Raw genomic sequence first — 144,179 nt, 5'->3', positions numbered from 1 at the left:
CAACAGTCTGAAAAGAAATTCATGTGATTCTTCTGCTTAGGGATGCTATCAGACCGCCTCAAGAGCCAAAAATGAGTGTTAGGCAACCATACTTGTGTGTCCTATTTTTCTGCTGCTGTAGAGATGGTATCAACAGAGAAGCACCTGCAATGGCAATGCTATGCACTGGCACAAGTAAAAGCAAGCTCCTCTGATTGCACTGTGGGGCAGAATCCAAAGATGCTTATATTTCACAGTCACCTGCATAAACAGTAGCAATGTGAACTATGGAGAAAATATTTATTTTCCCTGCAGGTATTTGTAATGTGTTTGGTTGACAGTGTCATCCTCACATTCCTACACTACCCATCCTGTATTTGGCCTATGGTAGATATTCACTCTCTAGAACACTATTTGAGAAATTTACCCTGCCATAACACACATTCTTAGTCAGACATCAGCACAGGTTGCCCAGGGAGCTGGTGGAGTCACCATCCCTGTGGGTGTTTAAGGAAAGGTTGGATGTGGTGCTCTGGGACATGGTTTACATGGATACTGGGGTTGGTTGGACCAGGTGATCTTGGAGATCTTTTACAACCTTAATGACTCTATAATTCTATGATTGCAGTCTTCTGCTGATGAGGTCACAGGCAAGTGTTTAAAACACTGAAGAGATTAAAAAATCATATATCATGTAACTAAAATTCATTATGAAATATTGTCATTTGGGAATAATAATTCAGAAAAATAGGAGTAATAAGCTTTTCACCTTAAAGTATACACACATCCTGCCTATAAAGATGTAATGCAGGTATTTGAATGCATTCTGATGTGTCAAATGTCTACAGTAATTTCATGGCATGAGCTTCCAATGGCTCTTTGACATTACCACTAATTTTTCTTATTAAGAAAAATTACTTCTACGTTCTATCAGGCCAATTTCTTGAGGTGCGCACTAAGGAACTAGTGTACAGTAACTCAAATTAGATACAACATGTCTCTGCTTAATTTACTTCATGGTGTTAATTGCCCATCTAGAGAGATTTTAATGATGCCACATTTAATAATCCAGATCTGCCTATGTATAAGCACACATGTTTAAGCTGAGTGGAACTGATTTTGTTTCAGTACATGATTGGCAACAGTAACCTGGGAATTTCATGTAACGGCATGTTGAATAGTCTGGTTTTTTACTAGTCTTCCTGCCAGTAACAGATTGATAGTGTAGAAGGCTTCCCTAGGAGGCAGTTCTTCCTGCCGAGACTCTTTTGTGGAGAGCCAAATCACTTAATCCCTAAGTCCCTTTCATTTTGCAATCCAGAACAAAGAGCTCAGTCACGTATAGTCATACACAATACATACTCTTGAAAGAGCTATGCCTCAGAGGCTGTTCCTATATTTTTCTCACAGCTCACCCTCATCTGTGGTTCTCTATCTTTTCCTGGAAAATAACATGCTTTGATTAGAATAAGAGGTATCTCCCAGCAAAGAAGCACTGGCAAATTGCAAGGGGTCTGTCTGGGGCAAGAATCTCCTGCTTATACACCAAAGCTGAAAGAGGCTAGACATAAACATTTTCAAACTGTGTCTCAATATGATGCTAAAAAGAGAATGGAGTTCTAAGTGGCCTGTTCCCATCTTTAAAGTTAAATACATATTCTGGTACTTGCTGAATTAGAGCTAAGGATATTATCTGTTTATAAGCTGCTTCACAAATTCCCATTGGTAACGATTTCATTCATCTTTTAGATATTTTATTTACATCTGTCTCTTTGCTGTCAGTCTGTAGGTGCAGTGAGGATCCCTGTTATATTCTCTACTCTCTACACCCAAGAATTGCATCCCTCAACATATTTCTTCACCCAGCCAGCTATGTCCAACATAGTGTAGATCAGGGAAACTTAATTAAGTAATAATTCCTGCTACTTTCTGCCACACTGCAAGATTTCTACATATAAGAACATGTTTAGAAGATAAAAAAATGCATTTATAAACCAGATAAACTACATTGATCTCTGTCTTTAACCTGGCGAGGGAAGAAAACTTGTTGACTTTCTTTACAGCATGTTTCATCACTCTTGAAGAAGAAGACTATGCAGAGAAGCATTTTAACTATTGCATGGGGAAATTTGCTCAACCTTTTATTTAAATGTAAATAAGTAAACAGTAGGGAGGCTTGGAATTGATTTTACAAATTTCACAAATAACTCTTATAGTCATAATCTATCCAGTCTCCCTCTCATCATGCTCTATACTTTAGAGTTCCATTTAATGTTCTGAAATCCGGAGGGATAACAAAGTAGTTGAGCTGGAAACAAACAAAAACAAAAACAAACAAACAAAAAAATGGGTCTGAAAACTAAACTTAAATGATTCTGGTATACACAAAGGCTGTATAAAACACCAAGAAACTATTGTCAGTTCTTTATCCAAACAAATTACACTTCAAACATCTTGCAGTACAACTTGTGCACATTTTGAAAAGTATTAGGATAAATTATTGGAAATTTCTTCCAAACTCTTACTAATCATAATGAACTGATCACAGAAAACCATTGTTAGAAGAATACAACTGTTTACATATAATACAAATTAAACTTTATAAGCACTTGAAAAATCATACCACAGTCTAAGAAGCTTTACAGCTTATTAGATTTAACAGCTCCTTTATTTATGAATTAACATAGACTGAAGGATTCTTTAGACTAGACTAAATGGAGGGACAAGTTCTTGCTTCTTCATTATTAAGCTTTAATTTTATACTTCCAAGGTGACAATTTGCCTTACACCAGTTTCAAGACTTTTTTTTCCTTTATGGGGGTTGGAACATATCTCTTTTAGTACCACTATGATATATTTTTGGTCTCTAGAGAACATGAAATTGAATTTTTATTCACATACTTTGTCTTTTGAAAGAATATGCCTCTTCCTAATAAACTAGGCCTAATAACATGTAACAATAGTCCATTGTGTTGTTTGTGATCTTGCCTATCGAGGTGTCCCTTAAAAGCTCGAATGACATTTAACTAGTCAATGAATGAGTTCCTGTTTTGTCCTCTGTAGTTTTTTGTTTTGTTTTTTGTTTGTTTGTTTTTAATGTTTTAATTCAATATTTACACTTGTAGGAACCCTTTGACTGGTGCATTCACATACCTTGCTTGTTTAGTTGTCTATTTGTATTTGAATAATAAAGAGAATTTCTCTTATGCATTGTACCATTCATAAGTGGTCCTCTAACTCTCCAGAGGTCAGTAGGAGTCCTTTTTCTCTTACTAATATTTAGATGACTTTTTTCTTTTAAAAAATAATAAATAAATAAATAAATAAAAATACACCTTTATGTAGGAAATTGCATGATCATTTCCATCTCAGGAAAAGATTAAATCAATGGTTTGGATCATTTAGAATAATGATCTTCCAGAATAAAGACAGAGTGAAGTTCGTAGAAAGACTGAAATATATTCATACATACACAGAACTAATTTTTCATCAAAAAGTGTTTGAAAACACTGCAAATTATGCAATGTTCACTTTTAACATGTTTCATTTAACAAAATGAGAAGCTTACAAATTAAATTACTAGGTCTTGCAGTAGTTGAGTACTGTGATTTCTTATGTAAGTACATAAAAAAGTAAGATACTGGGCTATTACATAAGTGTAAAGATAGGGAAATGATCTATACTGGCATGAAAGAGCTTGACAGACTCTTCATTGACAGCTTCACATAATGCATCATACAACAAAAACTACTCTTGTACCATTGTTCCATTTGGGAAGACTTTTCCCAGAATCTCTTTTCTATGGTGAACAACCCAAATGAAGGACCAAGCAGGAAAGTCTCAGCAATAGCTTACATACAAAGGGCAAGATGTTTATGCCAGTGGAAAAATTTCTTTAAATTTAATATGAGCACATTTTCATCTAAAAGGACCATCTAAGAAAATTATTACTTGTTGCAAATTATTTTTAATTTTGTACCCAGACTACTGATACAAAAGGAATGGATTTTCAAAATGTTTCTGAAAATATCACATATTTTATCATTTGTATTTCAGCATTCAAGGACTTACATAGACTGAGATATAATTGTCCTAGACATTGTGCAAAAATATGTTAAATGAAAGTCCCTGTCACAAAGAACTTATCCTTGTACATCACAGTTTTAAAAGAGCCTGCAACATTGGATATTCTGAGAATTGTACAATCTTCAGCTAAAGATATTCACTCCTATGTAGACTATGCAGTCTCCAAGAGACTGGAGACACCTGCATGTGTCAACCTAGCAGGAATTAATTTATTCTGGTAAATGCAAAAATGTTAGTTTTTTAAGTCTGCAAGGCTATACTACTATCTGGTCATTTACCTTTAATCCAATATAAATGAACACCTGTTCTGAGGAGCTGCATAATTTAATTATTTATTCATTCCTTACTCTACTCATTTCCCAGTAAAGAGCTGTTAAGAAAATATGTTTAAAAAAAAAAAAATCACTTCACAGGATATATGATGAATCCTTTTGGGAAAAAAAAAAAAAAGCGGGGGTGGTGGGGACGGGACAGGACACAAACTTGCTTACTTTGAATATACTGGAATATCATTCATGTTTTTTCTAAAAACATCCAGCCTATGAGAAAGGCCTTCTCTGTGAGATGCTTAGTATTGATTATCATCACCAACAGACTAATCTGAATGACAAGAGTGAATAGCATAGCATAGCATAGCATAGCATAGCATAGCATAGCATAACATAGAATACATTCCTTAATAGATTCCTTAATAGATTCCTTAATTGATTCCTTAACTTCCTTAATTTCTTTAACTGATTTTCAATATCTTCCAAAACAATATTCTCCAAAACTTTTCCAGGTACTGAGGTTAGACTGAGAGCTCTGTAGTTTCCTGGGTTGTCTTTCATTCCCTTTTTGTTGATTGGTATAATGTTGGCTAGTTTCCAGTCAGTAAGGATGTTTATCTTGCAATATCAGGACATTTGGGCAACATATCAAAAAGTTATCTATAACAAAATTGTCTACGCCTTGTCAGCACCTAAGCTGTCTTCAGTAGCTGGTATAGCAAGAGGTAGAAAACCATGGACCAGTTCCAGCTTAGCAATTATGAGAAAGAGATCTCATCCACCTTTCTGCTTCTCCTTTCACATTCTGCTCTGCTGACAGACCCCACTGATTTGTGCTGTTGGGATAACAACCTTCACATTTTCTAAACCATGAAGAAATGAGGGCTTAAGAGTGAAGTTTTGCCTTCCTTTGTGCAATACTCCCTATAACACAAATGAGAGTCAGAGTCCAGGGCCAAGAGTCATCAAACAAAAATTTTGTTATGCAGGGATTTCTCTCCCAGGCACTTGTAGCATAGTTATTACATCTTTCTGCTAAACTGATGAAAGGCTTTGACCTTCTCCCTTTTTAAACCCTTCCAGAACAAAAAAGCTCCAACAGGAAGAAAAGTATATTTTCAGAATATGGAAGATTTGTATTAGTTGGTTTTCTGGCTGTCTGACCAGGTGTTGTTTTTTTTTTTTGGTTGCTGTTTGGTTTTTTTGTTTGTTTGTTTTGTTGTTGTTGTTGTTGTTGTTGTTGTTTTGTTCTGTTTGTTTGTTTGTTTGACTGGAAAGAAATACAAATTATTTACAATCAAGTACACACAAATAAAAAGCCTTAAACAGAATAATAAACAGTCTCACAGTATGCAAGACAAACATGAAAATTAGTGGGTTTACAGCTTATTACAAGCTTCTCAGGTGTTTCACATACAAGAGCAGTTAAGTTGACCTTTGATTTCATGCTGACATCACACAGATATAATGGTTTCCCGTGAGCAAAATGGGAAAGAAGATGAAACTTAGAACTGGGAGATCTGACATCTGACATGCAAGATGTGGGAAAGCAAATCCATTTCTCCACAAATCAAAGAAAATGTTTGTACCAATTTTGGGGTCATGAAGCTTCTGAGTTATGCACAACATAATTTAAAGTCCATTACTTCTTTCACATCAACCCCACTTATGCTTTTGATACACCACTGATGTCACAGAGAACATGTCATTCATACATCTACCCTTTCCAGTCAGCTATATAAAGTAACATGTAATAGCATGTGTCATGCAAATAAACATTATATCCCACTTCCAACAGCAAAGCAGGGCCAGGTCACTTATTTGAACAAAACAAAACAAAACAGAACAAAACAAAACAAAACAACACCAACCTTCTAGTAGATTTTGAAAAGGTAATTTCCTGCAGGTAGAAAAAATAGACTTCTGGGGCTGGTGAATACAAAAAAATGTTGCTCTCCAGCTTTTCCCTGGCTTCAAGCTTTCCTTCTCTGTGAAGCAGGAATGGTCTCTCACCTTCCACCACTTCCTGGAAACCTACCTGCTGATTGTACCACAAAATTCCTGGGAAGAATTTCATCTGCAGTGTACACGTTACAGCTAGTAGTCCAGAGTAGCCTGAAAGATAAGAGTACCTCTCTGCAAATCCACTTTTTCAAGACAAGGCTCCTCTCCCCCCTGCTTATTTGCTCCCTGGTGCTGGTACCTCACCATCTGTGTGAGCTTCCTGTGGCACAGCAACTTTTCTGGTTTTCGTCCAGAAATCGAAAAGGGAAAACAAGCCAAAAATATAATATACGGACAAGGGCTTGTCCACATCCATCTCTCCCTTGCTATATGCGTCAATTTCTCATACATGCTTGAGGCAAACATAAATGCTATTTTCATTATGAAGATAACAGTATTTCAGCTGAGCTGAAATTGTTCACCACACCTGAATAAGCAGTAGTTTCACCAAGCCGGATACCAAAATTTCTACTCATGGTAAGACAACAGCTTAAGCTAACTGCAATAATGAAAGTCCTTTTCATTAATTAATTGTATTATTGTTTTGCTAGCTATATAAAAAATAGACTTTTAGCCCTGCTTATTTAATTCATACATTTGGATATCTGGTAATAGCATTACCACTACCTACAGCTTTAAGGTCAGTGAAGAGTTTAACCTCTTTACTTTTCACAGACACATCTAGCAATATATCACAGCTCTAGATTGAAACTAATTCTTGATTCTTTATTGTTATAACATGGGTCTCACCCGTCATTTGCTGCATGGCATGATTTTCCCATTTAGAGCCTTTTACCCATGAAAACCAAAGCCCCCCCTGGCTCAGAAGGTGTCTATGATATAACTGATCGATTGCATTTGGCACAATCCACATAATACACAGGAAGATATTCCTAATTTGAAAAGACTGTTCTACCTGTATGGTCCTTATATAATCTTGCTGAAGTTCTGCCACAGCTTTTGAACTCAGCTTTTGCCTGCCATCAAACAGAAATAAAAAGCTGTACTTCTCAAAGCTCTCATGCCTAATTTTATCATTAACAAAATGCAAGTTGTTCATATTAGTTTCTCAGAGGGATATTTTGAGAGAACCTTTGAGATATTTTGAGATGTTTAATTATCTAACAGATCAGTGGGGATAGAAGGAGAAGAGTCTATTCATAGCTCATAGCTTTATTTTATTTCTTTTCCATTACCATTACTGAAGAACATAAGACCCGCCAGAAAACTATTTTGAACAGAACAGTGAACAATGACTCACAGACCATAACTTGAGCTTCTTCGACAGTTTTGATGTCACCTTGACCTAAAAAACTGACATAATTTTAAAAAGTCATTCCTCCTTTGTTGCTGCAGTATTGTGAATGTTATCCTTTGGATTACAACACATTCATGCTTCATGCCATTGTGTGGTTTTTAAGTGCTTGGTTTAAAGAGTGAGTTTCCCATACAGTTAGAAAAATAAGATTTTTTAAGCTTTGCTGGAACTTGTCTGTGAAGCATATGATTTTTATTTATTTATTTATTTATTTATTTATTGCTTAATTATGGCCCTTCTTGTATATATATTTAATTTAGTAATTTCACTAAAGAAAATATAGTTAAAATTAAAAAGTCCATAAGGATCAGACATTTTGAAATCTGTGTAAGGCACCTGCACAGAAATAAAATTGTCCATTGAGGGATGATTATTTATTTTTTTTTAGCTATCTTTTTTTTTCATGGAGATTATTTATATGGCACATCACTGCAAATGAATTTTTACACACCCTAGAGGGGGATCTTATTTTAAATCACATAATGAACAATAGTTTCCCAGTTGAAGTAGTCAAAAGAAATAAACTTTTCACAGTAACAAAATTTTCAGCAATGCTGTTTTGCAGTTAATAGAATAATGAAGAGATACAAATTTAACAAAACATTCTCCTGAAATTCAGAAAATATGGTTAGATTATTTCTGTAATATTTAGTCAGGTTTGATGCATAAAAGTAATGGAAAAATGTTTCCATTTATAGTAAGAGCAGTAAAAAGGAATTTTAAAACATTGTCACTGTTCTCTTTCCTTCTCTGTTTTGTTTTTTTTTTTTTTTCATTTCTAAAAATGAGTTTGTCTCCTGCTTCTTCTTGTATTTACACCATATTCTTGCAATATACTTTGTAGTCAAAGTTGTAAGACTAACACTACCAGAATATCTGCAGCTTGCCTCCTAGTTACTCATAATATTCATGTTCAACATTTCTGTTTGTTTTGATGTATTTATTTTCATGAAGTAGAATTCTTAATACTATAGTTTAAATAATAGATAACAATACTGTATCTTTTTCCCAAATTGCTTTGCCTCTTTTAGTGATTTCACTGAGGGTCTTAATATTTTCTGAGAGAAGAAAATATTACCCTGGTGTAACTTCGACTACTGGATTGCAAATCACTTTGCTAGCTTACCAAAACCACATGTATGGATTAATCCACATAATAATGTTATACATCTGTCGTTTCATTCTTCAGGGGTATACATTTTTTGAAAGAAATGGTAATTTTCTGCCTTCTCTAGATGTTAATCTACCATCAAGTCACAGAATTCTTCACATTCGAAAATTCTTCAATCTGTAGAACCAGATTCCACTATGACAGGTAAGCTAAAAATGCCAGTCTCCCAGATCCCAAGCTGTGAAGAACCAATCTCATCATTCAGAAAAGCCAACACTGTTAATTCCACAAAAGATACAGGAAACTCAGCTCTCAAAGGTGCAGAAGTAAAAAGAGGGCTCCAGCAGGATACAATGAGAAAGACAACTGCAGAATATCATGTTTCTGTGCAAGTGCTTCCAATGTAGTTCAGAAAAGCGGGAATTCCTGTTGTATTTAGTAGTGACGAAAGAGTTACAGTAAAGAATCGTAGATTTTATTTACATGGCACATCACTGCAGAGGAATTTTTACATCCCCCAGAGAGGGGTTCTTATTTTAAAACACATAATGAACTTTATTTACCAAGTTTCTGAATTTATTTGGGATTATATGAAACTCCATATTTAAATGTTATGATGGTCTAAGGCCCAAAGACATGGGTTAAGAGTACATGACTCATATCTCTTATTTATCAACAAGTATGTGAAAAAAAGTGATAAATAAAATAACAAGATTGACAAACACCTTGACTACTTTGGTATTAAAATGCTGTGCTACCATACAGGATTTAAAATCCGTGGCAATCAGTGTTTTACCAATAAAATTAATCATTCTGTTTGGTTGGTTGGATTTGGTTTTTGTGTGTTTTTTTATCTAACATATGTTGGAAGTAAATTAACGGTAATGTTTATCTTGAATAAGTAAGACAATATAGTAACTGTTAAAATACTGCAGGGAAATTTATTAGACCGTGATTCAATTAAGTGACTATTTGTATTCAATCATTCCACTTATAAGAGCTGGGTTGTGGTTTTTTTTGTGAGAAATTTTTAAATTGGTTACAAGAAGTGTGTTTCTAATGGAATTCCATGTGCCAGAGTTTAGCCTAATAATGTATTATTTTCACTATGTTTTCTTCCATTTTAAGTAAGGACACAGTGTAAAAATTGTCTGTATACATGGACATTCATCACACACAGGTACGCAAATGTTTCAGGATTGTTTTTACACTTTTCCTTAATAAATATTTGCCACCTAAAAAGAAATAGCAATTTTAACAAATCTATTAATAAAAAGGAAGTCATTCATGTAGAATTGCTGTTAGGAAAGCTGGACTTCATATTTGGTTTCCTGGAAATACAGTTTCTATTTTCTTCTCTGAGAAGCAATTGCATCTTTCTCAATTCTTCTTTTAAATTTAACAGACAAATAAGGTACTTTCCCTGAGTACCACTAGCATGTATAGTAGCATGTATACAAGCCAACATTTTTCTTGATGTTTGCATTTTTTATAGTCTGGCTGAGATTACCTGAAATCTTACAATTAAAGCAACTTTCCCATAAAAATGCAAGAATGTTAACAGAAGGGCTAGAGGACACATAAAAGCAGTTTATACAGCCCAGATTTAAACCAAGATTAATATTTTGATTTGGCGTGAAATAATAACCCAATTAAAATAAATTTTTAAAAAGCTGGAAAAAAAAAAAAAAATTGCCTCCCTTCCCCTTCCTTTCCATCCCCTGTTCTCCCCTCACCTCCCTTCTCCACAACCCCATGTGGTGGTCAGATAAGGCTGGAGAAACAGCAGTTAGCACCAGGGAACATACACCTGTCCTGTTTACAGACATATGCTACTAGTCTGTCCTGATCCTACAAGTCATACAGCAGCTGTGCCCGCACTCCATCCACCGCCCCTCCCTCCCTCCAGTGTGCAAGACTAGGAGAGGGACTGGATCATGCATCCCTGCAAGCTCCACCACTTCTAGCACAGCCACTAAAGATCTGTCTGCAACAAGAATTTCAGTACACATATTGTCTCATTGGTGAAATATATATTCTCATGGCTGGTATAGCATTGATAGCCTGATATAAAATGGTTTACTTTGATGTAATTTATCCCTGTTTAGAATTAGGATTATTAATTCCCAAACAAATTACTCTTTACCTTGGAGCAGTGTACCTACTGTGTACAAAATAATGCAAACAATCATTATGTTTATAGTTACGATTTATCTTCCACTTCAGGATCACCTTTATTTTACACCTAGCTTGCCAATAAAGCCAGCTTTTACTGGAGGCAAGTTGAAATGATAAGATGGAAAATATGGCAAGCTCTCAACAGTTTTGCTGCAGAGGAATTCTCACAATCATAAAGTCATAATTGTGGAACAGAATTCTCACAATCATAAAGTCACAGTATGAGAAGAGAACCCTTTCTTAAACTAAACATTTGGGAAAAGATCAAATGCTTAACACAGGGAACCAAAATGAATGTGGTTTGACTAGTTTTAAAATAAATGGAAAGAAAGAAAAAAAAAAAGATTATTCATTAAAAAAACATACTTGGGTGTATCATGAATGGGATTCAACTAATACAAGAGCACATGTTTAAATTTAAACACCAACTGCAAAGTGTTTTAGGTGTGTGTTTATGTGTTATGCTGAACAACGATTTTGCAAGTTAAGTCGTTGCCTGCTTCACTGAATCACATCATATTGTAATTTGGGGGGGCGGGGGAGAAGGAAGAGAATATCTTACTAGTGTTTTACAGTGAGATACTTTTCTCTTTGCCATCATACTTTTATAATAGTGGTAATGAATGATTATAAAGAAAACATCCTTGATATCAGATAAAATATTGGGCTCGTGCATCTTTTAAACAAACCATGTCTTGATGCTTCAAAAACAACTAAATGAGGACTGTAATACCAGCCCTATATAGCTCTGCAATGTCTAACAAGGCTAAAAGGATTAACATTTAGTATTTATTTCATGAGGGAAACAATTGAACTCTGGAAGATGACATAGAGAAAGCACTTAAAAAAAAAAAAATCTGGATTTTTTGACAAGTGAAGGTTTTTCTTACCACTGTTTGTAATTTCAGAGCATATGGCTGCTGGCAACCATTGAAAAATTACATCATCTTTGACCCCAGAAATACGAGTGATAAATATAAGAGGATTATAAACCATTTTCCATAGTGCTTTAATGCTACTTCCTAGCTTGTCAGAAATGATTGCCTTAGAAGCAAAGTAGTAAATATTTAAAAGTCTTCGTTGTTGCAGATTTAGCTTGTTAACTGTGAAGGCAACATTAGCATAAATATCTTCTAAATAGTACCATTGCTGCTCCCTGTCTACTCATATGACCAGGCCACATCTCTCTGTGCTCACCATTACCCACCTCTGGGAAAGGGCTTGCTCAGCATTTTTGAAACAACTTCACTTATCTTCTCATGGCTGTGGCTCACCCTCCCAGACTCCTTTTTTTTTTTTTTTTTTTTTTTTTTTTCCTCTCTAGGCCACCATTCCCATCCCTACATGTCCAAAGTATCACAGCTGTGATGCACTTTACATCTGATACCACTTGAATGTAGGTCCATTTCCTTTCAGGGCTGTATCCTGGTTGTGCCTGGAGGCACAATACCAGTTTACCTCTAGAAAGGGCCTCCAACTCCACAAGGTGATAAGCATTAAGGAAGAGCTGACTATCTCCACTTTAAGTCTCAAATCATTCTGACAGAGTGGATGTTGGGTTTTTATCCACTCTCCAGAATCTCTGGTCTTTTTTCCACAAATTATATTCTGCAAATGGCAGCAACATTGGAAGACAGCTGTTGCCTGGTGTATTTTGATTTACTACTTTACAGCATTGTTGTTAACACATAAAGAGTTATGCCAAGCTAATAGGCGCATAAAAACACTAACACAATCAATAAAAAATGGTACATTTTACATATGTTTTAAATGATTTTTCTCATTTTTTTATTTACTTTCGTGGTGTGTTAGAATCAAAAACAAACAGCAATATTTTTAAAATTTCATAAAAAGATATATACATTAAAACACACTTTCTCTAAGGGAAAAGGAGAGAAAGGTTAATATATTATTTCATCCTTGTGTAAGCCTACCCAGTTTGTTTGTTTGTTTGTTTCACATGTCTGATCAAGCATGCTGATATCTGGGATTACAAATCATCTAGGACATGAAATTTTAACTGTGCAGTGCTTTGTGCTGTAATCCTATAGACAGGCTGTAGAATCAACTCCCCTGGTTTATTTGCTGTACTTGGCTACTGTGCATCCCATTAGATATATGTCTGAACTGTACATCAAATAAGATTGAAACCAGGGTATCTGTTACATACTACAAGTGTAGAGTTCTGGAAGCACTTACTTTTACAAGGAGCGCTTACCCATTTGAAGTTTAAAGAGACTCTTACAACAGTGGCACCACTCACCTGAAAATAACAGCAGGATCAAGTCTCATATCAAGACGAATGTAAGCAATGTACTTAAGCGGGTGCTCAGGCGCACACACAGTGCTACTGAATTCAACAGTAATACAAGATGCATAAAGCACCTTTGCAGAAGGGGAGTTGAGTGGGGTGGTTTCTCAATGAACTAAAAATGTCTGCCCTAATATGTTTGTCCTCGGTTAAGGATAACTTGCATAAGGCTGAGCAAGGCTGAATAGCTACAAAACCAAGACAACAACCCGCACTCTCCAGGAGAAGCATAAGATTGGTGGCTAACCCTTGTACTCCTACAGAGTCAGTACAAAATAAACTCACTAGTATTAAATGAAAGGAGCTTCACTGAATATTGGTTTTAAAGAAGAAACATACTGCTCAATTTTCAATTTCTGGTGAAGGTGATTTGAAATAATTAATTTTCTCACATTTCATGTTAGAAACTTATAAAGTATTGCAGTTTTTCACAGAATTATTTTCAATAATTGATGATTGTTTACCATGTCAGCTTGCCCTTTGATGTTTGTTATTTTTTCACTTTTAGAGAGCACTTACAGCTGTACAGTAGGATTGTTCTGTCATCAGCAAACTGACATATCTTGGAATATTATTGCTTACACAGAACTCCAGTCCTGAAGTTACCAGATCAACAGGAAATATAACATTAAATTTAATAACACCAAGATGAACCTTTTCAGTTTCTCTCAATCTTCTGGTCAGAAAGTATGCAGGATGCCCACATCCACATGCACATATCCCAGGGAAAGTCACTTACTGCATTCTGACTCATACTATTAAAGTAAGCCTCCCTATCTACTGAGGGTAACAGGACTCTCATATTGATGTAGCCACTGTCACTATGCTATTAATTATAGCTATATCAAAAGAACTGGAGACTCAGATGTCAAGGCATTGTGCAAGCAATCATTCTCAATTTTCAGCTTTTCTACCAAAGGAGTACTAGACTGTGTTGATAATCTTTTTTTTTTTTTTTTTCTTGTTTTGTTTTGTTGTTGTCATCGTTTTTTTATTGTTGTTGTTTGATTAATGGTTTTGTTATGGTTGTTGTTTTGTTTTGTCAGCCTATCTAAACATCAGTCATGGAACATGAAACTGTTGAAGGACATAGACCTATTACAGCGAGTACAGAGGAGAGACAGAAGGATGACCAGGTTCCTTGAGCACCTCTCCTGTGAAGGCAGGTTGAAGGAATTGGGGTAGTTCAACCTGGAGAACAGAAGGTTCTGTTCAGACCTTATACTTTATACACCTAAAGGGGGCATAAAAGAAAGCAGGAGATGGACTTTTTGCTTTTGAGTGTAGTGATCGGACAAGGAGTAATAGCTTCAAAAAGAAAAAGAGTAGATTTAGAGTAGACGTTTGGAAGAAATTCTTCACTACGAGAACAGTGATGCACTGGGACAAGATGCCCAGAGCAGCTGTAGTTGTCCCATACCTGGAGTGGTTCAGGGCCATGCTGGAAGGGGTTTTGAGCAACCTGGTCTAATGGGTGGTATCCCTGCCCATAGCTGGTGGGTTGGAAATAGATGATCCTTAAGGTCTCTTCCAAGCAAAACCATTCTGTGATTCTATAATTTTATTGCAACTCATTGGATGAAACCTCAGCTCACATTTAAGAGAAATATAAATATTCAATATAAATTCCAAACCATATTTTTATATGGGGCAAGAGTTTTCTAAAAATCAAATCAAATCAAAACCCCCATCTAATTTTTATCTAAAACATTGTTGAAGCTTTAATTTTTATTTTTTTTTTTTAATATAAGAGAATCTGTGGAAATGACAAAAGCAGTAATGCTGGTTGGTTGAGCTTGTCTTTTCTTAGAAGAGAGATAATTAAGTTATAGTGAGAGCTTAAGACCTCCCTGTTCTGGATAGGGAAGTTACTGTAATCAGCTTCCACATCTGATTCTTATGCCCTCCTGATGAAAGTCACTATCCCTTCAGATTTTCCAGCTGAGTTTGCTCACATATGATTTCCAAAGTGAATCAGATTGGCTCATTTTCAGCTGCTCTTTCTGCTAACATGGTTCATTTGGACCAAAGCAGTTTACAAAACATTAATGCAAACACTTTTTTTTTAAGGAATATGGGTGGTATGAAGCTCCAGGAGGAGAGCAAATTTGCAGTGATTAGTACAGGCAGTGATACAACTATGTCACTCCCTATTAGAGTTACTCACAGAGCCCCCACAGTGGTCTTACGTCTTCCACTTTTTTCCTGCTCTACACACAGCCTCTCAGAAAGATAAGAGGGTGATTTTACTTAGGATAACCAATTCTGTAGATAATAAGGAGAGCAAAATATTAAAGAAAACTGAAAAGATTTTATTTGAAGGGTCTGCAACAATATTTCAGATTAAAATAGCTTCTACTAATACCTGGTGTGTTAGTTTCTAATTTGAAATTTGTATGTACATATTTGTGGTCCTTCAGATAACTGAAAATAACCTAATAGTGTTGATATAGTGTTTTGGATGGAGCAGATCTGTCTTCAAGTGTGTGTGTGATGTATATGCAGAAGCTCACACACCTGAATACATTTGCATCTCCAGGATCAGCCATTGTGATAAGGAGGAATTGCAGACATACAGAGAGGAATCAAGCAGATGAAGGGAAATAACTAAGGGATCTGGAATCTGCATGGGCTGCATCATGTAAAGGTTTAGAAACTTCACAAAGAATGACAAATGATCCAAAATATAGTACATGTTTGAAGGAATTAAAAGTTATCCTCACAAAGCTAAGAGAAGAAATGTGCGTACGTGTCTGTACATAAGTGGCAACTGTAAAAAAGCCAAAAAATTGTAAATGGGAATAAGCTAAGAACAAGATCAACTGTCAGAAAAAAATCAAAACAAACCCAAAACCCAACAGTAAAGAATGCATTGAGACAAGTGAGAAAGATCTGATGCAGCTGCCTGATCTAAACTAAAAACTAAACTGAAAACGTGCAACAGCAATGCCTTGTCAACACTAAAACAGAATATGGAGCAAATGCACAGAGATAATTAAAAGTTTTCAACACCTCTTGCCTGAAGATGATTTTCAGTTGGCAATACCAAAAAGGCTGTGGTGATAGCCAACCAGGCCTATGTATAGATCACCATCTGTAATTCTGAGGCTGGTGGAAAAAGCAACATATGACTGTACTCAGATCTCACATAGCATCTTTATAAGTGAGGTACAATCATTTTATGGACTTTATCTATTATAAGCTCAGAAAACATCAGCAATCTTCAAAATAATTCCCGCAAATAACTTCAGCTGAAGAATGAGATGGAGGGCATGGCTCGGGATAGGTGGAAGAAATGAATGAATGAATGAAACCAAGAGTGATCTATCTATACTCCTCCAGGAGGAGGTGGGCAGCTTGAGGAATATCGGGGAGTTTGAGGAGATAATACCTGGAATCATCTCATAGTTGGAATCATACTATACTGTCCCTGAGACAGACACATTGACCAGTCACAGCACAAGAAATGTGGGATTACCCTACCCTCTTGCCACCAGGCTGTAGGAGAGGACCCAAGAGAGAAAAGGGAATGGAAGCAGGTTTATGGTGGCATGTGAGCCCTCCCTGCCTACCTCACCTTCCAAGGTGCCCTTATACAACAGGTATGAGTCTCTGAAACTTGATGGACAGGCAAGAAAAGATGTGGATGAAGATCCATCCAAGCTGAAGGGGTGTGGTGGGTCAGCTGCCCAGGGTATTCCTCTGGGAAGCTGACCTGCACCAAAATCACTCTCTCACTCACCGTTTGCAAATAAAAAAGGGGGAGAAATATGATGCAAAGGGACTGAGGGCTGAGATAAGGATAAGGAGATTATTCACCAATTATCATCATGGGCAAAATAGACTCAGCATAGGGAAATTAATGTAATTTATTACCTACTACTAACAAGCTAGAGCAGTGAGAAAATAATAATAATAATAATAATAATAATAATAATAATAATAATAATAATAATAATAATAATAATAATAATAATAATAAACAACCCACCTTTTCCCTCATCCACCTTCTTCTACCTCCTCCCCCCCAGGCAGTGCAGGCGAACAGGGTTATGGGGCTCTGGTCAGTCCCTAACGCTTCGTCTCTTCCATGTCTTCTCGGTCCCTCTCTGTCCCTGCTCCTCGTGGGGTCCCTCCCATGGATGCCATCTTTCCTGAACTGAGCCTGCGGGGGCTGCCCACAGGCAGCAGCTCTCCAAGCCCTGCTCCCACACAGCTCCGTACCATGGTGTCCATCCATCCCCCAGGAGCAAACTGCTCCAGCACGGGTCCCCCACGGGTGGGCGGCAGCTCCCCCCAGACCCATGCTCCTGCGTGGGCTCCTCTCCACGGGCTGCAGCTCTGGCCCAGGGCCTGCTCCTGCGGGGGATCTCCATGGGCCACAGCCTCCTCCAGGTCACATCCACCTGCTCCACCAGGGGCTCCTCCACCCATGGGGGGGCTGCAGCGTGGAGATCTGCTCCATGTGGGACCCATGGGCTGCAGGGGGACAGCCTGCTCCACCGGGGGCCTCTCCCTGCACAGGCGGCAGGGGAACTGCTGCTGCCTGCCTGCAGCACCTCCTGCCCTCCTGCTGCACTCACCTTGGGGGCTGCAGGGCTGGTTCTCATTCCTCACTCTCCCAGCTGCTCTTACGGAGCATTTTTTTCCTTTTCTTGAACATGCTCTCACAGAGGCACAAACAGCATTGCTTGTTGGCTTAGCTCTGACCAGCAGCAGGTCCCTTTGGAACGAGCTGAAACAGGCCCTTCTCAAACATGGGGCAGCTTCTGGGATCTGCTCACAAAGCCACTCCTGCAGCTCCCCACTGCTAAAACCTTGCCACATAAGCCACATGAGGGGTTGTCTAAGGCAAGTTAGCCTACCCCACATATAACAATAACTTCTATCAAGAAAAAAAGAAGGGTTATTGCCATAGGGAACTCCCTGCTGAGGGTAACAGGGGGCCTGATACGCCATTTGTACGCAACCCTTAGGGAAGTCTTCTGCCTCCATGGGTCCTGAGTAAGAAACATTACTAGAAAAGACACTCACTTGGTACAGCCCTTTTATTATTATCCAATATTGGTTTTTCATGTTGGCAGTGATGTAGTAGCAAAGAGAACTCCAAGGGCAATCAAGAAATACTTTAGGGCTTTGAAGCAATTTGTTAAAGGATCAGGCACATACATAGTGTTTTTCTCTTTCTTTCCAGTAGCAGGGAACAATATTAAAAGGAACAGGTAGACCCAGCTGAAGAATACCTGGCTCTGAGGCTGGTCTCACTGAGAGGATTTCAGGTTCATTGAATATGGAATGGTCCACACAACACCTGGCCTACTGGAATGGAATCCACCTTTCTTAGAGGGGGGGAAAGGATTTTTGCACAGGAGTTAGCAGGGCTGATAAATAGGACTTTAAACTAGACTTAACAGGGGAAAGGGATAAAATCAGGTCCATCTGTGATAAGCTATTGATTGGCAACAGGTACAGGTATTAAGGGGGACAACTATGAAAGTTCTAGATTTTTTTTGCTTGTAAACAGAGAAGGTCTCATGGGTGAAGTGGCGATTGGTGGCTGTCTTGGCCACTGTCAACATGAGCTACTCAAGTTGGTAAGCTATTCAAGTTATCTTTGGTGATAGTAAGAAAACTTTGACACTGGATATGGGAAGAGCAACCTTCAAGCTGCTCAAGCAACTACTTAGTAAGATGCCCAGGGAAACTGCTTTTGAAGATGTTGGGGTCCATCAGTTCTGGTCACTTTTCAAGTAGCACCTGTTAAGAGCACAGAAACAGGCAATTTCAAAATGTCAGAAGTCAAGCAGGCTGGTCAGAAGATCAGTTTGGCTAAGTAGGGATCTTCTCGTAGAGCTCAGGTGGAAAAAGAAAAGGTATGGCCACTGGAAGTGAGGTTGGGCAACAGTGGAGTACTACAGAAATGTTACATGCCTTCGTAAGGATAAAACATGTGCCCAAAGCTCAATTAGAGTTAAAGTTGGCCAGTACTGTGGGGAACAATAAGAAAGAATATATTTTTAAATATGTTAACAAGAAAAGGAGGACTGGAGAAGACATTGGTCCATTACTTGATGAAGACGTTCACCACACGAATAGAGATGTAAACAAAGCAGAGATGGTTCTTTACCTATGTCTTCAACATCTCTCTGGGACCCAAGGTGCCCTGAGTTGGGGGACCATGACTGTGGTAATGATAAATTCCCAGAAAACCTTGAACTTCTGTGAGACTTGCTGCTCCGACTGGATGCATATAAGTCTATGAGATCTGATGGGATTCATCCCAGGGTACTCAGAGAGCCGGCTGATGTCATTGTAAGGCCTCTCTTAATTATTTTTCAGAAGTCTTTGGAAGGCTTCATTTTCATATGAGTTCTCTTTAATATTTTCATAAATGACTTGGATGCAGGACTTGAGAATATACTAAGTAAGTTTGTGGACCATGCTAAATTTGGAAGAGCTGTTCCTTGAGGGTGGAGAGGCCTTGTAGAGAGATCGTGACAGACCAGTGGGATGGGGAATCATCAATAATGTGAAGGTTAACAAGATCAAGTGCCAGATTCCACACCTGGGAAGGGGCAACCCTGTCTGTACGTACAGACTGGGGACAAGAGGGAAGAGTTTTCCCTGTGGAAAGGGATCTGGAGGTTTTGGTCAACAGCATGTTGAATATGAGTCAACAGTGTACCCTGGCAGCCAAAAGGGCTAACTGTACCCTGGGGTGCACAAAGCATGTTATTGCTAGTCAAGGGAAGGGATTGTCCTGCTCTGCTCCGCACTGGGGAGGCCTCACCTCAAGTACTGCATGTAGTTTTGTGTGCCTCGATATAAGAAGGACATAAAACTTCCTTCCTGCCCAAAGGATGGCTACAAAGATGGTGACAGGTCTGGGGGAGAAGACATATGAGGAGCAGCTGAGGTCCTTTGGTTTGTTCAGCCCCGAGCAGAGCAGGCTGAGGGGAGGCCTCATGGTGGCCTGCAGCTCCCTCACGAGGGGAGCGGAGGGGCAGGCGCTGAGCTCTGCTCTCTGGGGACAGCGACAGGACCCGAGGGAACGGCATGGAGCTGGGACAGGGGAGGGTCAGGCTGGGGGTTAGGGAAAGGGCCTGCACCCAGAGGGTGGTCGGGCACTGGGACAGGCTGCCCAGGTCAGTGGTCATGTCACTGAGCCTGCTGGAATTCAAGAAATATTTGTACAATGCTCTCAGACACATGGTCTGATTTTTGACATTCAGTGGTCCTGTGTGCAGCCAGGAGTCTCAATGATGTCTGTGTGGGTCCCTTCCATCCCAGGATAATCTACAATTCTATGATTCTATTCTCCACACTTTCTATAAATATATCATTTAGTTCAATTTGCCATTTCAAAGGCTGATGTTATAAAGAAGAATGAACATGGAATTCAAATGAAGAGCCGATCCTAAATTTTAACATGTAGGGTGCAAATAAAAAAGGGAGTGTTTATGGGTTCAGGTCTCCTGCATGTTGCATATGGTTTTCATTACTTTTCAGAACATAATCTTAAATATCTTCTCGGTATGAAATTGCATTCTTAAATGGTAAAATAGAAAGCTAGTAAGACTGAAAAGGTAATATTACTGTCTCGAAAGAGGGATTGGCAGTTTCAGTCAAGAAAATACAATTCTAGCATTTCTGACATTTATATTTTGATTGACTGACAAATAACTTCTTATAGCTTTAAAGCACAAAATTATATGTATGTTTTAAGGATATAAAATATACTGGCTAAGTGTTCAAAAATAACAAACATCCAACTCTACCAAAATCTCATGTGTCCAAGATAAAAGCATATTATAAAGCAAAAAAAAAAAAAAAAAAAAAAGATACACAGATGTAAGAAAAAAAATGAAATTTCATAAATGTTACAAGTACACATAGGACTGTCAGATGACAGACCAGTCACTGAAAAAGAAAGTAAAAGAAAGTATAACAGACTTTTCTACAGCTGTACAGTTTGAGGATCTCTGCAGAAAGAGCTGCATTGTATTTATCATGTCTACAAGAGAGCTGTGGACCCATAAAACTCTTTTGACCACAATTGGACCAGTAGAAAATACAACCACTCCCTGTTTCTGACAACTATGTAGTGTCAGGAGATATCGTGGCTCCTATATGAGGACCTCATCTAAGCACAAATTAGCTGGAAAAAAATAAGCTCAATAGCAGGACTTTTAGTGATTTGGCTGAAGCAGGATAGAGGATGCCTACTCAAACAGCTGTGCCAAGAAACCTCAGGGAAAAGTAACCACCGCTAGAGAGCCAGTGATGACAGTTGATAATCCTGAACCAAGTTTTTGAGTAAACATGAATTGCAATAATTTTTTTCCAGCATAAAGAAAAAAAAAAAAAAAAAAGTGGTGTCTCTCCAGCATAAACAAATTTCATGCCTTGGAAAGCTGACAGTTCAAGAAAAACAGGCAGAAAAAGAGGGACAGAAAAATGGTAGTGTTTTTCCTCATTTTCATGCAAGAAATTAAGTGGCAGTGAGACAATTTCTTATGTTCCATGAAATGCATCTTGTGATCATTGGGACATAAGTATGTGTTCAAGCATTTTGCCAAAAAAAATGTGATGTGAGTAATCTGTTTGAGACCACTCACGGTACCAGTAATAGCACACACTGTGTTCTGAATCTCAGTCCAGTGTCCTATTAGAAACACAGAAGTAGTTGAGCATGGTGCCAAATGTCTGTATTAACTTGGCTATCCGTACTCAACCTCATGTTAGCTACTAGCAATGGCAGTGATGGACTTTATCATTCTTTAGAAATACTGGCCTCCTTTAGACATGCTTTAGACTGATCTTCACTTGAAGAAAACACTGGAAGCTTGTCTATTTTGGGAAAAACACTGAAGCAGTTACTGCAAGACACCTTCTCCCCTCCAAAGATATATTGTTATGGAATGGAATGTCTATTTATCATACTTTATTCTGGAAATACTACCTTTTTGACAAAGTAGGGATACAATATCTGTAGGGAAAGCTATTTTCCAAACACTACTCAAGTAGTAAATCATATTTTAAGTGTATGTAAAATGAACATAGACTTAATAACAAAAAAAATTTAAAAAAAATAAAAAATAAAAAAAATAGAGTATTCAAAGTACATTTGGGGAAGTGAAAGGGCAGGCACTGGTCTATTCTCTTTAGTGACCAGTGATAGGACCCAAGGGAATGGAGTCAAGCTGTGACAGGGAAGTTCAGGCTGGATATCAGGAAGAGATCCTTCATCAAGAGGGTGGTCACTCACTGGAACAGGCTCCCCAGGGATGTAAACTCCAACAAGCCTGTTGGAGTTTAAGCTTTTGGACTGTGCTCTTAGTCACGTGGTCTGAATTTTTGGGTAGACCTGTGTGGCGCCAGGATGATCCTTATGGGTCCCTTCCAACTCGGGATCTTCTATGGTTCTATTCTATAATTCTATGCCCATTTCAAGCTATACTAAGGATTAGATTATAAAGTAATTCTTAATACATAGCATATATACATGCATATATTAAGTAATATATATATATATATATACACATATTTCAGATCCAGTACACACCCTTTTCATTCAGTAATTTGGCAGTATCTGTTAAGACTATAGAGAGATATATTCAGTGTTAGCCATCTCTTGATCTGGCAGGCAAAGTAACATCTGTTTCATTCCCATATTTTTCTTTCTTATTTTAACAGTCATGAACAATTTCTCAAACTGAAAAAGAACAGAGCTGCAATTCAGATAAATTAAGATTTCTGAATTCTGAAAACTATGCTTGCAGTTTTTAACCAAATCAAAATAAAATTTATTTTATTCCCAGAATGTCACATTCTCTACTAGTACTAGACAAGGTTTCAGCAGTCTTACTGCTTTGATTTTGAGTTTTCTGATCCCAGTAACACCAGTAATGATAAACATTCAGGACCATAAAGTTTAGTCTCTTCTGCAACTTATGTCCACATAAGCACTCCAAAGAGCAGTTGGAAACCAAGTCTTTATCCTAAGAAAGTTACCAATAGTAGGCTGATCAACAGTGTCTTGTGAGTAGAGAACCTTCAGGAAACTAACCAAATCTTGAGTATATCCTCTTTTAATACTCATGATGAAATATTACAAACTAAGATATATAACCAAATAGAAAAGAGCAACATAAAATCCTTCTTTTTTATTTCAGAAGATCTGCACATCTCCTGTTCTTCCATTCTGAGAAATGATTACATAAATATTTACATAGGGAATACAAGCATGCAATACACTATCAAAGAAAAAAATGTAATAGCTGTGGAAACAGTAATAAAAGTACAGATTTGCCCTGGACAGAAAAGAATCAAAATATATGCTTAAGTAATTTCCTGAAGTGGGGAGGGGAGGGAAATGGGAAGGGAAGGGAAGGGAAGGGAAGGGAAGGGAAGGGAAGGGAAGGGAAGGGAAGGGAAGGGAAGGGAAGGGAAATGGGAAGGGAAGGGAAATGGGAAGGGAAGGGAAATGGGAAGGGGAGGGAGGGGAAGGGGAGGGAAGGGGAGGGGAGGGAAGGGGAGGGAAGGGGAGGGAAGGGAAGGGAAGGGAAGGGAAGGGAAGGGAAGGGAAGGGAAGGGAAGGGAAGGGAAGGGAAGGGAAGGGAAGGGAAGGGAAGGGAAGGGAAGGGAAGGGAAGGGAAGGGAAGGGAAGGGAAGGGAAGGGAAGGGAAGGGAAGGGAAGGGAAGGGAAGGGAAGGGAAGGGAAGGGAAGGGAAGGGAAGGGAAGGGAAGGGAAGGGAAGGGAAGGGAAGGGAAGGGAAGGGAAGGGAAGGGAAGGGAAGGGAAGGGAAGGGAAGGGAAGGGAAGGGAAGGGTATCTATCTTCTTCTATTATAACTGATATACAGACTTTCAGCCAATAATACTATAATTCCATGGCCTCATACAAAATATAATGATCAAAACAAGGGTGAGTAAAAAAAGAAGAGTTTGTAAGAGTTTTTGCTGAGCAAAACAGACATTAATTGCATAACCAGTGTAGAAATGTGACCTGTAAAGGACCCTCTAAGCAACTAGAGGATTCAGGTTGCAGTTAGGTTGAAAATCCATTTAAATGAGAGTCACAAACAGAAGTCCCTCCCAGCACCTTTTCCTTCTTCTCACAGCTCCATCTTACTGTAATAAAGGCTGACCTAAGTTTCAAGCTCTGAATGCAAGTTCTAATGAGCTATTATTTATGAACTTCAACCATCATAAACATTCCTTCCTCTAATTCCTTCCTATTTAATTAATGTAAATAGTTTCATTATCAGGTTTTCCTAAACAATAAAACAAACAAACAAACAAAATTCATTGGGAAGCCAGGAGTATTTATCATATAACTAAAAGAGAAGGTGGCAGCCCTGGAAGCTTCCAAAGATTTAAAGAAAGAAGTGGAATTGAAAGAGTGAAAAACAGCTAGTTCCAGAAACATGATCTATAAATTTCATGGCATACTGATCTTACCAGACAACAAAACTACACCATTGTATACACAAGCTGAATGCGCCAGGACTTGTTGGTAGAGATTAGTCCTATCAGCAAGCTGATTCCTTTAAAGGAAATGAAAAGAAAAAAAAAAAAAGAAAAAAAAAAGAAAAAAAAAAAAAAGCTTTATATATATACATATAATCAGTTACAACTGACTTTTAAAACAAACAAACCAAAAAAATCAAAATCTTTTAGGCAATCAGAACAGGCCTGGAATGTGGCTGGCATGAGATACCCTCAAAGTACACCCACCCATTTATGGTGTGAGAAGTCAACACTGTGTAATCTATTCCACCCCCTGAGATAGCAGGCAGACTGTGACTGCCATCAAGACTTGAACATGGCTGTATTTACCTGTATAAAGCCTATATATGTAATACATCCTGTTTGATAGCCCTGTTAAACATTTACAGACATTTGGGGAGCTGGGGCTTGGCCTCTTCTTGCAGTTAACTAGTAAAAGGACTAGAAGGAATGGCCTCAAGTTGCACCAAGGGAGGTTTAGCTTGGGAATTAGGAGACGTTTCTTCTCAGAAAGAGCAGTCAGGCACTGGGACGGGTTGCCCAGGAGGTGGTGGTGTCACCATCCCTGGGGGTGTTCAAGGAAAGGTTGGACCTGGTGTTTAGGGACATGGTTTAGTGGGTGATATTGGTAGTAGGGTTGGACCAGATGATTTTGAAGGTCTTTTCCAACCCTTATGATTCTATGACTTAATAACTTTTAATAAAAATATGGTTTCAGACTACAGAACCAGCCTGGTGCAGTTCAGCTTTCCAAAGAAAGTGAACTTGTAAAGTCAGAGTCTGTCAACACTAGACAATCGTCTAGTAATTCTCTTCTAAACTACAAAGTTCAACAATGAATTGTGGCATACAACTCTGAAAACATCTAAAACAAACTAACTAACAAACAAGCAATCAAACAAGCAAAAAAACATATTATGTAAAGAAATCTGTTGTTCAGAGACAGCATGTAAGACAACTGGAAGTCTCTACAGCCTAGGTTCTTTCAGATCTTTAAGGTCCAAAAGGTTTGAAATTCTCAAGTGTAGCCACTCGTGCTTTCACTTTTATCGTGGTATTGGAAAAGGAGTGAGGAATAGAGTCTCAAAGCACAATTCAGTACTCTAGCTGCCAAATTTTCCATTGTAAGTTGATGGGAATGAGATGGCTAGGTGCCTTTGAAAGTATTACTGCTAATTGTTCTCTTATTGTGATTAATACTTATATCTTTTATGTGATTAATACCTGTAATACAGCTAATAAGAATTTAAGCTCAGCTAAAGGACATTTTTCTTTATTTTACTTCCAGAGTATAATAAGTATATATTTTTACACAATGTGAACAGCATAAAATAGTGCATGACCTATAGTAAGTCTGAAGAATCTCATTATTTCATACTAGCAAAAATACAGTTTTTACACTTCAAAATGTTAATGTAATCCATGCAAATGAAAAAAAGAAAAAAAAAAAAAGAAAAGAAAAGAAAAAAGAAAAGAAAAGAAAAGAAAAGAAAAGAAAAGAAAAGAAAAGAAAAGAAAAGAAGAGAAGAGAAGAGAAGAGAAGAGAAAAGAAAAGAAAAGAAAAGAAAAGAAAAGAAAAGAAAAGAAAAGAAAAGAAAAGAAAAGAAAAGAAAAGAAAAGAAAAGAAAAGAAAAGAAAAGAAAAGAAAAGAAAAGAAAAGAAAAGAAAAAAAGCTGAAAGGATTCAGTGATTGTATTTAATTGGTTTTCCACAAACCAGGATATATTTCCAGAGGCAACTGATAGTTGTTCTTGTGTTAACAGACTTTCTTTTGTGGATCCTTTTCCTGAGCTGCCAAAAGCATTTGCCCCTTGGCAGGCAGCCAGCTCTGATTTTAGGCCCATAGCAGGATCTATTCTCTAACGTGGTTGCTTTTGCTGAGAGGAGCTTTCTCAGCATTGTACTGGTGGTTACTGCAACAGTCAGCGTATTCTTGGAAACATGCTTTAGCTCTAAATTAGGGATGAGATGCTGTAACACATTGCTCTAAATTTTGCACACCTGTCAGCAGTAGCTTTTGAAGCTTTGAAAGTGCTGCAAGATGATCCTCCTTCTCCCTTGCCTTCCTGCAATTCAAGGTCTCCTTGAAAGTGGCAGCAAATGGCATCAGGGCCAGGTACCCACTCACCCAGCCCATCACTCTCATCTTTACAAGTGCAACTTCTCTTCCTGCTCTCTCATTTCATTTTGCCTAATAGTGTCTCCCAGCCAGCAATACAGGCTGAGAATCAGAATGTGGACTGGAGTTTTAGTACAAAATACAAACCCATATGAGTTCATAAGGAATAGACTTAGATTTTTTTTTTTTTTATATATATATATATATATAAATGCAGAAAAAAAGTGTGAGGTGTTAGTAGGTTGAGCTGGGGAAAAGAAATTATTTCCCCAGTGGTTAAGAACAAATTGAGATAGAAAATACCGTTTACACTTGTTTACTGCTCTGCCAATAAGCAGACTGCAGCTGCAATACATGACATCTGTCTCATTATAGAACCATAGAGTGGTTTGGATTACAAGGAGCCTTAAGGATCATCTAATTCCACTCCCCCTGCCATGGGCAGGGACACCTCCCACTAGACCAGGTTGCTGAAAGCCCCATCCAACCTGGCCCCATCTCCAGGGATGGGGCATCCACAGCTTCTCCGGGCAACCTGTTCCAGTGCCTCACCACTCTCTGAGTAAAGAACTTCTTCTGAATATCTAATCTAAATCTACCCTCTTTTAGTTTAAAGCCATTCCCCCTTGTTCTATCGGTACCCTCCCTGACAAAGTGTCCCTCCCCAGATTTCCTGTAGTCCCCCTTTAGGTATTGGAAGGCTACTACAAGCTCCCCAGAGCTTTCTCTTTTCCAGGCTGAACAACTCTCTCAACTTCTCTTCATAGGAGAGATGCTCTAGCCTTTTGATCATCTTTGTGGCCGTCAGCTGGACTCGCTCTAATACTTCCATGTGCTTCTTGTGCTGGGGGCCCCAGAGCTGAACACAGTGCTCCAGGTGGGGTCTCATGAGAGAAGAGCAGAGGGGGACAATCACTTCTCTCACCCTGCTGGCCACGCTGCTTTTGATGCAGCCCAGGATGTGGTTGGTTTTCTGGGCTGCAAGCACACATTGCTGACTCATGTCAAGCTTCTCATCAACCAACAGCCCCAGGTCTTTCTCCTCAGGGCTGCTCACAATCCATTCCCCACCAAGCCTATATTTGTGCTTGAGATTGCCCTGACCCAGGTGCAGAACCTTACAGTAGGCCTTGTTGATCATCATGAAGTTAGCACAGGCTCATCTCTCAAGCCTGTCCAGGTCCCTCTGGATGGCATCCCTTTCCTCAAGTATGTCAACCACACCACAGAGCTTGGTGTCATCAGCAAACTTGCTGAGGGTGTATTCAATCCCACTGTCCGTGTCACCAACAAAGATGTTAAAAGTACTGTTCCCAATACTGACCCCTGAGGAACACCACTCGTTACTGATCTCCACATGGATGTCGGCCACTGACCACAACTCTTCGAGTGCAACCATCCAGCCAAATTCTTACCCACTGAGTGGTCCATCGATCAAATCCACACCTCTCCAGTTTAGAGACAAGGATATCACAGGGGATAATGTAAAACAAAGTCCAAGTAGATGACATGGGCTGCTTTTCTCCTCTTCACCAATGCTGTAACACCATCACAGAGGGACACCACATTTGTCAGGTACAATCTGGCCTTAGACAAGCCATGTCACATATCACCTCCTTATTATATGCTCATTATATTATATCCTCCTTATTATACAGTCATGACTTTGTGATTTTGAGAAATCATTTAGCTAGGACTCCTGTGTGACTTCTAAACCATGTCTCCATATTTTGAGGAGAACGATCAGCATTTCTTCACAATCATGCGGTGTTATAACATCAGGCATCACTATCACTAAGTCCCTGCCATCCCTATACAAGATAAGGACAAGACATTTTATGAAATACCCTTTTGTTAATAAGCATAGTTGCAGCTGAATTTCAGACTCTTGAGCTCCAGTTGCTTGTGCCACAAGAGTGGTTTTGCATGGCTTAGCTCTTGATCTTCTGCTGTTTCCATGAATCGCTTGATTTGACCTAAAAACATTTCAGTTTAAGTTCCTCAGCGAGTGTACACAAAAAACACCTTGTATCATAATCAATAAGTAGATGTCTGAATGGTGAGAAAACCTCAAACCACCCTCTTTAAGACCTTTGGCAGGAATTCTCAGGGAGGAAGATCAGTTAAGTGGCATTTATCTATTCTCTCTCTGTTGAAGAAGAAATCAGGTCTGTGAAATCTGTTAGGGAATTCACGTTCTTTTTCTTCCTCTGCTCCCATCACCACACACACACATAATAATTACAATGCCCTGTTAAAAAATGACTGTTTACAATACTGTGAGGGGAACTGTTTGCTGACCAAATCAGGCCTTCATCCACTTAGGGTTGTCTGCAGTATTTATATAAACAAATTAATGTTGGAGGTAGAAACTCATGTTCAAAACCATATTCATCCAATGGTTTTCTTTGGACATTAGAAAGAGAGGAGGTGAAACAGAAACAGAAACAGAAACAGAAACAGAAACAGAAACAGAAACAGAAACAGAATAATCCTATCCCAGTTTTGTTTGGCATAACCTATAAACTCTTTCTTTAACAGCAAACATTACTTTGTATTCTGTATTTTAAATATTCAAGGGGTTATACAGTTCGAACTACCTTGATGATTGCTGCTCTCCTTACAACAGGTCTAATTATAATAACAATTATTTTTAACAACACGAATCTCTTCTTGCTGTTGATTGCAATTAGACATTCACCTATTTTCTGTAGAGCACAGACCTAGTTTTTTGTATACAGGTATTATCTGCATGAACAAAAATTGTCTTCACATTTGTATCTTTGCATTTGCAGATACATATTTACATAAAATACATATTACGTTTTTGAACGCTCTTTTCAGCAATACATTGCTTATAAATTATAAAGATTTTTTATCATAATTTTTCCTGCCTGTATGTACTTCATATTTAACTTGCTTGTAATGCAAATAAACCAAGGCTCAGTCTAAGTTTTTTTTTGTTTGTTTGTTTATTTTTTGTTCTATGAAGATGATTTTTTTTTTTTTCATGGTTCTATTGCTGTTGTTTGATTATTACTTTTTTCTCCCTAAGCACAAACATATGGAAGTAAAAGGCATGTTGTCTAAGCAAGAGTAGGTGAAAATCACGGGACTGGCCCTTTAAGAAAATGATATCACCCTATATCATTCAGAATGGTTGGATTACAGCTCTGCTACTTTTGTGCTTCAGTTGAGCAAGTTACAGATATTAAACAGAATGGCACATCACAATAGGACATGAAATGAATTATAGCATAATGAGTGAACACATCTACTGTATTATTATACATAGTCACCTTTTATGTATTATGTAAAAGAACCCAACTTCAGAGATCTAGCTCATTTTTCATTTCAAAAGAATTTTGTAGAGAACATTTATAGTGTCAATTACTTCAGTATCAAATACCAGATTTTTTTTGAAAGCTGGAAGGTGCAGGAGGGGCACACAGAGGTAAGTACATCACCAATCACTTGGACAGCACTGATCTTAACACACAGCTGTGAAAGTAGCAACAACAAATTTCAACCCCATTTTGCTATCCGGCAGCATAACAGCTCTGCTTCAGATAAATGACAATGCAGTGTCAGGGCTCTGACAGGCTACACAGAGGTCTTACCAGTGTCTTGGGAGGAGCACCACGGCTATACCCACCATCCTACTTTACAGGTAGCTGCCTGCACTGATGAGAGAGGTTTATTCAGTAAAACTGATGTCCTGTGGAAAATAGGGCAAAGCAAAGTGGAAGAAAACATTCCTCTCCAGGAGGAAATACCAGCAGCCTGCAAAAATAAGGTTGTCTTCAGCAAGAAAGGAGGCAGATTACAGCTGATTGCATCTTTAAAAAACGATGAAAATGTTTTCAAGATTTTTTAACTTCAGTTCAGAAAAAAATGGAACATCAGATTCTTCAGCTATCAGAAACACATTCAAGCTAATGCCTAGGACACCCACAAACCATCCTGCACAAGGTGAAACCTATGTCCATCAAAATTTACCAATGTTTATACAGAAAAAAATGTTTTACCTTAACTTCTTGGATGATAATGGTTCATATGACCTTGTGATGTTTCACTTGTTAAAAACAAACAAACAAAAAAGTCAGCCATAAGTAAGCCATCAGGAAAACACACAATGGAAACTGTGCACTATATTGGCACCTCCAAATGAAAATTATATAATTTCTGTTCTAGATAAAATATTAAATTGATAAATGTCATTCATTTGTAGCTTACCTGCGTGCAACTGAAGCATTTACCTATTGGATAGGTAAAACACTTAAATAAGCTAACACTGTCTATACTGATAATAGTGGTTTAACAACTGCAGAAAATAGTTTTCTTTAGAGAAATTATTTCATAGTCTTTTATCTGTTGAAAACCAAATGCATTTTAGGAAAATTATAAAAATTCCTTTATTTTACTGTGATAAAGAGATTTACTGTGAACATTAATTTACCTACTCACCATACATTACTTATGAGAGAAGAAGAAATTGAAACACTTTTACATAACCAATCATAGATTTTTCTGTGTTTACTAAGAGGCTGTTTAAAATTCTTTAGTAGCTGAGGATCTTGAAAAACACTGATTCTAGCAAACCCCAGCATTTCCTTTAACTTCTGCAAAATATTAATTCTACTGGCACCATTTTGGTCTCAAATCCTTGCATAAACAATGTTTATGGTCAACATATTTTTACCAGTTTCTTGTAAAGCAGACCCTGGAATAGGTATGCAAACAAGGAGACCAGTGTAAATTAATGAAAATGTCTTCTAACCTCTGTTGCTCGTCAAGTAACTTCAGCTGTCTCCTTTCACAGAAAATGACACTTTTACCTCAACTTGTGGTATAACAAGTATACAGGACTCTAAATATAATATGACAAACAGACTTTCATAACTAACAATTCCATTATTATAAAGAATGAGCAAGGATGCACTTGAAAGAAAAAAGAAATATAGTTATTATACACTTGCCCCTATGCCCTCCATTCACGTAACAATGACTAGAAAAAGCTTTCAACTATAATGCAATCTTTTGTTGAAGTTCACCCATCTGGAACCTAGCTTCAGAAAAGGAGAAATGAGACTCCAGTTGTGATAACCTATTTAATAGAAGGCTGTTTTGAGACTCAGAGTAGGCTTAATATTTTAAGTTTCTGGTCTGCCCAGGAATCTACTACAAGTCTCCCTGTTACATTAAGTCCTCCTTAGAGAACAGCACATCTGAGAGTAACATCATAGTGCAAGGCAAATGCCAACTGACAGACATTATGATAACCCTCAGGGAGGTACCTCATTTTATACCTGATCCTGCATAATGAGACACAATGTGCAAGCATTCTGGATTCTGGAATATCTATAGATGTGTCGGGTTTTCACATTAGCCTGTCTTTTGGTCTCAAATTTCCTGAAGCTGATGTGTTAAAAATATGTTTCTATTCTTTATGTAATCATCCACTGAAATAATGTTATAGAGTTTATAAAGTAATTCCTGAAGAAAAGATAATAGTCACACTTCCCCCTTCTAATCCATAATTATCAAAGTATCTCAAAAAGAATAAGCATATTTATCAACAATTTATCAATTTTAATAATGGAGAAGAACTAAGTTAAAGTATCTTCATTTAAATAAATAAATAAATAAGTAGATAAATAAATCTGTAGGTTTCACTGTAAGACATTATCCGAATGTTTAATTAGGAGTCACTGTGGAATAACTGATCCCTTATGGCCATTACAGAAAAAAAGGAACATGATTTACATCAGACTCTAGTATCTCATACTAGCTGAAGTCATGTCTGTAGGCACACACATCATAACAAAAAACAACATTGAACATGCCTCAAGATCCTCTAGGTTGGTCAGAGTAGGATTAGTAGGAGTTGATATTTCATTTTCTAACTGCCAATACAGAAAAAAAAAAAAAAAAGTCCTAGACCCATTATAATCAATTAATGTGAAAGTTCATATCAATCAGCAGTAAAATAGATTATAAAATAATTCAGAAGGAAATTTAGACTTGTGTTTCAGTCTAGATCTCTAGACACAGTCACCAGAACACGACTTTTGTTTGTGCTCTGGTAAGGCACAAGGACCTCAAAAAGGCCCAGGCACTGCACACACAGAACAGGAGGCAGTCCCAAAAACCAAAGAGGCTGCAGCCCAGGAAACAAGATAGAAAAAAAAAGATGATAGACACAGGCACACAGATGTGTATGTGATGGCTTGGATCAGTAGCCTGCCACGTTGGCAATACTGCTGTTCAAGCTGTTTGGCTGAGCTCAGCAGAGCAGGTGGCTGGACCTGGGGTTCCCATCCCACCCCTGGTCATGCCTAGGATGCCCCCATGTTGGAAGGGAGGTCTTAATTTCAGCAGAAACTGAGTTCTGAGTCATGGGAAAGCTTCCAGTTGAATTTGTCTAAATTTGTCTAAAATAAAAGTTTCAATTAAAAAAGTAAATTAGTAAAATGATTTGAGTTTTTCTGTAAAGGAAAACCAGGACATTTTTCTTGAGGTGTTTTAATTTACCGAGGGGGGGGAGGGAGGGAGTATTATTAGTGTTATTATTATTTTAAGATTTTAACTTGCTGTAATTTGATGCATTTGATGTCCTAGCAATGTTTAAACGTAAGAATGACCAGCATCTCTATTAAGGTAATGTTTTGAAATGAAGCAAATATATGATAATAGAAGGCAAATATTCATCAAGCTGGGCTGGCAAATATGACTGTGCAGCACACATACTGTGGAAGTCATACTCTTCTTTTTTGTCTTTATCCCACACTGGGCTAAGGCAATGTAGAGATGTGGAGTGAAAGGCAGATAATGAAATATTTTCCTTTACCTCTAAATGTGGAAAGACTTCATATGTTTTCAACTAATTCAATAATATTCTTTAAGAAATTACCTTTTTTTTTTTTTTTTTTTTTTTTTTTTTTAACTCACGTGTTCAGTTATGCCTGTTCTTTAAAAATAAATATAAAAATTGTACTTTTGTTGAGCTGCAAATACAACTAAAAACCAAAGGCTGCGAAGCAGCTGAGAGGCTTTGATTGGACACAATAGGCAGCTGTCCTGAGAATCTGAAGAGTCTACATCAAACTTATTTTCTAATAGAAAAGATTATCAGAAAGCAACATAAAAGACTAAATTCCCTTCCTGAAAGACTCGTTGAGATTATATCTCAAAGGAAGGGCATATCTCAGATGAGGTGGCAATGGCTGAGAAAAAAAGTCCTTATAAAAACTCAAAATACCCCTGTCTTACAAGCAGTCCCAGTCACAGCAGTTTCATGTGCTTTAGAGCAGATTTCCATGCCTCTCATACAGTTACCATGGGCATGGGAATCCCACTCGTGCTGGAAGTCTGCTGGAAGAGCTGCAGGTGAGACATGGTGGGAGGAGATCACAGGATGGTGTGATAGTGAAGACCACACAGCACTGATGTGCCTGAAGCTGGAGTCCCTCCGTGCCCAGACTTGCAATGCCAACCTAGGACTGCCAGGTAGAAAAGACTGATGCTCCTTAAATCCCAGTGATTTCAGTACCTCCAGTGTGGGTCAACCTTTCAGTGAGATCAGTAAGACAAACCTCAGTGCTCCATGACTGTTTCATGTGCTTCTTTCTCAAGAAATCTTACTGGCAGTGTGTGAACAACTGGGTTCTCCAACACCATAATCATGAAAGATTATCAGAACCTGCTCACATGAGCACGGGTATGATGGAGCACATTCCCACCAGTAGCTGTCCTGTATTTTCAAAAAGGTTCATAGAGCCTTACTTATTTTTTAGTGTGTCTTTGCTCTGCTAAGTGGCTGCCTCCTGCCAATCCTGCAATGTCTGGAGCTCAGCAGTAAATAAAGCTTTCCCTGGACTATGCCTGTGGCTTGTCAAATACACTGGACGAAGGTGCTACATAAATGTCACTAGTTATTTTAGGTGATTCCCTAAGGGAAGGCTGCTATAAAAGATGCCAGGAATAAGTGTTACCACAGCGCTAGCAGTAGACATATAATCCTGTTAGGCCCCCGGAAGAGTCTTCAGCAGTCTCCTCTCACAAGTCATGGCAAGAGAGTGATGAAAAGTTACACAGGAACTACCGAGCACAGGTGCATATTCTCCACTGCATATTCTCAAGGTGCAGGAGAACAGAGCAGAGCTCTTGTCTTTTATTTATTTGTTTGTTTGTTTGAGTATGCCAGCTGTAATCACACTTATAACTGTTTTCTGCATTAGAAAATACAGCCATCTATTTTTTTTTTTTCTTTTCTGTCTTCTGGGTGTTTCCCTACCTGCCTGTTTTACTTCAGTATCAAAACAGCAAGGCACCTAACTTCAGCTGTATTAGACTTTTTATTTGTTTCTGTTTTCTTTTGTTTCACACCCAAAACTGGTGTGAGGCCACACAAAACTCAGCTCAGATTCTCCTTCTGTTGGTACCTTTGCACTTTGGTACATTAAGTTCTGGAAAACTACGTAGGGTGATGGACAGTGATTTCTCAGGTGGACTGGTGTTCAGCTTCAGAAAATACTGTTTGAAATGAAAAAAAAAAAAAAAAGAAAAAAAAAAAAGGAATAAAAGAAGTGAGAAGACATAAAACAACTCTCTAGGTGATATATCAAGCCTGTACATGCATGTTCACATTTCTTTCAGCTGCAGCCTTGCTCAACTAAAGTATATAAATACTTCTGGCAACATATCAGGAATTTTCCTTTTGCTAAGCATTAAGAAAAGACATCTCAAAGACAAAGCTAATAAAATTTAGCCTGGTGTAGTATAGCTGCCTGAGTTTCACATGGAACTATTTGGCTTTTAATACCATCTTCCCCTACTCTTCCTGACATGGTAAGTGAAGGAATTTTCAGCAATCCTTGTCCCCAGCCCACATCTCTCTCAGCAGTGCATAGTAAGCAGCCAGTACGACTGATGACCCCCAGCTGTAATCATCTTGCCTCCCTCCTGTGCAGAAAAAAGTAAATAAATAAATAAGTAAATCTTCCCTCTTCCCTTGCTGTTAGTCTGAGCAGTTTACAGCTACCAGTCTGCAAGCTGCAGTCTGGGTTACTCCACCGAGCCCACATGCCCCAGACATGACCAGTGACAGACGTGGAGAAGCATCTGCCATGTCTCCAAGCTCAAAAAAAAAAAAATCCAAACATTTTGGCTTATAAGAGAAACCAGATCACTTGTCTGGGCTGATAGAGTACAAACCCAGCAAGTCTAAGTAGGCTGCAACATGATGCATTAGAGCTTGAATAATGTGCAGTTTTCTTTTTAACTATTGTTTTTAGATAAGCAGTGTCATAATAAATAGACCTAGCAAGCAGCACTCGTTTTTCAGTAGCAGTGAAGCACTCCAAATGAATGTTTTCTGTTTGACAGGCTTTCTCTCCCACTCTCTTCACCCACCTCCCTTCTCTCCCTCCCTCACACCAAACTTTTTTTTTTTTTTTTTTCAAAATAAACATCACTTCATTCCCTTACCATTATACACCCCTTATACATGCAGGTCAAACACACAGCAAGGACTGGAAGAGACACGCGGTGCTGTGGACTCACTGCCCTCCTGCCTCGGGCACCCTTTTATAAATGCATCATGCTCCAGCTAAAAGCAGTCTGTGATTTTCTCTGCTTCCTCTGGATGGGAAGCCTGCTCCAGGACCTCCCCGCTCTGACAGGAGCCTCTTTAATTCCAGGCTACCCTGTCTTCTGCACTTGCTTTTTGTGCTAGCGTTATCTTTCAGTTTTAATACCTTTTCACCCTCGATGAATAAACATTTGAAGCATTTTTAGATGACATTCGTATCTGCTCTCTGCCTGCCACTTCACTAGATTAAAAGGACATAAACTCTACTTACATGACACAGTCTCCATCCCCTCAATTTTCTAGTCTGTCTGGTAGGCCCTTCTCCCTATCAGTCCCATTTTCAATTAAGTTTTTTGAACACAGATGACCAGACTTGCACTCACTATTCCAGGCAAAGTCTCGCCAGTGCCTTATATAATGGCAGCAATACTTCCCTCTCTCTGCTGCAAATGTCTCTCCTGACACATCCTAGATCACATTTGTCTTTTTCATGGCTGTCTCCTGCTGGCATGCTGAGCCCAGCCAGGACACTCCGCTCCTTCTCCTCCTCCATCATTTCCAGCTGATGAACACCTGTGAAACCTGGTAAAGCATAAGGGTCAGCTAGACCGAGGGCTGCTCCTACTGCATCTCTTTATTTAAGACTGCTCAGAGGAAGACAGAGGCATAAACGAGTCTGCAACAGCTGTCACGGCAATTGTTACAGCCAGGCAAATCCCGTAAACACTTTCCACTCCCATTCTCTGAGCAGCCCCCAAGATCCAGAAAAGCCACACGCCACAGAATCTCCTCAGCCTTGGTACATTTCTCAGTGGGGGAGGAAGGAGTGGGAAAGCAGTAGCAAAGCCACACACACAAACACAATACCACAAACAGAAGCTTTTTTTTTTTTTTTTTTTTGCTTCCTAAAGGTCTGAATGAAACAGGCTAATTTGCAAAGGAAATGGGATTTTTTTTTTTATATCAGAAAAAAATATGTGTGAGGGAATAGGGGGACACCATTAGCGTTGCTCTGGAAGAAATATTTTCACTGAAATATTAAAAACGCTGTCCACACTTAGGAGATTATACTGCAAAGGGAGCAGAATTTTGTGTATACTACTGCTTAATGTGATCCAAGGAGAAAGCCTGGTAACTACCTTCATTCTTTAAACCTCACTATTTTTTGTAAGCTAGCTACCCATGCCATCTTTAGTATCACAAGAGCATTCATGTTTGTTTATTTTAAAACAAATGTAAATTAGACTTCATACCTAACACCTTAAAGCCATGCCGGAACACAAGGAAGTCTATTATCTTCATACCACGTATTTTAGGAATTTTTCCCCTACCCCATTAGCAGCTTCCAGCCATTAGACAGAAGACTGACAGTCTGTAAGACACCTGTGTGGCTGCCTTGTTTGCACATTTACCGTGATGATAAGGGATTGAAATGCTTGATTCCCCAGAGGCCCTCCTTGTTTTTTTTTCCCAACAGAAAATGTCTCCCTATATTTCAATTTGGGTGTGAAAAATTCTTATAAGTACAGGACATCTAGTATTTAGATAATATCTTTGTGCAGAAGAATGTAAAAAAAAACAACAAACATTTTCTACAGGGCTCATGCAAATCATTTCGCTACCTGCCAGGAGGCAGAGTGCAGCCTAAGAGCAAACATGGGGCAGTCTGCTCCACCTGACACCAACTGTGGCCCTGGGACCCAATCCATCAAAAAGCACCACTTTTTGCATCAAATACTAAACTACAGGAGGAAAAAAAAAAAAAAAGAATTGTTGAAACCCATCAAAATTTCCCTAAGCCACACTAGATATACTTGCAAATGCACTTGAATGTATTGCAAAAAATTCAGGTCCTGTTGCTCAGGAAATGAGGTAACACCATTGACTACCAGGTCATTTGGCCTTTTTTTTTTTTTTTTTTTTTTATATCAGCAGCACTGTCCAAAGACTGATTTTTAATAGTTACTCCATCACCTATCCCCATTTATACCATTACAGTAGACAGTGCCACAGCACATTTATTATAAATTTCTTCAAGAATAATGATAATAAAACCAAGACAATTACTCTTCCAAGCACTAACATTAGGGTATTTTTTAAAAGAACATATTTGATTGAAACATAAAGATTAGCATTAAATTCTTCCACCCCCTCCTTTATTTGAATAAGAAAAGAAGGTGTAATATAGATGCTTGCCTTGATATGACATTAAAAGACAGTTTGGGTCAATATAATTACCGTAGAACAGCAGATATTTAAAAAAAAAAATCCTTAAATATTTGTACTTACTGATTTTACCCTTCAGATGCATTTTAGCATTTTAGGGTAATTGGTTAAGTCCAAGACATGGATGCAAAAGTCCCTTACTTAATGTATATACTACATGTGTACTACCATTGTTTAATTCTCCCAAAACAGGGGAAAAAAATATTTCTGCAACAACATTTTAGAACACATCCATGTGACTCAGAGTGACCGCCAGAAGAGCTTCTTTGCACTTGATGGCAGGTTTATGGACATGTTGTATATGTCAGACTACACCATTTTTAATAATAAAAAAAGACACTATAATACTGTTTCCTTGTAACCAGGACAGAAAATCATTTGGTAAGAGTAAGAACATTTATTGGTTTTGACATAAAAATTTCTTGCCGTGAGGTGGAAACACTGTACTCCAAATACCGGAAGAAACGTGAAATCTCAAGGGCTATGTTCAGTAACTCTTGGTTCAAAAGAAGACGTGGCAGGTGCATTATTTAAGAGCTTGTCAGAGATGATCTTGTACAGCACACTACTCCAGGATTCATCTCCTGCTATGCCTGGGAAGGGGATTCTCATGTAAATATATGGCAGAACTGGCTAGCTGCCTGTCTTCATGTGCAAGCCCACACTGCCCAACCCACTTCAACAGCACTGTGGTCACTACAGAATGTTAATTCCAGAGAAGGTCTTCAATACTGAATGCAACTACTCGTCCCACATATCCCATGTAAGAGCAGTTCTTTGGCTGAGCTCTTCAGTATGCATTTGTTCTGAAAAATTCAAAGTGGCATTTCTCACAGCAGCCATACTTGATGTTCTTAAGCATATTTTGTATTGCTGAATTCAGTGTTAATTTGGTACCATAAAGATATAGGAAATTCAATGCAAATGAGAAACAGTTGCAGACCAAACTACTGCTTTGAATTTACTGACTCCTGTACATGCAAAAACTTGACTATATTTTATGTAACAATATTTTGCTTGTCATTTTTTCAGACCATAAATCCTTGAATAGAAGTTAGCCAGTTCAGGATTTCAGTGGGAGTGATCCCAAATAAGCATGCTAGTAGAACAAAAGAGGTTGCAAACTGTTAAAAACAAAGCAAAACACCACCACCACCAGCAAAAAAGTAGTTTGATTAGATCGTCCATGTAGTAGAGCTAGAGTTTCATCTGCATATGACATGGGAGCCTTAAGAACAGATTCATTCACTTGTGCAAAGGATATGACCTGTGTTTCTCTAGAAGATACTCCAAATACTTGTGTATCTGCAAATCTACCTTCCTGTTTCTCTCATTCATTCACCAGCATTTTGGGAAGAAATCATTTTCTGTATGTTTTTGGTGCCAGAGTGAAAACAAAGTCCTGTTTGAAATATTCTAATACAGACTTAAAAATACAGAGAAATCACATCAAGTTATACATATAGCATATAAGGTAACTGAGTAGCTTAAAAATAACTAGGAGAGAAAGATCATGCCTAAGTACATGCAAGAGAAATAACATTTAAAGTTGCATATTTTTAGAAAATACCATTTTGATGGAAAGTACTCCCACCAAACATGTCTATAGTGGCCAGAAAGAAAAGACAGACAGATTAGAAGAAATGGCTTTCCTAATGCATCATTGCACTAAAAAGCATTTGAGAGGGGAAAGAAATTCAAGACAGAGACATTGCTTTTTTGTACTATGGAGAATGTTGGCCATGTTTGTGGTACAAAAAATAGCTGTAACAAAACATTTCTGCATGAAGTTATGCTCTGCAGTGGTAGGAGAAATTAAAGAATGAAAAAGGAAGGTGCACCTATGTGAGTTTAACTGAAAAACACGATGTAGCTGTTTATCACCTCTCACTTGCACTGAACCCTGAAGGAGAGAAAAATTAGGATGATTACACATTTAACTGTGATAATCTTGGATTAAAACATTTAATTCCTAGACTGTTTACAAGCCATCAATACATATATTAATAGGCAGATATATGGCAGGTTGCTTTAAAACTGTATTACTGTACTGTCAAAACTAGCTCTGGTACAAATTCAAGATATGCAGTGTTTTATTCTTTTTAAAGGAAAGCTTTATTTTAGGGGTTTAAAGTAATCTCTTATGCCTGAACTATTACACAAAAATACAATATCCTCTGCAAACATTAAGTAGATGGCTTCTCTTTTGTTAGTAAATGGAGTACACCCCTAGCCTTTTAAATTTCTGAATGGCTTTGAAAATAAAAGGTGTCTCCAACATAATATTTTATAACAGGTAAATTATATCTCTTCAGACAAGAGTAACAATTAACAGAAAGCATCTGCACAGTGTTTATCTTTACAATGCATTATTGTACTAAGTAGCACAGAATCTCCGTGTGAGTGAAACCTTATGTTATTTTGGGGGACATCTGGAAAACTCCTCTTCAGCGTTAACTGTAAGAAATCTGACAACTCTGAGGGAAAAAATACCAGCACTTCCCTCCACACTCTTCTTCACTGACAAGTAGTACCCCATCACTCACAATGCAGGTAAATGACCTAATCAGCTTAAGCCTTGTTTTAGTACTTCAGAAAAACAGTAATTTCTCAGCCTGGGGTTCATGAAACAGAAATTACCATAGGCTGGACCTCAAAGCACAAGAGGTTTACACCTCTGAAATTTGTAACATGCACATCATTTTCAGATACAGGCTAAAGGAGAAAGGTTTAATTCCAATTTCCACTTGGATTTCTTCCATTTCTCCCATTATGACTAGTACAACCTCCCTCTCCCTCAATAGTATATATTTCCTCTAGTTCACTCTATTTCCCCTAATGATTTCCCATAGTTCATTTCGTGTCCTAACTCAATGGAAGCTGGATTGACTTCTTAATCAAAAGCCTACTGTAGACAAGAGAAGCCTTTGCACTGGTATGAACAGGTTTTAGTCCTTGATGAGGAAACCCAGGAAACATTTCAGTGCATCATCCCTCACCCTTATCTTGCTGAGCTCTATATACTTCAGCAGGCCTGGGAGCTGGAGTTGTTCCGAATTTCCCTCCCATGGACATATGGGATAACATAAAGCTTTATATATATATCTGATGAGATAGTTTGTGTCAGTTTATTTGTGTCATCTTATCCCATGACACAAACAGGAGGTGACAAACTCCTAGGTGACGTACTTGAAGTCTTGTGGCCTCCAAGCGCTGATACCCCCAAAAGCTGAGAATGAAGGCAGTCAAGAAACTTAAGAAATTACAAATTTGTTGATTTAGCTGGCTGGGAAGAGCTTTGTGAAATCTAAAACTGTCTATCAGTGACAAAATTGCATGCATCTGTACTGGCACGCCCTCTGACTGAATGCCAGTTCTCCCTGCATATAGCGTTCTATACAGGTGAGACTGTCGTACGCAAAAGGAATGAGAGGGAAAAAAGACTTAGAAAAATACATCTTAGAAGTTACTTATGTTTAATGCTTAAAAGTCTGAATGCACAAACAATAATCTACCATTATAGAAGTACTGGTGGTCAATACAATGCATTAGAACTATGTACAATGACACAGTTTAGTATCAAAATCTTTCTACAATGTAGAGTATTACGAAACTGTTAATGACATCAAACACTAAGCACTTAAGACACCATTTTTTGCTACCACATTTGGAACTTCAATGAACAGTCCATTTTAACTTGCAGCATCAATCCATTTCTAGTATGAAATTAAGTAATTTTCTACTTATACAATAAGATTTATCTACACGGGTCTTTTGATTTTGATCCATAGCAGCAAAGGCACTGTACATCAGCAGATCCACAGACTTAAAGATTTTTTTTTTAAAGCATTCAAAAAAAAAAAAGTCACAGATCATAGTTTAACAGCAACAACAACAACATAAAAAGATAACACGTTGTCTCTGGCACAATGGCTCAGTCTATGTCCGTTTTAGGGACATCCAATCAAGACTTGGATTGAACTGCTGGCAAACAAAGCAAGTCCTTTTCCCAAATGAGATTCCATTCCACTTTGTATGTCGGAATGAGTGCTCTTGTAAATCCTACCTCAGAGGTCATTGCTTTTGTAGTTTGTATATCGGTAGGCATCCATTCTTATTTCAGTGCAGTTTCCAAAGAACATATCAAATATTTTTCATAATCTCTTGTAATTGAAAAATTGCCCAAAGACACATATCCCCATTTTCAAGGAAACATTGCAAAAGTTTCCAGAAGTAACAAAGGTGATTCTTTGAGGCAACTTATTGTACTCTCTACAATATAACAAAGAGAGGTGTTTATATTAAAAAACCTAGCTTGACACCAAAATGCTTTATGTTCATCAACAGAAAAGCATTGAGAACAAATCTGTACACAAGATGCTATATTAACATTGCAAATATATAAATTAGCACATTCTTACTTAAAGTGAATTTAATTTAGATGTGAACTGAATTTGCCATTCATCACAGGCATGTAGATTACTGGCTACAGTTTGCGATTTCCTAAGTTTCCAAGACTGTCTAAAATAGTTAAGTTACAGCATCTTCCCACCAAATAATTATACTGTAATAACACTTAAGAGGTCTCATCCAAGAACAGGACTAAAAAATATAACAAAGTTTATTTTTTTAAATAGAAACTACAAGTCTATTTAGTGTAACCTTCACTATCTCCTGAACATCCTTCTCCAAAATCCCCAATTTATCCACTAGCAAAAACACAAAGTATACAATGCACCTTTTAAACTAAAGCCGGGCCAGACAGCTTTATTTAGTCAGTTCATTGTTAGAAAGCCTTCTTTAAACAAAATAAATACATTACAGCTATAATACATAATTAAAGAGTCAAGTTCACTGTTAAGTATGCTTATTGAATCTTCCAAGTAGCTATCTGACAATTTGGTATCACAATTTGTTAATGAGCATTCACAAATCAACAGCAACTTAAGAGGGTAAAAATAAATTTCACAACTGCGATGAGCATTTAAATTCTCAGTTTAGAAAAGGGAATAAAAAAAAAGATTAAAAGAAAAAAAAAAAAAGAAATACAGCAAAGTGCTAGGAGAAGGAGTTCTGCCTGCATTTAGATTTGTCTCTAATAAATAACTTCATAGACTGTAGCTTTCTTGTCCCCAGAGCCAGTGACAATGTATTTGTCATCCACAGAGATATCACAGCTAAGCACAGATGAGGATTCTTTGGACTACAAGAAAAAGACAAAAAGAAAATTATATATTTTCTATCTTTCCATCCAGAAGGGTTTGAAGATTAATCAGAAGAGTTTATTGAGAGGGAATACATTGAAAGCTCACTTAAATACAACCACTATAGGTTCAGATCTAAAGTGACAGGGTGGCAACTTCTCCTACAAGACAGTTACTCCAAACTTGTTTCACCTAAGGCTCTATAACAACAAAAAAGGGCAGCAGAAAGGAAAGTGAATGTTCTATTCAACGCTATGGACCTTAAAATAATCTGTCAATCCATCAAAAACAAGCAGTCCCTTCTATATACTTTACAAGCAATGAGCACTTATTTATTTTATTTATTTTTTATTTTATTTATTTTTTTATTTATATTTTATACATTAGCCTTTGCATAAAAATAAAAGACTTCTTTCTTCTTCCTTTTTTTTTTTTTTTTTTTTTTTTTTTTGGATTTAAACCTTATGGAGAAGCACTACAGAGCCCTACTACCTACAGGTATGAAACAGTTCCAGAGAAGAAACTATATCTCATCTCAGTATTTGCTCAACACAGAAGACAAAACCCTTGTACAAATTAATTTACACTATCAGGGAGGATGTAAATATAAAAGAAAGATACTGTGGTGTAATAAGAAGGTGAATGGAAGACAGGATATGTCAGGATGCAGTAGTTTTGTCTTTCCCAGCTGTCCTTTTTTCAGATTATGTGTATGTATTGTCACATTTTACTTGCTGTTTTATTGCATGTTTCCTATATATATGTCTACATTTTCTTTTCTGGCTGTCACTGCAAGAGCTAAATACTATCCAGTCATGATAAGTTTTTGCAAAGAAACCTCTGCTACACTGCACAAGAAGTTTATTTCTCTATTCCTTATTAAGAAAGCTATACTAGGAGTAATAGTTTTGAGTTAGATGGGCCCCTGAAAGGACAACTCAAACTGCCTGTGGCAGGTCATTCCATAGCTCAATACTCTCCATTAAGAAAACTCAGATTTCTCTTGCCAAGACAGACTGCTCTAACCTGAAAGGCAGAACCACAGCAGGTATCAGTACAGGTGAGACCTGACCATTTAACCCTGAACACCAGCTAACTTAATTGGAAAAAAATCCCAGCATAGAAGTACCTGTAGGTGATAGAAGAGAAAGACATGCCCCAAATCCTGATTTTCTGTAATGGCACTGAAGTGTTGTTAAAATTGGGCACAGGGGGACTAAAAACTGCAGATAGGTTAAAACTCCCAGTTACACTTCACAGGATCCTTCCATAAGGGCACAATCTTCAGCTCAGGAGTCTGGCTGTCCAATCTCCTAACTTTATGCATTCCATACAGGAAAAAATATGTGTTGGATACATCTTTCACTAGTTTAGCTACAGGACCTTCAGTGAATGTTAACCTAACATAACTTGGGTGCTGTATTACTGCATATTACTGCAATATGGACAAGCAGGTGAGAAAGAAAGGTATTAAAAACAGCTTCAGAATAAATGGTTAATTTATTGTAAGAGACAAATTACTAAAACATTAGAAAGGACAAATGCTTATGTCTATTTAATTACAGACAAAGTCTTAAGGAAACATAACAATTAGCCAAGAATTTCTGCTATAAACTCCTTGAGCTACTAACAGACTGTGGGATGTGCAGCTCTACTGCACTGTAATGTGAAGTGGAAAACAGCTTTTAGGAGATTATTACCTGGAATATACTGGCTCCATAAGGTGTTCTCCAGGCATTAAGAAGATTATCTTTTCCAGTGCTTACAAACCATTTGCCTGCAACAGATTGTTTAAATGTTATTGTTCCATTTTGTTTTCAAGGAATGCACCCCAAGAAACAGACTAGTCATAAAAACAATGCATTCACGTGTTAATGAAATATCTATCCAAAGAACAGTCATATTTTCATCTGGTTACACTAAGGTGTTTGACGACAATATAAGGAGTTTTCACAAAAAAGCAGCCATATAGATTTTTGTTTATTTTTAAAAAATTTTAATACTTCAATTTAACATCTATTTTTTTTTAAATATCTCTACTTTCATCTAAAGGTGATCTTGAATGAATTACTCAGGAAGTAAGAAAGGAAAATACTGGCATGGAAATATTTGCTTACCACAGTGAGCAAATTTGAGTGACAGCACACAGCTCTCATGAAGATGCAGCTGATACTTGTCCGGCTTAGTAACATGCAGCACTTCAACATTACTATTCTCCATTCCTACTGCCAACCATTCACCGGTTGGACAATAGCCCAGTGAGAAGATCTGGAATTAGCACAGCACATGCTTCAGTTAGTAAGGAATGAGAATGAGATATTGAAAACTGACTTCTTGTGACACTGTTAACACTATGCGAAAACACATTTTGGTCTGCCACAGTTTTAAAAATATGATAATCCAATTACTATAGTAATCAAGATAAATTAGTTCATGTAAACAAATCTCAATTAAAACTGTAATAGCAAAGCACTGAATCAAGCTATAAAAGTTAATGTCCTAGCTTATCTGACAGCATTTTAAAATATTTTTGTAAAATATTTTTGAACAAGGATCTACAGAAATAGGAGCAGATTGTGTACAAGAACACTTTAATCTGGCAATTCTTTAATAAAAAGGATTCTCTACTGCTCTCATGGGAGAAATACTAATCTGTCAAACAGTTATAATCCAAAAAGAATTTTAGCTGCCATATCAAAAAAAAAGTGTGAGACTAAGTGAAAAATTCTTTGGATTTCTCTATGTCTTTTTTTTTTTTTTTTTTTAAATAAAGGGCTTGACAGATTTTTCTTAACATGCCAAAGCTTCTAAGATTGAACCTGTGATGTGAAGTCATGTTGCTGTAGCTGTCTCCCTTCTCTGAGGTCCCAGGATCTGACTGTATTGTCCAAGCCTCCTGTCCATAGTTTGGTGCCATCATTAGAAATGTCAATACAGCTGGCTCCATCTGTGTGACCCTGAAATTGCCTGAAAACATCAGAAGAAGGTTCACACATTCTTGCATTGGAACGAGTGAGTTCTGATCATGTACTCAAAATACCTCCTTTTTCTTTCAGTGTCTGACATGCAGCCATTAAAGACAACAGAAAAGTGTATGTCAGTGGAAATCCAGCATTAATCCAAAGTCTAGGATGAACGTGTGTGTTTTGTGATGAATTGATGAAGCAATCAATCTGGCCAGAGAGCTCAAGAAGCATGCTTTATGAATTAGGTATTTTAGAGATCTTTGTTGCTGTGTGACACCCACCATTTGACTGGAAATATCACATACGCCTGAAAGAATAGCATGACTGCATGTCTTTCAAAATTCACTTGCTTTAAGAATAAACTGCAGGGCATCAACAAAATGTTTTTTTTTGGTGGTGGTGATGTGTTTTTTTTGTTGTTGTTGTTTGTTTGTTTAAAAAGCTGCAAAACTGAGAATATTAGAAGGTGAAAGTCTGCCTTTACATGCAATATTGAAAGAGGATATGTAATAGCATGTACAAAGTGTAGTGCACAGAGAAGGTCTGTATGACTGGCTCTTAGCTAACTGTACATTGGTATTGAACAGCAACCCATATTCCTAAGAAGCTGAGGTGTGCAATGCAGTAATTTACACACACACGTACCTGAAACTTATTTGCTGGGGCACTGATTAAAGAGATTAGAGTGTGAGCACAGAGTATTGCATGGGAAGAAAGAAATCCATCTGTTCAAAGAACCTATAGCAGTGTCAACACCAGCTGATCTTAGGCAATTATAGTTATGGGGCTGTTTGGTAGGCCTGAAATTATGAAACTCTCAAAACTTACAAACAACTATATAGACTTCTGTCAAAGTACTACCATAGTTATTGCCTAGCAATGAAATACAAGGAGCAGCGACTCTGATACCATGAAAAAAAAGAGTGTATTTATGCAGAAGAGCATGTAAGGCTATGTCTAATTAATTCTTCACAACCCGATGATCTGGTTCTGTCGACCTACCTTACCAAAGTCTGGTTATGCAGATCCCACACTGCAATGTTCCCATCACTACAGCAGGAGAAGCAGACCTTGGAATCAGGGCTGATCGCTAGGGCATAGCAAGCTGGAGCAGAAGATGTCAGCTCTGCTTTAATGCGTGGAGTTGGAGCTGCCAGGTCCCAAATGGATAATGTGCTGGCTTCCCCACCAACAATCAGGGTGCGGCCGTCAGGGAGCAATCTGCAGGAACGGATGTAGTTATCTCTGTTCTGTGGAGACAGAAGCCATCAAGAGATTACTCATGAGGAAAGGAAAACAGCATTAACATGAGAGCAGAAATCCATAAAAGTATTGTATTCCCTCCTGGTTTTAATGAGCCATTTATACTTATGACAATGATAAAGTATATTAATGCCAGAAAATTACATGACATTAGGGAAGTACTTAAACTTGATCTACAAAATTCAGTAGTGAGAGATATTTAATCTTAATTAGCATCAGAATGCAAAGACCTGAACCCAACCCCAAACAATTCAAGATAGCTGTATTCGACAGCTTGTGTAGAAAGTTACATTTTCATACGCTGTTTATTTCAGCACATTAACCTCTCGGCATGGGGGAGTACCAAATTCACTGCACACCCCCCCGCTCTGCTCCAGTGAGACTTGCTGCCACCATCTCGGAGATGTCAGAGAAAAATATTTGGGCAATTTTCTTCATTTGTGTAGCAATTTGTGTAGCAATTCATTATATGTCTGGATGTGCTGCACAGTTCTCATTTTACTGCCTCTGTAACAAGAAGCAACATCTTACCAAGAACTGGTAAATGACACGAGAAAAGCTGCTAACAATGGTTCATCTTGTTAGCACGTTCAAATAATTTGTGAATAACACTCAGGGATATTTTTAATTGTCACATTAAGACAGGGCGATGCATTCACACACATACACAGACACAAAATATGTGACAATCTTCAAATATTCTCTGAGAATACAGCTGCAAGACAGCAATTTTTAGCATGATAGGATATCAAGCTTTAACATTGCCAACAAATGTCAAAGTTTATAAACAATATCAGGTGTGCTGTCTTTGATCTTCCCCCCTGCAAATACAATTTTAGGATATTAAAAATGTTTTGATTCACTGGGGGAAAAAAGACACAAGTACTATAAGGAATATACTTTAAACTCCATTCAAAAAGGAACAACAAAATTACAAATGAAATACCAAGCTCTGATACCAATGACAATACTCAAATAGCCACTGTCTTTTGTACCTTACCAGTAGCATTTCAACCTTAACATAACCTGCCATTTTCTTCCACTGCCATACGCCACCATTCACCTACCAGGCAGTCCAGCTGAGAGACGGGACTCTTGTTGCCAGGGTGGCTGATGTCCCAGACTTTAACACAGCCCTTGCCACCTGTGTACACGTGTCTTGTGGGGTTGCTGATGGTAACTGCACACACAACTTCCCCATGATTCAGAGTGTTGATCTGGCGGGCATGGCGAGGGATTCCTGGACCAATGAGGGCATCAGGAGGGAAAGGAACAGGCTGCATCTGACCATCTGCACTTACATGAAATGAGTAGGCTCTATGGGGAAAAAAAAAAAAAGATAGGGGTGAGAGGAATAAGACTGAAGAAGTTTTTCTTCAAGCCTGTTTAAGAAAACAGAATTATAGACGTGTTTCCAATGCAGGCATTCATCAAATTGTTTGCTTAGTTCCTCTTGCAATTTTTTCAGGGATGTAAAGAAAAAATCCTTTAGATATTTACAGCCTGGATCTCAAAACATACGCTTTTAATGGGACAAGCCAAGGACCATCTACCAATCAAATGAGCTTTCACAACTTATGCAATGACAGTTTCTGGCAATGTGTGGGGAGACCACTGCCTGCAGAGATGCAAAGGAAGGACGGGTCAAGGCCCACTGGCAGACAGAAATAGCCGGCCTGCTGCTGCAGAGCACTGGGGCTAGGTGACTGCCAGTGGACATTTGGTTGTTCCCTTACTGACTAATATGTGGACTTCAGCTGGACTGCTGCCCAGCTGCCCTGAACACACCACAGATCACACGCAGTTCAAGTGAAACTGCCAAGCACTATGTGTAAGGGTGTAGGGAAACCACCACCACACCACCATCAAGGAGTTAAGCCCTCAGGCATGCTTGCTGACACCTGACATGACAGACCAGCAAAAATATATTGGGATGTTCTTCCTTCTTTTGAGCTTACTTTCTTTCTCCCTTTTTATTTATTTTATTTTTTTTGTGGAACTGACACAACAACTACAAATCCCAATTTTTCTTGCCAGAATCAGGACTCTCACTGAGAAAGAATGTGTTGTGTGACTGCCAGCTATGCCGCCTGTGAATAACCTATCAACAGCTTCATCTCAAAATATTTTCCAAGGAGAACAGTTAGGTTGTGAAACTGTCTTGTTCTTAGATGCTCCCTGACACATCACATCTATTACAAGAGCACAAACTTAAGAGGATTCACCTAAACACACCAGTGCATGCTTAACAGAAATCTTTAATTTCCTTAGAATTTTCCTTAGAATTTCCTAAAACATCACAGAAATACAGATGAAAAAAAAAAAAAAAAAAAACAAACAAACAAAGAAAACATTGTCACAATGGTGAGAATGAGAAGAGCTCACAAAAAAAAAATCATTTTATGATACTACTTAGAAAGCTCATTTCCTTAATTGTAGCTTGAAAGTTGAGGAAGGCAGGCTTCAGAATTCAACTACTGATTTTGTTATTTAAGATTCATAGTGCATTAACATCTGAACAATAATTTTCAGCAGGATAAATTGCAACTGCATTTTCACCTTTCTGCCCAATTCCCAGAGCTTTACATACTCTTCTCATCCTGCCCTCTGTTTCTTGTTCTGGCAGGTCTGAGTGACAGATCGTATCATCATTCTCCATTTTTTGACATTAAACACATTCAGGGAAGGGTAGGACAGATTTCTGTGGTTGTCAGAAGCAGCAAACTGCCAATATAAGTAGAATCTTGGGTTCAATTATCACCACAGAAATCTGAAATATCTTCCCCATTATCTCCTTAATTCCTGTTTGCTGCAGTAAGGTACTGAAAAAAGAAGCTAAAATCTCTAACAAAACAAGTGGAATTTCATTATCATCTCTTCTGATTTCTGCCTAAAGTTTCAGTTGCTCTGTAGAGTAAGAATGAACACTTCGTATATTGTTTTCATCAGTCAGAGAGATTTTTGCCAGGCTTACGAAGTACGTAGGGAACAAATTTGAACAACCGCAGAAATAAAGCCTAGTTCTGGAGCGATCAGTGACTACAGTGTTCTCATTCTAACCATTATTCCCACCAGCACATGTGATTAAACTCTTGCTTTTTTTTTTTTTTTTTTTAATAAAATCACACTGCATGTTGCTTATTTGAAATACTCTAATAACCTACAAAATATCTGACACTATAAACACCCAGTGAGCACTTTTCTTCTTCTGTCCAGATCAGCTACCTTTTCTATTTATGTATTGTACTATCCTCAGTTCTCTGAGATATGTCCAAAGTGGAAAGAGAATTATTAGTAGCCAGACCCCTGATGTGCCACATGCTACCAACTGCATTTCAACTAATGCTCAATAGTGCAGAGTTACACAACTTTTGCTTTAAGGGACAAGAAAGAGTAAATGAGAAAGCAACAATCCCAAATGGTAGCTTTGAAAAACAATGTACCTAACAACGAAGAAAAAAAGAATGCAGTCATGCTAAAGGAGTAGAAGATTTCAAAGGTTTCAGAAACGCAGGCTGACAAATATTTAAATGCAACTGTCATTTCAAACTGTCATCAATATGTCAATGACATTCAAAATCCTTTGAGATGTAGCAGAACTTGAACTGGTTTGATTTCAGTTTGCTACATGAGCAGAAAGGTCTGCACAGTTCACATTTCTCAGTGCACAGCAAGCAAACCCTAGCAGAGCTGGTCACCTTTCTTGGATCCGGCTCCACCAAGGATGAACCCGAACAGTGCAAACATCTGAATGTTACATCAGGAAATTTCTAAGTGCCCGCTGTATGTGTAGAATGAAAGTCTGCACCCTGCAGAACTTTTAATGTAAACAGCTGACCTGGTGGCTGCTGCACACAATTTCCAAACCCACCTTATGCAACAGCCTATCAGAGTAGATCAACTGGCAGAAAGTCAACCGAGGCGAACAGCAGTGTGTGCAATCTGAGAGTCAGATATAGTTTATGATTCCTGTGATATGTTTGTACAAGAGAAGTTACAGGCACTAGGACTGATCACTTCTCCCATGATAGGTTACTAATCCTGCACGTCCACAAGCTCAGTGGGAGGTAAATATGCATTCAGTCACATGCAGGTGCGTGACTATCTCCCATCCACTCCCCCACAAACATGTTCATACGTGAGACAGAGAGAGAAGGAATAGCACAAACCACGTCCCCTGCCCTTCCACCTCTGCAGTATTAGCCAGCCACAATTTCCCATGGGTGTCACACAGGAACTGGAGGACCGTCATATAAAACCCGAATCAATATGGTTTGCATTGCTGTTTCATTTTTTCCCCTCTCTAACTCAAGAGGGATGTGAGCGCAGAGTTCTTCATATCTGTGTAATTCTTTTTCTGAGGCTCACAACAAGAGATGCCTGGTAGAGCAGGTCACCTTTTACGGTCAGTTCCATCAAGGATGAATTTGAACATTATGATACAATAATTCTTTCCAGTATTTTCAATCAAATAAAACATTTCAGTGTTCCTTTCTCTGCACACTGCTGTTTATAGCAGCTGGTAAGTTTGCAAGTAATTGCAAGGCTTTTGTGAACAAAGAAATCATTTTTTAAACTGAGAAGCAGAGTACAGTGGAGAAGGAAAGCTGAGATCCCATTCCATTTTGCATTTCTGTATAAGACTAACCAGTCAGACTCAGCATGTAATACCTCGAAGCTCAGCTCCTTTTTCCATTTATTTCTATCTCCTCTACTCTATACCACCCAATACTTGCCAGCTGCTATTAGTTTTTGAAACAAATTTTACACATGCAACTTTAAGATTAAACAGTTTCTCCTTCCTTTGTCAAACAGCTGTATTTATTCCTATTCACACAATAATTTTCAGTAGCTAAGGGGAATTCCAACCAGCAAGGAAACATAACTTCAGCAGATGAATAATTTGTGATGTTGCATGTTTGATACTCACGGTTTTCCTCCTGGGATGCCTGTGAGATTGGGAGGGATGCCTGGGACTCGCATGTGATGATGTGGATCAAAACCAACCTATAGGTTTCCCAAGCAAAACAAAAAGGTATATTAAAGATGGAGATAGGCAAGAGAAGACTGTTTAATTCACTTTCTCCGTAGCATACTTCCCAAATTACAAAGAGACTGCACTAGATATAACCCCACAGGTCTTACATTTGATATGAAATTTGATATGAATTACTTTCAACACCAACTGCACTAGCAGCAAACACTTACCACTGGAGATCTCCCATAAGCTGCTGCCGCCGCAGCTGCTGCAGCTGCTGCACTCATCTGAGGGGAAATGTTGTGCAGACCAGCATAGGCAGCTCCAGGGCTGGTCAGCTCTCCATTCATTCCAGCATGTGGAACGATGCCAAATGGAGTTGGATAGGGACATGGTACTGCCATAGGTGTCCTTAAACCTGAAGCTGTTGAAGGAAAAAAAGAGAAATCACATAGCCACCCCAGACCCATTAAATGAAATATGAGTTTCCTAAACCACTAAATTTTATTTTATATATATACACATATAAATTTTTATATATATATATATATAAACAAGCACGTATACATATATACATATGTAAAACATATACATGTAAGTACTGAAGAACCAGCTTAGCAACCAATTTAAGCAGTCATAACATTCTGACTTGGCATGGTCCATGGTAAGGAAATGAATGGCAGCAGTTTCACATTGCTGAGACAGACTGACACTCACCTAGTGGGTCCACACCCGGGGGCTTGCCCGGCACAGGCCTCAGTCCGGGAGTGGAGTTGCTGCCTGGAGTTGGTGCATCAGTCCGTGGAGTTGGGGTATTTGATTTAGATACAGGAGTGGTAGATTTCTCATTCTAATTGCCAAAAAAAAAAAAAAAAAAGAAAATGAAAAACAGTGTGTTCGTTATGTTACCTTTTTGAGTACTGTCTGAAAAAAGAGTCGAAGACAATAAGAGCATGCGCGACAATTAGTGAAATCTAGCTTTTGAGGTTGGGCTTCAAAAGTCACTGGCAATGAAAAGAAGCTACAGAGACAATGAAGAAGACAGAATGGCTTTGCAAATTAACTATAGCCTTCACAGCTTTCCTTGCCTGGGGCATCCATGTGATTCAGAATGAGGTCAATGACTGAAGATCATTGCCATCTGGCAATTATATTGGCAGCACATGATATATGGTGATGGTCTTGGTCTGCTTATGGTGGACGTGCTCGTGTTATGAGCTTCTGCAAGGGTCCACTTCCCAGCAGACAAGAAGAGCAGAAAAAACAACTGACCAACAACTCACACCCAGATTGGGGGTTGGTAACATAGGACGGAGACAGTGATGAGTACTAAGTCAGAACTGTGCAGTGCTACTCTTGTGACAGGCTTGTTCATCAGACTCCTGAGCCTGAACATGTCATTCCATCACCTTTCCTAAGCACTACATTCACTTTAAGCTTTCTTTTTATTTATTCTATTTCTTTAAATAATCATGTACCCTGACCTGTGAAGAACGAAGATGGGAGTTACTGTGCAGCTCAGAAATGTGATTAAATGTGGTCACAAACAGGAAAGGAAAGAAAACCCCCAACTTGCTGGCAGCGCTTTTTTTGCCTTGTGATTTGTGATGCAAGTCAAGGAAGGCTCTTGTAAATGACAGATTACTTTTTAGATAGAAAATAAAAATTATTGTTGTTGTATATGGCCTGGTAATTCATACAAAGCTAACAACCAAATCACATCCAAGCAGGAACTGAATTTGCTATAAACCACAGTGCAGGAGAACAGCTCAAGGAACCCCTGTGTACTCTTATTTATTCTTAGACTGACAGTTTTTCATATGGGGGAGGAGAAAAACATCTCTCAGCACAGCACATCTATCATCTACCCACACCACCAATGAAAATAACCTCTTTCTATACCAAAAAAAAAGGCTGTGGACTTTCTCTTTACTGTTTTATAAAATTTACTTTTTTTTTTTTTTTGAAATTAATGTTTCATGATGCTTTACTGATAGTTGTGGAAATCCAAATGGTGTCTAGATAGAAAGCTGGTAAGCATCTATTTCAGCTTATTATCACAGGTTTTGGAGACTTCAGAAGCACTTACAAGGCTAAGTTCTTTGGATTTGGAGGAAGGAGTACTGCTGGAGGATGCAATTGATGCCGGACTAATTGGTGCATCTTTCTTCAGCAGTCGAGTCTTGTCCAAGCCATTCTCTCGTGGAGAGTGTGCTGGGCTCCCCCGGGGAGAGGAAGGATCCTAAACATCAGCAATGTGGATTAGCATAAAAACTTCATACTAGCCACTAGTGCTTGTCTTGAGCAATTCACACTTTGGAGTGAAGTTCTGTCATAAAGTGTGACATCTTTCTTCAGTTCTTAAGCATTTAGTTGGCAAAAATGTAAAATCAATATCAATAATGAAATAGTTTTAAAGCCTTAAAATTTGTTGCCATTAAACATGAAAAACTGTTTAAAATCTATGGATACTGAAAAATATTTAAAACCCATGGATATTGAAATAGGGAAATAAATCTATTTTTTTCAGTTGACAGACTGGGAAGGTTTAAGGCATTTGGCAGACCTGATAAAGCTCACAAAAGAAGTCTGGGCCACAGTGAAAGAAAACACAGATACCATTACAAACTGCATCCTATCTGCTGGGCTGGGCTGGCTTCAAAAATCTCAAGTAGACTTTTGGTGTGAATAAGAAACAAAAAAGTCCTTTGTAGAAATAAGTATTAGAGATGTGATTTGCATTCTAAAGAAAGACCTGACTGGACTTCCTTAGGCATTTCAGGCCCTCTTATGAAGGCAAAGGCTGTAATCTTATTTATACCCAATACACCCAGAAATCGTTCAATACACAACCAACCCCACCACTGCTAGTGCAAGGTACAAAAAACACAATTACGCATACCTCATTGGAAACGTCAACTACCAAGTTATCATCACTCTTTTCACCATCACTGTCCTGCAATGACAAATCACAGTGTGTAAAAATATATATTTAATATCCTGAAGTTTCTTAAGTACAAAGAAAAAAACAAGCCAATGAAATGCAAAGCTGCTCACAACTATGTAATATATCCTTTACTTTAATCAAATTTCATGGAGTAAAAATAAATGTAATATTTAGGTGCTTCTCCTTAATAGTTTTTCACAGCTACAGCATTCTTCCCAGTTTTCAGAACAGTGAATGAAGCCTGAGGATGAAAATCTTCACCCAAAGTTGTACTGCACGTTGGAGCCAAGCTATATTCCAGATTTCTCAAGTTCCAGCCTAATGCTCCTTCCTTGTCCCCCGCCTTTGAGGTGCTGTGTATCTGTATTATCAAAAATACTATTAATCATACTCACCCAAACCTTCTACCTATCACAGATGCACATAATAATAACATAGTAAAAACCTGACCGACAATTTTAAAATTAGTTATGCAGTAGGAAATTGGTGAAATTACTGAGGAACACTTAAGTTTAACAGTGCACAACATAAATGTTTTACTCACATAACGAGCTGCTATTTCCTTCTCTTCTGTTTTCTGTTTTTTACTCTCTGAAGAGTAATCTGTCGAATTTCTGTGCTTTTCCGCTGTTCTGAAACTGGCTGAGGGAGATACAGAAGAGCTCTGCAGTTAGAAAAGAGATGGCGAAAACACATCAGATGCTCATTCCAAACAGGGGTTTATTTGTCACATTCCCTCAATACAACTTAAGCCAATGAGGTGATTTAGAGCTGTTCTTATGGACAGCACTTTGTGTTTTAATCACTGCTAGCTACCCAGCAAGTTTCTTCTGTTAAAAGTGCACTGCATTGGAAGAGATACATATAAAGGAGAACAATTTACATCACTGAATACTTGATACCTGTGGTGTCAACAGAATGAATGTAGAGCTACTTTGGACCATTTTAAGAGTACTGTACATTGGCCTGGTCTTGCCTTGTTTCCTGTACAAATATGCAGGGTTAAATCAATACTGACCTCCAGGAAGAGGGGTGTGTATGTGTGCATGCAGGAATCAAAACAAAAAGAACAAAGAAATCAAAACAAGAAGATGACTCAAGGTAAGTCAGACCTCAGCAAACATTTGAACGAAGATTTCTAGCAAAGGCCGAAGTAATCTTCTGAACTAACAATCTTGCAGCTGGAAAGAATAGGGGAAAACACCTAAACTGATTTTAATCCGTCTCCTTTTACAACTACCAGGTGTGTCTGCAGTAGACAGGAACACAACACAGTGGCTCACGGAGTCTCTTGTCATTCTGCGGCCCTCACTTAGCAATGATGGTTACAAGGCACATTTATGGGACAGGAGAGAAAGGAAGGTAATTTGTACTTTATGCACTTCTGCTCTACTCCTTTTAACAGGAAAGGTGACATTTATCAAGTCCTACCACATTTCCAGAGCTTGGTAGAACCTCTATCTTGGTATACAAACAAGGAAGTAATGAAAGATGCAAAGTTCCCTCTGGGATTGATTTTAACAGCAGCAGCAGCTTTTGGCCCTAATTCAAGAAAGCATTTAACCATGTGCTAAATTTTATCGCACACTGAAGTCAATGGTTGAACGTACATAAGTAAGGATGTGTTCAGGCACTTTACAGAATTGGAACTGACAGGAATGAAGATGAAAGTAATCCTCAGTCGAAACCCTGCTGACTGTTTCCATCTCTCTATCCTCCTTATATAAGGGATTCGGAGGAACAACAACTAATGAAGTCCTTACTACTGGATTTTAGACACTCCTGTTCATCTAGAAGCTCTCATCTGGGGGTTCTTTTTCCACATGCTATGACCAGTTGCTGTTCCTCATAAAGCTGTAGAATACAACACTCTGGTTTTGGGATTCTAAAGGAACACCTCCCTAGGTTTATTTTAATCACTGCCACCAGGAACGCAAAACCAAGAATTAGCATTTACATTGTGCAACTTGTCTTCCATTGCTGTTACTGCATTTCTTCTTTTCCTTAACTTATTACACCACAAACTTCTGGTAAGAATGAAAAACACTTAACCACGGAAGCGGAGCCATGATCATTGCCCAAGTCACGTAAGAGAACATTTCTCCTTGCTGGGACACTCAGAACTCTACTTCTCTAAAATTTCCAGTTCTTGTCAACAGTAGCTCAGATTAATGAGTGTAGAATTTGGAAAACAAAACAAAACAAAACAATTTTTGATTGGTGATCGTTATTTACCCTTTAAGTACACTGAGTGGAAATTAAAATTTCAGAACAATGACGGTGCCGAGCACAGCCTGTGCCTTTCCCATTTCCCTCTCTTCCTCCTTCCTGACAGTATACAATAGGTAGACAAGGATTTCCTATCTTGAGCAAGTACATCTTATAATGAGTTCACTGATCTAGCTTTAAAGTAGATCATTAATCAACTATTATACTGTAAATGACACAAATTAAAAATGTTATTGTTTGCTCTGAAAAGACAATGTACGTTAAGGCATTCAGAGGCAGTAGTGACAGTAGGCACAGGAACCCTTATAATAAAGGCCAAGTAGAAATACAGTATTAAATGAACTGATGGCTTGAAAGAATGTATTTGTTTACTGCAACAATATAGCATAGTCTTTTGCAAGAGATTTTAATAGCATACTCCTATTACATTTATATTCATTTACATTTTGGGAGGCAGTAGCTTGTAATGTGAATTCAATTCATTATTTCTCAAGTTCACCCTACAGAAAGCAAATTACTTTAAAACGAAGAAAAATAATCACCAGTAAACTACAAATTAGAGTGGTGTCTAAAGAATTAAAGCAAACTACTGCACTTATTTAAATAGAAATATTTATTTTCATAAATTTGAAACCATATAGTTTCATTTTTCACAATCTAGTTAGCTATGTGCTATAGATACCATTTTAATCTTTGATTTCACTGCTTAATAAAGTAATAAATTATAGCTCCCTACTAGAATGATAAAGTAGTTAATTAGCAGTAGCACATAAAGGATGAGCACCACATTGGGCACTGGGGCAATGCGTAGTGCTTAATGGTTTTACTGCTTCAAAGATGGATCAGACTTGATACTGATATGAAAAGATGGTATCCCACCTGACACTAGTAGAAAAAATGGAGAAAACTAACTTAATGACAGCTGGTGGGAAGAGTGGGCAAATCAGTGGCGTGAAGAAAGCAGGAAGAATCTAATTTTCCAAACTGAAATTTGGCCACTGAACTTGGATTAACAGTATTTTACCTAAAGAGTCAATTACTACAGAACAAATTAAACATTCTCACTTAACACTATTTCACCCCTTTTCTTGCATGGTGCCCCAGTTACCCAACAAATCAACACTCCTGCACCACCAGCTTCTTTTCTGTTCAGTATCTAATGCACATGCCACACAGAGATCTCTAACTTCATGGGATCTCTAGTACTGGTACTGACAGATCTAAATTTCTCTCTGATTAACAATGATACGTCAAGACCATAGCATGTCAGCTCAGCAAACAGCCAACAGGCTATGGTCTAGATCTTCACATGCACCTAACTCCTATTAACTTCAGTGTGTGAGGGACAACATTATGACCCATAACAAGTTCCTGCTAATTGTTTATCATCTTATCAACACCTGTAAGGATCTAGCTACAAATGAGAAATACCTAGACGTAACAATGTCTTCACGGTCTCCACCGATACCAAATTCCTATGTACAATCCTGTATCCACACACATCTTAGTTCTCATGTGTGCAAGCCTACATATATATTCCTAGAGAGATTCTTACATTTGTGAACTGTGCAAGGGAACCTCCATCAAAGCACACCACTTAGCTGTCAGACTCTGCCCTGTTCCTCAATTACAACATTGGTGCTCTTCTAACAGCTGCCTTTAAGAAACTGGAGTAGGATAGCTACTTAGAGAAATTAAGTGATTCAGCATTATACCTTGGCAGGCTGTAACTTAATGGGCCAGAATCCTCATTTTAGTAACTATTAAAATTTATTGAGAAATAAAGACTTTTCGCACTGCTGTTTTCTTCAATAAAATGCATTCATCTACTAGAGAGAGAAGCATTTTCCTACTAATCAACTTAGAGTTTGCTCACATATAATAATTAGATCAAATACAAAAAACAATATTCTTTGGTAAAAGTGGGTTACACCTAGTTTCCATTTTAACAAAATGTACCAGTTATTCATTTTTCTGCTTAGGTAGGACATTTTTATTGATGTTAAATACATCACAAAATGCTGATCAAAAAAATATATATATTTAACAGATACGTTTATAGAAAGGCTGAGCACATTGCCTTGTTCATGTAGTTTGCTTAAGAAGTGAATCTGTTTCTAGTGCTGGATCCACACTATCTGTTGCACTAGACCATAAAGCATGACACGTTATACTTCACTGTGTATTTTGGGCAGTGCTGAGCACAGTGCTAAACAAGAAGATCACCCATCATGAAGGCCATTTGGAGTTTCATAAAGCAGTCCATTTTCTCTCCAATGCTTGCAGGGTGCTGCTCCTGGTGGAGTATCAGTGCCACATAGTAACAAATTAAACGATCATAAAGAGGGCAATATAAGCCTCTTAGAGAGCCGTAAAATTCTCGCCGGTAACAAGGCAAACATCTGCGTGCTCACTGTCTACTTGGGATAATTAATACTTCAGACTGCTTAGAAAAAAAAAAAAAATCAGAGGAATCACAATCACCATTTTAACCCCAGCTTCCACTGGAAGTTCCTTGCATTAACACAGATGACTCATGCTGCAACACAGCAGAAAAAAAATCAATATGGTCAGATTGTGCAGCCTTCCAACTTCTCTCAAATCCTGTAAGCCCCAACTCCCCATATGCTAGCTCTTGCAGATGAAGACCTGGCTTGAGCAGACTAAGTGATAATTAAATGGAATAAGTGCTAAAAGTAATGACTAGAGATGACAGGATGAAAAGCCCTCCCACATGATAAAGCTGGTAACTCTATAAAGCATTCATGAATATGACCATTCCCCAGCGTACCCTTACCGCTATGCCAAAATGATGTATTTGGAGTGTAATAATTAAAACAATAATTCCCAACAAAGTGGGAATTATGAGATAATTGACCATCCTGAAGTATTAAGCAAACTGCAGTAAAAGCCAAGGATGCTCAATGCTAAGGTCAATTACAGTATAATTATCTGAATGACATTATTGCTGTTATAAAGTCTGTTGAAAGTATAAAAGAAACTATAAAAATGGATACAGCATGCATCACAGTCCAGGGACGACCGGACAGTAATGATGCTTGGTTGGATGGTTGGCACCAATTTTGTATGTGGGCATACAACCGCCACAGACCACCTGCAGGCACTGCTCCAGGCCTGGGCAGGCACTCGCTGCTGCTCCGTCCCTCCAGCCTCCCCAGCACCCTGGGCTGCTGCACAGAAGCCACCTGAGACCTCCTACCCCCTTCACAAACCACCAGCAGACCTCCTATCTGGGTTTGTCTCACCCGACCCTCTGAAACTGCTGGTGACCATCCTGCCTCTGCTGCCTCTCATAACAGCAGGCTTCAGATAATCTGTGTGAAAAGGGCTTTCTTTTTTTCTGTTTCAGATTCAATCTTCCCACTCATTTTCTCATGTCCCCTAGATCTAGGGCTGCAGTTGTTGGTGAACACAGCCTGGCATTACCTGCTATCTTGTGGTTTTACACATCATCACTCAGCCGTCTTCTCCCCAGACTGAAGAGGTTCTGCCTTCCCAGCCTTCCCTTATCAGACAGGCTGCTCCATCCTGCTGGTTGTTTCAGCTGCCTTTCCCTGTACCTCCTCCATTTTGTCTCCCTTGAGACATGGAACCAGGAACCACACACAGAACCTTGGCACCAGTCACCAGACACAGAGCGATGACACTTTCTCTTTAGGATATGGCCTGCACCAGCCCAAGCCCAGGCAGGAATTGTCACCATGCTGCCATCCCTCAGGTCGTGGAAGAAAACCCCACTGGCTACCACGTTTCCTACAAAGGCCTGCACAAATCACACGCCGCCCCACTGAGCTCCGGAGATGCGTGTGTGGAAGAGGCAAACAGCTTCAAGGAGCCCTCTTGCCTCTTCCGTGAAATGGTGAAGCAAGTCGCCCAGCCTTCACCTCCACTCCTCTTTTTAGAGGCAGGTAATGAAAACCGTCTGGAGCAGGCTGCCAGGGCCATGTCACACACCCATGGAGAAAAACTGCAACTAAGCTCCCACATATCAAACGTTCTTCATGGCTCCAGCTATAAGGGAACACCCATCTGTTTAAAAAAAATGCATTCATTTACATACTTCTGTACGCACATGTACATTACTTCCATTAAATTGAGGGAGATGGTGTGAAATACCGTGGGCTGCTCTGTAGGTACCGTATGGTGTTGTTTGTACAGGGGCTATGTTCCTAAGGTCACCCACACCTCCACTGCTACTACAGCTTTTTGCTCTTATTATCACTATTACTACATCCCAGTATCCATGCCAGCTTCACTGAATTTCTGCTATTTGCATTATTTTAACAACATCCTCTCTTTGCTGTCCTCATTTAGGCAACTGGCTTTTCCTTATCCCATTATGTATACACGTTACATTGTGATCACACTGATACAGCCCAGAATAGGCTCATCAAATGAGGAGAGACCCAAGTATTGTTCCCCACATATATCACCAGTCACAACAAACATTTTAAATATTTCCTGCTGTTTCCGATGTATTTCTCTAGTTACCCAAACTGAAACCCAAAACCTAGTCTGCCACATCAATATCAAGCTGTGTTTTTTGTCTCACTCACTGCCTTTTCCCTGTATCTGCGTTTTCAGATACCACAGTCTCAGTAATCTTTAGTGAAAAATGCTACTAACTAGCTAAGAAAGACACAGAACAAAGCTGTTTTTAATATCACATGACCCTGCTTGAGCTAACTGAATTGAGCTTAGTAATCAAGGGTGTGATAATTATTTTTAATACAAACTATGATTAAGATGCAAACTTTGAAGTTTTATATAGCATTTTTACCCACTAATTAACTTCACTAATTGCAAAATTAATGAAGTTAATTAGTGGATAAGGGTGTCATAAAAAAACATCAAAGTCTAGATGTGCAGTGCTGCTGTAAGAGCAACAAAATGGCCGTAAAAAAAAGCCCACAGTAAAAGGAACGTGTGGGCTCAGCAGTTCATCTTCGAAAGACAAGTGTTCTCAGAAGTTTTACATGAATAAAAATATAGATATGTATATCCATTATGCATATGAGCTTGTAATTTCTTTAAACATAACCATGCAACTGTTTACATGGGTGATCTGCCTGCCCTGCTGGTACCACTGTGATTTCTAATCTAACCTAATCAAAAGCACCAAAGTCTAGGTGTTACAAAATGGGTGATAAAACGAACAATAAACCACTACAGCATGGATGTTAATTCTAGTCATGTATTTTAACATACACTTATCAATTTGCTATGAACTGAGCCGGCCACACAGGAGAAATTGGAGATACCCAGCAATTTTGACATGTAATCCTGTCAGCGTGTGCTGCTGTTTCTCCGGTCCCTCCTGGTGTACAGGCACACAGTGGTGGCAGGAAAAGGAGGTGTTTAAAGCAATGGTGAGGGCTGCTGGCTAGCCTTTCACAGATGGATTTTTGCAATAAATCCTTTAAAATACAGCTTCTCCAGTAATCACTGGCTGAGGGACATAACACACATAAGGCCTAATCACTTCTGACACTGTGAGGGTCAAAGGATGGAGAGAAGAACCAATGCGGCTTAAGTACAAGCAGTGAAGTAGTAGAGGAGCATAGCTGTGAGGCAAAAAGGAAAGACAGGTTTAGGTTAAAGTGTATCTTAGCACAAGCACATGAAGGTAGTGAAATCAAGGAGTGTGGCAAGAATAACAAGCATCCTTTGGTAAGCAAGATGGTTTGAACAAAGGACCTGGTTTCAGCAGGGAACAAAAGAAAAAGAAACAGACGGGGCAGGAAAAGGAGTTAAACACTTCTGATAGGTTTACAGAAGCTTCAAAGTTCACAGATTACATTTACCATCAAGCCCACTCTTGTCCACATCTGCCAACTCGTAAATATTGAATTTAATTGATGGTAACACAACCCAGGCATTGTCAAACATTCTCCCCTTTAATCCGCAAAGCAATTCACCTGATCCATTTCCCACTTGCTGTCCCTCAGTTCAGTCTCCTCCCTTTTGAACAGATCCCAAACCAAGTCCATGGGCTTCAGCACACGGAAGAGCAGGTGATTTGGACAGAATGAAAAGATTTACCAGAAGGTGTTAACATATAAATTACAACTGGTACAGGGAATACAGAGGGTGAGAGCCCCAGGGCATATGCAAGATGCAAAGGAATTTTGTCCTTAATGATGCCAGAACAGATAAATACTCCTGAAAAAACAAGGTGTGCAAGTGCAGAAATGCTACCTGACAGAGAAAATTCTGCTGCTGGCATATTGGAAAATAAATGCCAAAATCTGGGACAAGCCTGCATATCAGTCATCACAGCGTACAGAATCCTAAACGTTATTTTAACCAAAATCAGAGACACTGAAACAGAGGGGTCAAAGACCAGTGAGTTACAGAGATTCAGAATGACTGAGGGTAAATACAATCATCTCTGGAAATCTGAGGAACAGAGCTGTGCCAAGGAAACACAGAACTACAGCTCTGCTCTCCTCAAATATTTATTTGGGGTTCCAATTACTGATCTCTCATGCTATTTCCTTCACCAGAGACCTGAAACAGTTTGAGCAGCTCTAGCAAAATAGAGGCAGAAAGAGAGAGGAGAGTGTTGGGAGTTAACTAGAGAGAACAAGCAAGGGAGAGCACGCAATCACAGGATAAGAGAAAAAGCTCAACCAGCCAGAGCATTCAATGCAGCAATTTAATTGTGGGCTCACCACCATGAAACAGAGAGAGACAGATAACCACCAGCCTGCATTACAGGCTTTGATTCAGCAGCATGCCACAATGCGAGGAAAAGCAGCGGCGCTCTGTGAGCATTCTTCAAAAGCCGGTGACGGATGCACACAGAAAATTCCCAACATCCAACATATCTCTAGAATATTAACACTAATTACATTTCCATAGCAGCTGAATCTAAACAGAGCACACATGGTAATTTGGTTAGTTTTAGAACAGTAAGAAAACACTAAAGACGGAATGTTTTATGGTATCCATTAAAGGCCTATGTCAGTATGCTTTATACTTCGTTAAAAAAATATCTATAAGAATCAAGAAATCCCTCTGAAGAACAGCTGGCCCTTTTCTCAGGCTGAGTACAAAAGTAAAACTGTTATCCTTTCACTTTGCACAGTAATTAAAATGGACTGTACGGCACTGAGCCAAGGGGAACACGAACACTTCCCCGCAGTGGCTCAAGCCACGGGGGTTATAAAAAATATCGTCAGTACTAGCAACAGAGGTCAGGAGGTAAAAATACACACACATACACCCCCCAAATTTTCCATGTTAAAGTAATAACAACCAGATTTTAAGGTTTACCTTCTCTGGGGATAGCTAAGTGGATTCACTTTTCACGTGACAGGTCCTAACAACTTTCTCCAGGGATTTACGTCCCCTATCTAATTCTTCACTTTGACCGGAAGGATATAACCTGGCACTAATTAGCCTTTTTTGTTGCTGTAAAACCACAGAGATCATGTCTGAAGGCAGTCTCGTGGGACATTCCATTTAGCTGCTTTCAGCAGACATTCAGATCAGATACTTTGCCCCAGTGCCCCACATTTTTACTTTTGGTTACATCTAACACAGGTTATATCCATGGCAAAAGCATCAATTTGCATTTTCACATTTCTGTTCCTTTCCAATGTATCCATACATATAAATTCTTCAGAGGAAAACATGTTCTTTTTTTTTTTTTTTTCTTTCTGCCTGTCTCAAAAGTTGCTTTGCTGCAGAGATGACCTAGGAGATGACAAGAAAACAATGCAAATGATTGTTTTTACTGAATACTTCGAAGGCTTCAAATACTAACGATCTTTTTCCACACTTCCTAACTTGATCCATCTCTTCCCCTTATTTTTAATCCTATTTTTTCCTGATTTGATAGGAAGTTATGGAGGATACCAAGATTATAAAAAGCACCCTATATTTCAATAGAAACATTATGTTTACTTCCACATTGCTTCAATCAGCAGCAAAGCATTCATGTTTATCTCGGATATTAAATCAGAGACTGGCAATTTGCTCACTCATCTCTTCCTGTGTCAGATCTTATGTTGCTTTTGAAGACCAAATATACTTCAGCCTTTTCTAGTCTCCTCCATGACTGAGGAAACCAGAGCCACTGCTACTCCTCCATGAAAACAGAATTCATTATCCAACCAGTGCAGGTAAATAAAACATGTTTGGGTGCTACGAAGTATTGGAAAATTGCAGTTCATGGTGATTCTGAAGAAAAGCATTTTCTCAAACATCTAAAAAAATATTTTCCAGAAAGAAATCTTTGAGCACTACCATTCACCTCCCTGCCCACATAACATCCAAGACCAGTATCTTTGCCTCACTTCATTTACACTCACCTACTTGTGTTCCCAAGACCCTTGTTCAGGAAATTATCCTATTTCCTATTCAGGAAAACACTCAAGCAGTTGCCAGATTTGAGGCACACACTTTGATCTCAGAGAAGTCACAAGGCAGATAAAGAAATCAGAAGAATGTACATATGTGCTGAACTTTGGATGCCTACTGTGTGCTACCCTGACTCAGGACCTCAGCTGGTTGCAAAAATAATTGTGCCCAAACTTATTTTTCAAATCAAGGATTATGGTAAGTGGAACGGATAGAAGAGTGGTAGGAACACAGATCCTGCAGTCAGCCTTAAAGCAGTTACATCAGTATATAATAGCACATTACATGTACAACACCTACTTTGAAGACTGAGAAAATAAAACACACAGTCCTTCTGCCAGATTTTTAGATGCATTACAGCTCCTGAACATCCTAGAGCTTTGCCAAGAGAAGCAGCAGTAGCTTTTATTTTTCTGGTCTTTTCATTATTTATATTAGACAGGTCATGCTGTTAATTTTTTAAAACGTTAAAAGCACAATCAAATACTAACTTCAGGCTAGCTGGAAATGTTTTGATGTCAGCAATGAGCAGCCAATACATTTTTAATTCAGGTTATAGGAGAGGAAAAGCAAAAATCTCCCTCTTGTACTCCCTACACACTCTGCCAAGTAGTTAAGTGTGATAACTGGCATGCACACATATGACCTTCTGTTCAATTCAAATGAGTTATCTCAGATAATTTGTAAAGACTGTTCTCTCTCATTTAAGTTCTTCATAGTAAGATCCATCTTCCCCTTTGCTTTTGTTAAGGGAAGGCTACAGTAATCCCCCTAGAACAGCATCCTGGCAAACACTCCTTAAATTATGTAATTCACTAGGTTCAACTCTACTGTTACAATCATTTTCAAGGAAGATGTGTATAATACATTACCATTATAGCTATACAATCCTGAGTTGAATTTTCCTTGGCTGAATTCCTAACATTTTAATGCTGAAATTGATCTGTTTTAAAAACATCATGTGAAAGGTTTTTTAAATACCATACATGCTCAAGCTCTTTATTTTAAATGGTTTAGAAATGAGCTGGTAGAAATACGGGGGGGGGGGGGGGGGCGGGAATCTTGTGTTCTCTAATCTAGCATTAAGTACATTTTAAAGAACAACAGGCATGTTTCCAAACAAAGTATTGCAGTGTACAAATTACCCAGCAGGGATGGAGACAATACCTATGGTGTGGCTTTAGATCTGCAAAGAAGTTGTCATTTCATCAAGGTTGTCTAGGAAACCATTTTTAAAATTTATTTAGAAAACAAAAAGAGTTTATTTCCATTTGGGATGCTTATAGAAAAGCTGGCTAGTAACAAGTTTATTAAAATGACAAGTTCAAGGTACTTTCCTTGTTGACTGTAAATAACCACCCTGTGAGCCAATTAAGAACATGGAGATCAAAGGCCCAAGCAATGCTATAAAACAACGAGTCAGTGTTAAGAGAAAGCTTCCTCAAGCTACCTTCAATACAGGAAATTTCCTCTACCCACCATTCACTCTCCTAATGCAACAGCAGAGATAAACCTTTTTCAGTTTGCTGTGGAGTAGGTAAAAAGCTTACACCTACATGTTACTGGACACCCAAGCAAGTGGCTTGATTTTATGCACAGTCAGGGACTGTTTTAGCTATTAAGACGGATCCAGATGAGACTCCAAGCAGCTAGATGGTGAGAAGGCAAGAAAAAGGGTTGGGGAGGTGTATTAGGATGCCTGCCTCTAATTTGCAAAATGGGTTTCTCAGTTGGGAAGTGTTATTAGATCCCAGATTGCAGCAGTTTGTCAGTGCATTTGTTCTCCTTAGTAGCTGCCAAGACCGTGACTTTTTGAGGCAGAAGTCAGCATTACTAGCAACCTGTCTCCCAGTGCAAGACTTGACTATTATTATGATGATCTCTGCACACATCAGATTCAAATTTGACATCAATGTAGGGCACGCTTGTCCTGATGAGTGAGTGGGGTCTTTTCACCGTGTGCACAGAGAACTGCCAGCAAGTCTCTCACTAGAATTTAAGAAGCTGAATTGTAAGTCACACTGCTGTTACTGACCGACATCTGGGCTGCCTGATCAAGAGTGTACTCTGCTTCCTTGAAACACCACCTTGCTTATTCCTAGACACAGCTACATCCTCCCCTAGGTTAGAGAAAATCTTGAATTTTCATTAGTGCTTCCTGTAATTAGGGGACAGATGCTGAAAGCGCTGAGTCCATTCCCCTCGATTTCCACATTACTGGGTGGAAGTTAGGGAAGGGCTTTTAGCATTGTTGTGGCCAGTGAGATCGTCAGACTGTGCGTTGCACGCAGACTTTAGTTTTGACAGTAAATGTAAATTTCCATTTAAAGACACCTAGAGCACCAGATGGAGCCCTTACAGTGAGAAAGTGTAACAAGCTCTTTCACAGCAGGCGTAATTGTATCCAGAGCTCCAGCCCGCAGATGGAAATCCTTCTTCTCTGCCTACACCATCTCCCCACAGAGCGCTTTCACTACCGCCAAAAATCACATTCCCATACCCACCTGTGGGGCTGCTCCCTCTGCATACATGCCAGAGGACACGGGGGAGTGCCTAGGAGCCCCTCAGCACCCCACGTTAGCCGCGGGTCTCAGTGGCATGCTGCATGGCATGGTGATCGACTGCTGAGTGGGTGGGTGAGGTGAGGGGGACGTGGCAGGCGTGCTCCCCGTGCTGTGGCTCTCCCAGCAGTGCAAGGGGGTTCCCCTGATTCTGCCACATCTACAGCCCCCAGCACTACAGACGGATCTGCTCCACACAAAAACAGCAATGTGATCAAACCCTGAGGAAGGATGAGAGTTCAGCTAAAGCTTCTCCTCTGAAAAAATGTACGGAGACTAAGTACTCGGCTGAAACAGGTATTAGCCCTGAAGGACTGAGCTGGCAAACTTAACCCACAAGAGCTACCATTAGAAAGCATCATCTATACATTTGCCCTGAATAGGACTCAAATGCACTGAGAGATTGAAAGGGAGGAAGGATCAAAAATCGTGTTTATATTTGGGAAATGTAGGTTCAGTAGTCTGCTCTTTTATCTGATTGTGTGAAGTCAATTAAGCCTCTTCATGTCTCAGTTCATTATCTATAAGATAGGGATAATTTCAGAAGCCTAGAGAGCCTTTCTTTTCTTTATAGGGTTGGTGAGAGGATTAATGTGTTGAAGATTTGGAGGTACTTCAGTATTATGGGGATGGATCCATTAAGTACCTGAGACTGAAATGGACAAATAAGGGTGGAGAAGAAAAAAATATTCCTTGAATCAGCAAAAATACAATCACAGAAATCCAAATACTGTAACAGAGTGGCTATACTCCAGTAACTAATATGTCTACAAATAGTAATTTTAGCCTTGTCTTAATTTGCATAAATCCATATCACACAAACATATGAAATGTAAAAGAGGAAACACTTCTGCATTGTTTATAAGTCTGCCATCAGCAGAACTCAGAGAGGCTAAAACCGCTACATCTGCGAAGTAACTAAGTACCAAAGAACAACATTTCAGAGATTGTTTTTTTATTATTATTATTGTTGATGATTTTGTTTGTTGTTGTTGTTGTAGTTTGTTTGTTTTCTGAATTACCCATGGGTAATAGAATTAAACAGGAAATCTGCTATCTACAGGCTTGTCTTTGAAATGATTTTTCTCAAATTAAACTTATGCATTTGAAATGTGAACAAAGCCAAACCTGCAGCTGCCTAATAAACTCAGATCCGTACTTCAAAATGCGTAAGGCCATCTCAAAGACAGCCAGATGTCAGATGAACCTCTCTGATTTCGCAGAGCCAGTCTTCCCATCATCACTTGTTTTACTATAGCCTACTAAGTATGCAGCCATATCCTGCTTTCTGCTACACAGTGTTTGCAATTACAGCACTCCATCAATATAAAAAACAAACAAACAGGGTGTGTGCTTATCTGATTAAAATCCAATGTAAATTATATGCAAAATAGGTGCAGCCCACTGGCTTATGGCAACTTGCCAATAAAGACCTTCTGTGCTGAAGGCTTGTGCATCACTGATTTAGGGCGTCATCTCTCTGTTATTCTTATTCTGTCTCATTATTTTACACTTTCCTATGCTCTATTTTTAATGTCCTCTCCCAACTCTGCTCTTATTTCTATCTGGATGCTGGCACTCTGCTTTCTTACCGTCTGATGCCAGTCTATGAAAAAAATCTTGCACTGTAACGCGTAATCACTTTGTAATTTGGGTGAGTCCAAATCCATTCTCAACCTATGTAGTACACCACTCATCTCCCTTCGTCTTGCTGCTGTAATCATTCACAACTATTGTTACTCCCATGCAAATTCTTTCCAGAAGCACTTTCCTGCTTCCAGGTCTTGGCTTCCCAAAACTTGTGCTTTCTCCTGGTAAAGCACAGCTTGGGGCCATTCTTACAGGTCCGTGAGCAAAGCAGATTAGCCCAAAGAGCTAACTCTCTGTAACCAAGTACAGGGGAAAGTGCATTTCACATGAAATCAGAAAACTATCCAAGCTTGATTAAAAAGCACCCAGGCAATGCTGTAGAACATTCATGAGTTATTTCTTCTGAATTCTCGCATAATTTAGATGACTCAAAACTGGATTTCCCAAATGCTGTGCAGAGATGATTATGGGATATATTTGTTTTGATTGGGCTTTAAGTCTCTATTTTTCAGAGATTTCTCACTTTTCCTTCATTCAGGGTTGAAATTTGCTATGAGAATTTCTTTAGCCCCCTGTGAATTCTTAAGGGTATTCCCTAAAGAGAGAGACAAAAAGAATTGGGGATTCATCATGCACAAGCTGATATTTACAGTAACACCACTCCCAGTACATGCCTGCTGGAAATAGCTTGATATTTCTTCACTTTCTTTTAATATTTGTAGGATTAATAACAAATTCAGGCCCTGATCCCACAGTATTTAACATCTGGGCAAAACACTCCTTGCTGACGTCCACAGGGCTCTGGTTTGGCACAACAAACACACTGCAAGTTACAAAAAAAAAAAAAAAAAAAAAAACACTCAGCAATGGCAGCAGTAAAAGGCAATTTCTTCCTTATCTCTTTTTGTGCTTCCCTCCTTTTGTTGCTGTGAAGAGGCTTGGAACAATATGGCAACCATAACAAAGGGGAATAAAGAAAACACTCATGGATGATTGCTCAAAGTGGGTCCATAAATGCCACGATTACCTTGCTACTACGGCATTTGGTTTTAGGACAACTTGAAGCTGCACGAAGGCAGGCAACAAAAAATACCTGCATATGACAACTTTGGTGCTCCAAACCATCAGGGTGCCTCAAATACCACTGGGCACGCACACTGCAGCAGAAGCAAGGAAGACCTTTGTGTGCCTTCAGACAGCTGTAAAAAACTGCATTTTCTGCTCTCATCATAGTGGCATCTTCACCCCTGTGAACTCTATTTGCCACTTTCCAGTTGACCTGCACAATACTCAGAGGTTGATTGTTACAAGAAAACTGTAGCTGCAATAACAAATATGAAGCATCTCTCCTGCTAAGTGGTAAGACCTTCCAGATCATACATTAACTTCCTCCATGACCAGCCACGGTAAGCATATTTCACAATGCATTAAATGCATTAAGGGTCCCATGCAAACAATGCGCAGGCACAAAGCTCAGAGCCAGAGACAGCTAGAATGAACTTGCACCTCTTCCAGGGCCGAAACGGCCTTTTCAGCAAAGATATCCTAAAGTAACTCTATTCTTCTCCCTCTATTTTCTGCCATCCGTCATGAAAGACTTGAAAAGAAAGGACAGCTGACAAAAAAAGAAGTGGCAAAACCGTGAGTCAGACAGAGGTAAAAAGGTTAGACTCTGGGAGCCAGAAACCACAAGGATAGGCCTCTTAGACACGTATTTTTAAACGCTTCCTTTCGCTCTCCTTCCTCTCTTCCTGAAAGACTAAATGCAAAATGAAATCATCTTACAGAAGGACAGCCGCTTCCCCCCTGTGCTCAATCATTCCAGTCACACTATGTTGTCCAGTAACCTGCATTGATAATTCCTCATGAATAAAATGCCAACATTATCATCCTCAGCTATGTTGTTGACATGCTTTTGCTATTTCACTAAAAATACCATTAATTTTCTGGCTTCACAACAGCTGAGCTACTCCCCATTTGAATATACAAAAGAGTATTTTGTTTAAACCAAATTAAAAGCGTTCCAGTAAATGACTTCAATTTTGCTGGCTATACTACTTCAGTGTATACTGCTCTATTTAATCCCCTCTTTTCCCAACTCTACCCCTTCTACCTCCCCCTCCTTTTCTTTCCTTTTTTTTTTTTCCCCATCCCTTTTTATACTTAATCCTTTCATGCCAGGAACTGGATTTGCCCAGCAAGACATCCGCAGTCAGAAAGAGCTTCAGAAATGTGGTGCCAAAGAGTTAAGGCGATGGTGAAATTGCCTCTGCTCTGTTTTTATTCACCTGTGTTTGCCAAAACATATTTAGCAGGGAGTAAAGGAAGCAGAAGGGGAGGGGGGAGCACACAAACACTGAACACACCTTCCATTTCCCATCCTGATAAGTGTCGACATTCCCCATTTAAGTCAGAATGAAAACCACCATTACTGCCAAGCCCTCCTGGCATCTCAACACTTTATTTGTTCCCATTTGTATCTAATGCTTTTGTCAACAGTTCAACAAAAGTCAAAGCAAACAACCCACTACAAACACTGGGGGTAACAGCAACAAGCATGAATCCTTCACAATTATCCAGCCCAGCTGCTCAGTGCCTGTCCAGGCTGCTTTCATTTACAACAGTGTCAACAAAAGGCTGAAACCCAATAACTAGGTGGGTCAATACTACCACTGTAAACCCTCCAGAGAAGGAAATGCTGTTCTCCTGCTTTACTGCTTCAGCAAACATGCAGAATAATTCAGTTAGGTAGACAAGTGCTTGCCTAATCATTTGTTGTCTGAATTATTCAAGGCTTTCCCCGTAAACTACTAAATGATGGCTCTTCAAATATTTCCCAGGAACTACCAGATGTCCGACAGGAGAAAAGGAAACATTAAGCAAATTCTGACACAGCAGAGGACAATGGCAACCTATGATCCTGAAAAGCATAGTGTTCAGAGGATTAATGACTTCCTATGCGTTGTTTCTGGTGTTACTGTATAGAAAGCAAACAAGTTTTTAAAATACAAGTGTTAGGTACACATCAGTCTATTAGTTGCCTGATCTTAATACGGCATAATCAAGGCTGCTGCCTACAATTTTTCTTCCTCTTTTTTCAAGTGTAAATTGTAAAAGAGCCCTCTCCAGAGAATATGTAATACGTGAATAAAAATAAGCACAGCCATTAGTAAGGTGGACACAGGCAACGTGCGTTTATTCCCACATCTCTCTCTCCACTGCTCATTTGATCTCTTCCTAATCACCCACCTCAGTGTTTCTTTCTCCTCAGTTATCAGGCAAATGTTCACGTGCTTTTCTCCAGAGGTTTCACGAGGGTTCATATTTACACTTTCAAAGAGCAGCATAAACCAGTGTTACAAGGCAGAATGTTTAAGTGGTATTTCATTTTTTCCCTCAGTTGTCTCTTCAGTGCAGGGAACAGCCACCTTCAGAACATGCATTTCCTTGGTTATGTTGGCTTTGGCCATAACCACATAACTGCGTTAACATACTGTTTTTAAACTTCAAGAAAATGTTAGTTAACAAGTATTGGTGCTTATTTTGATTTAATCTTATGTTTGGCACCACTAAGCCTAGATAAGAGCAACTGCTTCATCTACGACCAGTTTACATATACATCACAGTGTAGTGTTGGACGGATACATATTTTGAGCCAGAACACACTATCAAATACATTTATAAATATTTTATTTTTGACATCCACAGTAGCAGTCGTGCATGCTGAATATCTAGTATTCCAAAGAGAATCCCTGGCAGTTTTAAGACTTAGCAAAACAGCAAGAGAAATTCTGTCTGTATGTCAAATTAAAGCACATATTTTTGTTTTTATAATTAAAATCTGTAACATATTTTGTTTGTAAAACAGTTTTAGAGTGATTGCACTGTAACAATCTCTGGAGTTCTGTGTTGTCAACATAAAAACCTTTTTCAGTAAAAAAAAAATTTCATCCCATTCCTGTCCAAAACAATTATGAAACACTCATCTAGTACGTAGATGCGGCTATGTCACTTTGTGATCGCCGCAGCTGTTTGTAGGCATTCCAGCCCTACTCCACTTGGTGGGCAACTTCAGTTACATTTACTACTACAAATCAAACTAGCACTATTTGCAACACTAGGTTTGTTTATCAGTAGTCCTAACAGCAGCACCTTCATTGGTTCAGTTGATTAGCAATATTTGTAAAATTGTTTAGGGACCATGAGGACCAAAGGCACAAAGGAGAGGTACTACAGCACAAAAAACACTTGGCATCAAACAAGTTTCAGCTTGCACGAACTGGAGAAAAGACTGCACTGTTTGGTGCTAGATACTCTAAAGAGAACTGGGGAGAGAGAGAGGGAGAGACAACATTACACCAAATTTCCCCCCCTTCCTATCCTACGGAGCAGGAAGAAGGGACCCAAAACGGCAATTCCAGCCTGTGCCATGGCTGGAGACAACACAGCTACCAGAAAACTTTCGTGAAGCACACAAGAGTTCCACAGAAGGTCTGCTAAGTGCTTAATTGCGTTCAAATACCCCGCGGTGTGATATAAAGCTTTCAGGCTGCCTAGGTGGTGAGCATACAGTGCTTTTTACAAAGGCACCAAACTGACCCTGGACAGGCTGTCTTTATGCTGAAAGCAGGGTGCCTTTCCTACTCTAACACCAATTATGCATAGTGACAGGGCACTTGGAAAGACACCTTACTTCAAGGGAATGGCAGAAAAAAGGTTTCTCTCTCCCCACAAGGTTTACTGGTAATTGATTTTAAAAGGCTTATTTTCACATTATTCAGACGTTTTTCAGAATTCCTCTCACTTTTTTTTTTTTTTTTTTCCCCCCCCCACTATGGGACAGCAAAGCTCACCACAAAATATTTGCAGGTGAAAGAATTGAAAGGAACTCCTTCTCCAAGCAGGGGAGGAAAAACATAACATTTGTTTCCTGCAGGGCCACAATAAATTGCAGTTTGGTGTTTTTAAAAGCAGCCCTGAAACTGAGGTGCGACAGACCTGTGGCATCAACAAAAAGAAATTCAGCAAACATCAGGGAGAAACAAGGCAAGCGAAGGCGCAATTATAATTACTTCAAGCCAATTACGGTGCTTTCCTAACGCCCGGCGCTGCAGCATCGCAAGGGGAGGCTGCGTTTATTGAGGTCAGCGCTGGCTTTCAAACTCCAGCAGTGACCTCCGCATCGCCTGGCCGCTCGTTACTGAAACAAAACGAGCGAAGGGCTCGGGATCCCGCCGGGCTCGCCAAAACCCGTGCCGACACCCACTCGGACCCGCGGAGGACGAGCGCAGAGCCCTTCCGCCCCGCCCCCCCCCCCCCAGAATCAGGGGAGGAAGGCGGCGTGCCCAAACCCTTCCCTTCCCCGCCCCAGGCGATGGGGAAACTCCCCCAGCTGTCCCTCGAGAGGCCGGGGCACGGGGTGCAAACACAGCGAGCCTGGGCGCTCATTGCTGAATGCCCGCAGCTCGGAGAGCGGGGCGACCCGAGCACATCAGCCGGCTGGGGCAGCGTTTGGCTCCCAGCACTTCATTAAGTCCATGCCGCCCCCTGCCAGCGCTGAGCTTGTTTCCAGCCTCCCCCCGCTCGGGTCTGGTGTTTTCCCAGCGAAGCCAGGGGACGGCGGGGCCAGAAGCGAGCCAACAGCGCCCCGACGGCACCGCGGGGACGGAGCGGGGCGGCCCCGGGTCCCCCGGCGCTGAAGGAGGAACAAGCTTAAAAAAAAAAAAAAAAAAAAAAAAGGTTACTTCACAGATGTGCATACGTTTCACACACAGGGTGCCCCGCGGTCTGTTACCAGGGCGACGGGAGACCACCGGCGGGCACCTCATTGGCTTCATCAAGTGCGCCCCGGGACGCGGAGACGGGGAAGGGACGGGGAGGGAGGGAGGAAGGGCAGGGAGCGATCCCCGCTTGCAGCCTGCAAAGCTCCAGCCTGCAAAAGCCCTAGGCTGCAAAGCCCCATCCCGCATAAAGCCCGTCCCCGGTGCCCACCCCGGCCGGGAGCCGTCCCGCGGGCCGCACCAGCATGACAGCAGCCGCTTCGGCAGCGGTACGGAGGGGAAAAGAAGAAAGGAAAAAAAAAAAAGAAGGAAAAAAAAAAGGAGGGGAGCGCACCAGTTTCCCGGACACATTGAGGGAAACCTCGCCGTCTCGTTTTTGGATCGCAAACCCGCCCGAAAGGAGCCGCTGCTCCGCCGCCTCCCCGCCCCTTCCCCGTCCTCCCCTCGCTCCGGCCGGCGACGGGGCCGCGATCGCGACTGTCACGACTCTCGCAGCACCGGCATCAGCAGCAGCAGCAGCGCGCACGAGGCGCTAATCCAGCCGCAGAGCAGAGCGAGGAGGCGAGGGCGGCAGAGGGGATCAGTGGCCGAAGCGGCTTACATTCAGGTTCGCGGGAGAAAGAGCACGCAGAGACAATCATTTCCTGGGAAAAGCTAAAGCCTAATGAGAATTTACTCTGCCGCCTTTATTCAGACAACCAACCCTTTTGTGGCTAGGGCTTCCTGAGTGACAGGAACCCAGGGCCCCTTAATAGGATTTCCATATTATTTCCAACACCTGCCTAGAAGTTATTTGTTTACATTGAAGGAGGCAAGATTCTCAAATCAGACATCTGCTTCTGGTTCAGGCATATCTTAGGAAACCATCTAGAAAGAAGCTTTGTTGCTATGGAGACATTTTTATTTTCTTCCCTTAGTTGGCTGAAAAAACATTAGCATTTCCAATTTTTGTTCTTCAAAAGGCCAAATGTCGCTCAAGAAAACACAAAACTTTTCAAATCGTCATGCAGAATAGGCTAATCGAGCTTTAGATATTTAATTAATTATTCGACTCAATTAGAAGTGTACCAGAGAGAGGCAGGAGGCCCAGTGTAACTTTCCTGCAAATTTTCCTCAATGGCTGATTCCCGCTGGCCAGCGTAATTGCTCAAAAACACATCTAAAACTTTGCAATTCATGATGCACTTGACAATCTTTCATAACAACTTAGGAATCAGTCAGACCACTCATTTCCTCCAGCTTCTTCTAAAATCAGCCTCAGAAACCAAAAACACTCTGACTGGGAATTTACTTCTTTCCCAGCGCGGGGGAAGAGACAGCAAGAGCTGTGTAACACCAGCATTAACCTGCTACTGGCACTCGGCGACTTCAGGCAGGGGATGGAAAGTTGCAGTGCGTTTTGCCCATGTTGCTGACTCCACAATGTAATCTCTTTTCCTCTTCTCCCTCTAGTAGATAATTAGAATGCCCAATGAATCCATTGATACACATTAAAATAAGGGATGTCTCAAATACCTTGGTCTTAATTACAACTCAAAATTAAAATAGGCGATTAGTGCTCAATGCAGAGAGAAAACCTGTCACAGTGCTGGCATAAGCACATAAAGCAGCCACCTAGTTTGTGTCCCGCTTCAGTAAAAGTTGATGAATATTATGTATCTTCTCCTATCCCTTAGGCTAACACCTCTTTATCCGAACCTGCAAACATGTGCTTCATTCCAGACACGTTCACCCTGAGAAAACTGGTGTAAACACGAATGCCAGCATTCGGGGTATGATTTTAATTGCACACTTACATTATAATGAGGACTTCAAAAAAAGACAATAAATAAATCCATCTCCTTCCTCTGCTTCTTTCCTCCTAGCTATTACACTGTCAAAGACTTTGCGCTGGAGAAGACCTTTCCACCCACCTCCTCACCCCAGCAAACTTCCTCTTCCTACTTTACAATGTGAAGTCATAATCTTGTATTATCAACATCACAGTCTGTTGCCATGGAAATAATTAGACATGACTGCTCAGGTTAGAAATTACAGCCCATGTAAGTGTTTGCCTCCTGGGTGAAGAGAGCATCTGGAGAGAGAACATTTGAGTTACCCTAAATCACCAAGTGGCAAAATAAAGTTTGATAGTGAGAAGCGCTGCAGGAGCTCATCCAAATGTGGGCACACCACTGAGTAAGAGTCACCCTGCCGTAACAGGCACGAGCAAAGAGGCCAGCATAGTTTATATACAGAAGAAGAAAAAAAAAAAACATTGGGTAAAGGAAGTGAAGACATCAGACATGGCAGAATCAATTAATTCTTTGATAGTAGAGTACATGCTGTTACTTTCATACGAATGCTCTTCACTAAATTAAAATTCCCAGATGACCTCATTAAAAAGGCAAATGATGTGACACTGAATGAAAGAAAGGAATGTAAAATTTAGTTAAAAAAAAAAAAAAAAGAGAGAGAGACATACCTGAGGTTCAGTTTTGTGTTTTAAAATCTGTTAAAAACCACAGACTTGAATGACATGCTACAAGTCTAACTATGAAAAGGTTATTGAGAAAAAAAAAAAAAAGGGCAATGCCAAAAAATCAACTCCATAGGATAGACCAAGACAACAAACAGGACCCTGCTAATTAATATTTGTTCTGCTTCAGCAGACAGTTACTGGACGAGACTGCAACAAACAAGCATGTCTCACCCAATCACATCATTAATCCATTCACGTTCACCACCTGAGGACCAGCTATGCCCTACAGATATTTATTCATCTGTTCCACATACAAACAATTACAACACATTTTCTGGAATTAGAGCACCTGTTACATTCAGCACAGCTTACATGCCCAGAGGCAGATATCAATTAATACTGAACAAATTATTGTATCGCAAGCCAACAGAAGTTACTCATTATATTTTGATAATGCTACCCTCAAAACACCCATGAAGATCAAAACACAACTCTTGTGGAGCAAAGTTTAGTTCAAACGTGTTCAGCTCAAAAATTACCACTTCATCATTACAGAAAGCAAAATACAAGCAACGCCTTGTTTCCGTACAGAGAAAGGCTCACGCAGAAGCCACGACACGAATACGAAACATGTTTTGATTTTTACAAGCCTGTGAAGAGCTTTTCAGCTGAGTGGTATTAAAGTGGCAAAATGAAATGATCAGGAAATAAATTCTCTAACTTTCTTTAGGCATGTAACAGATAACTATGTTTCTTTGGCTCGTTAAATACAAACTGAATGCAATGGTGTTTGGCAGGAGACTCATATCACTGGAGGAACAATTAAGATGAAGTCTACTGCAGCACATCACATCAGTTTGTGGTGTTCTTCCACCAGTGGAAGAACAAAGTCCAAGCAATGCGATTACATTTAGTAATATCCAGAATTCTGATCATATATGTCGGTCTTTTTTATTTTAAACTACCTTGTTCTTTTCAGAAGCATTACAAGTATCAAATAACAGCTGCAGGAGTAAGCAGCTTACTCTTACTTACATACTAAGTGAACAGAGGTCTAAACACTTAATAGCGGCTAACAGAGAAGCTAAATTGAGACAGGCTCAGGTTTTAGCAAGCACTGGAGCACCTGCCACCAGAAATGTAAATGGAACACGAGACTCACACCAACGAGTCCCCTTTCTCTGTATTTGCCACATGTATAATTATTAGCCTTCTCACAGATTAAGGAAAAAGTAATCTTACTGCTAAACCCACTTGAATTTGCACTGACAGACTTCTAGTTCACTAACATGTTGGACAGAAATGCATCTCCAATCTGCATTTGATTTGTTATTTCAGAAACTAAAATTATCCTTTCATGTAAACCTTTTTTTTTTTTTTTTCCAGAGGGATCTCAAATAGGCTATTTTATTCCAGCCACAAGATAGCAGCTTTTAATTATTGACTTATTGTGACTGAGATGAACTCATAGAAATAAACAGTTTCCACCATGTTGGCATATCGTACTACAGGTATGGCCTGGCCCTAAATAATTTACAATTCAAATGAAAAAAAGAAAAAGAAAAAAAAAAGGAATAAGGAAAGATACATCACATGGGTATAAAGAACAGAAATGGATTAACAACAAAAAAAGTTGCAAAAGTTTAGTCCCATGTACAGGGCAGTGATTTGAAAGACTTTGAAATTCTTGAATATGTTGGTAAGGGACATCACTGGCTGTGACAGACCAAAAGCTTGGCAAGCAGCTGGGAGCTTCCTTTAGTCCGGGTATATCAGCCAACGTCATGGAAAGAGACTGCTACCACTTGATTACTGTCTGCTAGATGACACCATCACACACAAAATGCTTCCTTAAGCTTCTTCAGAGGGTAATTTTTACAGAAGGGGCTTTGTTACGGACCAGAGAAACTTTTGTCAAATTTGTCCCAGAGACAGTGGGTGAGGAGCAGGGCCAGGAAGAATGACATGTCTCCTGACTCAGCAGTCCTCATAAGAGGTGGAAAAATCCTTGCAGGGTGCAAATAGAAAGCAAGGGCACACTGCAGCACTGCAGAATCATATTTTATTTATTTACTAGTCAGTATAAAAAAAAAAAAAAAAAAAAAAGCTTACTGCATTAAAAAGGGAAAACATCAGGTCTTCTCAGAAAAGCCACATGTTTTAACTGTGGAGCTGCTTGTTTGTCTTTGTGTCAAAACACGTATTATTCTGTCAGACCCCTTAAGCCACCACTACACTGTCAGCACAGCCCCTTGTTGCCCTTCCCTCCCCTCTCCTCTGCCTTGAAGAGCAGACCCATGACCCAGTTTACTGCATCTCGAGCTCTTCCTCACTTCGAACTTTGCAGAGGATTTGGAGGACTGAATCTGACACAAAATCAGAGAGTTCCCAAAGCCATCCTCCTCCACCGAACTTGCTGTGCAGATGGTGATCTATTATTTAGGAATAGCTCCTGGACAATCTCATGTTATCTGGAAGGTCCCTACTCGTTTTCAGCACTGAACTGCTTGCTCCAGGGAGGTGCTGGGAAGGATGCAAGGCCGGGCTCTCTTATCAGGCAGAAAGTGTCATGTTTAGAAGAGTGATACAAACAGAAATGGGACTGTGTCTGAAAAGAAACAGCCTTTTGATGCCAGCCTGCCTTACTCCATGGCTGCAGCCTCTGATCTTGGCTTCAGTGCTCACCGGTGACATGAACAACTTGCCTGCCACAACCTCCAAAGAACCCGTAAAATCTTGCATGCAAAAGGTGTTACCAGCCCAGCTCTTCTCTTCCTGACCCACACGCTGCTCATTCCTCTCTGTGCTGAGGAACTGAGAGCAGCATTTCCAGCTGCTCCAGCATAGCATTTTCCATGGGCAGAACTACAGGGAGGGTCATGGTGAGCATAACTGGAAACAAGTTTCACGAAGAAAACTGCCTGCCAAATCAAAGACACAGGAAGTGGTAGCACGAAATGGCGAGGGGAAATGGGACACCTCAGTCAAGCTCCTCTATACCGATGGGCAGGATACCTTCGTTATCTGAATCATACACTAAAGCGTAAATTTACACTTTACGAGCTATTCTAAAATCTGCCCTGCTTAATAATCTGTATCAGCAAGAAAACACTTTAAAGTGTCTCTCACAATTAAACCCAGGCACAACCTTGTATAAATCAAAATTTTGCTACCATATCAAAACGTTACACTGGGGCTGTATAACGTTGCCCATATCCTCATTACATGCTACACTAATTACTACCAGCAGATTCAGAATTTTCTGCACATTAGAGGCTTTTAGAGGAGCTATAAAAAATTTCAGGCACCATTAATTTAAATTTGTATTGAAATTTCCTTTTGACAGATGGCCAAAAATTACTTATTATTTAGAGTACCAGAGCTGGCTGTTTGCACATTAGAAGAGGAAAGGGAAAAATTAAAAGCAAGAAGGAAATTTATGTCACGTTCATTACCTGTTAAATGTTAAGGAGCATTATCCTGCATGAATAAATTATTTCATACAAGCACACAGACTCCAGCTGCTGGCAACTGGCACGTTCTGGCTGACAAAAAACATCTCAAGTCACACAGCAGACGATCATAAAAAGCCTCTCTTAACCAGAAGCCACTTAAGGGAGGACAGATCAATAGAACAAGCGACTAACTGCTACTCTGGGCATCACTGAAAACATTTAAGGAAATTAGCAAACTATTTCACCTTGCAAGGCTGGCAGCAAGCCCCATAATGCTGACACACAAGCCAACTCACAACCTGAACACTGTACAAGACAAACATCTACTTATCATTTCAAAATAAATTGCTACAAAGTAGTGACACCCTCCTCTCAGTGTCAGAAGCTGTATGAGTAACAGTGCATTTGAATCATTCTAAGTAATTTCAGATGAACCAAACAAAATCAGTCTTTTCAGTATAAACACATCCGCAATACTCGTACCAGCATAAATACCCCAACATCCCCCAGACATTACAGAAACAGGACTAATAAATCTATTTAAAACAGTAATTGGCATACCCTATATGCTAACAGTTCTCTTTATTCACCTTCATGAGTGAAAGGCTTGTGGTCTCAACTATACAAGTATGCAAGCCTGCTAAAGAAAACAAGCATTTTTATATTCTCAGATATATTTAGATATCTGCCCTACTTGCACTTGTTTGTTTGGATGTGGAGAAAAAAGAAAAACGGCTAAAACTATTTGCTCAGAGTGAACAGGGGGTTTTCTACTGAAATCATCATTAATCTGTGCCTGGTTTCACTGCACAAAGCAATAATCCCAGTTTCTAGCCCTCGTGACAAAGAAGCTAAAGTGAAATCCAATGCACTGTTGTCCTGTGTCGGTGGATAGACAGCTTCAGTGCCTTTGCTGCTCACAGTAAAAACTGACAGTTCCTGTCAGCTCCTGGTTGTTATGCAGAACTACGTGGGTAACAGTAAAACTGACAACAATCAGCTCAATTTCATTCTGTTGGGACAGAGCAAAGTTGCCAATGGCAGAATAGATATGTGGGGAAGGGCATGGGACACGTCCCCACTGGGAGCTGCTGGAGAAGCAAAGGCATGCCCCCTCACACAGCACCCACTGGTGGGACAGGTCTCTGTTGGGGCAAAGGCCATGCCTGGCACTGTGCTTCTTCTGACTCTGTCCAGGGCACATGAGCAAAACAGAATCCTGAGCTGAAGGGACCTACGTTGAGTCCAACTCCTGGCTCCACTCAGGACCACCCAAAAACCAGACCATGTGTCTGAGAGCATTACCCAAAGGCTTCTTGAACTCCAGCAGCTCGGTGCTGTGACTACTGCCCTGGGCAGCCTGTTCCAGTGCCCAACCACCCTCTGGGTGCAGACCCTTTCCCTAACCCCCAGCCTGACCCTCCCCTGTCCCAGCTCCATGCCGTTCCCTCGGGTCCTGTCTCTGTCTCCAGAGAGCAGAGCTCAGCGCCTGCCCCTCCTTCTGGTCTATCAAGATCTTTCTGCAAGGCCTCTTTATGTTTGAGGGAGTCCACAGCTCCTTTTAATTTAGTATCATCTGCAAACTTGCTTAGTATGCATTTGACTTCTGCATCCAGATTGTTTAAAAAACACTGAAGAGAGCTGGCTCCAAAATGCAGCCCTGAGGACACACTACTGGCCAGTTCCTGGCAATATCATCAAATGCTCCTAAAACTTGTGCTGTGAACACCTCTTCTGCTGTTTGGCCACCCCCGAGAATGAATCACACGGTTCTTAAATAAGCACCACTGAAAACTTGACAAATTGTTTGCAAGTGTTCAGTAAGACAGGTACACATGTCTTGCCCTTTGTAAGACAAGCGTCTCTTCCATTTCACACTCACCATCACCTAAAACCGCTAAATCTTACACTCCTAAAGATTGTGCAAGCTGTTCAAACCCTACTCTGTAACTGCATCCAGCTACCCAGGGCTATGCAGGTCACTGTGCAACCAGCAACAACCGCTTCCGCTGTGAGTTGGTAAATGGCCAGTGGCAGCAAGGGGAGGAGGCTGATCCAGGAGAGGGCAGATCCAAGATGCACCTTTCCATTTGCAGCATTAAAACTCCAGCATCCTCTGTGAGACTTTGATGGTTATCAAGTACAGACGGGCACCCAGGAATAAATGCTGAATTGCTGCAGTATGCATCACTGAATGCTCAAAATTACATGAGCTGCAAGGTATGTATTAAGGCTGTTTATAAACACTATCATTCACAGGATGGTGCACGTATCTATACCACAGAGTCATTAAGAGTGTGAAAACTGACTTCTGGAAGAGAAACATAGGATTCTTAGAGTGAGTGCTGCTTTCTGCAGATCCTTTCACTCTAGTCAGCCAACAGCTCCCGAAACCACAGCAGGTGGGACCCTGCTTCTTTCCTGCAAGTGACACAGCTCTCCATAACTGCAATGCAAATGGTATTATGTGGATATATCAGAATTATAGTTTTACAGCCTCTGAAGACTTAAAACCACTGGCTAATTCTTTCTATCTCCTAAGTTTACACAGCGACTCAGGACAGTCCTCTTTACCATATGTGAGAACAGCCTCAACACTGAGAGTTGGCTAAGGGGCAGAGATCTGATCACCAGTCTCACTGGATGATGGTACATCACCTGCAATCCTAGCTGCATTAGGACCAGCAATGTGTGATACACAGCCTATTCAGGACTCTGATAATGAAGGTCACACCCTGGTTTCACTCAGTGACTTCTTCCACCACTCCAGACCACATGTCAGAAAAATGCATTGTGCAGCTCTTTTGAGCCTATCCTTCCACCTGCAAAATGGAATCCTACCTTAATGGAGTCTCTGTCTGCATGCAGAGCAGCCCCACACGCATGGAGGGGAGGAGGCAGCAGCAGGGATGAGCAGGTGGGGGGGAAGGAGAGAGAAAGAGAAAAGTACTAGTTAGTTTACATAAAATTACACATTTATCATTCTCAGAAGAAAGAATCTTGATATCTGTTAAATAATAAATTGCACAGATGTTAACTTTTCTGTACAGTTAATTATTAATACCCTACAGCCAGATTTATAAAACCAGAACTCCACCTTTTGAACACACTTTCTGGCTACTACAAGGTAATAAATACTTAAGCAATTAGCTTTAGAAAATTACTTGTGAATATTGTTGTTGTTTTTGTTGTTTGCATGTTTTTCAAAACATATGGAGAGTTAAAAAGTAAAAGAAAGAAGGAATGAGAAACAAATGAAGCCATGTACGTATCTGGCAGCACCTACCTCTTTGGTGATCGTTATCATGGTGCTTCTTTTCATCTTTGATCGGGAGGTGGGACTGCCCCCCCAGTGCGCTGGACAGTGCCAGAAGACCAGCACTGCTGCCAATGGGTGGGATGGCTGGAGGCTGCAAGCCTGAGGGGTGCGGAGTGAGCGGCACGGGCAGACCATGTCCATGTGACAAATGCTGGGCCTGGAGTTGTTGCTGCTGTGAAAAATGAAACACAGATATTGAATTTGTTCAGGGAGATGGGGGTTATCTGACTGATCCTGTACATCAAACCTAACTGATCAGATCAACCCATACATCCGATCAACCCATGTATCAACTCTCACAAACATCTTGGCATTTTAAAAATGTCCATATGTTTGGATGCAACACAATCTGTAAACTTCAGGCTGAACTAACAACAAAAATAATTACAAAAAAAAAAAGAGAGATTTTCTTCAGTTTTAGTGAATTTTTTTTTATTCCTCTGATAGAGCTGCTACGTTTTATTCTTGCTAGCAGAAACACACCACGTACATGCCTAATCAAAACATATGTAACTATAAAAGCAGTTATATACTGCAAAAAAAAAAAAAAGCTGAAAATTGAGAAAATTAGTGTTAAACAGTTCTCCCAGCGCTACTGCACAGCATGCAGTGAGAGTTAATTTGAAAGAGAAAACCTGAATTAACAATCCAGAAAAGGAAACTGGTTGCAGCCACCGTTTTAAGCCCTTTAAGTGTCCTCAGCGGTACTTGAGCGAATTACTAAAGAAAATCTAATGTAGCAAGGCTTGGGTCCTCCTGTAGGCTTGCTCAATAATGCTGAAATAATTGGGCACTCTGTGCACGTTTAGTGATGCTCGAATGAAAAGCTAGAGGCCTGCCCTTGTACTCTTCTCTAGCTGCTGACTCTGTGTTGTGACAGGTTTATTTGAGTGGGACTGTGATGCATGCACCAGTAACTGCGCTGACAAGAGTTTAAAGTCATTTTTACCAGTACACTGGCAACACATAGAGAAAGCCCTTGAGAGGTTCGAATTGGAGTGCTTGACCTCAACCAGGGCTGCATCAAGCTCTGTGCTATGCTAACCATCGTGGGTAGATAGTTTGTTGCTACTGAATGGGAAGGCATGAAAAAAAAAAAAAAATGTTATGTTAAATACATCCCAAGAGAGATCTGTTTAGGTCCAAGACTTGCCCACTAACTGTCCAACTAATTCCTGTTCATACAGAAACTAGATTAGCTTTGAAATTTTCTCTTAGTTTCCAAGCAGTCACTTCTCAGGACTCGTGGTAAATCAAATCAGAAGTCCTCTAGGATTGCTCTCTTCCCTGCACATCTTCATAAAGGACTTTGGAAGAGGAAGAAATAAAAACTTAACTCACTTTGCATAAAAACATTCCATTTTAAATTCCTAATTGCGGAGATTCAAGTTCTTCTTTTATTTGTTTTTCATTTGAATCTAAATTCAGTTCCCACCTCACAGCCTAACTCTCTAATCAATCGAGAGGCAATAATACTGTTCACTTGATTTTTCCCTCCCCTCCCTAGCATGAATCTTTACATATGGGTGAGCTGAAAGTAAAAGAATGTAAGTCATATATACTGCACGCCACATAACTCATGCAGCACCCTGCACGCACACACTTTCCTGTGAAGGCAGAGATCCTTCTCCTAGTTTTCAAAACACAATCTAGGTTGTGGAATCTGAGTGACAGTAGCACGTACATGGCATCTGACTCAGCCCAGTGCCAGGGATGGAAAATGAATGACCCAAAAGGAAGGGAAAAAATAACACAAATATTAAAAAAAAAAAAAAAGGACAAAGAAAAAAAGACACAAAAAGAAAAAGAAACAAGATTCTTGCAGGTGGGAAAGAAAGATCAATCCTCTCCCTGTTTGCGAGCCCATGTCACTCTAGTTAAGTGTCCTTTTTCACACAAAGTATCAAACACTTTTTGTTTGTTTAGTGCTCTTATGGAAGGATGTTTCATTGCTCAGAATTGAAAATTAACTACAACAAAATGAAACAAGAGACAACTGTTTGTTGCTTAGCTTTAGGACTTGCATGGGGCTACCTTACAGCAAGAGAACAAGCTGGCATGCTGGATTTGTGGAGGGAAGAGGACAGAGAGAGATGATAAACAGAGAAAGAATATGAGTAGACAAAAGCCCCTGTAATCCAGAATCTTGGATTTCATTTTAAACATGGATTACCCGTTCCTCTTTGAAAATGTGCTATAAACCAATGCAAGAAGATGTCTTCCTGAGTTTGCCAGTGGCTTTGATAAGAGCTAGAGAATACCAGCAGTGACAGAGTTTTGTTCTTGTTAACTCTTTCACTGTTGATCAAAGTATACAAGTAAGGGTCACTCATTGCACAGTTCTGTACAATCCATAGACATTTGCCTACCAATCTACCTAATCTGCATTATATGACCTCCTCTGTGGACACAGGATGGTTTCCAAGGAGCTTGAAGAAAACGGCCGTACAAATGCAATGGCATTTTTACTGGATTTTGTTGGGAGTTTTTCTACATAACTCAGCCATACAGCACCGCAGGCTCTGCATCTTGGCTATGCCAAACGTTAACACCTCCTGGACATAACTTGGGCATTAAGATTAGCATGTGCAATGACGCCTCAGTGCAGCTGCTTGAGATCACCCAGAACTGCATGGCTGGCCCAGATTCTCTTGGCCAAGAACTGAAATGTTTTCCCTTGCAAGTTGAGTTGCAGACACCTCTGAAAAGAACTGAAGAGAGTAGGTGAAAAAAAAAAAAAAAAAACAAAACAAACCCACAGCTTTCCTGCCACAGAAAACCATGCACACAACTTTTCTGAAGGGACTCTGAAGATCTTTCATAGAAAGTGATAGGAACATGAAATCTGCATGTAAGATGGCCCCATAGTAGCACAGTGCCATTCACTGATACAGCAGAAAATTGGTGTGATTTAGTTACACTGCAATGGCACAGAGAAAACACTTTGGTATGAAAAACAGACTGCTAACCTAAGTTAACAGCCCAAATTCTGTTATAGACCCACTTGCTTATGCCATGCAGTTGCAGATAATGTGGTGCATAGTTATAGATTGGGGTAGGACTGGAAGTTCAACAACATGTGGATTGGGAGTAGGGCTGCATCAGTATAGAAAAGGACTATGAGCTCCTCCAACATGTTGAGCAATGTTGTATGTCCAAAGTAAGACATGTCCAAAGTGGTCTGAAAACACAAATGAAAAAAATACAAGTGAAATACTGGGCAGACTTTTGCTCTCAGAACACAATGACTTTTGGGGACAAAGCTGGCAATCATAAAAGAAGAAGAAAAAAAAAAGTAAATTACAACATAATTAAGCACTGTTTTCTAACACACATACTCCAGGCAAAGCCAGGAAGTGGTAGCACCTTCCCAGCTGCTATATCCAAACCTTTGAAATCTATTACTATGTTCAAATGTCTGCAACATTCACAGCTTGGTTTTGCTTTTTCACTACCCATCAACATCAATAGCGAGTATTATCTTCTAGACCAGCCTGTACACAGCTGCTTGGTTACAGAGAAAGTTAGAAAAACTTCTAACATGGGCAGTTCCTTACCCACTAGGCATCTGGTTAGTGCTACAAAGTAGCAAGAAAAAAAAAAAAACAAAAACAAAAACAAAAATGTGGTCTTCTCTCTAGTCCTCAAAATGCCGAAGATATGAAATAAGAAAACTGACAGATATTCTCCCCACAAATATGCCCCTGTGGAAAGCAGGTTACATTCATTCTGCCTATAGAATGAATTTAGATCATGAAATCTGATACAATTTAAAAACTTGCAAGGAATGCCTGAAAATAAACCAATTGAGCAACCACACAATTTTTTGATGTTGCTGTAATGCTTTCACTTCCCACTCCTCCATCTCCTCTTTAATTTATTATCCTTAGTCATGTCATTTGTGAACTCTTAGCATATGGTTAACTAGACAACCCTAGAACAGTTGACTACAGTATGCATCAAATCAAGCATGCATTTTCATAACAGGTGAAAACTTGCAAAAACAGTACACCATGCTTTATTATGCTGTAAATTTTCTAGAACTATTTAGAAATAAAAACAGCTACAGTTACCAACCAAGAAACATGCCCTATAGAATGCTACTGGATTGTTTTTAAGAAATATCCAACACACAAAAATATAAGAGCAAGGGTAAAATCAGCAGTCAGAAAGAAGCCAAAAAAAAAGAAAACTTCACTTTTTTGGTAATAAGTTTTGGAAGACAGTCACTCAAATCAGTTTGTCATTAAAAAATGAAATAAAAATTTCAACAATTACCAAGCCATATCAAATAAAGATAACATCTAGTTGCTATTAATCTGGTTTTGGTTTTTAAATTTTCTGAATTTTCTTCTACTTAATCTACAGTGACAAGGGAAAAAATAATTCCCAAAGCCACGTCTAAACAAATGCATAAAAAGGCTTTGTAAAAGGTTCTTATCTGAGTATCACTAATTTTTACAACTGGAATTATAAATATTGATGCTTAGCTTAATTCTTTTCCCCACACATCTTAAGAGATCAAATTTAAAGCAAAATGTGATAATAAACCCACTAACAAATTAGCTTCTAATGCTCTCTTGTTATAGTCAGCACATTCAAAACCTATTTTCCTGGAAAAGGTTCAAGTTTTTACTGGATAATTTCCAAGCAGCTCTGTGTCACAGTAATCTACCACTTTTTCCTTTACAGACCCTGGAAGTGCACAGCCATTATCCAAACAACCTGAACATACTCCTCTAACCCGAAGACAGTTCTAATGTTAACAAACTAACATCTCAAAAAGATACATAATCACACACAAACCTGCTATATATACTGCTGGGGGGACACTAAAGCATCTGACTAATTTAGCTTCATGAAATTATTCAGGTGAAATGACTGACTGTTCAGAGAGAAACATTATTATGATAGCATACACACAAAACGCTAATCAGGGTAAAGAATATAAAGAGATAAAAACAATGGTTTGAGTGTTTTTTTTGAGTGCAAAACAGTGTCAATGGTTCAAAGACCAGCAAGAAAAGGAAGTGCTTTGGCACACACAATTTTAAGCGTGTTTCAAATTATATGAATTTTTATCTGTCATGCCTGTTAGCACCCCCTGACATAATGAGCACTGTCTCTGCCTCCTTTATCTGCTGGCATACCATCCCAAACCAGTTTGTTGTTGTTGTTGTTGTTTTTAATGTTAAGGTACAACATGGCAAAACAGCATAGAAGTACAGTCATGCAATAGCTCTTCCAGTGGAACAGTCCTGGAGCTACACGCACATATATCATATGATTGGTTTGTCTTAAAGAGACTGTGTTAAAGATGTAGGATATGGCAACCTACTATCCTTAAGATCAGACTTGTAAGAGAATGATCATTTTGCATCTGCCCAATGTGAAAGGATGGCATCAGAAACTGGTGGGAACTCAGTACCCTCACACACAGCTCATCTGCAGCAAACACAGTGCTTGTTTCTGCTCACAAAGGAAAACAGATGCACAGGTTAGAAAATCCAGGACAAAGAATGAAAAACATAAAAACGGAGAAAAATGAGATAAATTAAAAGAACAGAAATAAAAATAAAAAAATAAGTAAGTAAATAAATAAAAACCATCAAGCAAATGCCAAAATTCTTCCTCCCTGAGAATCAGTATATTCTGTCTTTGAGGATACTGATTCCACAGAAGGAAAGCAAGCTCCACTGAGAAAACTATGGGGGGAAGGGAAAAATCAATAGCTGTCATTAATCAGAAGGGGAGCATTTAGAACTCCTACATAAATAACAAAGAAACTATCAGATTCATATCTCTACAAATTGCCTTAAAGATCTTTAAAGTGATCTACGAATAAGAAGTCAACTCCAGAATCATATTGCGGGATGAAAGGCAATATATGCAGGGAACATTTCCGTTCTTAATCATATATACAGGAACATCTGTCAGGATACGTTTCGCCATTTGTCCTCCCTTCCCCCCTTATGACTATTTTTCACTCAGTGAAACAGCAAAGAGAGAGGATGAAAGCAACAACAAAAAAAATATGATCCACCACCAAATCAAAGACCTGTGGTTAAAGAGGACAGCATTTTAATAATGGGGGATATGGGGGGAAGCTTTTTGCCACAAAAGGCCGAGTGCATTTTTCCCCAGAATCTCAGAGTTCAGTAGTTCATTTTTCTGTTTGCAGGACTCCTCTCTCATTTTCACGTTGGGAGTGGAGGGAGGAAGAATTCGGCTCCTTAAAATCACTTTGTATTATCATTTAATAAAGGGCAGAAATTCTTGCATAAATCATGCCACTTAAGCTGTCCTCTTCCTTCTTCCCTGTCCCCTTGTTAGCTTAGGAAAAAGAAATTCGCATCTGCAAGAGAAGGCAGAAAGCACCAAGTTCAGCTGTGCTCAAGGTCTTACCATAAGAAACACCAGTGGCTTCACATGTGCCTCGCATAACAAACCTCTGCTTCAAAACCATTTACAACGACCAGTGCAGAGAAAAGAATAGTGACAGCAGCAATGGGGTGTCTTCATTTACAGAGGGCAAAATTCAGATCTGGACAAGTGCACGCTGTCCTGATTTATCCTATCTACACACACCTGATTTATCCAGACACTCTATTCACATCCTACCCATGGACATTGGGAAGAGATTTTCTCTGCTCTGGACAGACAGTAGGAAAATGGTGTCTCCACTGTGACTTGGTGTCAGAACCATCTGAGATGTATAACTTAATAATAACAGTAAAAACTGGAAGAAATGCCACTGATCATACAGAGACCTGAGTTGCTAAATCTATAAGCGATTCTACCGTCAGAGCTTTTAATGTGGCAACAGTAATTCACTTCTAAACTTCCTCACAAGGTATAGTCAAAGACCCGTGCAGTCTTAGCATAAAATGCATATCATGTATCTCATACATGCATTTGCTTAATGCCTTTCTTTTTTTTTTTTTTTTTTTAGTGAACCCCTAGTGAGTCAAATTTCTGGATAGCAATTGCCAAAAAGCACAGACTACATAGCTCTTTCAGTTTTCCAATAGTTATAGATACATGCTGTGTTGAATTTCAGCAAATTGTCTTTGTTTGGGATCTTCATGCACAAAGAAAAAATCTCCATAGAAAATCCCCCTCCAATCTGCATTGACTAATCCTAACCCCCAGAAAAGACGTGGTGGTCAATTAGCTGTGGTGCCAGAGTTTGGAAAATCTTGAGAAACATGGAGGCAGAAGTCAGCTCTCCTGCCTGATCAGATACAGCATGTGAGCTGTAGCACTCGTGTCATATGCACTTACTTAAGCATAACGAGCAGGGCCTCTGGCATCAGCATATTGGCAGTGGGATGTAATAAGTGGTCTGCACTTCGCCCTGAAACATGTTACTGACTGCTCCTACAGTGATAGACCAATATAAATTCAGTAGCTACAACAGCTTGCATAAAGAGGAAAATAGTGGCAGCCCATTCCAAGTGCAGAAACAGCATTTAAAATCCACCCTTAGAGCATTTTTTCAGTAAATATGGAACCTGGAATTATTTACATTCTAATTACTTCTCTCAAAAATCCCTAAAAAGATCTTGTGTACTTCATTTTCACCTTCCTTAAATCAGGATAATGCTGCATATGGAAGAGATTTATTTAAATCATGCCTTACCTATAAGTCTCTCTCTGAAGCTGCCACATGGAAAAACACTGCAAAAAAAAAAATAACTCTCCACTTCCTGCCCCCCCAAAAAAGCAGTGTCTTCAACCCAGCCATACCTCAGACGAATAATTAAAAACAAAAAAATGTTTGCAGAAATGTTTTTCCTCCTACGATTCAATTTCAGGGATTAGGCAGTGTCAAAAAATTTGCAGACCATGTCTCACACATTCTCAGTATACAAAGAGCAAAGGAGCAATTAAACAGGGAGGAGTGCATTTTGGTTATTTCTTCAGGTACACAACTAAACACAACCAAAAGCACGTACCCATTAAGTCAACCTTGTCTGCCACCTTCCCACTATAACAATCTGTGTACAATATACAGCAGCTGGCCACTTTGTTTTACAGCATCTAAGCTTCAACCACTGCTTGACACCGGCACAGCCCTTGCACAAACAATACAAAAGGGCCAAGAGATGAGCAGCTTGTGCCAGTGCCACAACACAGCTGGGCATTTTGCTGCCTTTCCCCATCCTCGCTGAATTTCCCATTTCTGAAGGCACACATTTGGCAGGAATGGCTTTACCACAAAAACCGTAATGCAGATGTTCACAGTTTACACAGGAAAAGCTTTTGCAACACCTCCCCATGGTCATCTCTCTGCTCGGGCACCGGGCATGGGGTGGCAAAGAGCATCCCTGCTCCCAGTCCGAGCCTCAGCCCTCCTCTGCCCAGGTACCACCAGCAACATCGGCCCACCAAGTGCTGCGGCTCAGCCAGAAGCACCTCTCCTCTCTTCCCCACTGCACAGGCACACACAAAAGGCAGGAAAAGAAAAAAAAAAAAACACTATCCGCGAGGAGGCAGAAATGCCTCTAAATTGCACACATTCGCACCTAGAAGCAGGAGCTCCGGAGCATGGGGGCCGCGGGAACAACAGCATGCGCTGACGCTAAGTTTTTTATTATAGCCTGTGTGCACCTATCTGCATCTCAATGCTTCCACAGCTTTGTGTACCTGCACACCTATAAAGTTGGTACATAATTTACTTAAACAGGCGTTGTTCTCCACATTTGTAAAAATGGAACACTCACTTGAAAATAACCAGAAATTACATACTTTCTGAGATGGAGCAAACAAGCACTTCCGTCTCAAACACAGGATTGAGATTTTGACAAGCAGTGTATTAAAGAAGGAACTTTATAGCTTGATGGTTATATGTCACAATACAGAGGCATCCTTTTTTTCCAGTAAATGCCATTTGCTTATTTTTAAAGAAGACAGTAAAACTGACATAATAAAACAAAATGCTTAAAAATCAAACCAAAGCTTTTCTTTTCTTTTTTTTTTCTTTCCTTTTTTTTTTTTTTTTTTTTTTTTTACTTTAACCCAGATGTATAGAATGGTAAAGGCAAAATCATTTAAATCATTTCCTTAGTAATACAAGTAATATTTAAATAGATTTAATAGTGCTGCTCCAAACCAATGAATTATGAGTTTAAAACCTATTAAAATGTAATGTTTTTTTCCTGAGCTGAGGGGAGAGAGATTTAAATCCACTGAATTTTAATATTTCAGCTTGAGCTGCAGGAGGTAGAGAAAGTCCAAATGAACTATTCCATCAGCACCATTCAAGCATGAACATTTTAATCAGTTTTACTTCCTTGGAGTTCTCTAACACAGTTTACGCTGTCATTCTGAAAGCACTTAACACAGAGAGTGTGAAAAACCACCAAGGCTTGTTATTGCCTTCACAATTGATGGCAAATAATTTTGCAGACTTCCTATCATTAAAATGTCACTGCTAAAAATTGAGGTTCAGCATTTCTTGTGCTAAACTGCATTTTCTTTGAACACCATCACATACCTGTTCTTAAGTTTTTGGTGCATTTATCTCTTTCTGTGATAAACAGGCAGTAGCCTCCATTTCTGTCTTACTATCCAAATGCTGTTGAAAACTGACTATTTTAAAACAGGGGGAAAAAACATACTCTGATAAAATTCTTATAAAGTTGCAAGTTAAATTCCCTGGCTCCCTTATTAAAACGTAACCACATTCACACAGCATGTTCCGATTATATAGTACAATGGATTTAAAAAAAAATAAAAATAAAAAAAATTTTAAGAGAGTTAGACAGCTCAATTTAGGAATACAGGAAATGAAAACATCATTCCTAATTAGATCATATTACTGATTTAAGGCTACAATTTGTGTGTTGTTCCAACAGTGTGAACTTGCAGTTTTTAATTTAAAAACACGGCAGCTATGGCACATGACAAGATCAACTGGATGCATCATGTTGCTCATGCCGATGCACCGAAACTGGAGAGGGACACTGACTGTGCCCTACTAAGTACCCCACGCAAGAATCCTGCACCACACTGCCCAGGGCAAATACCACCAGATGCAGATTTACAATCCTCTTGCGGAGCATGCTTATGATACATAGTTTTGGTTTAGTTTTTCTCCCCGTATCTCGCAAGAAGAAGATGGATGATATTTAACTTGTTTCAGTCCGTCAACAGTTTTAAACTGAACATGACCTGTGAAAGAAGTCATTATAACAGTGTTTCATTCCATTAAACACAACGAGTTTATTGTCAGGAGAACAAGCAGTCTCTCCAGGTTCCAGGCTCACTTCAGTATTTTGCATTTAAACTGTACGGATCAGTGATTTGGTTCATTTACCAATGAAGATAGAATAATATTGCAAAGTTAAAAAGGTGCTTCATCAGATTCCATTAAATCAGAGAACATTCATATAAAAATATATATGTGAAACACAAAGAGAGACATGATTTGTGCACATTTGTTTCTTGTGCCATACTCCATTCCAGTAAAGTCCATTTTAAACTCTAACTGTAGTTCCTCCACTCAAACGAAAAACAGTTCAGCATCAACGAGGTGAACTGAATATGGCCCCAAAACACTGAGAAATCTACGCTACATTTGTATTTCAAAAACTCAGACACTGCTTCTGCCTTCTTCCAACACACAATTCAGTGGGTAATTAACAGATGTCTTTTGAAAAACTATCAACAGAGAACAAACACTGGAAGCTTTTTAAATATCGGTGTTAAAAGAACACAAACTTTGTCAGACTTACCAAGCAGCAAAATAATATAAAACAACATAATTAGAGATATAAAAAAGACATGATTTCTAATTATGTGCTCTGCTTTTTTTTTTTTTTATTGCTATTCACTTTACTTATGACAAGCCTTTTTGAGTCCCATGCTACATTTTCAGACTCTGAATCTCTCTAAGAGCAGGCATGAAATTATTGTAGGTATTCATGCAACTAGAACTTAAGCTCTCTTGATAACTTGCTATCTTATTTATTCAATTTTTAATGAATCTCTCAAAGACTGAATTAGATTACTTCCCTTTAAATCTGATGTACATGAAATTTTCAGTCTGTATTGCTCCTGTTTCTCTAAAATTAAATAGGTGGCTACACAGCATTTTTTAAGTCAACATAAAACAAGAGTGAAAAAAGGAAGGTAAAAATCACTCTTCTGAGGGAGATGAGAGCTATCCCTTTTTAATCCACAGAAACAAAACTCAGATATTACAAAGATTTCAAGCAATGGAATCTCAATTGACTTGAAAAGATAAATTCAGACTGCAACAGACAACATAGAAAATTCACTTCCGTCTGCTGGGGGCCGACCAATAGAAGTAACTGCCAGGCTCCCAGACAAGCTTCTAGCCTGTGTATATTTATTCTGTGTAGTTTAGCAGTTCATGAAGGCAGGGTAAACTTAAATAACAAATGCAATAGGCAGTATCTACAATGCCACATGCTCTACATCAATAAACTTAACATTTACTAGGAATCTAAGTACTTTTCACAATCTCCCTAATATATGCAAGGGCGAATGACAAAAACGTACACAGACTGCGACATATTCGTATGCATGCGTGTGCATGTACACACGCACACACACAAGGGTACATGCACATACACACCAACACTACATACACACATGCAAAGCAGACATATAAAAACTTCTACAACAAAGAAGCCAACCTTTAGCTACTTACTTTATGCAAAGAATGTTAATAGAAGGCAATATTTTTGGTTAGGTAATGAAAACTAATTGGGAAATTATTCATCTCCCACTCTCCCCACTGGAGCGTAAAAGACGTACAACAAATGTTATTCATGATTCTACACGACTCGCTCTGATTCACCCCCTTCTTTCTAACGGGTACTTCAGAGGAAATAAAGGTTACTCTTTTCCATTTATATCTTCTAATTGACTACCGGTGTTTTCTTGTGGTCAGAGGGATACAAAATAGAGTTAGAAACAGCCTATTAAAAACAAGCTACAATCAGACCACTGCTCTACACTACCGTCAGCAATGATCAGAGAGTCCTGATTTCCTTGTTAAAAGACAGAGGCATAATTGAAGCAATATCTTCACTTCAGATTGATTATTCGGCGACCCTTATCCACATCTTCACTCAGCAATTTGAATTTTAATGAAAGTAAATGGAATAATTAGCATTTCAAAGTGTGTTTGATACACTGAATAAAAAAAAGGAAAAGACTTTTATGTATAATCTATACACAAAAGAAAAAGCGTTTGGGAGGGGGCAGAATATGGGAAGTACAGTTGTAGTGTCTTCATTAGAATAACTTAAACAACTGCTTTTACCAGCTGCATAATTATACATGTGAATAATGTGCTATTAAGCTATGACTTCTCACCTTTATTTTATGTAGTGTGAGCAGCCATGGCTTTTGTTGTTATGCCTTTCCTCTCCACTCATAAAATGTAAACACTGTGGCTGCCCACACCCATAAACCTTGCAGGGCTTCTGTACTACCAGCCAATACTGCTGGTCGTAAAGCTTTTAAAAGGGGGGCTCCCCACACCTGTATTTTTAGACAACTGGGACTGGATCCTGTGAATGAACTGGGGAAGGGTTATTGTGCTTTTTTTCCTTTATTTAAGCAAAAGGTAGCTGAATTATTTCTTAGCATTCAGAGAGAAATGTGTGGCGGATATTTATGGTCTCGGGACACCACACAGAAAAACACACGGGCAACAGTGAGGGGAATAAACCAACCCCTCAGTAACACACAGCGCATCATACAAAGGCTATCTGTTAGCATGGCTAGGGAAGCAGGCTGCCAAGCAGTATGCAAAGGAAGCAATGTGGCTTAAAAAGGACAACAGAAAACAGCCACTCCGCTTCAGGGAATGGATACAACACAGACATTAACACTCTTAGTCTTCTCAGCATAGCACAAGTGGAAGCTTTCAAGCAGCAACCAGCTTTTTACAAAGATCAAGCTACCCAACTCTCTTCCCCACTGCCCCCAGCTTTTGCCCACCTGATCGAAATGAGTTCAAAACAAGAAAGAAAGAAGAAGAAAGCTGTTTTCAAATACTATTAGAGCTGAAACAGAAAGACCACATACCCCAATGATTGCGTTCAGTTCTGCCATGGTCACTTGCTTGGCACGCTCCACAGCCTGCACCACTTGTTGCTGGTGCTATAAATGAAGATCAGAAACAGAATAAAATTATTTAAAAAAAATACTACGCACAAATTTTCTTTTTTTTTTTCCAACTTTTTCTTCTTTTAAATCATATGCAGGGCTTGAAATAATTGTTCTCTAACAGGCAGTCAAATTCTGTGTATAAGGTAAGAGTAGGATTTTATTTATGCTATTACTTGACAAGAATTACACCCTTGCCACCAAAAAGAGCTGTTTTATAACCTGGCTGTATGGGGGACCTATCTTCCTTTTGTTCACAAGCACAGTGTGCTCCTGAATTTACATGCCACCTTAAAAAGCAAACCACTTTCCTCAAAGGCATGGAAACTTTTTCATTAAAAAAAAAAGGCACACTGGAAAATGAAAGGTATGTATTTTCAACAACCACACAGTGCCCACATCACTGAAGGATATACAGATTCTCTTCCTTGGTACATTTCAAAGCAGCTCAACCGTAAGAAAGAAATTTAAAATGCCATTCACAATTCTGTCAAACATGTGAAAGAGAACTAATTATTTCAATCCCCAACATGTAAATTTTAATAGCTTTAAAAAGTCCATCAAAAACACATGGTCTAATTAACAACACAGTTTACAAGCTTCAGTGGTTATATTATCTCAGTTTGAGTGATACTGTATTACTGCAGTAAATTCAAAATTGCTGTATGCTGAAAACTGATTGGTATTTATCTGAAAACATCAGCTACAAATAAAAGCAAGGTCCTAATCCTGCAACCAGACTCGTGCCAGTCTGGAGCTCCACTGGTGGCAAATTCATCTGTACATGCAGCCTTGCAGGATCAGCACTAGGAGTGACAAATTGGTGCAATGTAGGGCCAGGGCGAACTGCAAGTAGGCTGTATGATAGGTACTGGGTGTGAATCACCTTTTATTTACAGCCACAAGTTGAGCATGGTAGGGCAGCCTGAGCTCGGACAGGAGTGAGGGCCTTTCAAAAAGGCTCTATTGCACCAGGGTTTGGCACTCTTGGGTATGTCAGTTCTCAGTGTTCCCCGCACTACTATCTTTGTAACAAAGGGAAAACAGAGTCTGCAAGACAGAAACAAAAATCGCATTGTCCTTTCCTGTAAAAGCTCTCAGGACAAGGAGAACCAAGCTTAAAAATCCACCCATAACCATGAAAAATGTTGACCCCCAGCTATGAGAAGTGGATGCTTGCAATAATGAAAGAGGTAATCTAGAAACATTTCTGGAAGGTAGAAAATGGTTTTAAGGTTTGTTTGTTTTTAAGCAAAGAAGAATTAAATGACGGAAATGCCAGGAGAGCAAATAACATACTGCTGCTAACAGAATCACAGCAGTCCCATTTAGAGTTTTCTAAAGCTACAGTGCTAACATAAACCAAATCTGTCACTTAAGAGCAGCCAACATAAAGAACAAAAAGCAGGCCTGAACATGAGCAAATGTGTTCTTGGCATTTGGGAAAAAAACCTGCAGTGACTGATGTATCACCATCACGGGTAACCGCTAAAAAGGAAATTACAATTCTCAAGCCTTGAGTTCCTGATGATGTGTTATCATCTCCAGGTCATCACGTGATGAGGACAGGTACAGCTTGCATCAATAATGTAGCTGAAAGCCCTGTGATACGTGGCTTTATAAGGCAAGAGGGTGACCATAAAAATTACAACACCGTTTGCTGGTGGAGGTCAATTATATCAAAAAAGGATCAAGCGTTTGATCCTGTAATAATAAATAAATAAATAAATAATATTAAAGAAAAGAAAAAAACACCACAACTGATCATTTGAAAAACAAAAACAACCAACCTCATTTACTGAGAGGTTTACAGTCATCATTGCTTTCCTAACATGCCCTAGGCAATGCCATCATTTTACATGGACATAAAGACAGGAATGTAGCTCTTGATTTGTACATAAGAGCACTCTTTACAATTCCAACACCCATTTACTTAAATCCTGTTCCCAGGGCCATGGGGAGGAAAAGAAAAACTTCTGAGGAACCTGCAGAAAGCTGGCCTAAAACATCAAAGCTATTGCGGAAATGACTCCAATTTCCATCCAGGCTTTGAAAAAATAAGTCAACTCCACAACAGTTTAAATGGTTTCTTTTCCTTTACAGCAAATGTACAAAGAATGGCTCTGAAGAGTATTTGGGAAAAACATCGTTTCATTCCCAGGTGAGAAGAACAGAAGGTGGAAGGGTCAAGTACCAAAATCTCACTTTAAGATTTTTGCTGAAAAGCATTGTAAGACAGAAATTCCCTAAGCAGTCTCACAAGGCATCTTTCATTGATTCTAATAGGTTTGGGATCAAGCCTTCATAGAGAGGAGAAAACCCATGGGCCTTATAACACTGAACCTAAATTAGGTATAGTAGAAACAATTAAAACTCTCTATTGCTAGCTGCTTTAACATTGATTTAATCTTCAGTGGCACGGTATGCACAACACCCAAAATAGATGGTCTGTAATTAGCTTCTCCATCATTTCCAACTCAGCACAGCAACCCACTCTCATCCAGCTCCCTCCCTGCTCCTCGACACCCCACCGGGGGCCTGTCCCCAGTGACCCATAAGCTACTTTTGAGTCACAGATGCAAACAAAACACAACAGAGCATCACAGCAAGCGAAAACTGAGCAGTCCCTGCGCTGACTTGCACCTTCTTGGCACGGGGACCCCAGCTTATTTGTCCCCTTGTAAGGGAGCAGTGGGATCCACTTACTGACCACAGCCCCGTAATGGGTAAAGACCTCTAGATCTAGCAGAGCAAACAAGAAGGCACAGGGCAGCGCTGCGGGGTCCCAGCACAACCCGAAGCCCAGGTGAGGGGCAGGCAATGCAGTCAGTGATCAGGGCGGCAGCACGGAAGGACAGACCGCCCCACTTCCAGACAGATGTTTGGAGGCATTCTGCTGCAGCACCATGTTAACACCACACAGTAGCCTGCCCCTCAAGTGGTAATGGAAAGGTTTAAAACCAAGTAAGAAATAGAGAAATAAATAAAAATGTGACTTTTTTTTCTTTTCTCCAATCGAGAAAGACACAGGTTTGCAGCTTTCACACACACTTTAATGCTAGCCTTCCTCCCTGCACACAAGCAAATGACAAACTGGTTTTCTTCAGATATGAGAAAACAGTATTTTGCATCGCATTTAACAGGCCAGAGCAATGAACTCAATACCCTGCCCTGCCCGTCACCCTGACTAGTATCATTTCTCGTTTTTAACTTCTTCCCTGTGTCTTCTTTTCATCCCTTTCTGTTTTCTGTAATGAACGGTGTCTGCAGTTGCCTTCTGTTGGAAAATCTTCTCCTTTCAGTCTCATGGTGGGTAGCGACAGAGACCACAAGTAGGATGGAGGCGTTTTCACCATCATATTGTCTTATCACACTGTCTGTCACCTAGCCCTGGCTGCTGCACATGCGTTGCAGCATGGTAGAAAATACCTGGTGGGTTTTTTTTTGTTTTTTTTTTTTGTTTTTTTTTTGATAACATGTAAGAGCTCCCTGCTGCTTCCAATGACAGGTGAGCCATGCTGATGGCAGCCAAGCAGCAGAAATTCTTCCTGACAAGCATGCACAGGAGCTGGTGTTAAAAGTACTTAATTCCAGCCTTTCTCAGCACCACTAACAAAACCTGATGCAAAACTCGATGAACAATTGACTTTGCAGAAGCAAGTGGATTCTGCTATGTTTTATTCATATTATTTTGTTGTTGTATTATCTGTTTAGCGGGAGTACAAACCAGGTCTTGCTTAAGAATTGCGGCAGTGTCATTCTGAAAAGCCTGATCTAGAGACAGCATAATGAGATGAAGCAGTGCTGAAAACACTAGTGAGAACCAGAGAGAAAAAACACTTTTACAGTGGAGTACAGCACTCTTAGAAAACTAAAAGGGACCAGCAGGGTCACTGAATCCACGCACTGTAACTCAGACAAGAGATAACAACCACTTCATAAAATCCTAAGAAAACTACTGGTGATATATGCATAAATTGCTAATAAGATGCCTTTCTTGGTAGAAGGATTACAGATACCTGACAGCTCCCTTTTACTTGTTTCAGCTCTAGTCTTGGGCAAGCCCTAGATGAAGGCAGATAGTTTTCTCAGAGTTTCTCAGCCTCTCATATCCCAGACCAACAATTACTTCCTTTTGAATAACATTTAAAGACTCTTGCTCTGCTTCTGTATAATGTGTACCATGCTCTTCACCCAAATTCTTTAGAAGCACCTCCTGGGAATATACATACAGAGAAGAGCAAGCACGTTATGGCCCATATCTATCTTGCAAAAGGGAAACCGTCCGCTAATATAAAGGTGTTTGAGCAGAAAAGACTGGATTTGGTAACACATGCAGCATTTCATTTTTGAGTGTTTATTTGCACATTGCTTGGCATTTGATTGTGCTTCTAAGTAAACATGACCACCTTATTTTGCATGGGAAACTGAAGACCTCTATTAAAGAGCAAGTTGTTTGGCTTGTTATTATCTAAGTTGACTGGTACTTGGAAGGTATAGTGAACCTTCAGAAAATGTTTCTCATAGCTTCCTCCAGTCTACATAATGCTTGAAGTGTGGCAAGAGTCGACATGGGATAATCCTATGAACATTTGTTTGGCTTCTCAAGCAACGTTTGTAGCTTGTGCTGAGCTCCAGACTGCCACGACTACTTTGTTAGCTGTAAATCAGTCAGCTTGTGGTGCGTCTGTATGAATATAAACACAGTCAATATTTACTCAAAATCAGGTAACCATGATATAAGAGTAACAGTAGTCACACTGAACAAACACAGCACTCCAGCACATGAGATCATTTGCTTCTCAGGGCACACTATCAGGGTCGAAAGGCAATAGTCACTGGTTGCACCCAGTCACACACACCATGTTGACCAGACAGGAACCAGACTCCACTTGAAAGCTGCAGGGTTATGCAAACGCCATGCTGTGCTGCAGCTGGTACACTCAGCAGAGAAGCAGCATAAATCAGTAGAGGCATAATTTACAGCTTTAGACCCCAAATGAATAGTGTCTAACTGGCTAAATCATCAAATGATATGAACATCAGCTACCTATGCCAATTTCAGCCAATCTACACTAAGTTAACTGAGTGCTAACAGCTACTCCAAGTATTTACCTACAGCTTGTAGGCACCCCCTTCCTCATATATAATAGAAAGTACTTTGAGCACACCGATATCTTACAACATCACACAGAGGTGGAAAATGGCTGTTGCAACACAGGAAGTCTGCAACAGCAACAGAAATTGAACGCTGATCACCCCTGAGGTTCATCTCATGCCCCGACCACAAAGTCATTCTTTCTTATCAAAATGGGAAGCTTGTCTTTCTTGATGATATTCTTTACAGTCTTCCTAAGCTGGAGTCAACGTAAAAACAAGGTACCATTTGACTGCATATTTAGGCAGGTTAAAAAATTTATTTTCAAGATATACTTAGGTAATCTACAGCACTGTAAAACTAACTCAAGTTTTGTGTCTGGAGAACTTCCTGAATATTTTACAGGATTGCTCCTTGAAACAAAGCAGGCAGTAAGGCACAGTAGGGTGACGTATTGTAATTGCATCCTTTTCATGAGATCTCTAGTGATTTTGGCCACGATTTCTTACTTCTAAGTGAGTTATCGCAAGCCATTGATTCCTTACAAAGTTAACAAGCAATAAGACAAGTTAACCTGGTGCTATTATGAGGCAATAATGTTGCCATCAGTGCATGTAACCACTGTATTTTGTTCATTTTTCCCTCAGGCACAATACAAAGGAGTCTGATCACATTTTTCAGCCACTATTCCACAATTAGACTGTATGCAAACTGCATAAACAGCAAAAGCATGCTGCAATTCAATTCTCTATTAATCTAGATGATGAAATAAAGAGGCTTCCATTAAGACTCTCACTTCTTAAAGATACAAATTAGATAGAAACCAAGACTAGCAGAACACTCAAAACTGGAGACCAGTTCTCTTTTGTCTCGTCAGCATATGCTGCCGAAATAACCTGATTTTAAGAAGTGTTTGTACTTATAGAAGTCATGCAGTCACCACTATTTTCTTAACCCTGATATGAAAACTATCACCAGCGGTGGCACTGTCAAGAAACGTGAAAAGTTTTTTTGCACTTCCCGTTTCAATCTTTCTTTGCTGTCTAGCCCTGCTCCCTTCTTGCTAGATGAACTAAAAAACACGTTTGCCTCCAAGCAAGACAAATGTGTATACTGCCTTTTTGGAAGTGTTCCCTTTTGTCTTTGTCAATGCATGTAAAAATGCTGAAGTTGTGAACTTTTCTTGACCTCTCCATTTCCTTTGTAGCCTAAAGAGCTTTGACATCACAGAGCATGCACAGAGAAGCAGATGTAGGACTTGGTAAACAAGACATGCAAACAGGTGAAGAAAACTTTATGGGCCATGGTTCTGAAAAGCAAAGGCTCACTAGCACAGAAACCATAAGAGATATTGTTTTCAGATCTAAAAACTTAACTAAAAGCTTTGATTTAAAGCCTAAAAAAGAAAATGGTGGTCACAAAGCATACTGACAATAGTGCGCTTAAGCCCTTACTGAACGGTACAGTACCCATGACAGAAGCAGGACAACATCATTTACTAAATTTACAATCCGCATCATCTCTGTTGTCTATCTATATAGTTCTTACAACAAGTATATTAGTGAGAAAGCCACTGAAATGGTTAAGTTCATGATTATATTAAAATTATGTTCTCCATGCCTGGCTTGATGGCCAGGAGGTTGTCAAACAGTGATCAGAGACTTTAGCGTATAGTTCAAAAGTTACATGTGAGCATCACAAGGAAGGTTCACATTGACTGAGGAAAAGCAAGAAGCATGATGTGAAGCCATCACAGTGCCTCCTCTCTCTAATACATGCACTCAAACTGTACCAATACCAGCTTTCAGGAGAATGACTCCAGGGTGATTTAGTACCAGCGAGAAGAGCATGATGCAAAACAGCAGAGAAAAAGGAGAGAGTCTGTGCTCACCTATGTGGGATGCCACTAACACTTAAGCTCAAAACCTCACTGCCCTTTTTTTTGGTGTCTTTTAAAAAAAAAAAAAAAAAAAGAAAACAAAAAAAACATTCCCCATAGATGGGGTAGACACTAACACTTTCAAAATCAGAGCCAAAGGCCAAAATTTAGCAGTCACTGTGAAAAAAACACATCTCACTTCAGATGTACTCCCTGGCAAGAACCAGACCCGCTCCAGGAAAACAGGCTAGGTTCTGGAAGCAGACAGGCAGAGCAGTGCAACTTGCTTGTGTACCAGAGTTCTGCTTAGGATTTCATCTGAAAATAGCAGTACCAGTAGTAGTTTAGTGGTACAGAGTTTCTAAACACTGTATCACATACTCAGGAGAAGATGTCTCATGGAAATACTGATCGTGTGCCTTTGCCAAGATCACAGCTTTGCCTGCCAAGTACTCACCCCTGCCTTTGTTTCAAAATCGTGACATTTTCGTGCTTGCTTTAGCATGAGTATGAATCAGCTTTACACTTCATTTTTATATGCCGTGTTATTCCTGCGCAGCAAATAAAACCCCCTAACTAGAAGTACAGCAATTCTGTAGCAGCTGAAGTACAAAATCAACAGTTACCCATTTTAGATCCATGCAGCACTTGAATTCTGGTCCCCCAGCAATCTAACTAGATCATTACACATCATTTAGTTTCCACAAACCCATCTTTATAGGCAAGGAGCACTGCTGCACTCACAAACACTGCCAGGTCCTAGTTTTGATAGCGTCATTCTCGTTTCAGACACGGGCACATGTACACAGGCAGCATCAGCTGAATGCTGGCGTGGAGCACACGGCCCCTGGTATGTAGCAGGATGAGCAGCTCTCTTGAAATGCAATGGCACTTTACGGAGCAGCTGAAAAGGTGGTGGAAAGAGCCCTAGCATATTCTCAGGCACGGATATGATGTTTTATGTATGCAACACAAAGAAATACAGCTTTCAGCTTTGACTTCTCAGCTACTGAAGCGAAACCACACGTTAAACAGATGCGCACCAGCGGGCACTGGCAGACCCCACCTCCCAGTCCCTCTCCCCCAGTAGGGTGGGCAGGGGAAGCCATCACGCACCCGACATCTCCTGTCATGAGCCACGCTGCCATTTCACTTTGCACATACCTGCAGCTCTGAGGCTCCCTTGCTAGCTCCAACCAACTCCCCCAAATCCCAGTGCCCCTCCAAGTATCTACCACGCACTCGGGATAATACTGACAAAGAGTAATTTGGAGAAAATTAGTGCTTAGAGAAATTAGCTCACAGTGAGTTTCAATCTTCTGTCTATGTTCCCCAAATACACAGAAAACATAAAAGGATTTACGGTAATAAGTAATCTGGGATGCAGAGAGAAAACAGGCAGAAAAAAAGCTGCATTTGTAGGTCTACTCTGTTGAGCACCACGACTTGTTTCACCAAAACAGAAGTTTCTGCCAAACTTTAAAGCTCGCTGCCAGGAATGTAGCACAAATCATGCCTTTCTAGCGTTTTTGCAAGCTACCCTATGATTTCAGATTGACAACGTCAGAATTGTGAGCAAAACTGCATTTGTGTGTGACAGCAAAGTATTTAAACAACTAAAATTTTGCTTAACACATTACAACACTCTCCATTTCATAAACACATTTAAATGATATTATAATAGAATTGGAGAGGATAATTAAGTTACAATGAGGACAACGCAGTGGAAAGTCATCTACAAGCACTATGAGATTCATAAATGAACAGTCTCAACACAAAGTCCCATTTTTATAACAGATATGATGAGGCAACTGTTTAGATTAGTACCAGTGCAGACTACTACCTACCTCTTGGGACAGGAAGGGAATAACTTGTGCACATATAGCATTCAGCCTCTTGACAATTTCTGCCTGCAAATGACAAGAAGAAAGAAGTTTTAATTATATAAATTCTCAGACGCAACTGTTATCCATGAGCACAGGACATATTTTTGTTTGTATCCATCTCTAGCCATCTTCTGGCTAGGATAGCTTAGCAGAAGCATTTGGGAGCCGGTTTAATAGTTCCTAGCAGACAGTCATTTCTGGCTAAAAAGTTCTACAGTTTAGAACTTCCATATAATACAAAGAGAAGTTAATTTTCATTATATAAACAAAGACATTTGTTTTTAAGGAAAGACTCTTCAGGAGATTTAACAAAAAAGAAAAACAAAATACCGTGTGTTGCACTAAAATCTCTCCTAAAAGGCAAAAGGAAGTATCATTTCAAATTACAGCAATGCCACTGTAAGTGAAGGGATCAGATAAACCAAATATTTCTATATGTACACTGGGAGAACATTAGCAATACTACATACAACTTCACTGATAATAATTTTACACATATTTTATAAATTTGTATTTATATATTCTTACATAATTGTATCATATTTTTGCCATTATCAAATCCAAGGTTAACACTAGTTACTTTCATGATACAGACCATAATCATGATCAGAAACGGATAATATATGATGCTTTATTTCCACACTGCAGATCAATTCTTATTCTGTGTATCTAATCTGCAAATCTCAATAGAGACAGAGGAGATTTGGAGAGATAACACAAGAATTACAGCTTTAGTGACAGAATATTTAAAGTGATGTAGACTTCCTTACAATAAATTGTAACTTTCTTATAATAAATTATAACCAGGGCCAGTTCTTCATTATACAGTAGGACAGAATGCTCTTCCTCTTGCGAAATCACTAAGCATGTGACAAAGACATATAAACTTGTGCAATTTGGGCTTCCTTCTTTTATCAACAACCCCTCTGGCCTTTTTGCTATGCAGTCTCTTAAATTGCACAACCTTAGAAATGAACCGACAGAACAGAAAGGCCCAGAACTAACATTAAAAAAGACAGTACTACACAGAAAATAAACCCGTGTACAAGGAATATTACAGTTAGACAGCTGCATAATCAGAAGACATGGAATGCTGGAGGTAAGGGCACATATGAAACTAACTCTGCCCCCTTGTGCGTACTGTGACACATTCGTGTTTACACATGCTACTTCTCAATACAATTTCTTCATTTCTCCAAAATCCATTTAAACTCCCATAGGTTATTTATGTATCAATCTCAATGTTGCACTGTCCCAGCATCTTCTTACTGATCTTCATGATTTATGCAAGTCCCCATCTCACTAAAGTTATGCATTTTAATACATGTTTGACATTCATCTACTGGACGTTTTCTGTTTTACCAGCAAGCATAGACACCTTAAATGACACTTGAGAATATGTTCATCACAAAGCTAAATTATCTGCTGATTTCAAAGGTCTACACATGCCTATAATATCAGACATGCTACAATGCAAAACCTAAATACTCCTTTAAATAGACAGTGTTTGCTATTTCATCCTGAGATTTATGAACCGCTTGTTACATTAAGCAATACAGGGAGCTACGAGATGTGTGTGTCTAAGCTTCAGCCAGAAAGGCTTTGTGATCTAGTACTGCATTATTTGAGAAGCAATATTTGATTAAGGAATTGTAGACTGTAATACAACGCACTCTTACAAAGTACCTGTGCTGTAGTAGTTCAAGCACCATTAATTCAGTCATTTCCAAATTTTGGGTCCCAGCCACATTTTTTTTTCCCCTAAGGAATCTCCTGAGTGCCTTAAAACCAAAAAGAAAACTACATGTCCTGCTCTCAAAGGCTTTTCCACATAAAGAGAAAACACCAAAGCACTGCTGTCTGTGACTCAAGCTGGAGTCCCTCTGGCCTACCATTTAAGCAGTAATAAGAAGGAAGTGATGCTTTCCTCACTATGGAACAACTCCTCCTAAAAAATTCCACACATAAAATGCCTGTCACAACTACACACACCTCCCACACAGTCCCCAGGTGACTTTTCCCTTGGCTATGCTCAGCAAAAGACTACTCCTCACTTCAGCTGGACAACTCAAACTCATTGATGGAATACGAGCAGTTATACAACCTGAACAGACCTCTTGGTATCAGCTGCACCAGGGTACAGAACAGTGGGGATCCTTTCATGCAGGAAGGTGGAATCAGCGAGAAAGCACCTGGCCCAATGTACAGAGAAGAAAAAGAGCTCAGTGAGGGATTTAGGAGATGCTGAGACATCCCTCAGCCATAGTTCTCAGCTAGCTATGGGACCTGCTGGACCAGTCACAACAGAGCTGAGAAGCCCTTCCTAGGCACAGCCTTTAGAAGTAAGATGACTTCCTTGTTAAAATGGTCTTCAATTCCTGTGGCAATGAGCTTTCCTCATTGTGTGGTTCTGCGTACACTTGAATTTTACCACCTGCAGCACTAATGCTTCAATAAAATTCAGAGCAGTTTGCAGAAAGACAGTCGTTTTGAAGAGCAAAAATAACTACTACAAGGTCCTGGCAAGGGAAGCAAAAGGAGGAAGTGATCAGTAATAAGTAGTACGCATCATCTCATGGTGCTGCTATGCAAAAGGCAGTGATAGAGCCACCTGATGAAGAGTGAGTCAAAACACCAGTTCTGGGAGTAGGCCACTTCGCATGGCACTCAGCAGACCTCTCTGCTCCTTGGCAAAGAAAGCATGCAGCAAGGAAACACCCCAGAGAAGCAACGGGACTTCACCGAGGGTCTGCAGAGGTACAGCTCGACTGAGACATGGACTGCCTGGCCCTGGAGATCACAGATCACAGGAAAGAAAGTGCCAGGTACATGCACAAATGCTATGAAGGACATGACACATTGTGCAGTCTGACAACCTCAAAAGACATGATCTGCTTTTGTCTGCCAGAGATGGGGAGACTTCACAAAGGGTACGCAATCCACTTTATTATTTCACAATGCTTTGGGGCTTGACTATAAAGCAACCGCATTTCAATTTTCTCAGAAAGTTGTCTTTGGATGCCTCTTGCTGTTTCCAAAGCAGACATTGAGAACTGTAAAACAGACACTGACCTATTCTTGAATATTCAAGGATGAAGTCTTCAAAAATCTCAAAAATATTCCAGAAAGAGTTACACTTCAGCATTAGCCCTGCAGATATTGCTGGGAAGACTTTAATTACACTTCAATTAGTCCTTAAATTTAGAAAAGAAAAAAATCAGAGGCTTCTTTACAAACTAGTCAAAAGCATGGCCTGCAGATGAAGTTCACCTAGGTTTACGTTATGTTCATGTTCCTACAAGTGTTGCCAAAAGCATCTGAAATGCACTTCAGTCCACCCTTCTTCCAGCTACTCTGAAACCCCACAGAGGTGCTGGACTCAATGGCAGAGGGACATTCAGCGCTTGGGACTGAAATATGATGCCCAAAGCAGCATACAAAATTTTAAGGGGAACTTGCTTCTTTCATAAATTTTCATACAATTTCTCTAAATTGTAATTTCATACCAACAATTTGTTTCTTTAGCCATCAGCAAGTATTTATAGCAAAAAGTATGGGCAAGCTGTATGCTCACAGCACATTTGTCAGCTTATAGCAATGAGCAGGTTATCAGAGGCAGAAAGCTGTATGATCTGAGAATTCAAAGTGGCTTTATAAGCAGCTGAGAACACATGGTTAAAAAAAAGACATGAAACATGTTTAGTGTTTTAACAGTAAAGTCTCCTGATGCATGCTGTGTACTCAAACCGTCAAATGTGAAAGGCATTTTTAAACAAATGCTTATTATTTTAAGTGTAAAGATGGCAGGGATGCCTGAGGATACTGTTCGTTTTGCCTGAGGAATGTTGTCTGCAGTAAGCATTTCCAGTGGTCCAGAATTGAATAGTTAACACAACAACACTCAGCGATGCAAGAATGTTTTCTTATTGCCTTGCTCAGTGTTAGGTGTTAAACCAATGATCTCAAACCATAACAACTCAAGAGCCAAAACACACCTTTTGTGTATTTGTTTTTTGCTTAATATGAAAAAAAAAAAAAAAAACACAAGTAAGTGATGTACAAAACAAAACTTGAAACAGACAGTTTAATCTAGTAAATACAAAGTATCCTCTGCCATGGCACTTTTGCAATTAACTGCATAGACTAATCCAACAGCAACGCGCTCAAGTGCTTATTACAACTGCAATGTAACAAAAAGCTAACCAACTAAAGCTAGTCAGAGTGGATCTCTCACAAGGACACCCTAAGATCTGAAGGTGCAGACACTGATAATGCAGGCTAGCGTCTTGGTAGGCCTACTACAACCGCAATTAGACAAGACCTGAAAACTCCCACTGGTGTAATGTACAAAGTAAGAGACAAAACAAAAACACAAGTCTGCTTTACATTTCCACGTTGACAGAGATTTTTAAAAATATACATTTTAATACCAGTTTAAGACCTTCTATTTTCTCTTAGATGTCATACCAATGTTTTTTTCATGATCAGCCTAATTGGCAGGAGAAGGAAAAAGTATGATTTCATAAAATAAGGCAGCCAATTCCTCACATTGAAAGCTAAAGTTGCCTCGGAAACACTGCTGCTTCCACGGCCATCTAATTTTGCCTCTTTTGTCCCATGGGACCAAGCTTTAGAGAGGCATCATTTATTTACAGGCCTTTCCACTGGGCTTCAGTTATCGGCCAATAATGCTGTGGACACACACTTCTAATGGCCTATGTTTTGAAACCAAGTCTAATCTAATGGCGCAGCGCCCAAACTCCTTTTCCAGCATAGCCATTAAAGGATGTAGGTTATTGCTGTTGTCACCATTGATATTTGTCATTGTAATGTAATTAGGGCCCTAAAATGATGCATTACAGCCCTTGGCACAGCTTCTATTAAAATCTTTTCTTCTGCTCACTGAACTGCGACCTGCTTTCTGATGAATAACAGACAGACAGCTTTAGGGTGAGGAGCAGATTCATCAAAGAAGTATTTTTCAGCATTGGAAATAAAATAAATAAATAAATAAATAACGGAGGGCAACCTAAGGAAAAAAAGCACAAGGAAAAAAAAGAAGAAGCACAGAGAGCATTTGAATTTCATCCGACCACTTGAAATTCTGATTGCATCTGATGAATCTTTCTTAGGACAATATATTCCCAGCCTGTGAATCACATGGTTAATCAGGGCTCTAATCTGCTATCCATCAGCCTATGCCAGCACTGTAACTTCCAATCAAATTTATAGGTTATGTGGGTCACGCATCCCTGAACAACTACATTCACAGATATCCCATTTAAACCGGCACAGATTCTGAAATGCTGTTGTTAGGGTTACTGAATGTTATAATACTATTCAAAGCTTTATGAAAGCTCCTGATAAACAGCTGCTAAATTATTGCCTGTGGATACAGCATGATGCTCTGAAATAGCATTAATGGCCCAATAAAAGGGCAATTGTTCATGCCAAAATATAAAAAGGATAGCTTTTGCTGCCATAGTTTGTCAAATATGTTAACAAACACCGACACTTCTATTACTCCTTTCCCTAAACACAAAAGATGTTTGGTTTTGCATAAAAACACACCAGCATGGAAGCAGAAAGGATGAGGGAGAGGCAGGCAGCGAAGGCTCGAGTTGGAATTGTCTTTTTACTTATCTAACACAAGCTTGTATTGTTTGACTCCCTCTGAGAGCCACCTAAGAAAAAACACTATTTTAACAGTTTTAAGCTCTCCAAAACAATTTACATTGTTGCTTTTTTTTCTTTAAATGAATGGTTAAACATTTCCTAACTATAATGTTAATAAATATGTTTTCCCTTACGTTTTTGGTATGCATATAAAGAGATGATAACAAAATAATTGTGCCTGAATCTGACCCATGTAAAGGAATGAGGACCTGTATCAATCAATAGTGCCTCAAAATTATTAAAAGGATACAACACAAGAGCAACTGCTTAATTCCACAGCTCAGCCAACATCTTTTTGACCAAAGCAATGAGGGAGCAGTATTTAAATGATGCTTAATTGCCTACATACACAGACCAGTATATTTAAAAATCTGACCTTCAAATACACAAGTGCCTCTGAAAACTTGGGTACTCCCGAAAAATGTTCAGCAGATAAGCCTGTGGGCAAGGCTGTGCAGAAGAAGCCCCCATGAGGCAGCCCAACCCAGAACAGAGCTAGTTACTGGTGTCAGAGTGCTCATGGCACAACTGCTGCCCAGCAACCACCAGCTGCACGCATGAGAGAGAACACAACAGACCACCACACTCCCAAATTCCTCTGATGGTAGCACCTATGGACTTAGTTCAATTCACCTTTGCAGCACACAGCAAGAATTGGACTTAAGCACATGATAAAATATGGGAACGTGTTTAAGTACCTTGGTAAGTATTCTAGCATATGTCCCAATTCTTAACAGAATTGGAGCCTCAGAGAGAAGCAAGAGTCATATAAACTTCAGATACTGAAATACTCAAAAATGTTCTAACACGTACAGAGTTGAGAATCCATTTGTTGCTTTAAAAATCTCCATTTGCATTCCTTTTTATCAGAGAAAAAAGCAAAATTGGGATTTTATTTATAGTATATAAACTTCAGGAAAAATATTTCCACTACATTTCAAGAAGTTCCATAGTTATTACAATTATAAAAAATTGCTGGTAAAGAATTACCACTGGAGGCTGTAGGTCTGTCAGTGGAATGGAAACAAAACTACTATATATGTATTGTTGAAATAAAACAGAATAATAAAACACTATTGGGAAACCCATTTCAGCAGCCAGTAGGAAAAAGAATATATGCAATTACACTTTCAGAAAAATAATCTGAAACAACTGTTATTTCAGGTTTAATTTGTTTTACACAATGCAGCCTTTGCCAAAAAGATCAATCTAGTTTATTAAGTGCTTACCAAGAACACATGCACACACCCATAGTATCTAAACAAGTGTTTCACAAATTAGTGAGAGAAAAAACATTATTACACTGTATGAGACATATCACGATTCTGAATAAAGTGAGCAAAAAAGCTAATCTTAGTATTTCACAGAAAATTAACTCTTCTTTCATAAAGAAGAATGTGTTTTGTTTTAATCACAGACTGTTGTCTGGAAGTGCTTACTCCAGTTCTATGGAACTGGAGAAAATATTGCAAGCCCTGAATATAAAATTCCTCTTCAGCCATTAAGGAATGTTGTTTGGAAACAGAGATGCAAAGAATCTAGTCCTGTACTCAAAGAGAATGGAGGACAAAGATCTCTAGTGAGAGGGACATTAAACAGAAAACTTCTTCGTTAAACTTGAGCAATAGAAGATTTATTTTTTATTTGTATGAAATGTACTTAGAGAGTTGAATGCAACAAGATCCTGCTAAATAAACACACATACCTACCTCCCCTCACTTTCCTAATCAACCTCCTTTATAAACATTGCAACTAAGCCTATAGAGTACTGTAAACTTGATAATTACTCTTTAATAAATTAAAGTGCTTATTTTGTACAAAATACTGAGGACAGCAATATAAGCAATAGACTAGAGTGGCAGAATTTTCAAAATCAATTTACTAACATATATCCCAATATGTGGGCTGCTGAAGTGATAAGACATAGCTTTTATTTAATGTCTCAAGAACGACATGGACCTCAACTGAACAAGAAAAGATACATATTGAACCATTCATGATTAAGACAATAAAAAGAAAATCAAGTGAGGTAACATAAACTTGCTTCAAGCCTGTCACTTGAGGAACTCATGTTTATTGTTAATATCAATGTCTTCCAGCAAGTACCGACACAGAAACACATTACCTGGAGTGTCTCATCTTCAGTTCAGGCTGCCACTAGGTAGCAAGCTGCATCCTGTCTTGCCATGCCAGAAATACTTGCAGAGCATCCAGAAGAAAGGTTGCAAATGGAATTTAAAACGACAGAAACTGGCTTCAACTTCCCTTCTTCCAAGACAGCCCAAAAAGCAGACTGAAACAAGTAAGAAGGGACCACTGTGAAGCACGGCGGTCTTTCAGGAAAGACATCAGTAGAGCACTGTAGTACCCTGAAAGGTACTATCCCACCACTTACCAGCAATCCTCACACAGGACACTTCATAGGATTACAGACTTTGTAAAATATGGCCTCATACTATAAGAATGAGAAGTTTCCAGCTTGCTCCACCATCTCAAGGAATCTGACTTCATAGCTGTTGTGTTTTTTTTCTTTCTTAAGCTTATTTAAGCTTTTTTTCTTTTTTAAGCTTATAAACCTGTGGCATCCCACTAAAGCAGCTTGAGCTCTGAGCTCAATCTTTTGTGTCCATCTCATAACTAATTAGGTCAGAATTTTCCATTTTAACGTTTGCCCGTAACAGCTGAAATGATGGAACATGCACCATCACTCCTCTCTTAGTGCTTGACCCTTCCCCTCACACATCCGTCCAAACAGTCTGAACACAGTTCTTCCGTACCTACTGGAAATGACATGAGTCAATCTCAGAGTGGCCATAAAAATACATAGATATAGTGCTTTTAATGCACAGTTTCATTTAATCGGGTCCAGTAAGTCCCCTATTTATTTACATCACAAGTTCATACTCTGTTTCTCAGAAGTTGAAGGAATTGTAATCAAAGAGAAATACTGCTGATCAGTAGTTTCAATCTGTACATCATAAAGAACCAATGAAAGGTGAGAGTCAAAACCCGTTCTCAGTAGACTTGTCATTATTTTGGGATGTCCTTAGATGCACTGGCAAAATATTAAGCAGCCAGCTTTTTAGCAAAAGGCTGAATGCCTCTACCAGGTTAATTCAGACAAAACCATGCTTTTAAAACTTATACAAACAGTGCTCAGGAAAGGGGACTCCGATGCTCTTTTCAAGTGTTAACACAAAAGAAACACTAAAATCATTTTCCCTCCACAAAATAGTTAGAGCTGGTTCAAGTGCCCAGCTCTCACTCCTGATCCCCACCAACACTCGCCCTTCATTTGCAAGTAGACAAAAAAGAAGAAAGAAAACATTCAGAAGAAGCAATAGGCCCCCATTATCTGACCTCCACTCTCCAGTTCCAGTGTTTACTTTGGAGCAGTATGCTCCCAATGTCATCACTAAGAAGCTGATACACTATCAAGCCTTAGAACTATGAAGATTGTGCCAGACTTCCAGTTATGTGTATGAGCTTGTACAAGTCCAGTCCTGACCACCAACTCCATGCAACCACTGTCAACACATTTCTGCTTTCCTCCAGACAAAAAAAATAAAAAATAAAAATTATTTTTTCCAGCAAACGTTGTGCTGGCCCAGGTTTCAATGAACTACAAAAAGTTGACCAATAAACTTACAAAAAGGGCAAAAAAAAAGCAAGTCTCCATTCAAACACAAAACAAAACAAAACAAACAAACAACAAAAAAGCTAACTACTGAACTCAGTTTATTCACTTTCAAATTCATTTGGAGACCAGGAACCCACATTTCTGCATCAGGAATATGGTTACTACTTGTCCTCCACTTCTGGTTGCCTTTGCTACCTCATCCTTGCAGATCATGGATGTTGGAGCCCAAAGCCCGCTCAATTCATTTATAATTACATTTGTTTATGTTTGCTTCTAAAATGATAAATACTAGGAATCAGCACACTGATTTGTGCAGTAGATTTCTTGGGTCTGGTTACAAGAATTCCAACACTGTCTTGTTTCGTCTCCAATCCTTCATCTTTTCTTCCTGCCCAAAGATTTCACACTGTGTTGGATAGTTATCATTTAGTTAAGAAATTCAGAAGAAGAAGAAGAAAAAAAAAATGTTTACTTAAGGAAAAGTAGTCTATGCAAAGGAAACAACATTTTAACTCATTTTCCACTGCACCTTCCTGTTCTATTATGAAAATGAGCAATACTCAGATGTAATTTCCGTACATTAAGGTAACAAACTTTGGTATTTGACATAATTTAGTAGATAAAAATCTTACCCTTCTTAAGCCAGTACACAAAAACATTTAATTTTAATTATGCCCCCAAAAGAGAAGAAAGAATAGTGCAGTGGATTTTAAAGCAATGCTATAATCAAACATCCACTTTCGATGCTTGCAGTGACACATATCCAAATGAAGCATGTTACCATCCCAATTTTTAAACCCTGTATAAGTATGATACCTGTTAAATCTTTCTGAAGATAAATAAATAGATGTTCTATTGTATCGCTTGGAGGTATTTTACCAAGTTCCTTCCTCTGGAATCAAGACATTATCTCAGAATCTGATTACATTTAAGATACCTCTCTCCCTTTCCCACCTATAGAGAACTTTTTCTTTTTTTTTTTCAATCAACACTCAATAGACAAATGAAAGTTATATAAAATTCTAAGGGTGTACAGTAGAGCACAAGTTTTTTTTATTCGGAACATAATTGGAAATTTCAACTTCAGGTGCCAACTCTTGATTTCATCATGTTTTGAGATGATGAGACGATACCACATTTCTAATGAAGTTACCAGCCAAGAACCTCAATGCCATGGCATCCTGCAGACAGGCAAGAGATGATGAACTGCCACCAGCCCTGCGGCTTGGGGCTTTCACCACCTCACCCCACACACATTGGCACAGCCAGCAGGATCCTAATTCCTCTTCTCTAGGGCAGGCTGCCCACAGTGTAGGTGGGACAGCACCGTGGAGCCGGCACACTGAGTAGATTCACACAGTAGTGAAACACTGAATGTTCCAGCAGTTCACACATCTCTGCCGCCACTCAGACAACACTGCTTTGTACCAACTTTTTTTTTTTTTTTTTTTAAGTAAAATGTGGTGCCACCATTAGCTTAACAGGAAAGGATTCTTGCTGCAGCAAAATGCTGCTTTTCTGCGAGCAACAACAGAGTAACAGTCTGTAGCCCTGACTCCTATAGAGGAAAAAATATTGATATGAATTGTCATGGCTCATAATTTCAATCACTGTGGACCATAACTACCTCTGCTGACAATAACTCTATTCGGATTTCAGCATTTCTGCAGCCAGAGTTCCCTGCAGCACTCACCAGTTTTCTCTTAAGTGGAGGAGGACTAGAAAAGAACAGGTAATTTTATCCTTCAAAATGTGAATATCTAACAAGTGGTAGTTTCGCTAGTGAAGTACATCTAAAATAATCAGGCAGTTTACAATACGCCTTTTAACCTTCTAAGAGGACACATTTGCAAAGCAAATGTTAAGACACTTGTAAGACATGAATGCTTAATACATCCAGGAAATTCGCTTGTCCAAGACAGCTGGATACACTAAGTACATCTTCATATTCAATTCATTTGAATGGCATTTCCCCAGTAAAACTCCTGCCAGGACAGACTCTGAGTCAAGCAACACTAAATTACATTTATCTTGAAATTAAATCACCATTATAGAAGTTTTCAAATACTTTTTATCCATGAAGGATTTCAACTTAACATAACTTTTTAAAGAAACATGAAATTTAAGAAAACGCTGTAAAAAGCATGACGTGAGGTATGGAGCAAAGGAAAACTCTCTGGTGGAGAAATGTAAGTTCTGTGAAACCTCTTCCAGTGCTGTAACTCCCTGTGAGATCACACTTTATGTGAAGAGTTCCTATGAACTGCATTAATTTCAGACAAATACTCAAGATGTGCCATATGTTAAATGTGCTCCTCATCATTCTGCATACAGAGACTTTAACAAAAACATCTAGAACATGGGAAATAGGTCAAAAGCAAGTACATCAAAGGGGTAAACGATCAATTCTATCAACAGATTAACCATGTGATAATAGCACAAACATGTTTTGCCTTAAGATGTGTTCTCATCGTCACTTTTGGATTCCTCCACAAAGTTAGTCCAGTTCAGCACCCATGACGCCCCTGTAAAGACAGCTGGGTCAGAAACATGGGCAGTGCTCTCACCAGTTACGCTGTACCTGTTTTGGAGACAGAAGGCTTTCACTGTGGTTTTCACATGAATTGGTGTAAAAACAGGCACTGAAATGTGCCACTGATCCTCTAATCCAGCTGCTCCTGCTCAACCCACCCTTGTGCTGCTAGCCTTTTCTTGGATATGTGGTGAACCAAACCAGGAACTTATCCAAGTTGAAACTAACCCAAACTTCCTTTTTCCTTTTTTTTTTTTTTTTTCTTTTTTTAAATACAAATCCCATTCCCAGACCCAGTTTACCCTAGGGTTAACCCACAGAAGGAGATATAAAGTCAAATGCTGGATCACCCCCTTCATTATCAATGCCATCTGTTGCCAGCTCGAAGCGCAGAGAAAACTGCAGTCTCAGACACCCAAAGCCTCTATGCTTAGACTTCTTGTGAGTACTCAACACCTTCCTCCTTTAAGCCAGAAAACAAGAACACAGTTAAAAGAGCAAACCACACCGCAGCGCTCTTGGCAAGCTGCTCTCGTCTTGTGACATATACCGATACTCCTCTCAGCATGGGAAGGCACTCTGTTTCACTTCCTCCACTATGCTGCAACCAAGACATGTTCCTATCAACCACACAACAACCTTTTCACCTCTCGAGTTAGCATCATGATCTGTTTCAGCTGCAAGTTTCAACTAGTCTTTGCAGCCACTGCTTAGATCATCTGGTAAACCAAATCACCCAGGCGCAATTGTGCAGTGAATTCAGAATAATAAACACTTACTGGTAAAAATGAGTGGTGGACTACTAGCCTGGCAGTGGTCAGATTAAGTAATTAAATGTTGTGGTCAAAAATGTGAAAGAAAATGACTCAAAACAATGTATATTTTTCAGTTATAGCAGACAGCATGACAGACAGCAAAACCACATTTCCATGTGTCCCTCCCCCCCTCTCTCTCTCTTTTTTTTTTTAAAATGGATATGTGGCTTTTTGCCACGGAGTAATTCTATGGTTTACCAAAATGCAGTCTCTGGGCTTGTTAATTTCATATTTAGTTAGCTAGGTCTGTAATCTCTCCACCCTTTTAATCAAAAAGGTTTCAGGCAAGTGTTTATATGAAAAGCACTTATTCAAATCCTAATATTTTTACCCACAAAAACAGACAAAGGTTGTATCTATTCTGTTTTATGAGAGTCTGTTTTGCACAAACTATTATAATTATTCCCTTTCATAACAGTAGTTTCCCATGACAATTAGAGACTTAGTTGTGCGATTCTGTTTGCATTAGAAATTTGCCAGAATACAGGGAAACCTTAAAATCACTGAACTACCTACAATTTGTTTGCAAACCCGTTCGTGAATAATCACTGTCTGTTTTTCACAAAGACAATGGAAAAAGCCAGGGGGAGGAGGAAGGGAAATAGGTTTGATGACTACTGGATAGCTCAGACTGGATTTTCTTTGTGTGAGCTTCAGTGAAGATAAAAGAATTAAGTTGGAAAATATTAACCTTTAATATAAAGGGAAGGCAATTTAAAGTGACTGACTTCCTTATCGAAAAAGTCACTTTTCACTATTATAACATACCATGTGGCATAGGTGACAACAAAGGAAAGAAAAGTGAAATAGGATTTTCAGTCATCAAACCTTGTTGCATCGAGTTTGCCAACACAGGCATAACTTCAGCTCATGAACACAAAACAGAAGTTCCCTTAAACTACCTGAAGAATTGACCGAGAAATACTCAACATAATCAACCCTTGCTGACCTCCAGACTCCCAGGCTACTCAGTCAGCAAGACCTGAGAGAGTCTGTTCAAAGGTGGTCAAAGCACACCTCTGAGTACTTCAGTCACACTCCTGGATACCATCTACATGCACCACAAACCACACATTATCTTAAGTGAGGACATTTAAGTGAAGTTTTAAAAACAGATGTCATTTTCTGCCAGTGCTACCCTTGGCTATACAAAATTACTCTCAAAATCTGTTGCAAAACCTTTGTATAGCCCATACGATCTAGTTGTAAACGAGGCTTTCTCCACCTCCACAGACCAAAGTAGACTATGCACCAAGAGCTGTTACAGTCCTACTAACTTCACAGCTGTTCTGCATCCAAAATTAGTTACCAAGAAAGGTAGTAGCAACGTGATGCTCACATAGAGACAGTGACCTGTTTTTTCTAAGTCCCACTGCTTCAAGAAGGTGGAAAAGCACAGCAGTATTTCAGTGAAAAACATCAGATATGAAACTCTTCTTCTATTTTGTATTTAAAATAGCCTTCTGACTAGTATTTTTGTCCAATGTCCAACTGCCTTTTACCATCAAAACTACATTTACAGTTTCTCACACATGGGGCATTGATGTGCTAAGACTCAAGCAAAGCTGTGATCCTCTCTATTTAATACTAAGAGGGTTTGCCTAATCTTTTGACAACTCATATTGCCATTATCTTCTTTCAACCTCTGCAACCAATTAATTGGTTGCAGAGGTTGCAGACCCTGCCAAAATTGGTTGCAGAGGTTGCAGACCCTGCCAAAAAATGGACAGGTAGTAATTCCAATGAAGTTGAGGAGACTGGAAATTAAGGTACCTGAGATCTACACCAGAAGCCTATCCCAGGCTAATTCTGCCTGGAACCAGGAGGTATGAAAGGCTTCATCAACACCTACATTTTCTTCAACTTGACAATAAAATGACTTGTACAAGAGACACATGATCCCACTGTGCTGCAGCCAGTTGGTGTATGGGAATAAGCCCTATTTCTGGCATTTTTTAAGGGTTGGGCAAACCCTTGGTCCCTGCCAGGGGGCATGCAGAAAGAAGATAGGGACACACTACACAACGTGAGAAAGCTCTTTGTGTAGTTTCATCTTTCCTCCCAGAATCCTACCAAAAAAAAAAAAAAAAAAAAAAAAAGTAGTAATAGTATTATCCTGTTTTCCAGATGGAGAACAGAGGCTGGGAAGACAGATTACCAAGGGACAAGCCTCCTTAATACAAATTAAAGCATTGACTGCATTACTGCCGAAAGGCACATCACTGGAGCATGCTAATTGCAGCTGGGATGGAAAAGACAGCAGAACACACATGGGAGGCAAAACGAGGACAAAACTGTCTTGGGAAATAACACCCTGCCCCAAGCATCTTACAGTCTAGAGAGGTAAAGACAGCCACTTCTAAGTGACTCCCATGTAATAATATCCCACCTCTTATTACTTAACATATCAGTCTCCAAAAATTCCACTGTGGTTATGCTTCAGCAATGGTATTACTTCCACTTCCCAGACAGAGAACTCCGGCAGCAAAGGCCACATGTGAAGTCTCAAGAAGGTATGTAATGGGATTTTTAATAATGCCTAAACCTGCTAATTTGGACAGAAAGTCAGCAGATAAGTGCCCAAGATGATTCTTCAAGAATTCCTAAGCACAGAGGAACATCTAAACACACCTACGGGGACGTGTTCTGGGAACACGCAACGCTGAAGTCACCAGAAGCACGCAGGAGTGTCTGTCTCCAGCACTGAAGCTCCCCAGTAAACGCTTCTAAGTCCCTTTCCCAGACATGTTCAGAAGTGTCCTTGGCATCCAACCCAGCTCACAACTAAGCCCTGGCAAACACCCCCCTCCAACTCAGTGCTTCTCCACCCATGTCCCCAAGGGAGCTGGGAACTCCTGCCAGGACGATTCCCACATGAAACACAGCAGCAGTCACGTTTGAAAAAAATAAAAAGGGGTGGAGAACAGAGAAACTTCTATGTAACAGCTTAGTGGTTAAAGAATTTAATCAGAGCATTACATACATTACTTTAAATCTTTCTTTACTTCTCCTTCCCACCTCTTAGCACACCCTACCTAATAGGCTTCTGTGAACTCTGGGAAGGAAATACTCCCAGTTCTTCCACTGCAAAAGAAAAGTCCCTTTTCCAGATCCTGCTTGCAATCCTTGCATGTGAAAAAACCACCGTGGGCCAAAATATAAATGGGACTGGGGCAGGAACCCAGCAAAACCCCTTCCAGCTGGCCACAGTCTTTCCAGGGCGATAGCACAGCATCCCTCCTCTTTCAGCTCTACTGAACCATTATCTCACACAAACCAGCTTTCGGCTGGATAGCCCCGTCTCTACTCACTCTCCTGGGAGAGATGAAAATCAGGAATCACTCTTCTAAAGGTAATTCTGGTCTGAGAATACCAAGTGAAGGCAGCATGTCCTGGCAGCACCACCTCAGGTGTCTCAGCCTTCAAGCAGTGCCAGATGTAGGGCACACCCATGACCTCAACATTTCCCTGTGAGCTACCCGCTGTACGTGCTGGATTTCTTTGGCTCCACGATGAGTCACTCGGCTTGCCCCACACGCTGCAAGCTTCCCTCTGCCTTCATTCTGCTGTCCTTACATCCCACCAGTGGTGCAAGAGCGTCTGCTGCAATGCCCCAGCCTCTCAGCTGGGAGCGGGAGCAGTGCATGGTCCAAGGTCTCAGGAAGCCTCTAACAGCACAGACCAGACACTTGCACCTGGTCTCCACAATCCCCAGATGCTTTATTTCATCTACCTGGGAGCTTTGTGCTTTGCTTCATATTAATACTGAGAGGTATTTCCTGTGTCTACAGATTTTCAGGCTCTCCAGGTTCTGTTGCAGGCTTAAACAAACCTCGTGACCCTTAATACAGTGCATACTTACAGCGGCATTTTTCTTTGAAAATGTGTAAACTAAGATTATCCCAGGATTCTTCTCACCCACACAAAAGACTTGGTAAAAATCAATGCTTTAAAAGAAATACCCACCTGAGTTCCAGGCAGAAAACAGAGCTAAGTAACCTGCATCTAAATAAAAGATAAAATATTTCATACATTTGCAAAGTATATAAGCCTATTTGGCCAAAGGTGTATTTGAAAAACACACTGCATACACAAAGAAGCTGGACATTTCTACATTCAAAGGAAGGTATTACATAACAGAGATAAGAGTTTGAAAATGGATAATAATGAGGCTGCTATGGCTAGTCTGAAAAGTGTCTCATAAACATTTTTGAAAACTCATCTTCAGTGGAAATCCACAACCTCAGAAAAAAATCACCCCACACATATGCTCATCGGGACTCTAGTACAGTTCTGTGGTGCTCTTGATTTTTACATATCTATCTACATGATCAAACCTGAGAACATGAACAATTGTCATCTCCAGTTAAATGTGGTTTTAGAAAGAATGTCAGAAACAAACATTCCCCAGAAATTTCCAGGATGCCACAGGCATAGAATTGTAAGACTTTCTTTATGCTGCCAACAACTGAAACATCATGGTGTCACCAGTCTGCAGAGATAAACCACGGAGAGTGGTGAGGAGGAGAGAGCTAAATGTCTTCTAGCAATGCATGGAAAATGCCCTTTTCCTCGTGTTATCCATGTTAAAGACACATTATTAGCCTTGTTTGATTTAACAGCCATCTCTAGAAGAACGTGGAAGCACACAGCTGCAAAGGAAACAGGACATCACTCTTGATCGCATTAACCAAGAACCTGTAAGTAACTTACTTTCAAACAGTAACATCACCATGTTTATTCATGCACAAATACACAGCAACTGACTCTGACATAAAAAAAGTCCTTTGATGCTCAGAGAAATCAGTGTCTCCCCCACAGTTAGTGTTTTAAAGCAACAAAGAAGAGACCCTCATCAATGCTTGCATTTTTTCTGTTTGTTTGTTTAAGAGGAGACTAAAGAAAAAACACACTGTTTCTCCCCAGAAACTAAGGAACATTGATAGGACCTGCAAATAAGCAACCTCTTCAGATGGTAACAGTTTTCTGCAGTTAGGACAGAAAGCCTACTGGTTAAACTGCATATAAGAATGTCCAATCTATTCTTTGTTGACACGCCGACACAAACACACAGAGTGTATTTTACGTACAAAGTCTTTCCAAGCTTCTTGTGTTATTCAAACACAAGATATTTTAAGAAGAGGTATCAATGTGCTTTACGTAGTCACATGCTTTATGAAATTACAAAGGGCAGACAGTAGTGGCATTCTAGCTGACTCTCTTGCACATCACCACAGTGCTGTCTTTCCAAGGGGGCACTGTGAAGTTGGATGACTGTCATACAGAGTGAATGGTACTGCAGGGAAATATGAGATGTGAGAAGAAAACCAATTAACTAATTTTCTCTAATCATTCCTTGTTCTTTGGCTTCCCCCTCAAATCAAAAATCTAGCGTAAGGGTTTTGGTCAGCTTTGGCCTTGCACACTTTGCTTTCCTTCTCCGAATGTTATCATAGGACCAGGCCCCCATTTCCAACTTTCATCTCCAAATACAAAATTAACAGAGGAGCAAGCAGGAGGACACCTCTTGCATCTCTATTGTTATTTCCTGGGGCATAAGGATAAAGGAAAACACACAGTAGTAAAGGTATTGCTGGACTTCGTTACAAAGCTGACACGAGTTTGGAAGGAGTCCTCTTTCCTCCACAGCAAACATATATTCATTCAATATCCTGTGATTCTCTAGAGCCTCTCATCTAATAATGTAAGTTAACAAATTAAATCTTACATCACTCTTGTCATGTAAATATCATCACCATTTCAGAGATGGAGACAGAAGCACAGAAACGTTCAGAGATTCTCACAAAGGGCTACAGAGTGTGAGCCCACAGTCAGAGAAAACACAACTACCAAATTGCCACACCATTTGAATGGTCTCCTCTCCAGATCTAAGATACCCAAGGACATATGTAAGCTTCTACAAGTATCTACAGCAGGAAACAGGACACATATCACCAGTGGCTTTTCTCTGCAGACCCACAGTACTCCACACAGGATGAATACTGAATTCACATCTCCTCATCCTGCAGATACCACAGAAGCCCAGCAGAGCCCCACACCTCTCTTAATGCCAAAACCACAACACATCTTGTTTCAGCTATTGGAGTTACATGACCTTGCAGAGTCCAAAATGCCCCTGGCTTCTTGACTGTGAGCCAGCTGGATGATGACCTGACCACCTCAAACCCTGAGCAAGATCACCCAGGTGAGGAAAGAGGACAGTCAGAGACACCCAGCCCTGAACAGTCGCTAGCAAAGTGGTTTTAATAAAAATGTTTGGACAAACATTGCGAAGTCCATATTTGACTCTTCCCCAAGCCTCGGCTGGGCTGCACTGCAGTTATTTTGGCTCTCATACCTATATCAATAGGAAAGAGAACACCGCTGTGTTTTCAAAATTAGGTCCAGAAGTGTTTTGGCCACGAAGCACAGCTGCAAATTCCTTAGTCATCCCTGGGAAAGCTGAGAAATAGCAAAAAGTGGTTGCCCAAGATAAATGTTAGGATTGCTCCACTTTCTCCAGGGTTTTAGAAGCTAAAATTTGAATCAACTAATAAATAGGAGTAATTCATGCGTTAACTGGATATCCAAATGCATAAAACTAGAAGCCCTGTTAGCTATCTGCATCCTAAGAAATGAGGAAAAAGAAGTTCAATCTCTGCTGCTGAGCAGAGGGACATGAGAAAGAAAACAAGCGACTCAAATGTCCTCTTCTCCCTTGACCCCAGGTGAAAAACTCACTATACTTTGCATTATGATTAATTTTAAATAATGCTATCATGTCAATACAGCAAATGACAGCTTCAGCCATCCAAGTGCTGTCGGATTGAGCTCTTTGCCAGCCAGACTTTCCAAACACTGGCCACACAGGTAACAAGCCCATCAGATGGGCCAGCAACAGCCTTACCATGCTCTTTAGACAGAGGCTACCTACTGTAAGAGGGTGCCCATCTATTATTACCAACTAGCCAGCCCCAGGGCAGCCACTGCTCCTTCTGGGCTAAGCCACAGATAACAGGTTTAGGGGTTCCTGCATTGTCGTATTTCCCAAGCCACCAAGACACCAAGAGTAGCCAGGCACATAAAGAGATGGGAGCAAATACATGACAAGTTTATTGCATTTAAGACGGAGGAAAGAACAGCATTTTTAAAAATTTAAAGTGCTTTCAGTGATCATCCACAACATGCACAGAGCTCTCAACACAAGCCAAACAAAATCTAGTGGCAGGACCTATTATTATGCAGACTCTTTATAGCATGAAAGGGACAGATTTTGATTTTTGCTCAACTGTGAGATGCTCTGCTGAGGTTTTTAAGCAAACACAAGAAAAAGAAAAGCACACATTCTCATTGCCAATGTTCCACATCCCAAACATAATAGCAAGAGGCTTTTTCCTCCTTTGAAGAAGTTGAATCTCATCCAGCAAATGTCAGAAACCTCTGGCAGTATAAGATCCTGTGGAGAAACCATTTAAGCAGACCAAAAGAAAGGCCAAGTTAGAAGACCTGCACTCAAGACTACATCCTGTGTTCCTTCTCCTCCTGATGCAGAAGGGGAAATCACCACCAGCAAGTCTGTGGCATCATGGTACATAATCCTCAAAAACGTAACAAGTTATTCTAACTTGAGTACGTACATAGTTTTAACTTGGTATTATTTTTTCTTAGAAGAGTACACCTCACACACTTTCCAAGAACAGGAAATCATGACAAAATTTGCCAGCTGCAACACATATCCAGCTCCCTTGACTTTATTGTGAATCTTACGATGTTTTACACTTTACTAGCAAAAAACGATTATAGAAGAATGCTGGAGAAAAACCTAAGAAGCATGAGCCAAGTGTAGTTTGGCAGCTTAAGATTAGAAGGGAAATAAAAAGAACCCCAAATACATTATTTTTATCCTGTGATTAATTTAAGCCAATCTCATGATTTTCTGGGGACTGGCATGATTTAACATTTAGAGTTGGCAATACAGCGTACCAAACAAATACATAACCATAAAGAGACCAATTCAAGTTTACTGTGGGGACTATAACTTTGACTGGCCTGACATCTGTGCATTTAAACATCTCAGCCATAACGCCACAGTGTTCAATGCCAGAACATTACATACCTGTCCTGGTCTAGTAAAGATGATTCTGTAAGTCTAAATCCTATCCCCACAGGGAAGAAAATACTGTGTAGACTTCAATGTACTACTTCTGATATATTTTAATTATATTTTAAAGAAAAAAAAAATTAAAAAGTTAAACACCTGCTCTTGACATTGTGCCAATATGCTTCCCACTACACTTAACTACTACAACATTTGTGTCACCACTAAGATAAACAATATCAAGGGGAAATTTTCACATAAGAAGTACTTCAAGGTAGCAGTGGAACGTAAAAATATCATCTTGAACCAAAGCCAAACTTGTAAAAACACACAGATAAGCAGAGGCACAAACAGGTATTCTTAAAGACACCTCATATTTTTACATTTGAAAATAAAGATTACTTTTTCATTCAAACATTTAATTTCTTTCATAGAACCAGATTTCTTGATTATGGATAGGTTTAGCTTCAAGTGTATTGTCATCTGTTAGTTAATGCAAGCATCATTTTATACTTCCTGTGTTTCACGTTATCATCTTTGCTCTGCTCCCTCTGTGCCTTGTGGCTAAATAGGTTTTCTGAAAGTCACTGGCAACAGATGTGCTCACTCTGCAGACAGCAGCAGAAGTGACTTCTGTAACAATTACAATCACTCTGTTCACGCTGGCACGCGTTTCTGAAAAACCCAGCTCTCCATCAACTCCACAAGTAATATGCTGGATCTTATCATTAAAATAAAATAAAAATAAAATAAAAGTAAGACCAAATTGATAGCTCTGAATTCTTGGTGTTTGTTGGCCTTGGTATTAGTGTCAAAAAAAATCTGCTCCCATGCTTTAATACACTAACTCCATGGCATATGCTGTGATTGACCTGTGAGGACATCCCCTTCACTGCCACACAAAAACAGAATCCCTGCCTTGAGGAGCTTCCAATCACTGTTGTTTCACATCCCTAAATCCTTATGTTAAAAGTTATTTATTTTGGTTGCAGAGCCAAGCAGCCAAACATTTTCCAGCCAGCTTTACAGTTGCCTCTGCAACCTTAATTCTACTTTCCTAATGTCTATTTTGTGCAGTGAAAGAGGTCCTCTAGGAAAACTGGTAATGAGATCGGATAGTGTGTAACTAAAAATTGCACCACAATGCACGTACACAATAGGGCAGGACCAAACTAACACGCATGCTGTAAAGCTTGGGCATCCCAGCAACCAAATGCCTCACTTTGAAACCTGTCCACTGATGTTTTATTCCTGTGTTTAACAGCCTCGGTACTTCTTTTTTGCCCCTGAACGGGAGGAAACCTCATCGTAGAAAAAGATGCAAATGTAATTAAATATGAAACAGTGACATGGCTTCCCTCTCCTCCTCTGTCAGATGCATCGCAGGCGGTGAGCTCTGGTGGCTCAGCATGAGCCTCGCGCTGGAGCTGTACTTCCAGCCGTGGCAGCCGGCCGTGCCGGGCAGGAGCTGCAGACCACCTCCTTCTGCCTCCTATCTTTCCTCTCCCCTGCTGCTGAAAAAGAACACGGGGCTCCTGCCACAACAAGGTCCTTTGCTGCAAATAGTCAAGGTGACAGTTTCTTGCAAGGAATAAATAAAAAAAAAAAGCACCAACCACATACACATTTTTCCAATAATTTTTTTACACCAGAAAGCGTTAGGCAGCCCCAACCATAGGATCACCATTGGCCCCCTCAGTAATTACAAGCATGCCTATAAACTAACACAGCCGGTGAGGCAGCATCACAGCAATTAGCATCTTTCAAAGGCAGAAAAATGCTGTTATGTTTAAGCACTGTCAAGTACAGCCTTTTGCCAGTAAAAACAGAACATATGTCTTAATTTAAAAGTTTGCTCAGCATGTTTTGTGCTACTTCCTGTGTCTTAGGCATCTGCCTGAGTTGCCAAAATAAGTGGGAGAAAATGACATTTTCCCTTGCTTATGAACGGCAAAACCAGGATGAAATAGAAGTTCTTGTCCTAATACATGTTATTCTGTGGTTTGAGGGGGAAGGTTAGTTCAACAGCAACTTGCAGAGAAGCAGAAACAACAAACTTCTAAGTAATTAACAGGAAGGCTGTCTAACAATTGTATCAAGAGAAAAAAGAAAAAAAAAAAGCACAGAATCTTGTTTAAGAACTCAGCAGTTATTACAAAGTAAAAGGTTTTTGGTTTAACTGCAGAATAACATGTTTTCTAACTTTTCATAAGCTTCTAAGCTATTCTACTGGCTTCAGAGGCTAAATAACCTAAAACTGGGACAAACAAGCCTCAGTTGTCAAACTGATTTGACAACCTAGTTTTTATATTTTGTGACTTTGATGGAAAAAACACTTGTTTTTCCCTTCCTCCTTAATAGTCCTGTGTGAGCTGCAGTCTTCAAGATTTCATGTCTAAGCCCTTGCATTTTGAAGTTTTCCAGCTCAGTTCAGACTACCCACTGCCTGTATCTCTATTAAATCTTTCCTACTGTTCATAATGGAGAACAAATTCAGCCAGTATAATTTCAGCTGGCTCTCCAGCTATTCTTCAAACGGAAGACAATATGCATTCAGCTGCAGACTGTGTTAAAAAAACAAGGTGTGCACACACATGTATGTACACGCATTCATGCCAAGTCTAACCCATTGTTAACGAAACAAAAAAAAAGTACTTTTCTGTTACGTATATAGCACACAGTTCTCTGTGATACATGCATTTTATGGCCATGAAGATAAAAAATGGTCAAAACTCAGCCCTATATTAAACAAATTGATTCCCATCTTTACCCTTTTACCAAAATAATTTACTAAGGCTTAAGAAGCAAGCAGGCTCAAGGCTGGGATGCAGTACAACCCATATATTAACTCAGTCGGCAATAAATCTCCCCTTACTCTCCAAGCTCCATACTACTTTCTTAAATAGCTCACTATAAAGCCCCAACCTAATTAAAAACAGCTTTCTCGGCAACAGTGGCCTTGATTTCACTTATTTACACATTAACTGCAGCCTCCGTTTGGCCAATCCAGCCTATTCCCCATACCACGCAGGGCCTTTTATCTGCCCTGGACAGCATTTTCTCCAGCAGATGAAGTAGATGCCGATTGATTTGCTGTCGAGCATGGTAAATTAATAGCAACAAATTGCTGAGGGCCCCATCTCGCTGCTCCACCATGCTTCGGCAGTTTTGCTTTATTTGCTCCATGATGGGCAGCAGTCAGGCCTCTTCAAGTCAATTTCTTCTTAACAACCTGCAATACTTTTCAATGGTGAAAATAGAGCCGTTCCTTGTAAGTCAGAAATCAATATCCTATTGCCCTTAGAAAATGCTAAACAAGCAGTATTGGCAATCCACTTGGTACTAGAGGGTATCAGATATAATGCAAATCCATACTGCTTCCCTCCTCGTAGTTATTACAGTTTGCTAAAAGGTTCCTAATGCCATTTATCATCATTTACCATCGACTACTGCAGCTATGATTATGATATCCTATCAGCTAGTAGAGCCCTTTCATTTCTAACCAATTAATATTTTAGCAGCACTCAAATGGTTGTTGCCCAAGTCTCGTAATAAAATTTACATGGATTGGACTGAAATGGTGATGTTTTTGTTTTTATTTTTTTTCTTTACTGTGATCTTAAGAAGTCATTTCATTTATTTTTTAACACCTGACTTCTTAACAGATCTGAATTTTCCTTCAAAAATGCTGAAATCCGACATTCCAGCACGTGAATTAGTTCAAAGACAGAGCCTAACCACGAAGAAAGAATCAGCATTTACGTACTGCCACCCCCAAAACCATAATTGAAATAAGAAGTGAATGCTGTATCCTATTTATGCTTTCCATCAGTCCCATTCAGAAGTATCTGTTGTCTGTAGCAAAATACAGACACTTATTTTAAGTGATAATTACAATTCTCAATTAAAACCTTCAGAAAGCACGTTTGATTACAGCAATTTAAATAAACTGTTTACCATAACATTAAAACAGCCTAATTTCAGAAATTAAACCAAATGACCACCAACAAGAAGTAGCAACACTGAATTAGAAACATAGAGCAGCACTATTCATTCTATTCAACTATTCATTCATAAACTATCCACTGAGCCTCTTAAAAAAAAAAAAAAAAAAAAAAAAGCAACTTGGTAAGAAATGGACATCTTCAGACCACACTCAAACATTTCCATTTGTTCTAATGCTGAAATTAAAAACTGTAGGGAAGTATCTGTACATACTGTAACCCAAAATCCCCAACTTGCTGGCTTTTTTTCTTTTTCTTTTTCTTTTCTTTTCTTTCTTTCTTTTTTTTTTTGGGGGGGGGGGGGGACGGGGGGGAAGGAATCTGTCTATTTTGAAGTTCTATTGATCCTAGTGGTACAGAATATCAAAAATTAGCTTACTGTTTTAGGCTATAACACCACATGTCACAACACACCCCACACTTGTCTTTTTTAAAAAAATACAAATGACTAATTCTACCAGTCTAATGCTATTTACTCAGTTACCAAAATTTAAATTAATTATGTTCTCAAACATAATTGTTAAAAATTGGCAACATTATGCAGGCTTAATTAAGATTAAATCCAATTTACTAAATGTACTTTAATTGGTACTAATTACATTAGCTTTCCTTTCAGAATGACAAATTCCCCATAGGTTTCACTTTAATAGTCTTCTATCAAAATCAACACAGGATGACTGATGATGAGCATCACATGAGGGGTGGGAAAAGCAATGCTCTCCCCCCGCTCCCCCGCCCGCCGTGCACACACACTATCGCTGCGCTCCACGTTTATCCTTTTATCAATTTGCTAAGTCACAGAGTCATGACTCCATCACAGCCATCATTTTCTGTTCCAGTGAAAAATTTCTCTAAAAATAAATACTCTGTGGCTGGGAGCAGCCAAGAAGAACAGAAGCTTTAACAGAAAAATACACAAAGGTTTCAAATATCAGGGCCACCAATTACTAGGGTACTTCCAAGGACTCCAGGGAGTCCTGCTCTTGAACCCTTTGAGACGCAAATCTAATAAGTGAATAAGCCTAACCTGATCTCGAGAACTAGGCCCAATTACGCCGAAGGGCAACTTCACTGCATTATTGCCTGCTTTCCATTACAAGGGCATCCAGCGAGTACATCTGGAAAAGAACCTAAGAGGAACCAAGGCTGTCTGCCCAGAAAAACAAATAAAGACAGATATGCCTCTGTGCTAAAGTGAAAAAAAGAAAGAAAATATAATAAGTAGGTGGTTTGCAGGGCTGTCTGTATTTCATAATGTGATAAACTGCCCTCAGGATTTTTGATATGATTGAATTTAGAAAGCTAGGGAAAAAAAGGGGGGGGAAGAGGGGAGGAGGGTGAATCGCTCAATTTCAGCCAAGTAAAATTCAAAGATCTGAGTGGAAGAAAAGGGGATTTAAGGTGGAAGACTAAAAAAGATTTGTGCGCGTCAAATGAAACAATCAGCTCCCTATATGTACAAAATTGGGCCCCCACACTGTGATCATAAAGCAAGATGCGAAATATTTTGCGGTCGCTGAAGCAAGAGGAGGAAGGATAAAAATGCTGTGGGAATAGAAGGGGAGGCATGAAAGATACAGAACTAGCGTCAGATTTAGGAATGATAGCGAACAAGTTTCTTAGCCACAGTTGATTTGAATCAACGTCTGACAAAATATTTAAGTGTTTTGCATGAGAGCAGAATACTTAAACTACTAATTTGAACAGACTCAACAGTAATGGAAAAAGGTGTTTGATTAAAACCGTCCTTCGTAATCCCCACATTTAGTTGTAACTAGGTGTTTAATTTTTCCAGAGTATCACTGACGTCTCCATTGCCATAATTGTATACAATTTCTGAAGTAAAGCGTTTAGAAATTAAAAAGGGTTTGGTTTTAAGCGGGTTTCCCCTGCTTAAAACAATCTAATTACACATTTCACTTGCAAGCCAACATTGTCCCACATAATTTTGCACAGTCAGTTTAAGTCCACATACAGCTAACTGCTGTAAAAACAGAGCGCCTAGAAACATAAACAAGTTTGACTGCAATGGCTGCTTTCAAGCGCATGCAAGCATTTGCTACGTAGGTGGCCTGCAAGGAGGACTCGGACTTGGTGGATTGCTTTCGTACCCACTATGTCAGTGCTGTTTTTTCAGACAGAACCTGGAACAACCTGGGCGTTCATTCACCAGCTCCAGCACCTCTGAGAGGCTGCCATCAGCCCGTCCAGCAGCACCCACGACCTGCATCATCCCACTCAGCACGAGCTGCTCCGCTGCAAGTGCTGCCAGCTCCCGCCAGCGGTTCTCTCACTGCTCCCCTCGAGCCTTCACATGCACGTTTCGCACCTACATTTCTGAAGGTCTGGGCCTTGGGCGCGAAACGCTGCGAGGCAGGAAAACCTGCTGCCCTCGGGATTGCGTGCCACCCAACGCAAATGTCCCCAGTCATTTGGGTTGGGATGCTAATGGCATACAAAATACAATAAATAATAAACAAGAGGGAAGAACATTTGATATCTATGTCTGCTCTCAACAAGATAAAGAAATCCTATTTCGGCAACCCGGAGAAGTTCCAAACCCCTTACTTTGAACAGGAGCGCATACAAACCAATTTTCAGATGGTCTTTCTTCTCCCATTCGACCATTTCTTTATTTCTGCAGTTTACACTCTCAAGCAACACTGGCGAATTGCTCAACCGTTTGCTAAAATGAGTTGTCAGTATTAAATTCCACCATATTAAAAGTTCCCTCACTGGAAAAGAGGTCAGATGTTTAATTCATTCTCCTCTGGAGAAGGTTAAAAACACACATTACTGAGTAAGAAATTCTGATTTACGCTACCATGCTCCATCCGAGTAATCTCCTGCTAATCTCGGCCTAAGGGCTAGACTTCAAGGCACAAAACTGAGCAAGCTAACATCCTTGTGGAAAGCTCATTCACCCTTTCCATGGATGAGAAGCTGAGACTCTGCTTTTGGACAAAGGTCCAAGTAAGTGACCTGAGGGAGACAGGAACATGGCTGAGCATCAATAGCTATTGTAGTTCCAGCTTAAATCTGTCCAGGTTAACCAAAGGGAAGTCTTTCCCACATGCAAACACACGTCCCTTTGCACCCAACGTGTATTTACGATGTTACTATCACTCCAAAAAGCAAACCCCAATGGCGTGAGGTTGGTCGGATCTGAAACCACCACCCAAGACCCCTTCCATCCCTGCTTGCCTCCATCTTCCCCGCGTGCACAGGGGCTGCACGTGGAGAAGTCAACACAGCAAACACACACCTGGTGAACAACACCGCTGCCTCCGCAGAGCCATGCACCGCACACAAGGTGCAAGTTTCAGAGCAGCGTGCAGCACAAAAAATTTCCAATGCACTTAAGCATGCAATTAAAGCGGCTCGCACGTAATAGACATCTGTTTTAAGACTGATGGGAGAAATTACAGGGAACACTCTTACACAAAGCAAAATATTTACCTACCTGTTTATGCATTTCTATATTCAGCCCATAGGACATCTCGTAATACTATGAGAGAAGAAAATGCCTCTGTTAGACCTTGCAATTGTGAAAAACATTCCCAAATTTGCTTTGACTCTAACATCATCTGTACAAAGACACAGAGACCTAAAACGTTTACTAGTTAGAAGAGCTCCTGGAATTTGTGACAGCATTTCACAGTAAACTGTTTTTCTCTTTTTTTTATTTTTATTTTATCTACATTGCTTCTTGACAAATCTACAAAAGATGGCCATAAACCAAGCAAAAAAGCCCAACCCAGACAACAACAAAAAAATCAAAAGAAGTAATCACAACCAGACTTAAAGATTAGAAGCAGAGGAAAAAAAAAATGAAAAAAAAAAAACACACACACAGAAAATACTCAAGATTTTATTCTCTAGCACACATAAAAGATGCCAAAAAACGTCCAAAGTGCTTGAAGCCAGACACACATATAAATCAGCAACGACTAACAGACCGGTTATTCAGTATTTTAAATTAAAAACACAAAAAAGCTACAATTAAATTGCAGGGATGCGAAAAAAGAAAGAGCATGTAAATTCAGAGCCAAAGCAGACACACCACCCTACATATCCCCTGATGTGCCTGAGCATCTCAGGGAACTCAGGTCAGTGTGTTATGTTAGTACCAAACAATCTCCAAGACTTAAGCAAATCAGACATGAAAAAGCCAAATGCAAGCCTTAACATATGTTTGTGCTCTTGGTTAAGAATTTTTCCAGGTTATTTGCTCTTTTTTTCTTTTTTTCTTTTTTTTTTTTTTTGTGAATACTTGTGTGTTATTTGTCACATACAAATGGAAAACAGTTAATCCTTCATAGATGCACAAGGGAGAGGATAGCAAGAGCTCCTCTGGAGTTATCACGATCCATCATGCAATTATGTATTTAGGGATGTCTTCCTATGCACGTTATTTAACCAGGCAGACCACAACCATCGAGGAAATCCCTTTCACAGCTCAGATCCCTGCCGCTCTGAATTCAGTAAAACAATGAACCAGCAGCCCAGAAGCAACAGTTCTTCTAAGGACGGGGGCTTCAGGTTTAGAGACACGCATGTGCAATTTGGGCTTACTGCCATCACAGAAAAAAAAGAAAATGTGACCCCAAACCGCTTTACAGAGGCACAGTAGCTGGGAGAAGTCAGTGTAAGTGAAAAATACATCGTCCCCAGGAATATTGCTGAAGTTGCACACGCCTTGAAAGGGCTGACAAGTAACCTGCTACCACTTTGAAGAAATATCCCCAGTTGCTTGAAACATTGAAGAGCAGATTTCACGTAGAAACTAACTGCTACAAACAAGTTACAAACCCCTGAAACCAAGGGTGGATAATGGCAGCACGGATGCAACCTCCACAGCAGCAGCTGCACCAACTATAATCTTTCTGTTCGCCTCCAGCAATCCGAACGTATTTCAGTCTCAGCACACCAAGCTAATAGACATTTTGAATTTGTTATGCAGCTTGCTTACCATGACATAATGTCGCTGCATCTCTGTCTTCTCACTGGCCAGTTTTTCACATTCTAGCTTCAAACTGTTTGAGACATAAAAAAAAAAAAACATGGGTACTTCATAACACAAAACTGACATTCTTCTAAGCACAAGGTACTCCCCTTTTCGAGCATTTCCCCAAGACACAAACAGAAATGCACGTTCCAGCACCTGCCTGGGAGTTCAGGGTGGGGTTTATACTTTTCATCTTTCAAGAGAGATTGTGCAACATCCTCACCTCCTAAGCGAACTGCATACAGTACGCAGGAGAGCATTTTTCACTGACAAAAAAAAATAATAAAACACTGGTTCACAGAAGACAGGCACACATGTCCTCACCTATAACACTTAAGCTTGAGAAGCCACTCAGAAATCCATGCTTTGGTTTTCCTAGCTTTTATTTAAACGAGCTTTGGAAACACCTCTTGTTTTCACCCAGCCCACAGAGGAATCAAATGTGTATCACTGCTTCAAGAAGCAAAAAGTTGCTGTGATTTTTTTTTTGTTTGTTGTTTCTTTTTTTTTTCTTTGGGGGAGGAGGGGGGGGGGGGCTGTTAGTGATGACTAGGAAAATACCGCAGGTAATTTAAGGAATACTGCGGTAAACACGAACACATCCATCGTTTTTTTTTTTTCTTTTTTTCCTTTTTTTTTTTTTTTTTTCGGTTTGTTTGCTTCCAGGGGCGCGCTAAGCAGTCCTGCCAGAAGTCACTTGTCACTTGGAGCACACGCCGCTCCTCCGGCTCGGGATAATGAAATCGCTGGCCGCCTCGCTCCCAGGTTATCAGCACTTGACATGTCAATGGAAGGCGCGAGGGGGCCGAGCCACAGCGAGATGTGCGTCCTGAGCGCCGCTTCCCAGAAAAAAAGCGGGGGATGCGCCCCGACGGACGCCCTTTCATCCTACACCCCCCATCCCACAAAGAAAACAAAAAATGGGGGAAAAGAAGGGGGCAAAAATACAATAACCCCCACAGCCCCCCCGCCCACGGGCTCGCACGGCTCAGCACCGTCCCCGCCGCCCCGGGTGCGGGTGCGGGAGCGGTGGCGGTGCCGGGGGGGGGTCCCCGCTGCGGGGTGTCCCCGCGGGGTGCCCGGTGTGCCCGGCGGGACGGCGTTACCTGTGGTACTGCGCCTGCAGAAACTGAAACTCCTCCTTGATCCGATCGCAGGACTCGGAGATGGTAAATTTGAAGGGCTGCGCTGGCTGGTGCGGAGCCTGCAAGCGGCGGGGAGACAGAGAGAAAGAGAGAGAGGAGAGGCAGCGAGCGGGTCGTGCCGGCGCCCCGAGCCGCGGCCCCCCGCGCCCCCGCCCGCCGCCCGCGGGGGCTCCCCGCGCTCCCGCCCCGACGGGGCCGCCGCGGGGGGAGGCGGCAGCCGGCAGCCGCCGGGACCCCCCGGCAGGGCGCCGGGACGCCGGGGCCGCCGCGCTCCGGCTGGGGGCAACTCGGGACTCGGCGCCATCCCGGGTCCGGGTCCGGGTGCGGGTGCGGGTCCGGGTCGGGGTCCGAGCCCGGGGCGGCGGCGTTGGCGGCGGCGTTGGACAACAATAAGAAAATGGCTCCAAGTGCGCGCTGCCCGCGGCGGAGCGCTGCCCGCCGCCACTCACCGGGTGCCGGGTCTGCGGGTACATCTTGCTCAGGTCGCGGATCATCCACGCCGCTTCGGGGGGCGCTGGCGGCCGGGATCAGGGCTGCGGGCGAGTAGCAGGAGGAGGAGGCGGCGGCGGCGACGACGGCGGCGGCGGCGGCAGCGGAGGGCAGGGGCGCCCCGGCCCCGCCGCCCCGGTGCCGGCGGGGCACCCCCGGCGGCAGCGAGGCGCGGCGGAGGCGGCGGCGGCGGCGGCGTCCCCGGGGCGCGGGGGCCGCTGCCACATCCCCCGGGGGCCCCCGGGCGGCGCCGAGCGGGGCTGCCGAGCCCAGCCGAGCCCAGCCGAGCGCTCCGGCGGGCGGCGAGCCCCGTGCGAGGCGGCGGCGGCGGCGGCGGCGGCGGCGGCGGAGGAGGAGGAGGAGGAGGAGGGCGGGGAGATCCCCTCCGGCGGTGCGCGCCCCGCTCGCAGTTTCCTCCCCTCCTGCAAACTTTTCGCGAGGGGAGCGGGGCGCGGTGCGGAGCGGAGCGGTGCGGTGCGGAGCGGTGCGGGTCCTGCTGCTGCTACCGCCCCGGCCGCATCCCCCGCGCCGGGCGCTGCTGCGTGGCCGGTGCCTGCTGTTGTTGGTGGTTTGGTGGTGGTAAAAGAAAAATAAAAAAAAAAATAAAATAAAATGTTTTTTAGAAAAAAGGAGTGAAAGGATGAAGAAGAAACCACGGTCCGGGCTGCTTTATTTACGTATTTCTCTCTCTTTTGTGTTTGTTTTGGTTGTTTCCTCGCCGGGCGGAACTCCGGGAAGTGCCGGCAGCAGCAGCAGCAGCGGCAGCGGCGCCGCGCGGAGCGGAGCGGAGCGGTGCGGAGCGGAGGGGTCGTGCCCGGCCCGGCCCGGCCCAACCCAGCCCAGCCCTGCCCGGCCCGGCCCAGCCCAGCCCGGCCGCCGCCGCCGCTCCGCGCCGCTCCCCCAGCACGCTGTGGCGCGGTGACTCCTTTGCCCAAATTTAGCAGCGGCTCGTCATTAACATTCTGATACATATTCACGGCGCACGGGGGGCCGCCGCGCGCGGGGCACCCTGGGAGCTGTAGTCCTCGCGGGCCCGCGGTACCGCCGGCCCGCGCGGGCGGCGGAGCGCGCGGGACTCCCCCTCCCGGCGGGCACCGCGGCGCCGCCCGCCCCCCTCTCTCGCCCCCTCCTTCGCCCCGCCCACGAAGGGCGTCGCCGCCGACCAATCAGCGCCGCCCGCGCATTAATCGCCGTTCTGTATTAATGCCCATCATTTCGCCGCTGACAAATGGGCGTGCGGGACGGAGGAAGGAGGGAGGGAGGGGAGGGAGGGGGGAGCGGCCCCGCGCCCGGCCCCCACGTGGGGCCGTGACGCCGCGAGGTCCCGCGGCCAATCAGGCGGCCGCCCGGGCCTCTCCACCGCTGTTTCCCCGCCGCCCGAGGCGGGGCTTTGCGATCGCCGGCGTGCCATAGCGCCGGCGCTGGAACAGGGGAAACATTTGTTCACCTGTCAATCAAAGTAACGTGGGGCGCTGCCGGCCGCCGCCGCTCCCCGCTCCCCGCTCCCGCCGCAGCCAGAGCGCGGGGCGGGGGCGCGGCGGGAGCTGAGCTGAGCTGAGCTGAGGTGGGGGGGGACGGGGACGGGGACGCGGCGGCCTCCGCCCCCTCCGCATCGCCCCCGCCGGGGGGGACCGCGCTAATTGGGGGCAGCCTCGCCTGCAAGAGGCCAGCGCGGCCCCGCGGCGTCGCCTCACAGCCCCCTGTCCCCCTCTACCCCCCCCCACATACAGGATGGGGGCGTCCAGCGGCCGCGCAACGGTCGGGTAACGGTCGAGTAACGGTCGAGTAACGGCCGGCGCCTCAGGGCGCGGCAGCCCCCCCACAGACCCCCACCCGGAGGCCGCCCGCCCGCCCGCGGTGGAAGCTCCCCGCGCTGTGCTTTTCTTTTATTTTTTTATTAATCATTTTATTTCTTTTCCCGGTGTCGTTGTCGTCTGAAGGTGACATAATTTAAGTTTTTTTGTTGATTGTTTGTTTGTTTGTTGTTGTTGTTCTTCCCCGCTGGCAGCGCTTCAGGGACGGGGTCTCTCCTCTCGGAAGCGGCGCCCTGAGGAGGCGAGGAGGAGGAGGCAGGAGCCGGAGCCGGGCGGAGGGGCCCCGACGTTTGAAGCCGCCCTCCTAAAGACACGCAGGGAGCGAAGGGGCCGCCGGATCCCACGGGCCGGGTGTCCCTGGAGGTGCGGGGAGCCTGTTCCCGGGAGCCACCCGCAAGGAGCGACAGATCGCTGACAGCTGTGCGGTCCCACAGGCAGCCTGGCTGCGGCTGCGGTGGCTTCCGTGGCCTGCAGGCTGGAGGGAACACACCCAGGGAGGCCTGTCCCGCCCGCCCGCCCGCCTGCGTTGCCCCCTCCAGCAGTCCTAACTTCTCGGAAAGCAGCCCCGCACCGCTCGGTGCCGTGTCCTAGAAAGACCCCATGGCAACTTTCCTGCCAAGTCCCACTTCAGCCAACACCATGCACCGGTGCACATGCGAGCAATAGGCTCAGGCTACTTTTTTTACTTTTTTTTTTTTTTTTTTTTTTTTGGTCTGCGCCTGTCATGCTTAGATTTGCCTCCGAGCAGTTTGTACTCCTGAAGATCTGCCGTTTAAACCTGCATGCAAAATAGATGTGGTTTAGTCACGTCACTTTGGATGCCTGTGCTCAAAATCCATAGTCTCAAAACTTTCACTCAGCAATTAGTGCCCTAATAATGGTAGCTAACGTACACATATTTGCATTTGTAGTACTAAAATCTCTTTACCACCCCCTTCTCTCTGGCTAAGGCTTGTAGTTGCTGAGCGGCTTGAGGCCTTGATGGACCACTTCACCAAGGTTCTGCCTTCCTTGGCACCGGACCAAGGGCTGGTCCGGTGGTCAGGACCTCAGGATGCTGGTGTTGGTGGTGATGACACCATCTGTCCACCTGAAGAAGGTGGTGATGACATCCATCTTCCATTCCCATCTAGAGTTTAGGAGGTGCAGGGCAGAAATTCGTCACCTTTCTGTTTTGAAGGGGAGTTTGTAACCAGAGTCTGCTTGCAATCTGGCATGTACTGTAACCTAGAGTGTTTTGTGGCAAGTGATTCTAAACCCTTCTGAAGCCATTTTTGTCTAGTATAAAATCCGGGTCACTGGGAAATTGACCAAAATGTGTTCTTCTCACCTTTTGTTTTTCTGTGACCAAAAATGCCTACAAGGTTGGCTTCATTAGCCATTGTAGTACTCAGGCTTTGTCATGCTTGCAGATTTCATTTCGGCTGGTATTTTCACATTTACAGAGCTCATAATCAGTGCCCCAGTGGAGTTTAGGCCTCTAAATACTGTTCGAAGATATGGAGATAAAGCACCTGAATAATTATGAAAATACCACTTTGCTTGTGTATGAACTGTCCAGCACCAGAAATGCTTTTAAAGGATTGGTCACAAGCATCCTGCATGAAGCAGTGGAGCACTTTCAGCTCCTCTGAAATGGAGGACGTTCACCACATGCCAGGAGCACGTCTCGACATTCAGAGGTATGGCTGCAAAGCCTGCAAATGCTTTAGTGTTGTGCCTGACACCCAGGTGCTTGAAAGCTTTGCAAGAACAGAACAGTTATGGGACTCTGTGGAGTTGTGAGTGTTTCTGGAAATATGATGGGCGGGTTCAGACCATAATTTTAGGATCCTCAATGCAGAGAAGGACTAGTCCGGTTATAAAATAAACGCTCTGTCTGAAGATACTGAATTCTGAAATAACAGGAGGATTTTGTGTTCTCTGTAGCCCTGCCTTCGTTTTGCGTGAAGTACAGAGTTCCAGAGCGAAAGGTCTTCAGCACACTAGCAGACAAACAGACAGAGCTCTGCCATCAAAGCTGTCCCTCTTCTTTTGGAGAGCACTTTGGCAATGACATTATCTATGCCTCAGCATAGTTCGTTCTCTTGTCTTCAGTGAATTTATGTTGCTCTGTCCTACTGACAGAGCTAGATTTGCTGAGCTTTACCAAAATGACTGTGTGTACTTACTTAACTCTTTAACAAATGAATCAATGTGCACTTTTGCCCAGTTTTGCAACATTCTTGCAAGATCCATAAAACTCTGAAGTTTAAGAGAAAGTGCGCTATAACTTGCCACTTTTAAATGATGTGAATTAAGATCAGGATGTCAATGTCATTCTATTTTCCAGTCTTTTGTCACTTCTGACACAGCCTTGATGGATCTTTAAATATAGGTTGTTTTGTATTTAAAGTTCCTTGTTTTTTCCTTCTTTTATGAAAAATCTTTTATGGTAGGTTATATAACCTGTACTATTATTTAGCAAGTAGAGAAGGTAGCTTTTAAATGTTTTACACATCTTGCTAAAGATTTCTCATAAGTGAATCAACTGCAAGAAATATTTAGGCAGTTTTACAGGCACAGTAAGTGTGTTGAGTTTGGGGTGGTGAAAAAAAAAAAAAAAAAAAGCCTTGTGAAATATCTCAGAGAGGCTAAGGGCTGCAAAGTGTCTCATCCATTCTTTTTCTCCTATGAAGTGGTTATTTCAGTCTTATTGATTCAGAACTAGTCTGCTTTTACTTACATTTAAAATCTAAGGTCTAAAATGAACAGAACAATGTGTGCCTATATATGTATGTTAAAGGATAGGTTAAAAAAAAAAAAAAAAGAAAAAAAAAAAAAAAGAGAGGAAATTTTATTTTCCGGCTAAGGTTGTCTAACCCACTCACAGACTCTGGTGATCTTTTTATAGCTGAGCCATAACCTTAATACAGAGACTTATCAGTACCAGAGGACTTTTAATAACAGGTCCAATCCTGAGGCCATTTGGTATGTAACCCCACAGATTTCCTGTCTGGAATGACTGTAGCTGAAGACCAACAGGGCTGTGCCTACTGCTGCAACTTATTACACTTTAATTTGAGACCAAGTTACCAGGTCACCCTGCTTGGTCAGCTGTG

The 144,179-nt window shown here is 40.3% G+C and overlaps 1 protein-coding gene across 2 annotated transcripts; it reads right to left on the bottom strand.

Moving 5' to 3' along the window:
* Positions 1-42,174: 42,174 nt before the first annotated feature.
* On the bottom strand, positions 42,175-140,008 carry LOC309890207 (transducin-like enhancer protein 4). 2 transcript variants are annotated; one of them, XM_082783880.1, is made up of 20 exons: positions 139,225-140,008; positions 138,737-138,834; positions 137,595-137,658; positions 136,086-136,130; positions 107,818-107,880; positions 98,913-98,987; positions 85,812-86,016; positions 85,367-85,383; positions 56,606-56,725; positions 56,017-56,070; positions 55,204-55,356; positions 53,832-53,964; positions 53,345-53,538; positions 53,067-53,143; positions 49,204-49,453; positions 47,876-48,123; positions 46,727-46,874; positions 46,025-46,175; positions 45,608-45,684; positions 42,175-43,906 (listed from the first exon to the last, which is right to left on the bottom strand). In XM_082783880.1, the coding sequence occupies exons 1-20, from the start codon at positions 139,267-139,269 to the stop codon at positions 43,799-43,801; spliced, it is 2,325 nt and encodes a 774-aa protein (XP_082640006.1). In that variant the 5' UTR covers positions 139,270-140,008; the 3' UTR covers positions 42,175-43,798. The 2 variants fall into 2 exon arrangements, with proteins under 2 accessions (XP_082640006.1, XP_082640007.1); XM_082783881.1 differs by having other exon boundaries at positions 85,812-86,013; positions 139,225-139,604.
* Between the last annotated feature and the right edge of the window lie 4,171 nt (positions 140,009-144,179).

Source organism: Aythya marila, assembly GCF_965140915.1.
Source record: "Aythya marila genome assembly, chromosome: Z".
Classification (NCBI taxonomy): Eukaryota; Metazoa; Chordata; class Aves; order Anseriformes; family Anatidae; genus Aythya; species Aythya marila.
Note: the sequence above shows the minus strand (reverse complement) of the source record. Positions and strands in the feature narration are given on the sequence as shown.

Coding starts and splice junctions, on each gene's coding strand:
- LOC309890207 (XM_082783880.1), bottom strand. CDS start 139,269: ATGATCCGCGACCTGAGCAAGATGTACCCGCAGACCCGGCACCCG. Junction 53,144..53,344: donor CTTATGGGAGATCTCCAGTG/GTAAGTGTTTGC, acceptor GGAAACCTATAG/GTTGGTTTTGATCCACATCA. Junction 45,685..46,024: donor ACTCAAATTTGCTCACTGTG/GTAAGCAAATAT, acceptor AATCTGTTGCAG/GCAAATGGTTTGTAAGCACT.